General features: G+C 57.5%; 1 protein-coding gene across 4 annotated transcripts; it reads left to right on the plus strand.

Moving 5' to 3' along the window:
- The first annotated feature begins 1,355 nt into the window (after positions 1 to 1,355).
- Positions 1,356 to 84,992, plus strand: TSNARE1 (t-SNARE domain containing 1). Of its 4 annotated transcripts, none has more exons than XM_022555206.3 (13): positions 1,356 to 1,908; positions 32,754 to 32,879; positions 38,929 to 39,078; positions 40,179 to 40,676; positions 44,755 to 44,832; positions 45,565 to 45,634; positions 50,759 to 50,849; positions 53,668 to 53,742; positions 54,182 to 54,241; positions 64,206 to 64,364; positions 75,991 to 76,063; positions 77,423 to 77,881; positions 83,851 to 84,992. In XM_022555206.3, the coding sequence occupies exons 1-13, from the start codon at positions 1,587 to 1,589 to the stop codon at positions 84,417 to 84,419; spliced, it is 2,730 nt and encodes a 909-aa protein (XP_022410914.2). In that variant the 5' UTR covers positions 1,356 to 1,586; the 3' UTR covers positions 84,420 to 84,992. The 4 variants fall into 4 exon arrangements, with proteins under 4 accessions (XP_022410914.2, XP_022410915.2, XP_022410912.1 ...); XM_022555204.3 differs by lacking the exon at positions 1,356 to 1,908 and adding an exon at positions 3,116 to 3,423; XM_022555208.3 differs by lacking the exons at positions 1,356 to 1,908; positions 38,929 to 39,078 and adding an exon at positions 3,135 to 3,423.
- Positions 84,993 to 139,436: the final 54,444 nt, after the last annotated feature.

Raw genomic sequence — 139,436 nt, forward strand, 5'->3', positions numbered from 1 at the left:
CCCAACTCACCTCCCAGAAACGCTACCCCTCAAGACTCCCCTGTGCCAGGCCTCCTTGTCAAGGGGGACTTCCCTGACCCCCAGCCCCCTTTGGATCTCCCACGCCCCCGTTCTGCTCCTGCACAGCCTTCACCCAGGTTCCCAGTGCACATCTGTGCGTTTTGTGGCCTGCCTGCTAAACGGCAAGCACTGTGACAAGGGCTGTGTCTTGGTGGAGACTACTAGATGGGTCCCATCTTCCCCTTCTTACTTGGTACAAGAGCCCAGATGGCCGCTGGGAACATAGTCCTCGGGAAGAGGACATTTCCTAGCCTCCTTTGCAACTAAAAGTACCCAAGGGACCCAGTTTTGGACAAGCGGGGTGGTGGTGGTGGGGGTGGGGACGTGTAAGCGGATATGGGGTGTACAGTATCTAGGAAGTGTCCTTAAAAGGATGGGATTGGGGGGTGTGTGCATTCCCACTATCCAGTTCTCCTTCCTGCTGTTGGAAAGCAGACGTGATGGCTGGCACTTACACAGCCATTTTGTGCCATGAGGCAGAGGCCCCATTCGAGAGTCGAAGGAACAAGATTAAAGGAGTCCAGGGTACTGATGATTGTGAGGCCCACCCTCCCAGCCCTATGGCCTATTTGGACTTGAATGTATACCACTGAAAGTAAACGTTGATCATATTTAAGCCACTGTTATTGGGATTTTCTGGCATTAGCAACCAAATCTAATTGTGTGGCATCCCCAAGGCCTAGCATGTTGCCTGACATCGGAAGGTTGTTGAATGAATAAATGATGGCAAACAGGATAAGATTTGGCAAGAGGAGGGGGGGACGCTGTGCCAGGTAGCAAGCCTGGGTGCTGGGTGACGGACAGACAGACTGGCTCCTTGGGGTGTGGAGGTGCCTCCTCCCATGGGGGTGGGGAATAAGCAGGTTCTGCTACTTCCCAGGAGGGGCGGCAAACTCCTCCTTCACAGAGGTTGCGATTAGCAAAGACGACACTCAAGTGCTCCTGTTGTGGAGTTTTTTTTTTTTTTTTTTTGCCACTCCTGCTTGGTGATAAATACCTTGGGAGGCTGCTAGGAGTCTCATGTGGAGTCAGTTTTCTAAGTGCCTGAGACTGGTCTCAAACACTTGGGGGTGAGGTGCTTGTGTTGGTCAAGCCCCTGCTAGGTGCTGGGCCTGCACCAGCCCTTTCCCAGCACGTGTCCCCCAGTGACACTGCCCCATACAGGTGACAGGTGACAGGGTAGCGGTGCGCCACCCTGCCCCTCCCATGCCTGCTCTCCAGCTGGCTCCCACATCACCGCTTTGAACACGCCCAGAGAAGGTGTCACTGCTCAACATCACACAGCAACACAGGGATAGGTTTGGTGTTAAAAGAGAGTAGGCTCTGTGGGGACACAGAGTGAACACTAGGCCCCCGTGAGTGCAGCTTGTGAGCTCACTGACTTGTCATCACTCCCCGAGGCCACACCACATGCAGGGTGCCCTGCTGAGTGCCGAGATGCAAATTCAACCACATGGGCCTGCCCTCAAGAGGCCTGTTGCACGGTGGGCAGGTCACAAGCCTAAAAGGGTGGTTGTCATGCCCGGATGTGGTTGTACGGGCTAGGAGTGGTGCCAGCAGCAGTGTGGAGGAAGCAGGGGCTTGTTTCCTCTCTGATGAGAGGGTACAGCTGGGGCGGAGGCTCCACCACGCAGCTGCTCCCTGTCCGCAGCTTGGGACCCACCCCTTTGCTCCCCAAATGGCTGCTCTCCTTGGGAGACCGTGCCCGCATTCCAGGCTGGAACAAGAGAAGGCAGAGGGCTAGCTGGCTACATCGGTCCCTTCTGGGTCTGAAGACTCACCGAGTCCTCTGCTGTCTTCCTCCGGGCCAGCACTACCTTGCTGCCTTGAACAAAATGAGTTCTGTTGGTAAGGGACAAAGGGGGACTGGGCCGCAGGGATGACCTGCTCACGGGATTTGATGGAGGAGGGTCTGTGGTGAGTGAGGGAGGGCTGCCACGTGCTGGGTCGGGGTGTGGGGGGGGCAGAGTGGAAGTGTAAACACCTTCTTCCCCTGGACGGTGCTGGGTGGGCTGATTTCCCAGAGAAGCTGACCTGGGAGCCGGTCTCCAGGGGACAGACAGGAAGGGTGGGGGAGGGGAACATGCTGCAGACCCCAGGTTGACAGTGTTTGACCCAGGGATCTGGTGCTACCACGCAGAAGCCCAGGTGGCTACCCCTGTTTCAGCGAGCGTTTCTGGGGTCGGCTTTGGTGGGCGCTACATGGAGGCTTCTTCTGAAGACCCCGCGGGCACAGCGAGGATGCAGTGCAGCGGACAGATGCCCCGTGGGGGCTGCGGCAGCTTCTTCCCTCCGCTCTTCCTCTGGGGGTCTCTTGGTCATCCCCTTGACCCTCACCCGTCCGGGTCCTGATGGAGGGGACCGTCTCTCCTGCTTCTCCGAGGGGCGGTAGGCGCCCTCGCCCCAGACTAGGGAGGAGGCAGCAGGTACTGAGCACCCGCCCCGGGCGGCCCTGCTTGCGCTAGACCACCCCGTCCGCAGCCCCGGGGGCACCCGCTCGGTCCGCTGGGTAGGCGGGAAGCACACTCTGCAGGTGGTCGCCCTGGAGGAGGTGTACTTCGCTTTCCCCTCCTTTCCTCCACACCCACGCCCGCTGAGGGTGGGGCGTGGCCGGAGCACCCTCAGACCCCGCTCTTTGGAGACCCGTCCCCTGAGGGCCCTCCGCGGAAAGGCTTTGGGGTGTGGTGACGATCCCGTCTACTTCCCCGCAGGCACGGACCAAGGCGTGGGGTCCGCAGGGCACGGCCCCTCCCGGCAGTGCTCAGTGGCCGCCCTAGACCCGGGCGCTGGCCCTTGTGCCCTCCGGACCCGAGTCCGGGGCCCGCACGGCCACTGCGCCGCCGCGGCTCGGCCTCTCAGACCCGTGAGATCCGGTCGGGCCTCTGCGGCGAGGACCGCGCACTCCGCGTGTCACCCCCGTTCCACAGATGGGGGTACTGAGGATCGGGGATGCGAGTGAGCCGGCCACCTACAGGCCCGGTAAGGCGGCGGGAACGGCTCGGCCCAGCCGGCGCGCCCTCGGTGGCCCTCGAGGACCGCGGCCCTGGGTAGCCGCGGGGGGCTCCCGCCGGGCGCAGGCTTTCTGGCCCCTCCGGCCGCCGTCCCAGGCCGTTTCCGCCGCCCGCGCGGGGCGCTCTGGGACTTGTAGTCCCAGGGCTCACGCCGTCCTCAGCCCGTCCGCGGCTCGGCGGCCATTGGCTGGCGCGAGGCGTCGGGGCCGACGGGGCGGAAGGGGGGCGGCCTTGAGGCCCTCGCCGGCGCGAGAGAGGCCGTCACGTGATGTTTGGGTGCCGGCTCCGCCCCCCCGTACCGCCCCTCCCTCCGAGAAAGCACGGAACGCGCCCGCGAGCCACCGAGGCCCAGGTGAGGCAGCGGCGTGCGGTGGTGCCGGGCCGGCGGGGGCGGGCCGGCGGGGGGAGGCTGGCTTGGCTGGGAGGGGGCGAGGCCGGAGGCGGGGGCGGCGGAGGCCGGGGCTGGGAGGGGCGCGCGGGGCCCGGGGTGGTCGGGGGCGGGGTGGGGCGGAGCCCGCGCGGCGGGAGGGCCTCCGGGAGGGGCGGGACCGCCATGGGAGGGGCGGGGCCTAGGGGCAGGGTCGTGGGAGGGGCAGGGTCTCGGGGGCGGAGCGCTTGCACCGAGGCCCGGGTGCACACCTGTTGGGCGCCAGGGACGCTGCTCGTCACCAACGAGCGGGAGGCAGCCCTTGAGGGAGAGCCGGACACGATGTGCCCCCCCTCCGCTCCTTTCTGCCTTTCCTCTACGTTTGGCTTAAAACGTGCCTCTGGGGCACGGAGGGTAGGGGCCCTCCCGCCCGTCCAGCTTCCAGGTGCCTCTGATCTGTGCTGCCCCCACGGAAGCCCTCCAGGGGCTTCCTGTTGGGAGACTCACGTTTCACTCCTCCTTTGCCCTCTGGGTTCTTCGTGCGCCGTCCAGTGTGGCGGACACTAGCCAGCGCGGCGCAGGCATGGAACACTGCGGTCATGGCAGAAAATTCTTTGGGTCGAGCTGCTGGACTAGACGGGCCTGCTGCCATTGCAGCCACACCTGGCCTCTTCCTCACCCACCCTCTTCCTGCCCTTGTCTTAGTTCCTGGTGGGATGGCAGCTCACCATCTTTACGGCAGGTCACAGCCCACTTTGCTGACCGCCCTCTCCTACCAGTACCCTGGTTCAGGTCCTTTTTCTTTTCCTTCTCAGCACTTCATGTTTTGTCACTGTCGCTTGTTTGCTTGTTTTCCGCTTTATCTTGGGTCCCCAGGAGGCAGGGATTGGGACTGTTCCTCACTATAGCCCCAGGGTGGACAGAGTGTCAGGGTGAGGTCCAGGTGAAGTTTGTCAGTATTGGAGTGCTTCAGCCTATTAAAATGGTACTTCTGAGTGATCAGCCTCATATGTTGTAGGTCCTCGGTAGAAACCCGGTGCAGCGTGCCCAGGACAGTGCAGGAGCCCAGTTGTGACTGCAGTAGCTGTGGGAGAGTGGCAGTCTGAGAAGGCTTCCTGGAGGAGGTGGAGCTTCCTGGGCCACCTGCACATTTCTCTCCTCCTTTGATTGCTGTGACTGTATCCAGGCTACCTTCTCCGGGCGCTCCTCTGCAGGGCCCTGAGGTGGGCACCTAGACACGGGCACTGCCATCTAGGGGTTTGGGGGCTCATGGGCAGATAGGAGTCCTTAAGTTCCCTCCTGCAAGGTGAAGGTCGGGACCCTGTTCCTGCCTACTGCTCCAGCCACATCTTCTACCACTTGCTTTGTGTGCCCTGCCAGTGCACAAGCCCTTGTTTCCTGCACAGCCCATGTCTTTTCTCATGTCTGTGCCTTCCACTTGGAATGCCTTGTACTCCGGTTCTCTTTGGACGCTTTCCTGTCCCCTTCCTCCCCTGGGTCGGTTCACCCACGTTTATGACCACGGCTCACAGCACACAGCACCCTTCTGTGTTACTGAGAGTTTCGTTGCTCTCTGACTAGTGTTTGGACTAGTGTTTGGGAGAAACAAACTGTTGGCCAAGGCTTAGATTTTTTTTAATGCCCACAGGCATATCTGTGGCTGTTGGGTTTGTTTTGATTGTGTTATTTGCTACAAATGCAATTTAACCTGGGTGGCTCAGTCCAGCCATCATTCTTTCTGTTCTTTGAATTGTGATCTGTGCCATGTCTGTAATGACGGACTTGCTGGGCTGTGAAGGTAGGCCGCCTCTCGGATTCCTCTGTTTTCTGCCAGAACGTTCAGCACCGCCTGGCTGCTAAGTGTTTGCTGGATCCCTGAATGGAGGAGTGGGTGACATGAGACTAAAGTGAAGGGGGAATGAACAGCGGCAGACCCGAGGGAGGCAGGTGAGGCCTGGATTTGGTGCTGGTCCCAGGAGGGCCAGCCTGTGCCGTGCTGAGAGTCACTTGAAGAGCAGTCGAGACAGGGCTGTGGGGAGCAGGGACCAGGGGGTCTGAGGTCTGGGGTCTGGGCCGGACCACACGAGGGGCCTGTGGCTAGAGGTGTGCGCCCCCTCCCAGCCCGCAGAGTCCAGGCTCTTGGCCCCTGGGCTCAGTATCGTGTGGCTGGGTCCACGATGGTGGTAGCAGTGCCGTGGACCTTTCCCTGGCGTGATTGCTGGCTGGGGAGAGCGGGGTCTTCCTGGGAACCGGCACTGCAGGCTGCACACAGTCCCAGCAGCCCTGCACTCCCGCCTCCAGGAGAGGGCAGCCCACCCTGAGGTGGACGCAGGAGAGCAGGCCAGGCAGTCGTGCTGACCCTGTGAGCCCCCATCTCGGAGCTCCCAGTCGATAAAGTTTTATTGTTTTCTTTATGTGGGTTGATGGAAGACTATCATTTTCTGCCTCTTGATGTCCCCCGAGGGAAGGATGGGGACCCAGCCCTGACTGCGTCAGCATCCTGGTACGAACAGTGAGGTCCTGCGGACACAGCGTGGCTGAGTCTCAGCTGTGGGCTCCTGAGCCACGTTCCTCATTAGCACGTCCCCGCCTTTCTGATCCCGCAGCCACCGGGAGGTGGTGGCATCCGCGCCATCGCAGAGACACAGGCGCTGAAGCTCTGGGAGGGGCTGTGGAGTCAGGGGGTGCCCGGGAGGCTGGTGCAGCTGCTCCTCTTCTGAGCAGCCCTCCGGCTCCAGAGACTGCTCTCTGGACTGTGTTTGAGGTGGGTTAGCGGGAACCCGGGAGAACTGACCATACTCACCTTCTTTGTATCATCATCATGATAGTCAGCACCGTTTATGGACCTAGCACCTGCTATGCTAGGTTCCTCATATTCCTAAGATCAGGACACTTCCCGGGCTGAGTAACTTACCCGGAGTCACAGGCGCGTAAGTGAGCGGCCAGGATTTGCCTCCAGCACTCTGGCTCCAGAGCCCGCGCACCGCTCTGCTGCCCGGCCCGCCCAGCCTTCCTGCTCTGCTGCTTCCTGGGAGGACCAGATTGGAAGATGCCACCACCCCAGAGGATGCTTTTTGAGTTGGAGAACGTCTTTGGTAGTGGTGATGACTATACTAGTAAAGACTTAATCCTGACTTTTCCTCCGTATTGAACTGATGTTCTAAAGGAGTGTCTGGCACGGGTCGAGGGCATCAGGGAGTACAGCTCTGGAAGTGTGGTATCTCTCGTTGCGGCGGGCGGGGTGGTGGTCGTGGCTGGGCTGGAACTTGGAATTCTTGTTCCCATTGCGGCCGGGTGAAAGGGGGTTACAGTGAACCCACCGTTGGCCATGGCTCCTCTCTGGGACCTGTGGAAAGGAGTCAGGTCCTTAGGGCTTTGGGACCAGGTGCCATGCTCAGGCACCTGTCTGTCCACGTCTGTCCTACTGTTGCCCGAGCCAGACCCTGGATGTGGTCGCGGGGTCACAGGCTGCGCCTGCACCAACTAGGAAGCTGGATGTTAGGGGTGCGGGGTGGTGGGGAAGGAGGGCGGTGGGATGTTGTCTGGGGAAAATGGGGGGCAGGCACCCCGGGGGATGGCAGGGGCATCAGAGCTCTGTTCAGGGAGTCGGCGCCAGACAGAGCCGGCCAGGGGCAGCCCCCTCGCCTTCCGCCCCAGACACCTCTGGCTGGCTGCCCTCCACCGGGAGCCATGATCTGTTCCTGCCAAGTATTCGGAAAGGGACACAGTTTTATACCGGCAGCCCGGAATCAACCTCTCCCACGTGAACTCGGCACAACAGCCCCCTTCCCGGGCCTGGCTGCCCTCTCAGCACAGGCTTTCGGTGGCGGTGCCAGCGAGGAGCTGGATCCCTGCCTCGGGTCTGCCCTCCTTCCCCACTACGGCCTCACCCACAGCCAGGGTGCTAATGAGCCTGGGCAGGTGGGAGGCGGGCCTGGGCTTGGGAGGTGAGTCGGTTCTGTGTCTTCCGGGTCCAGGGTCAGGAAAGCCTTCAGTCGCGGGGCGGACGTTCTGGCTGGGCCGCAGCCTCCAGCCTGGACCCCGTAATCCCCTCTCAGTGTCCTGGCTCTTCTGGCCCGGGGGCCTCTCTGGCCTGTTTCCCCGGCTGACATGTCTCAGGGTGCCCATCTGCAGCATCAGGCCGCCTCCGCACTTGGCCTTTGCAGCTCTCACAGTGTGACCTGAATGTCTCCCCAGCCTCTGGTCAACCTGCTGGGCCGATTTCTCGGCTGCCCAAGCCTGCCCTCTGGGGTCAGCTTGGCTGCCCCTCTGGCTGGAATGGCTGGGCGCCAGCGCCCCCGGGGACGTCTTCCGACCGGTCAAGGCTCAGGTCTGCGCTGTCGTGTGGAAGCCTGGCCCGTCCTCGGGGGCCTGGCACAGGGCAGGGGAGGGGCTGCAGACTGATGGAAAGCCTTGCGTGGCTGCTTCCTCGTTTCCTTGTGGTCATTTGTTTGGCGTCGGGCTCCCCATATACTCTCCAGGGCCAGGACCCTGTCTGTCTCTGTGGCCCCAGCACAGGAAGAGCACACAGTAGGTGCTCGATAAATGCTCATGTAAGCACAAACTAGCTATTGGAAAGGGGTATTTCTCAGCTATTTCAGCTGGTTTCTGGGCATCTGCTGTGCCAGGGGCCACCTGCATCTAAGGTGGGCCAGCCGTGAGCAGGTGCTTCACATGTGTGTCGTGGCTCCTCGGAGCAGAAGGGAGACGGCAGCTTGCAGAGGGTGGGTTATAGCTTGCAGGGGGCGGAGCTGTGTGGGGATGAGTCTTCCAGGGCCCTGCAGGTGGGTGGCACGTGGAACATGCTGTAGGGACCCTGAGGAGCGGGGCCGCAGCTCCGAGTGGAGGATGTGGTAGTTTTAGTGCCACTGGTCAGAGCAGGGAAGCGGGGCAGTCATTTCCTCTTAGACCTCACGAGGTGATGCCTGTTTTCCCAAGGCCACGAAGTGCAGAGCAGGCTGGGCCTAGGACCCGGCGTGTCCAGCCCTAGAACCTGGGCTTTCCCACTCTGCCCCACAGCGTTACCGACCCGGGTTGTGGAGAGCTGCTGGACCAGTGGCTTGAGGGGGTCCCCGGAACTGGAGGGGCTCTAGTCACCCCAGCTGGCAGCATCCTCTTCCTGTAGCCGGAGCAGCTCTGATCTCATCCATTTCACCTGGGCCTTCTGAGGATGATTGTGTTTGAAGGAAGGGCCCTGTCGCTGGGGAAAGCTCTAAAGCTGGTTCAGCCCTCATTCTACACCTGGGGAGGCAGGGGCCAGAGCCGCCTGCTGCTGTGGGGTGCAGCCTTGCCCTGCCTCTTCCGTCTGACAGCGTGTGCCGCTGCCCACCTGCAGGAGGGGCTGGAGGCCCGTGGAGGGGGGCCCCACAGGCAGCAGGCGGGGTTCTGTCTTATGGGCCAGGAGGGCCAGCTGGGCAGGAGTGAAGTCAGGCAGCAGGTGCAGGCACGGATGTGATTGGATGGACAGAAGTCTTAATGGTGTAGGGTAGGTCTTGCTGCGGTAACAAGTATCCCCCAGGTGCCAGCAGCTTAAAACCACAGAGTCAGCTTTGTGCCTTGGGAAGGACACCCTTCCTCGCTGGGCTTCCCCTTTTCCTTGAAGGATTGCCCTGTGCTCAGAGGGAGGTCGAGCCCTGTGGGGTCACCTCTGTTGTGGCCCCCATGTCCCAGGAGGCAGGCACTCAGGAAGCAGATCAGGCTGGATATGTCCTCTGCTCTGGCCACTTGGTGACCTCGGGCATGGAGATTGACAGCCCAGTGTCTTTTGTTTTTTTAATTATTAAACTTTATATTTTGAGACATTGTGTGTTCACATGTACAACTGTAAGAACTGATTCTGAGCCTTCCTGTGTACCTTTACCCAGTTTCCCTAAAGGCAGCATCTCACAGAGCTGTAGCACCATGTCACACCCAGGATACCAACAATGGATGCAGTCAAAATTCAGGCTGTTGCTGTCACGTGGTTGTACTTTTGTAGCCACACCCACCTCCCTGCTACCTTCACCCTCCTGAACTGGGAAGTCCCAGTCTGTCCTCCTTTTTTCTTATGTCATTTCAAGAATGTTATACAAATAGAATCGTACAGTATGTAGCCCTTGGGGACTGGCTCTTTTCATATGGTGTAATTCCCTGGAGATTTCTCAGGGTTGTCACATGTACCTGTAGTTTGTTTGTTTTGATCACCAGGTCCTGTTCCATTGTGTGAATGGACCACGGTTTAACAGTTCCAGTGCTCTTGCACTTTTTGAATAGTGTATATGGTTCAAAAGTAGAAACATATGAGGAAGCATACAGTAGAAAGTTAAAAGTCTCCCCATCCCAGCCGGCCCGGTCCTTGTCTCCACATGTGACCCTGCTCTTGGTCTCTTATCTATCCTTCCAGATACGTAAGGATGCGATTATCTACCAAATACAAATCTACACTTTGATATTTTTCCTTTTTCTGTCACAAGTCATGTTATAAATTTCTTTCCACCTTGGTTTTAATTTTTTCCCCCACTAACCAAAACGTCCTGGAGGTCTTCCTATATTAGTACAGAGAGCTTCTCTTTTTCTCGTTGACGACTGCAGAATATTTCGAGTATGGGTATGTCAGAATCGATTTAATGTAGTCTTTTGTTGATAGAAATTTAGATTATTTTCAGTCTTTGCCTATTACAGAATGAATGACCTCTTCGTATGTCATTTGATGCATGTATGTAGGATGTATGCTCTGAGTGCAGGTGCTGGGTCAGAAGACTCAGACTTTCCTCATGAGGACACACCCTGCCAGCCCCCCTCCAAAGGGGAGGCACTGGTCCACATACCCATGGAAAGCTGTCGGCGCCCGTCCCCCAGCTGCTTGCATGCTGAGTATGATCAGGCTTCAGAGCGGGGACACATCTGCATTTCCTTTATGATGAATGAGTTTGGTATCTTTTTATGTATCAAAGAGCCATTTGTGTTTTAGTTGTGAGCTTTCTGTTCCTTGACATTGTCCATGTTTTAAAAACTGCGTTGTTGATTTTTCCCTGTAGATTATGGAGATGAGTTCTTTGAATGTCAGACGAATTCAGGGCATTTGCTGCTGCCTTTTGTTGTCCTTACTGTTTTGCCATGTAGCAGCTTTCGTGTAGTCAGATCCGTCAACTTTCACATGTGGTGTTTGGATTTTGAGTCGTAGTTAACGAATGCTTCTTTTCTTCAAGTTTAAAAAGAAGTCCTGTGTTTTCTTCGTGTTTTCGTTGATTTCCTGTGTTTTCTTCTCATTTACGTTGATTTCCTTTTAAAGTTTTCATTCATTTGTCTTTCATCCTGGTGTATGGTGTGAGGTACGAGCCTGACCTTAATTTTTTCCCAGATGGTCTACTAGTAGTCCTGTCCGAGTTATTAAAGAATCCGTTTCTTCCCCCACCGGTTTTAGGTTCTAGCTTAGTCATGCCCTAAACTGCCATTTGTATTTAAATTTTAAAGTGATGTATTTATCCTGGTAACAGCCCTTCACGTGAGACCTACCCCCTTCGCAGATTAAGTGCACAGTACAAGTACCGCGTGCTGTTGACCAGGTGCGGTGTTGCCCACACACGCTCTGGAGCCACATCATACTGCTTCCCCATGCTAATTAGCAGCTCTGCATGTCCCCTGCCCCAGCACCTGGCATCCACCCTTCCACTCGGTAGTTCTCTGAACTGGACTATTTTATAGATCCCTCGTATAGGCGGAGTCACGCAGTGTCTGTACTTCAGTGACTGGCTTATTTCACCTTGCATAATGTCCTCAAGGTCCATCCGTGTTGTCACACACTGCAGAGTTGCCTTTTTAAAGGCTGAATGGTACCCATTATATGGATACGCTACATCTCCTCTACCCATTCATCTGCAGACAGATGCTTCGGTTGTTTCCATATCTTGGCTGTTGTGAATAACACTGCAGTGAACATGGGGCGCAGAGTATCTTGGAGATCCTGATTTTAATTCTTTGGAATAAATGCTCAGAAGTGGTATTGCTGGATCATATGGTAGTTCTGTTTTTAATTTTTGAGGAAGTCTCCTACTGTTTTCCGTAGCGGCTGTGCCATTTCGTGTCCCCACTGTCAGTGTACAGGGTTCCAGTTTCTCCACATCCTTGCCAGCGCTTATTCTCTCTCTCTCTCTTTTCTTTTTTTTTTTGATAATAGCCATTCTGACAGGTGTGAGGTGACATCTTATTGTGGTTTCGATTTGCATCTCTCTGATGATTACTTACGTTGAACATCTTTTCATGTGCCTCTTGGCCATTGGTCGGTCTTTTTTGGAAACATGTCTATTCAAGTCCTTAGCCCGTTTTATAATTGGGTAATATATTAGTTTTCTTAAACTATTGAATTGTAGGAGTTCCTTATATGATTTGGAGATTAACCCCTTATAAGATGCACACAGTCGTATACTTAGCATGGTTCATCTTAACGATTTTACAGTTTTTTTGACGTTTCATGGTGCGAAAGTGATACACATTCAGTAGAAACCATGATTCGAATTTTGAATTTTGATCTTTGTGGTGTGGATACTCTTGTGATGTGGGCTGGATGCTCTTGTGATGCTGGGCAGTGGCAACCACAGCTCCCCATCAGCCCCGAGGTCACGAGGGTGAACAGCCGGTGCCCAGACAGCTATTCTGTCTTCAATTTCAGTACAGTGTTCAATCAATTACATGAGATAGTCCACACTTTAGTATAAAATAGGCTTTGTGCTAGATGGTTTTGCACACTTGTAGGCTAATGTGAGTGTTCTGAGCACGTTTCAGGAAGGCCAGGCTGAGCTGTGACCTTCGGTAAGTTCAGTGTTTTAAATGCATTTTCGACTTTCCTTCAGTTTACCATGGGTTTATCAGGGTGCAGCCCCACTGTGAGGCGAGGAAGGTCTTCCGCTCCGCAGGTGCCTTTTCACTCGATGATTACTTCCTTTGCTTTGCAGCAGCTTTCTAGTTTGATGTAGTCCCACTTAGCTGTTTTTTGTTTCTGTTACTTTGTGCTTTTGGCATCATATCCATGAAATCACTGCCAAAACCAGTGCTGTGAACCTTTCCCCCTGTGCTTTCTTCTAGGAGTTTTACAGTTTGGGTCTTCTGTTTTAAGTCCTTAATTGATTTTGAGTTGACTTGTGTGCGTGGTGTAAGATAGGGTCCAAGTTCATTCTCTTGCAGGTTCAGCTTCAGTTTCCTGGCATCATTTGTTGCGGAGACTGTCCTCTCCCCGCTCTGTGTTCTTGGCACCCTTGGCAGATCCAGTGACTGTGTGTCGATTTATTTCTGGGCTCTCTATTCTGTGCCATTGGTCTGTGTGCTCGTCTTATGCCAGTAGCATACTGTTTCAGTGACTGTCACTTTGTAGTATATGTTGAAATCAGGATGGGTGATGCGTCCAACTTTGTTGTTCTTTCTCAAGATTGATTACGTTTGTTTGCCTGTAAGCTGTTCCATTGTCCATGTGTACAGTTGTAACCTCTATTTTAATTTTTTTTTTTTTTTTTTTTTTTTGTGGTGCGCGGGCCTCTCACTGTTGTGGCCTCTCCCGTTGCGGAGCACAGGCTCCGGACGTGCAGGCTCAGTGGCCATGGCTCACGGGCCCAGCCGCTCCGCGGCATGTGGGATCTTCCCGGACCGGGGCACGAACCTGTGTTTTCTACATCGGCAGGCAGACTCTCAACCACTGCGCCACCAGGGAAGCCCATCTATTTTAATTTTTAAGGCCTTATACTGTGTTTCGGTATATCAAAGAACTCATTGCTCTTTTGTCATAATTTTGTTGCCTATTCTAGATTATCTTTACATATGAACTTTGAATTAGCTTGTCTATTCTTTACTCAGTCCCCCCCACCAAACACACACATACACACACTAGCATCCCTAAAACCTGATTGGTTTTGGGTTGGAATTATGTTACATGTACAAACTAACTTAGGGAGAGCGACATCTTTATGACATTGAATCTTCCTTCTTAAGAGTGTGCTGTAGGGCTTCCCTGGTGGCTCAGTGGTTAAGAATCTGCCTGCCAATGAAGGGGACACGGGTTCGAGCCTTGGTCGGGGAAGATCCCACATGCCGTGGAGCAGCTAAGCCCGTGTGCCACAATTACTGAGCCCACGTGCCACAACTACTGAAGCCTGTGTGCCTAGAGCCCGTGCTCTGCGACAAGAGAAGCCACCGCAGTGAGAAGCCTGCACACCGCAGTGAAGAGTAGCCCCCGCTCACCGCAACTAGAGAAAGCCTGCTCACAGCAACGAAGACCCAATGCAGCCAAAAATAAATACATAAATAAGTAAAAAAAATTATTTAAAAAAAAAAAAAAGAATGTGCTGTACTTTCCCAATTGCTTAGGTCTCTTTTTCTGTAATGTTTACAAGTTTATTTGCAGGAATTTTATCCTTTTAAATGTGATGGTTAGGAGTCTTTTCTTCTGTATTATCCTGTGTTTGTATACACATGTATGAATACTCTTGATTTCTTCATATGAGTTTGCCCCATGCTACCTTGCTGAATTCTGTGTTTTTAATTGGGTTGGCCAAAATGTTCATTCGGGATTTTCTGTAAGATGTTACGAAAGCCCGAACAAACGTTTTGCCCAACCCAATAGTTAATTACCCTGCGTTCTCCAGGTATCCGATCGTAGCAGCGGCAAATGGTGATATTTAACCTTCCCCTTTCCAGTTTTTATGTCCCAGGTTCCTTCTGTTACGTAACTGCATGGACTCATCCTTCAGTGTCTCCGAGGAGCTGGTGGAGGCCACCTCTCTTGAGCGCCCCTGGTGTTTCCCCGTGGGGCAGATGTGGATTTGGAATGAGATACATGCCTTCCACGTGTCAAGGAAGAGCCTGTCCTGCCCATTTAACGGAGGGTCTCATTTATAGAAATCAAGAATTATTGTCGAATTTTGTCAGTTTCTTTAAAAAAAATCATCTGTGGGATGATCATATGACTTTTCTCCTTAGATACAGTAATCTGATGGATCACACTAATGGGAGTTGCTAACAGCGAGACATCCTTGAGTTCCGAGAATGCCCTTCGCTTGGTCTGATGTGGGATTCCTTTAAGGTGCTGCTGGCTACTTTGTGCTGTTTAATTTAGCATCTGTATTGCTCTTCATAAGTAGGCTTGGTCTGTCATTTCGTTCTTGGTGTGCACTTTCTTCTAGGTTTTGATAGCAGGGTCGCATCTGCTTCATAAAAATAAACGTTTTCTTTCTGATGCATTTCTAGAGTAGTTTAATAGCGTTGAAATACCTGCTCTTTAAAGTGTTGGTAGACTTTGTGAAACTATTGAGACCCGGTGCTCTTCTGTTAGTTTTGTTTCTGTTTTGAGGAAGAAAATCCTGTAAATTTTTTCTTTCTCTTTTGGGGGTCAGTTTTAGAAATTATATTTTCCTAGAAAATTATCAGTTTCGTCCAGGTTGTCAGATTTATTCATGTAGACTTGAGTATAATTATCTTTCACTCTTCTCTTAATTTTCTTGGTTTCTATGATTATTTCCATCTTATTCCTGTTTTTTCTTGGTTGGATTGGCTAGTTGTTTCCATTTTATGATTTTTCTTTTTCTTCAAAGAGTCACCTTTTGGGTATTTTAAAAAATTCATTGTCCTTTTTTCTCCTGCTTCTTAATGCATCCCTTTTTGCTTATAGTTAAGAATTCCATTTGCTTTCTCTCAGTTTATCTTATCATCCTTTTCCCTAGGTGTTTAGATGCTTGATTAACGTGTTTCTGTTCTTTTCAAAAAAGTGTTTAATGTTTAAAGGCTGTTCCTTCAGTTCTGATAGTATGTGTTTTCCTTATCAGTGCTGTCTGGAAGTGCTATAATTTTGGTTTGTAGTCTCTTTTTTGGTCCAAGAGCTGTTGAGGAGCAAGTCTTAAAAGCATCTTTTGATTTCTTGGTTTTGTTGTTATTCTGGTTTTAATTGCATTTTTTTTTCTTTTGCGGTACGCGGGCCTCTCACTGTTGTGGCCTCTCCCGTCGCGGAGCACAGGCTCCGGACGCGCAGGCCCAGCGGCCACGGCTCTCGGGCCCAGCCGCTCCGCGGCATGTGGGATCTTCCTGGACCGGGGCATGAACTCGTGTCCCCTGCATCGGCAGGCGGACTCTCAACCACTGCGCCACCAGGGAAGCCCTTAATTGCATGTTGATCAGAGAATGTTGACTATTCTCTTTCGAACTTTTTGGGTTTTATGTGGTTTTTCTTGTGGTTCTAACACGGAGTCAGTTTTCACCATTGTTCCACAGGCACTTGAAAAGGAGATCTGTTCTCTCTTTTGGGTGAGCAGCAGTTGACGTGTGTGTCAGTCAGTTTCACCACCTGATCGTGTCGTGGGTCACATAGGTCATAGTTTTTGTCTGCCTGCTGTGTCGTGGACTGAGAGAAGGGAACTGCGGTTCTGCCGTAGGTCTGTTTCTGCCCCTTCCTCCTGTGTCTCCTGTGACTGCTGGCGGCTGTGGTACAGCTATCATTTTTATTCGGAATTGCGTCCTTTGTTTCGTCTCCACGCGGCCTGACTTCGGGATCATGGTGCGCTGCCCTCCCTCTTGGTTTGCCTGGCGCACCTTCTCCATCCTGCCCATCACCTCCGGCGTTCCTTCGTGGGTGTCTGTCTCTTCCATAAGCATGAGGTTGGATTTGCTTTGTGATCCAATCTGAGCATCTTTTTTTCTTTGACTAGAGAAGTTAAACTCAGCGCCGTTAGCTGACGGCCAGCCGGCTGTCTCTGGGCCCATTGTTCTCAGCACTGCGGACAGCTCCTAGGGCGGGGCCTCCATCCCCGCAGCCCATCCTGCCAACCAGCACCTCCTCCCTGCAGGGGCCTCCATCCCCGCAGCCCATCCCGCCAACCAGCTCCTCCTCCCTGCAGGGGCCTCCATCCCCGCAGCCCATCCCGCCAACCAGCTCCTCCTCCCTGCAGGGGCCTCCATCCCCGCAGCCCATCCCGCCAACCAGCTCCTCCTCCCTGCAGGGGCCTCCATCCCCGCAGCCCATCCTGCCAACCAGCTCCTCCTCCCTGCAGGGGCCTCCATCCCCGCAGCCCATCCTGCCAACCAGCTCCTCCTCCCTGCAGGCCTTGGGGCAGGGCTGGAGGCCCAGGGCTGCCCTCGGGTCTGAGCCACTGGCCTGCCCTGGCATCAATACCAGCGGGTTGGTGGGCAGTCAGGGGAGGGGCTGCAGGGTGTTACTGTGGGTTTGGGGGTGAGGGCAAGCTCTCCTTTCCCCAGGGGCCCCTCCAGCTGGGTCTGCACTTTCAGGTCCGGGGCAAAGAGCGTGGGCTTTGGGGGTCCAGCCCACGCCTCCTGCCTGTCACTCTGGGCAGTGACACTTGTGGCTTACCTCTGCCACCTGTAGAAAGGGGGACCCCGCATCTTCCTGCCGCCACCCCGTCTCCTGCAGGAGGGGTCTTGCCCTCCTCATTAAAGCGGCAGACAACAAGCTGTCCAGCAGCCCCTGCCTCCTTGGCATCACTTCATGCTGTCCTCTGCGAGGGAGGAGGTGGCGATGACCTGGGGGGTGGTGGGGCCGGTGGCTCATAGGAGGACAGGGCTGCTGCTGAGGGTTGGCCTGGCGATGCTGCCACTGGGGGGGGCGGTACCGAGGGGTGGGGACGGCAGTGGAGGTTTTCCAGTGGCCAGGGTGGTGTGGTGACACTGTCCGGTCACGCTGCTCCTGGCGGGGTGGTGTGATGTGATGGTGAGACTGGGATGCAGCTGCACCCCGGACACTCAGGTGGTGACGTTGGCTCAGAAGAAGGCCCAGATCTCAGCACACTAGGCCCCCTGTCTCCCCGCTCCCTCTGCACGGGGCTTCCCCACGGGGCCCCCGGTGTTCGGCACCGGCTGCCCTCCGTAGCGGTAGTCAGTATGCGCCTGTCTCTGCCTGGGTGAGGGTGAGGGTGGGCGAGGCAGGGAGAAGGAGCTCTGGGTGTGGGGGTCATGAAGCCTGTGCCCTGAGGATTGAGGTTTCAGGTTTGTGCCTACCCCCTTTCCCCGCGACCGCTGGGCTCGGCAGTGCCCTCAGCCAGCCTGTTCTTAGGACATGGCAGGCGTGTGGCAGCCCCTCCGCCCTGTGGCTCCCCACGAAGGGCCGGGGGAGAGTCCTGGGGCTTCTGCTGTCTCGTCGGATGACCGTGGCCATCCTTGCCTCGCTGGCCCCTGTTGGGAGAGCTGGACTGTGAGCCCGGTGTGGCCTGAGCTGCAGCCTGCTGCTGCTGCCGCTCTGGCGGGGCCGTGGCCATGTGGGGTGGGGACCGCATTGGCTTTGCCCAGAGACAGACCTGGGCCTGGTTCCCACCTTGGCCTCGGATCAGCTGGGCTTCCTGGGCAAGTTCCTCACCTCCCTGAGCCTCAGTTTCCTGTCCATGGAGTGTGACAGCGAAGGTTCCTTCCCCACAGTTGAGCGGTGACCACGGGCTGTGAGTCCAGGGCCCTCTGGGTAGCCTGTCCCTGGAGAGCCGGGCTGCCTGCTGAAGTGGGCTGGCTTCCCGCCTGCGTGGGCCGCGCCCGGGAGGACGGGGCCTCCAGCTCTGGCTTCAGGCCGTGATCCTTCTCCACCCCACGGCCCGGGAGTCTTGGGGTCTGAAGGGGAGCGTGGGTCCTGGCCGTGTGCAGCTGTGCTGCGGGCCCCGCCCTCGTGACTCAGGTGCAGTCTTCTTGCTCCTTGGCTGCCACCATCCTGGGAGGGGGCCTGGCTGCCGGGCAGGCAGCAGGGCGGTGGGCAGAGCTAGGCCCTGAAGCCGGGCCTCCCGTGGCCTTTACGGGGAGGGGCGTGGGGGTGGGGTAGGGGTGGTGTGGCAGGTGGGATGGGAGAAGGGCATGAGTGGCTGGCATCCCAACCGCCCTTTGGTGCTGTCAGCAATCCTGCTTCTCCGTGGCCATTCTGGGCATCATTCTCGGGGTGCCTGGGGCGCCTGGCTGACGCTCTGTTTGACGAGGAGTCCAAGTTGCTATAGCAACACTCCACCGCATGCCACTGCAGCCCCTGGCCCCTCCTCTGCCTTTGCGCACACAGGCACCCGTGCGAGGGGCCCTTGGGGTCTGGCCCAGGTGTGTGCGTGCGGAGAGGCGGCCCGAGCCAGGCTCTGTGCCTCAGGGTCCCCTTTTGGGGTGGTGGCGCATGGCTAGCACATGGATGGAGCGCCGAACATGCCTGGTGCTTTTGAAGCGCTTACGTGTCTTAACTCATTGACTCCCCAGCCACTGGAGAAGTAGGTCTGTGGCAGCTGTCTCCTTGTTGCCGGTGCAGGGAGGCAGGAGGCTGCATTCTCATCCATGGTCTCTTAGCTGGGAGGTGAGGGGCCAGGGTATCCCAGGGTGCGGGCTGGTGTGTGGCCAGGGTCAGGGGTCACCATGTGCCCTGGCCCGACCCAACTGCGACCGAGTCAGGGGTCAGGCTGGGTCCCTCCTGGGCTAGGCTCTGGCCGGGGATGAAGTCTCCTCAGTGCACTGGTTGGGTCTTCAGCCTTCACCAAGCTGCGTAAGTTAACTGAATGATCCTAAACCAAATGGGGTGTGTCCACCTGCCGAGGCTGGCCGGGCAGGACGTGGATGCGTCGGTCACTCCCGGCCGTGTGCTCTGCAGGTGTGGGCTGTCTCAGGTGGTTTCCCCAGGCAGCTCCCAGGGCACCAGGTGGCCCGTGTGGGTTGTTGGCGTGCCGTGGGTCCATCAGCCAGCAAACTACCTGAGGACCTGCTGTGCACTGGTCCACCCCGGGGACCATGGCCAAAATGCAGCCCTGGCCTGGTGGAGTGCCACCGCTGGCCTGTGCGTCCAGCCCATCAGCGCTAGCATGTTTGCTTGCTGGGTTAAGTGACCACATGTATTTTTCCTGATTGTAAAAGTGACGTGTATGCCTGGCCAAGAGCTTCGGGGGCCCCTGGCTCACACCCCGAGCACGCCCTGGGTCCCGAGTGCAGTGTATCTGCCCGCAGCCTCCGGTGACCCGCCACCAGCCACCGCGCTCTGAGCAGCTTTGTAATCGCCATGGGATGTGATTCACACACCGTACAGCTCACCCGTTACAGAGTACAGTTTAGTGATTTTTAACCCATTTGCGATGTTGTGCAACCATTACCAAGGTCTAATTCCAGAACTTTTCCACACCTGCACAGGAACCCCGTACCCATGGCGGTAACTCCCCATTCCCACTTCTGATTCCCCCTGGCAGCCCGGGCCACGTCCTGTCTCTGTGGATTTGTGTGTTCTGACGTCTCACGTGGACGGGGTCTGGCACCGCGTGTTCCTCTGTGGTGGCTGCCTCCCCACCTCACCGTGTTTTCAAGGCCCTGGTGATGCGTTTCCTTCCAGTCTTTGGTCCGTGCACGTGTGCCGTGGGTCTGGGATGTGCTCCCTGGAGGTTCCTCGTGCCTCTTCCCACTGTCGCATGAACGCAATCACCGGGGGCGGGGGCAATGGGGGGCCTCTGTTCTGGCTTCTCGTGCTCGACACGAGGATTCTGCGAGCCCTGCGTGTGTAGCTCACATCAGCAGTCTGAGCGGATGGAGGGTCCCGGCGTGTCCCCTTTCCTGTTGGTGTGCGTCTGGGCTACTTTCAGGGTGGGTGATGATGACCAGGTGCCCAGGAGTGGGGTGACCCTGGCGGAGGTAGATGTGTCTTTATAAGAATCTGCTGAGCAGTTCTCCTGAGTGGCGGTTCCTCCGTCCCCGTGGCCAGGACATGCACTCCTCATGGTAACTGTGTGTCTTGTGTTTGTAGCATCATTTTTCACCTTGGCGTCATGTGTGAGCATTTTCCGCCCATGACTGAATATATACTTTTAGCACTATTTAAGGTCGCTTCATCACACCCTGTTTAGACGCCTAACGGAATGCATTTAATTGTTTATTGCTGCTATTTTGGTTGTTCTAGCTTTCTGGTTTTTATTTTGTAATGTTTCTGGCTTCTGAGTGCTTCCTGTCTGGCTCCTGGAGCAGAGCTCTTGGGGTGCAGGGTGTGCTGCCTTCTGCAGATCGGTTTGCAGGGGCCGGTGCTGCCGTGCCTCTGCACCCCCCAGGGCCACCAGCCCCGATCCCTCCGCAGTGGACCCCGGCTGCTTGGGGGTGCGCTCTCGGGTGGGGGACCACTCCTGCTGTGCTGTGATGTTGGGTTTCGTCTTCTCACTGAGCCCGGCGCCTCCCTGGGGTCAGGGGACTGGGTGTGTGGCTCTGCCAGGCGCTGGGCCCCCGCACGTTCCTTCCTGCGTGGGTTTGTCTAGCTGAAGAGTCGGATGCAGGGGGGCGAGCCGTGGGGACTTTCTTCGCAGGGTTCCCCCCCCCCCCCCCGAGGGCAGGGCACCGAGGTGGGGCTGGGTCCCTCCCTCCGCTGCCTGGCCTCTCCCTGCCCCACTGGTTCTGTCTGAATCTCAGTGTCTCTCCTCCATTTCAAATGGTTTTCATTTGCGAGAACCCTCCAGGGGCCTGAAATTCATGGATTTCCCACTTCTAAAGTGATGTGCTTGGAAGCCAAAGTCCCCAGTGAATGAACTTTAGGTTTAATTTCCCTGAATTTTGTAACTAACATCCCGAGAAGACCCGCTCCTTCGCACATTCAGAGGAGGCCAAGGGGGCTCTTTCTTTTTGCTTTTTCATCACGTGGGGTTGTGTTCCTCCCTCCTTTCCCATCTATGTCGAGGCCTCCCTCTGTCTCACATTCTTGCGTCTCTGTCCTTGCCAGGAGGGGTCTCGGTCCCTGCTGGGCTCCGACAGCCACGGGCTCAGGCCAGGTTCTTGGGCTCTGGAGCCCCGGCCCAGCAGGTAGCTGGTGGGTCCCTGGCGTGGTTCTCTGCCAGGCCTGTCCTCGGCTCTGCCTAGCCTCCCCTTGCCCAGCCTGTGGTCAGGAGCCTGGGTCCGGGCACATCCTGGCATGGTCGGGGGGTCATCTCCTCTGAGCCGGGGTCAGTGCTCCTCTGCGGTGTGGTGGTCTTGGGGTCCCCCACTCTCGGGGCTCCCCACCTCTCACAACCCCGGCTCCCGCAGTGGCCTGGGGCAGGTCCTGGGGGTTGTGGCCGACGGATGGTGCAGGCAGGAGGCCTGAGGCCGCCCTGGGCCTCCTTCCTGGGGATGGCCGGGCTGACATGTCTTCAGTGCCTGTGTCCTGGTTTCTCAGGCAAGCTGGGGGTGAGGCGTTGGGGCAGAATCAGGCTGTCACAGCCTCCCTCGTGGGTGGGATGTTTGTCCCCTCTCCCGTGTGTGTGAACTCCGCTGGGACAGGCATTGGCTCGCAGGGCCTTTAAGACCGCCCAGCTGTCCTTTGAAGGTGCCTGCGCCTGGCCTGAGCCAGCTCCCGTGGCCCTGGGTCTGCGCCCTGCGGCTCCTTCAAAGACCAGATGGTTTTCTTCCCCAGGGAGTTGTGCTCAGCTCCCAGCCTGGTCCGCGTGTCCCCTGCCCAGTCCTGGGGGCCTGCCCTACCCCCACCTTTTTTCTGGGGGGAGACACACGCAGAGGCGTCCCAGAGAGCTTGGGGTCTCAGCAGACTGGCGAGGCAGGGGAGTGCTGGGGCATTGCTGCAGTTGGGATGGGGAGGTGGCCTGGAGGAGCAGAGGAAGGATCCAGAAGCAGGTGCAGGGCTTGGCTAGGACCCGGAAGAGGCCACATGGCCTTGGTGAGCATGTGTTCCTTTGACCCCCGGGTGCTGGGGCAGGAAACAGCAAGGACGGACGGGAGCATTGGTTCTGGGGCCTTTTGCACACACAGCTCCCTTACCCCTGCACCTCTTGGGGGGCCGGTGCTGTGGTCGGGTGCAGTCGTGGAGGAGGAGACCGGGTGAGGGGAGCTTCCACGAGGCAGTGGTCACGTGTGCCAGTCTCTTCGTTCACAGCATCTGATTTTGAGTCCTACTTAGGAAACTTGCCCTGCGTACAGGTTGAAGAGGAGCTCTTCTTTTCTCAGATACTTTGTTTTATCCTTTACTTGGATAGCCGTGATCCCTTTAGCATATGTTCTTTTATCGTGTTAGGCATGAACCACTTTTTTTCCCACGTGGATAGCCAGATGTCCCAGCACCATTTATTAAAAAGTTCTCCTTTGATTTGAGGTGCTGCATTTATTTTATCCTAAACATCCATACATATGCGGCTCTAATTTTAGACTTACTTTCTTATTCCATTGGTTTGTTTGTGTTTTCCTGCCTGGTCTTAATTATAGAGACTTTCTAGCATTTGTTGTGATAGCTTTGTTGAGATATAACTCACGTACCCTACAGTTCACGCTTCTGACACGTACGGTCCAGTGGTTTTCAGTATCTACGCAGAGTTGTACATCCATCACCGCCATCAAAGCCCAGGACGTCTCATCACCCTAGATGAAGCCCCACACCCATTAGCAGTCACTCCCCTGCCCCCCCCACCCCACCCAAGCCTCTAGCAGCCACCTGCCTGTGTCCTGTTTCCGTGGACCTGCCTGTCCTGGGCATTTCACAGACGTGGGATCGTGCGCGTGTGACCTCTGTGTCCGGCTCCTCAGTGCAGCGTTTCCAGGATTCATCTGTGTCGCAGCAGCGTCAGCACTTCTTTCTCTGGGATTTTTAAGTCTGGCGGAAGCAGTGCTTTTTACCTGCTTGTTTGTGTAGCGTTTTCTTACATGAACTCCCTCGGCCTGTCTGGCTCTATAAAGATGCTGGTTGGTATTTTTATTGGGGTGGAAGAAGGGATGTTTTTGTGAATAGGGTCATCCTGTTCAAGGACAAGGATGGCTTTCCATGCGATCCTCTTGGCCTTCCATCTTCTGGAGTGTTTTAAAGCTTCCGCTCAGAGGTATTTCCCATTTCACGTTAGCTTCATTCCTTGATGTGTTACTCTGGTGACGGGTTTTCCTTACGATTCTGTCCTCTAACTGGGTGTGTGTATGTGAAGACGGTTGCTTTCTGTATGTGAGTTTTATGTTCTGCTGCTTTGCCCAAGTCTTTACTTCTTGGAATTTGAACCTTGTCTCAGGGTTTCCCAGTCACCGTCATGCCGTTGGCATTGGTCCCACTTCTGTTTCTCACGTCCCGTTGGTCTCGCCTGTTGACCTGTGTTGCCGACGCCTCCGGAGCAGTGCTGGGTGGTTCTGCGCACGCAGGGAACCTCTGCCCTCTCCTGCATCTCTGGGAATTGCTTCCAGTGCTTTCCCTTTAAACAGATGCTTGTTTTAGGATTAAAGGGTGTTTACCATTTTAAGAAAGATTTTTGATTGTTTTCATCAGGAGTTTTGTTGATGCGTCTGTTTTTGGCACCTGTGGAGAAACTCATAAGCCTTTCCCTTCGGTCTGTTAACGTGGTGTCACGTTAATGTGCCCCACATTCCTAGAAAAATAAACAAATCAGGTTTGAATTTTGTTTCTTAGTATCTTATTTAGTGTTTTGGCATCAATATTCATAGCCAGTACTGGTTTGTAACTTTCCCATTTTTTGGACTGCGTTCATCAGGTTTCCGTATCAATGTTGTACATGTTTCATAAAAGAATCAGGAAGTTCTCCTGCATTGTCAACACACTGGAATAATTTATGGAGCTCGGGAAATATGTGGCTTTGGAAATGTGGTGGAATCATCCCCCCTCCCCCCAACCCCCCACAAAACCATCTGGTCCTGGTATTTTCTGTTGGGTAGTTTTTATGATAGCTTTCTATTTCTTTTATCCAAATTTGTCTGTTAGAGCTCTCTGTCTCCAGTGGGTAGCTTTTTTTTTTTTTGGTGAACTTCGTTTTCCTAAGATATTGTCCATCTTGTCCATGTTTTACGATTTATTCGTATAGAGATTTGAAAGTAGAGCCTTAATGATTCCTTAACATTTTTGTTTCAGTGATTTGCCTTCTTTTTCATTTCTTATATTGTGTATTTGTGGCTTCTTCCCTCTTTTCCTGACTAAGTTAGCTATTAGTTGTCTTTTTTGTTAGTGCTTTTTAGAAAACAGGATTTTGATTTATAAATTAGGTCTATTGTTTTTCTGTTTTATACCTCATTAATATTATTAACTTTTATATATATTGTTATATATATATGTTATATATAAATATATGTTATATATAAATATATAAACATATATATAAAAATATATATATATATATTTTTTTGCTCTTTTCCAACCTTTTGAGCTAAGAATGAAGTCCATTTGTTTCCTTTTTTTTTTTTCATGAACTGTTAAGGGTTATGACTTTTCGTCTGATCACTGCTTTAAATGTGTTTTGTTGGTTTTCACATGTAGTGTTTTCACTTTTTTTTTAAAGAAATTTCTTCATTTTAGTGGGTATTTTTTCCTTTTTCTCCAAGACTTGTCTAATTATTTTTGAAGTGGGAGTAACTTCTTGGTTTTAGAAGCTATGTCGGACATGTGTGCGAGTTACTGCCAGTGAAGTGTGTTACAGCTGATTCTGTAGCTGTGCAGTCTTGGTGCCCAGCCCACGAACACGGCGTGGCCCCTCATTTGTTTTATGTTTCCTTTACTTTCTTTTAATAATTTTTTTTATTTTAGTTTTCAGTACACAGATCTTGCATCTTTCTTAAATTTATTAAAAAAAAACTCTAGTAGAATTTTCATTTTATTTTGAACTTAAAACCCTTGGACATAGTAATTCTAGTTTTAAAGAAAAGTTACCAGATTAACAGAAAGCCTACCTTTCCACCAGATTCCCCATGTGTTACCGTTTCCCCGTATTTGCTTCATCTCCTTCCCTCTTCATGTTCGTGTGAACGTCGTGTGTTCTTCTGAACCGCTCGGCGAGCTGCAGATGTGATGCTCCTCGATCCCCAAATACATGATCACTTACGTAACTGCAGGGCGGTTATCAAAATCAGGACATTAACCAGCCAGTACTCTAGCCTAAGGGTCTTACTGGTGTTCACGGGACAGACCTTGTGAGGGATCCCAGTAACTCGTCTTAGCAAAATGAAATCCAGGATTGTGTGTTGGTTTTGGGGAGTGACGTCCCTTTAGCCTCCTTGAACCTGGACGGTTAGTTTCTCTGTCTTTGTTTCCCGAAACTGACATTGGTGAAGATTGCAGGTCAGTTGTTTTGCAGGCTTTCGCTCAGCTGGGTGTGTCTGATGTCTCCACAATTGTTTGTTCTTGGCAGGAGGACCTGGAAGGCGCTGCCGTGCCCTCCTCAGCGCGTGTGGCAGCAGGAGGCACATGACGTCTGATATGTCCCCGATGGTGTGATGTAGGTCCTTGGGTTAAGGTGACTAGTCTGCCAGGTTTCTCCTCTACAAGGTTATTCTTTTTCCATTTTTAATTAGTAAGTTTCTTGGGGAAGATACTTTGAGACTATGTGAATATCCTGTTACTCATGGGACTTTCACCCACCAGCTCTAAGGTCCACTGGACATTCTTGCCTGAATCAATTATGGTCACAATGTTGCTAATTCCATCATTCCTTCCCCAGTTGTCAGTATATGCTCTAAGAAAGAGCTTTTTCCTTTTTTTCACTTGTTTATAACCATGTGGACTCATGGATTTCTGTTTTACTTCTTTATTATAAGGCTATAATAAATAAAAGTTATCTTTTATTACCGTTGTCTATTTTTAAAAAATTAATTACTTTTTGGCTGCATCAGGTCTTCGTTGCTGCGTGCGGGCTTTTCTCTAGTTGCAGCGAGGAGGGGCTATTCTTTGTTGCAGTGCGTGGGCTTCTCATTGCGGTGGCTTCTCTTGTTGCGGAGCATGGGCTCTAGGCCCATGGGCTTCAGTAGCTGTGGCACATAGGCTCAGTAGTTGTGGCTTGCAGGCTCTAGAGCACAGGCTCAGTAGTTGTGGCACACGGGCTTAGTTGCTCCATGGCATGTGGGATCTTCCCAGACTAGGGCTCGAACCCATATCTGCTGCATTGGCAGGCGGATCCTTTTTTTTTTTTTTTTAATTTATTTATTTATTGGATGCATTGGGTTTTCATTGCTGTGTGTGGGCTTTCTTTTAGCTGTGGCGAGCAGGGGCTACTCTTTGTTGTGGTGCGCAGGCTCCTCATTGTGGTAGCTTCTCTTCTTGTGAGCACTGGCTCTAGGCACGCGGGCTTCAGTAGCTGTGGCTTGTGGGCTCTAGAGCGCAGGCTCAGTAATTGTGGCGCACGGGCTTAGTTGCTCCACGGCATGTGAGATCTTCCCGGACCAGGGCTCGAACCCGTGTCCCCTGCATTGGCAGGCGGATTCTTAATGACTGCGCCACCAGGGAAGTTCCGCTATTGTCTATTTTCATGCTCAGGTTGTCCCAGATTTGGCCAGTGGAAGCCTTTCAGGCTGGTTCCTGTGTCCTTTGGGGACAGCCCCACCTTGCTTCGAGCACTTCCGTACTCTTTTGTGTAACAGAATATTCTAGGCTTATCTTTTACTTTCTCTGCCCAGTCCTGGAATCAACCATTTCTCCAAGCAGTCTTAATTCCTTTTTGCGAAGAATGGTACTTTGTAACCAAAATCTGCGTGCTGGGCGTGTCCGTTGCTCTGGGGCGTTACCCCGTCTTAGGGGACAAGGCTGGGAAGAAGATGAACATCACACTCACAGCTGTGTGAACGACTGGTCCTTGTGCGGCTCTGTGTACCCACGCACATCTCTCTCTGCACCATCTGTGTGCAGTGCAGATTGCATTCACACGCCACCTGCCAGCTCCAGTGGGCAGGGTGGGTGCTGGCAGAGTACCAGGCAGGTGCGGGAGTTGCTCTTTTCTTCCTCCCCAGCTGTGGGACCACAGTGGGACCGCAGTACCCGGGGCAGAGAGTACTGGGGAGGGCGGGTGGGACGACTGCAGCCACGGGGCGGAGTGTTGGGGGGCTTGTCCTAGACCCCGTCTGTCTCTGTGACTTGGGTGAGTCGGTTTCCCTCCCTGAGTTCAGTTTCTCTTCTTAAAAATTGGGGTTTGACCCACAGCCAGCATCATTCTCAATGGTGAAAAACTGAAACCATTTCCGCTAAGATCAGGAACAAGACAAGGTTGCCCACTCTCAATGCTATCATTCAACATAGTTTTGGAAGTTATAGCCACAGCAGTCAGAGAAGAAAAAGAAAGAAAAGGAATACAAATCAGAAAAGAAGTAAAACTGTCATTGTTTGAGATGACACAATATTATACGTAGAGAATCCTAAAGATGCTACCAGAAAACTACTAGAGCTAATCAATGAATTTGGTAAAGTAGCAGGATATGAAATTAATGCACAGAAATCTCTTGCATTCCTATACACTAATGATGAAAAATCTGAAAGAGAAATTAAGGAAACACTCCAATTTACCATTGCAACAAAAAGAATAAAATACCTAGGAATAAACTTTGCTAAGGAGACAAAAGACCTGTATGCAGAAAACTATAAGACACTGATGAAAGAAATAAAAGATGATACAAACAGATGGAGAGATACACCATGTTCTTAGATTGGAAGAATCAACATTGTGACAATGACTGTACCACTCAAAGCAATCTACAGATTCAGTGCAATCCCTATGAAACTACCAGTGGCATTTTCCAAAGAACTAGAACAAAAAAGTTCACAATTTGTATGGAAACACAAAAGACCCCGAATAGCCAAAGCAATCTTGAGAAAGAAAGATGGAGCTGGAGGAATCAGGCTCCCGGACTTCAGAGTATACTACAAAGCTACAAAAGTAATCAAGATAGTATGGTACTGGCATAAAAACAGAAATAGAGTTCAATGGAACAGGATAGAAAGCCCAGATATAAACCCACACACATATGGTCACCTTATCTTTGATAAAGGAGGCAAGAATATACAGTGGAGAAAAGACAGCCTCTTCAATAAGTGGTGCTGGGAAAACTAGACAGCTACATGTAAAAGAATGAAATTAGAACACTCCCTAACACCACACACAAAAATAAACTCAAAATGGATTAAAGACCTAAATGTAAGACCAGACACTATAAAACTCTTAGAGGACAACATAGGCAGACACTCTATGACATAAATCACAGCAAGATCCTTTTTGACCCACCTCCCAGAGAAATGGAAATAAAAACAAAAATAAACAAATGGGACCTAATGAAACTTCAAAGCTTTTGCACAACAAAGGAAACCATTAACAGGACGAAAAGACAACCTTCAGAATGGGAGAAAATATTTGCAAACGAAGCAACTGACAAAGGATTAATCTCCAAAATATACGAGCAGCTCATGCAGCTCAATATCAAAAAAACAAACAACCCAATCCAAAAATGGGCAGAAGACCTAAATAGACATTTCTCCAAAGAAGATACACAGACTGCCAACAAACACATGAAAGGATGCTCAACATCACTAACCATTAGAGAAACGCAAGTCAAAACTACAGTGAGGTGTCACCTCACACCAGTCAGAATGGCCATCATCAAAAAATCTACAAACAGTAAATGCTGAAGAGGGTGTGGAGAAAAGGGAGGAATGTAAATTGATGCAGCCACTATGGAGAACAGTATGGAGGTTCCTAAAAAACTAAAAATAGGATTACCATATGACCCAGCAATCCCACTACTGGGCATATACCCTGAGAAAACTGTAATTCAAAAAGAGTCATGTACCAAAATGTTCATTGCAGCACCGTTTACAACAGCCAGGACATGGAAGCAACCTAAGTGTCCATGGACAGATGAATGGATGAAGAAGATGTGGCACATATATACAATGGGATATTACTCAGCCATAAAAAGAAATGAAAATGAGTTATTTGTAGTGAGGTGGATGGACCTAAAGACTGTCATACAGAGTGAAGTAAGTCAGAAAGAGAAAAACAAATACCATATGCTAACACATATATATGGAATCTAAAAAAAAAAATGGTTCTGAAGAACCTAGGGGCAGGACAGGAATAAAGACGGAGACATAGAGAATGGACTTGAGGACACGGGGAGGTGGTAGGGTAAGCCGGGACGAAGTGAGAGAGTGGCATGGACATATACACACTACCAAATGTAAAATAGATCACTAGTGGGAAGCAGCCGCATAGCACAGGGAGATCAGCTCGGTGCTTTGTGAACGCCTAGAGGGGTGGGATAGGGAGGGTGGGGGGGAAATGCAAGAGGGAGGAGATATGGGGATGCATGTATACGTGTAGCCGATTCACTTTGTTATACAGCAGAAACTAACACACCATTGTAAAGCAATTATACTCCAATAAAGATGTTAAAAAAAATATTGGGGGTTTGAGCTAGATCAGGGGATACCTGGCACAGGGACCTCCACCCCCTCCCCTGGGCCCACGGTAGATGCCTGTCATCCTCCAAGGCCCCCATGACCCCAGACAGGTCCCAGATGTCTTCTCTGCAGGACACTCCAGATGCGGGGCCTGGTGCCGGGCAGCCTGGTCTTGGGTGATGTCCTTGCCTTCCTCCCGGGGTCTCTGAGCTGCTTTGGCTTCCCCAATGCCCCCCATCGGAAGCCCCTTCGGTGGGCCCATGGGGCGTGGTCAGTGGGGGGAAGTGTGGGTCTAGCTTGAGGGCTGCCTTGTGCGGGCCGACTCACCGTGTCCTCCTGGCCCTCAGTGGGCAGCAGCCTGGGCTGCTCCACCTCCGCCTGGAGTGGCGTGGGCGGGACTGGGCATCAGTGTTGCCTCCTACCTCGCCCTCGCCCTTGCCGGGGCAGCTCTGCGGTCTCTAAGCAATGCAGGTCAGGACCCGGAGCCATGCTGCTGGGCCCAGGGTGGAGCAGAGCGCAGAGCAGAATCGGGGCAGGTCTGCCCCAGCAGCTCCCCTGCAGGTGGGTGTGGGGCGGGCCCGGGAGTGGACCCTCCAGCGGGGAGGACGCCTGCTGCTGCTGTCAGGCCCATCACCACGGCCGGGAGGGAGGCTCCAGCAGGAGCGAGGTACAGGGCGAGGCGCAGCCATCGGGCAGAGGTCAGCTCGTACCTCCAGGGGGGCTGCGGGGTCCCCGTGCCCTCCTCTTGCTCTGGGTTGTGGGCGCATCTTGCGGTTCCTGGTGGGCTCAGGCCTTCGGGAGGCTGAGGGCAGGAGGAAGGAGGGACAGCCGTGCTGCTTTCGCTTCTCCGGCCCCCAGGCCTAGCCCTCACTCAGCGCCGCTGCTGTCCAGTGCCGCATGTGGCCCCATGTCACCACGGGGCACAGGCTCACAGGTGAGCTCCTGAAGGTCACTGATTGACGCCTCACCCTGATCTGCTAAGGGCGGGCGTGCTGCCCCCTATTACAGATGAGAAAGCAGGACCAGGGGGGTGAAGTGACTTGTGCAGGCCCCAGCTTGGGAGGACCGGCTCTCCATCCTTGGGGGGGGGGTCGTCCCTTCAGCTTAGTGAGGGGGGCAGGGCCCATTCTGTGGCACCCCTGTCTAGACAGTACCGTTCCTTGTCTGCTGCTGGGAAGGTCGACCCTGGTCTTGGGGGGCCCCGGCCTCTGAGAGACCCAGGCCAGCAGGAGAGAGCTGCAGGCAGAGGTCACGCCCTGCGTGGGAGCCCATCCGGGGCAGAGACGGCCCTACCACAGCCTCAGCTCTGGCCCTGGAGCTCGGCTTGTTGGCCCCCAGCCTGAGCCGTGTCCGGGTGCCCGCTCTAGCCCCGTGTCCCCTGGCATCCTGCTGGTGGGCCGCTCCTCCCCCGGGCCTGGGGGCTTTGTCCTGCAGGCAGGGCTGCATTGCTGGGGGCGTCCCCTGGCACCCGCACTTCCTCTGGTGCCTGGGGGACAGGATCTGGGCAGTCTGAGGACAGACGGCTCCCTTCAGGCTGCTGGGGTCAGGGGGCTGACGTCCAGGGCACAGCCTGGCGCCAACATGAGCCAGGGGCACGAGGCTGGAGGAGGCTGGCAGCCCTGGTGGGCGGTCATGGAAGCCGCTTGGTAGGAGGCCTCCCGGGGAGCGGGCATTGCTCCCTTGGCCTCTGCCCAGCAGTTTGGAGGCAGCCTGGGGCTGCCCTGGGACACCACAGCCCAGCAGCATCCGCCCGGCCCTCTGGCCTGGCCCTGCTGCAGCTTCCGCCCGCCCTCTGGGTTGCCAGGGGCTCCCTCCCTCTTCTTTGTTTGGGTCCTTGCTGCCTGCTGCCTGCCCTTGCTGGGGGACACCTTGGTGCAGAAGTCGGGGCGTGAACTGGCTGCGGGTGGATGGGCGGGAGCGGCGGGGAGGAAGCTGAGGGTGCAGCCTGGCACGTGGGGAGCCTGGGGGTGGGGGTGGGTGGCTGCGAGCCACCGGGGACGGGCCCGCTGGGCTCCGGGTCCCCAGGGCCTTGAGGCCCAGAGTCCTGCCCGGTGGCGTTTCGTGTTCCCAGACCAGTGTCCTCGGGCTGGGCTGAGTCTTTGTGGCCCAGCGGTGGGATGGCCTCCATCTCCCAGTTCCTGAGCAAAGGCAGAGGCCGTGTGAGACTGCAGGTTAGATGAGATGGCAGGCTGGGGACTTGCCCTTCTCAGACCAGGACTGCCACGACCCCTCACCTGCCTGGACATCGGTGGCAGTCCCTTGGATTGTTTTTGCCTCTCAAGCAATAGGTACTGTTGGCTGGGCCCCGCAGTCCCTTCCAGTTGCCCGTCTGTGGCTGGGTGCACGGTGGGCCTTTGGGTTGGAGGGTCCCTAGTGCCGCCCCGCAGCCTCCGCCAGTCCCCCAGGTGGCCGTGGGACCGCCTTACACTTGCTGTCCCTCCCGTCTTCCCAGGGCTGCCCTGCCCCTCCCTTCAAACCGTGGCTCTGCGGCTTGGCCACCTGCTCTCTGCTCCCGGCTCAGATCCCGCTTGAGCTGCTGCTCTGGGGACCCGCCGGTCTGTGGCTCTGCTGTGCCCCCAGGGTCTCTGAAAGCTGCTGTTGGATCCCTTGTCGCCCACTCGATGCTCAGGTCCCCAGGGCCAGGCCCCCTTGACCACGTTGGACACATTGCCTGGTGCACAGTAGGTGCACGGGTGCACCTGTGGAACTGGGCCGAGTCCTCTTGGGTCCCTGTGCCTGCCTGGGGTCTGCATGGCCGCACAGGACAATGATGGGGTGGCCTTCCAGAGATCTGAGGAGATGCTGGGCCCCCACCTGGATCTTGTCTGCTCAAGGCAGACACCCCTGCAGCCGCAGCTCTTGTTTCCACAGTGATCTTTCTGGAGGATGATCTTACTGGAATTTTGCAAATTAAGCTTTAATATTTTTATGTTATCCATCCATGAAGTTTATGGAGTAAAGGAGCGCTACATGGTTAATTCAGAGAAAAGTCACCCCTAGCCGCCCTCCTTCCTGTCCCGAGTCAGCTGCTTTGGATTCTTCTAGTAGATCTTTGATGCTTTCCTCTGAATAACACACTCGTGTCGCTACTGCTTGATTTTTTTTTCAACATTTACACATTATTTGTTGACTTGCAAGGTGAGGGTGCAGCAGAGTCAGACTCCTAGGCAGGGTGGGCGGGGCCAGAGTGCATCCTGAATCCCAGCGCTAAACCCTCTTTCCTCCCTCCCTGCCCGGGTTTGGTTTCTTCCAGCTCTGCAGGAAGGCGGCGGCCCTGCCTTCTGTGAGAAGATGTCCTACGGATCCATCGCTGGCAGCGGCGGCCTGGGGAGCCACGGCCCTTTTGGGGGGCCCTCCACACAAGGCTATCAGCCCCTAGGTAAGGACAGCAGTGGGCAGCGTGGGCGGGTCTCCACTGTGCTGTGTTGGTGGCTGTAGATGGGTTCTGTCCTGGCCGGCGCTGCCTGTGACCCGGGACCAGGGGTGACCCTGGCCCTGGGCTGGGATGGCGCCGTTGGTATTGGGCTGAGTCGGCACCGGGAGAGAGCAGAGTAGGAGAGGCTGCTCTGCTGTGGGGTGGACTTGGGTGTCTGCGGTCATCCTGCGGTGGCCTGTGGGTGCTTGGCGGATGGCTGAGTGGGTGACTGTGGAGCAGGTGTTAGTGTGCAGTGCGCAGTGCGGGAAGCGAGGCCCGCGGGGTGATGGACACTGTCCTGAGCTACACCGGGCGGGATCCGCTTCTAGGTTTCCGGGTGCCGAGCCCTCACCCCGCAGGCTGACCGCACGGTCTGCTCACTCGCTGGCTCCCTTCCCTGGGCCAAGGGGGTTTTCGGCAGGACGTGTGGCTTACGTAACTGATTTCGTGTCCTTGGGGGTGCCAGGCAGATGTGCGACTCAGTGTGAGTGTGCATGGGGACTTTAAATGTGACGGTTTAAGGCTTGGCGACGTGGACTCCCAGGTGCCTCCCCTGGAACCCAGTTCCTTCCCGTCACCCCTGGGCTGTGGGTTGCGGCTTCCTGGCTCTTGCTTGCTACATGTCATAGTCTCACACAGACCTTGCGAGTCTGCGTGTTTTGGGACTCTGTACGGTTGAATTATTCTGCAGTTTGCTGGTTTTGCTGTTTTGCCCCTGAGTCACTGCCGTTCACGTGGCTGCCCTTCCATCTCCCTTCTCTGTGGCGCTGGGTCATGTGCGTGGCCATGGCAGGCGTTCCTGGTCCATGGGCGAGGGGCTGTTAGGGCACTTGTTTTGGGCCCTGTTGCGTGGTGGTGCTGAGGACCCTTGGACGCTGGCGCTGTCGGGACGGCCCAAGCGAGGGGGTGGCCAGGGGTGGCCAGCTCGGTGGCTGGTGGTTGTGCTGACCTGCCCCTGCTTCCCATCCCTTCAGCACCAGGCGGTGGCGGCCTTAACTGTTTGCCCGTCTGTGGGCGTGGAATGGTGTCTTCTGGTTGTAATTCACATTTCTCTGGTAACTCATGGGATTGATCAGGTTTTCGTGTGATCACTGGGCATTTGGGGCTCGCTGGGTAACTCTTTCGTGTATTTTTCCTTTGAGTTTGTCTTGTTCCTGTCGATGTACAAGGTTTCTGGAGGTGAAACCTTTGTCCACTGGGCTGGCTTTTCATGATGGCGCTGCTGAGGAAAGCAGGTTCTCAATCACGACGTAGCTGAGTTTGCCGATCATCCCTGTCATGGTGTGCATTTTCTGTGTAATAAGTTCTATGATACGGTGATAATGATTTTGCCTTTACTTCCTCTAAAGCTTATATAATTTGTTTTTCCTATTTAAGTCTTGCAATCACCTGGAATTGATTTTTGTTTATGGTGAGAGGTGGGGAGGGGAGGGTGGAGTGCAATACCACTTTTCTCCGTAGAACAGATGGTCCCTGGGCCCTTGACTGAAAATCCCATCCCTTTTCACAGACCTGCAGTGCCAGCTCTGTGATGAGTAGTTTCCTTACAGGTTCTCCTGGTCAGGTTTTCTATTCCTGTGCAAAGCTCTACCCTAATTTTCATACATTGTTGTAACTTTGATATTTTTTAGGGCAAGTTGCTCTACTTGTTTTTCCTTAGAAATGTCTTGGGCATTTTGGCCTTTTGTTGCTGAGTAGATTATAGAATCCCTGTGTCAAACTTGGACTGGGATTGCTTTGCATCCGCTGTGTTAACGTGTGAGAATCGGAATCTCTGTCATCACCAGCCTTCCAACCCATGAACGTGTAGGTCTTTCTGTTTATTGGGTCTTTAACGTCTTTCAATAAAGGTTTATAATTTTCTCCATAAAGATCTTACATATCTTCCATTAAACTCAACAAAATGACAACATGTTTTTTGCTGCTTTTATAATTGGTACCATTATAAATGGTATAAATTACGCGTTCCAAGTCATGGTTGCTGGTGCACGCACACACGACTGGTTGTTTTAAGAAAGAAAGTCCAGAGGTTTTATTTAATTTTTACATCCTATTTTTTAACTTTCTAAATGTGAGATACTTCAAACAGAACAGTAGACGCAGTGATACCATGAACCCAGCACCCGTCCACTGGGTTTCGGGGTGAGGGGCATCCCCCGTGGCTGGTCCAGCCTCAGCTCTGCCCTCATGACCCCTCTGCCCAGGGCATTGAGAAGGAAGCCCCAGACGTCAGCACATCTCCTGTGTGAGTATTTCAGGGTGTGTCTCTTTTCCGTGACCAAGTGTCGTACAGTTGCAGCCGTGGCTTCCTGCCCACCGGTGGGTTCCGGAGCACCACAGAGACATGCGTTTCCACGGGGTTCTTACGAGATCCACGCGTTGTAGTCGATGATGCGCCTTTTAAGTCTTTCCAAATCTCTAGATTCTCCTCTATCTTAGTTTTTCTTTTTTCCTCCTGAACTTTATTTCTTGAGGAAGCCAGGTTCTCCCTGTGGAGTGTAATTGACTTTTGCCCACTGACTTTGTCCTGCCATTTTGCTAAAGTCTTTTTATTAATTGTAATAATTTGTAGAATCTTGGGTTTTCTGTATAGACAGTGTCATTTATGAATAACAACAGTATTTTCCTCTTCTATTTCAATGCTTTTATCTTTTACTTACTTTTCCTGCCTTCTGGAGCCGGCCCGATGCTCTAGTTCAGGGTTGAGTAGAAATGGTGCTTATGTTCTGTGTGAGTTTTGGGACGAAGAGGACTCTGTGTTCCTCACAGGCATCTGGGATTTTGCTGTAAAACTGCCACGCGGGCCTGGAGTTTTCTTTGTGGACTGCTTTGGACTGCGCATTACTCTCTCCATCTGTGAAGGCTGTCCAGGCTCTCTGTTTCTTCTTGGGTCAGTTTGTTGTGTTTTTCTGGACGTGTGTCTGCTTCGTCTAAATGTTCAAATTGATTGAAATGACATCGTGTGTGGTAGCGTGTCACTGTCCAGTGGGACCTGGGCAGCATTATTGTTTGGTCAAGGGCATGGCTCTGAGGGTAGCTGCTCTGGTTCCGACCCCCTGCTCTGCTGTGTTCCAGCTGTGCCCCGATCACCTGAAAATGGACCAGGTTAGGCTTCCCTCCTGTCGTGGTGGAGACTGAGCAAGTTAACCCGGTGAAGCTCTGTTCCTGTTGTTTTGGTAACGTCTGTGGTACCTGGATCACATTCTCTTTTTTATTCCTAATGTTGTTTATTTGTACCTTCCCGTTTTCTTCTTTCGTAAACAATATTGCCAGACCCTTGGCAGTGTTATGAGCGTCTCCAAAGAGCTGACTTGACTTTCTTGATCTCTGTCATATGCTAGTTTTAATATTTGATGGATATCTGCCCATGTTTTTACTATTTTCCTCCTCCTTTCTTTGAGTTGACGCTGTTTTATTTTTCTGACTCCTAAGCTGGATGTTTACCTCATTCAAATTTAGTTTTTATTCTTTTCTAATAAAAGTATTTAAGATTATAAATGTCCAAATAATCACTGTTTTAGTCGAATCTCACACATTTAAAAATATATAGTATTTTTTTTGTTAGTGTTTAGTTGTAAATATTTTATGTCCATTATGATTTCTTCTTTGACCCAGGATTTATTTAGAATTATAGTTCGTCATTTCCAAACATATGTATTTCTTTCTAATTGTCTTTTAAAAATGATTTCTAAGTTAATTGCACTTCTGTCAGAGAAGGGTCTGCATCTTCCTGATTTGTTGACAGCTGTTGAGACCAGGGCTGCTTCTGGGATGCTGGTGTGATTCTGGGGGTGGCCAGGAGGGCTCCCAGGGAGGCAGGGCTGGGCCTCCCAGCCAGAATGGTGGGGCCCTGCGGAGACCCCAGGTGTGGGAGCAGCTGCCGTCACCAGTACCTGCTGTGTGCCAAGCACCGTGTGTTACGGCTTACTCGGGGACCCTAAAGTTAACTATGAAGAGCTCAGAGTGGGCTCTCATCGTAAAATCCCATCGCAAATGCAGCAAAAAGCCAAGTGGGACATGACTAACACATAAAGAATTCACATAAATAGAAGGAACTCCCCCCGCTGCCAAATCTTCATGCGTATGGGCCAGATCTGTGACGAGATCGGGATGGCTCGCAGCACGGAAGAAGGCACTCAGCCTCACCGGTACCTGGAGAGCTGGAAGTGAACTTGGCCATTCTCCCGTGGCCAGGCTGCGGGGGGGCGGGCTCTCCCGGAGGGGAGGGCACACGGCTCCCTGCCTCCAGACCCCGCTGCCTTCCCTCTCGGCCCAGCCACGCCTCTTCTCTGTTAGGGAATAATCAGAGATACAGGCAGAGGTGTTTGCCACGTGGGGGTAGGAGACAGAGTTCAGAAATGCCATCACCCCTCAGCCTGGGGAGACTGTGAAGAGAGCCGCGGTCAGGGGCGGGATGTGAGGCCGCCGTGTGGATCAGTCGTTGGAGAGTGCCGACGACCCATCCACGGCCCGGTGGGATGACGGACGGACATGGGGAATGAAACAGGCAAAGCCCCGTCCACGGTCTTCTAGTTGCGTGAGACCTCAGCCCCGAGTGTGGACACTGTTTACCTAGGGATGTGCGGTTGCAAATGATCTTTATTGTTTTCTTTTTAATTGTCTGCATTTACATGTAAATTGTCCCAGTCCCCCCCCCCCCAAAGTTCAAAGTTCACGTGATTCTGGAGGGCAGATCAGACTGGCCCCTCCATGGGTGTCTGGGAACCTTGTGGAGCAACCAGGGGGAGGTGGGCAGGGTCTGGACTCCTGGTGACCGGATGCCAGCGAGGCTTGGGCATCGAGTGGCACCTGGCCTGCAAGCTGGGCCTGCGGTCTCCCTGCTCCCCACGAAGCAGAAGGGTGACCCCATCGCCCGGGACCTGGGCGGCTGCATCTCCACCCTACACAGTGCTGTCTGGGCAGCCGTCACTGGGGCCGGGGTTCCCGGGCCTGGGGAGTGTCTGCCTGCAGGGGAGGCTGCCTGAGGAGGAGGCCCTGCCTGGAGGCTCCCCAGGAAGCCCCTGGGGAAGAGGGGAGGTTAGGCCCTGACCTCGTGCGAGATGGGCCCTGTCCTGGACCCTCAGACCCGCAGATACACCCAACGTGGAGGCCTTTTCTGCGAAGGAGCTGCCGCTGTAGGAGCTCAGCGCTGAGACGGGCCGGGACTGCCAGTCCCCAGGACTTTGCCAGACTGTCGACGTGCTCAGATGTCTCCCCTGGAGCAGGCTTCTGGAAAGTGCCCTCCTCGTAGAGCCAGGCGGAGCAGGGGCCCACGCAGCCTCATGGGCTCTGGTGTGTAGCCTCTGCCCGGCACCACCGCCTCCGTGGGCCCCAAGGTGCCGCGGACAGAAGGCAGCTTGCTCAGAGAGGTGTCTGAGTGTCTTCACAACGTGCATCTTAGGGCTCAGGAATTTTGGCAGACCTGTCCAGGAAGTGTTTCTGAATGAATGAAAATTATCGAAGAGGAAACCCTACAGTTGCTCCTCAGCTCGGCAGCCGAGTGTCAGGGGAACTCGTTTTTATTTTCACTTCCAGTACACCAGGAACAGTGTTTTCATGAAATACAGCAGTGCTGGTGTTGCGGCGATTTCAAATTGCCACAGATGTTCCCAAGGCCTTATTCTCCGTTTTTGCTGCGTTGTTTGTTGCACACAGATAACACCTGTCAAAGGCCTGGCCTGGTCTGTGGGCCACATCTGAGGCTCTGCTCTAAGGAGTTTCGTACTGGTTTGGAATTACCTTTCAGAAGAACCTGGGTGTGGAGAAAGATTTGGAAAATTTAAAGTTCTGAACTGATTGCTCTCTTTCAGCAAACGGGGCGTTCTGGAGGGTGTGGCAGTCAGGGAGGGCTTCCTGGAGGAGGTGGGTCTGAGTGAGTGGAGCTGTCAACATGGATGCTTGGAGGGCCTGGCACACCTGCTGTGCTGCGTGAGAGCCTTGTTCTACCAGCGGCACCCTGAGCCACTCTGCAGGCAGGCGGGGCATAACCGAGACTGTCCCTTGCTGTCTGTAGAGTGCGCTAAATGTTGGACTGAGTACGGAATCCGTCATTTCCCCTGCCCGTCGCCAGAGAGCAGCCTGCAGGACCCCTGTGTGGGCAAGGACGGGGAAGGTGATCTGGGGCCGGCCGGTACACCCAGAGGCCCAAGGGCCAGGAAGCGAGGTACTTCCGCTGGGATGCTGGGTCTGGGGGTCCCAGGGAAGGCCACCCAGAGATGATGAGCACTGAGGAGGCAGGGTCAGTGGGCGGGGCATGGACTTCCAGGGGCTCAGGCTGTGGGTGCTTCCCTGGTGGCACAGTGGATAAGACTTCTTGCTCACAATGCAGGGGACCTGGGTTCGATCCCTGGTCAGGGAACTAGATCCCACATACATGCGGCAACTAAGGGTTCGCATGCTGCAACTAAGGAGCTGGCAAGCTGCAACTAAGGAGCCCACGTGCTGCAACTAGGACCTGGTGCAACCAAATAAATAAATAAATATTAAAAACAGACAAACACTAAAAGCGGGGGTCTGGCCCGTCTCCACCCTCACCCCCACCAGCACGTCCCTTCCCAGGGCCAGCTGATGGCGTGGTGGAGCTGGACCAGTGGCAGGAGGGATGTTGCCAGGCTGTCAGGGCCCTGTGGGCTTCAGGGACGAGGCTGACCCTACAGGACAGAGTGAGGGGCTGGACCGGCTCCCGTGACCCCTTGGTCTCTTGGCCCCAGAGCCTGCATCCTCCTGGCAGAGGGGGCTGGCAGGCGAGTGTCGGGTCCTCGGTGTGTGCTTTAGGAGGACGCTGCGTGGGAGGGGAAGCCGAGGGCAGGGCTCATGCAGCTGGGCAGGAAGGCAGGGGTCAGTGGCGCCCCAAGGGGTGGGTTCTTGGCCAGGGTGTCTGGCGTGTCAGTGGTGAGTGCTGTCCCCAGGCTGGCCCTGGCCCCAGAGGGCCTTCTCCCTGCGGACAGGAGACAGCTGTCCCAACCTTCTCACTCCTTTGCCCCTGACATCAGCTTCTGGAGGCAGGTAGGGCCGGGTGGCCCTTTTTGGAGGTAGATGGGCACCATGGCCCGGAAGTGAGGTCCATTGCCGCATGGCGCCCAGCCAGGCAGCTGCAGGGCCAGGACTTGGACCCAGGCCTCTGGACAACCCAGCAGGGAGGGGGCCGGTGGGTGGGAGCTGGCAGCAATGTTCTGGATCTGAAGAGACTCCCCGGGAGCCTCCACCGTATCTGCCACTCCACTGGCCGGGGCCTTAAACACCCGCCTTTTGGTGCCTTTCCAGGGCCAGGGGTCGCCACGGACGGCAGCAGGACACCGGAGCGCACCTCGCCGCCTGCCGGCCCGAGGAAGGACTTAGCTGCAAGGGCCCATGGCCGGGTGGCGGGGCCCAGGGCCTCCCGGGCCAAGAAGAGGAAGCCCAACTTCTGTCCGCAGGAGACGGAGGTGCTGGTGGCCAAGGTCAGCAAGCACCACCAGCTGCTGTTTGGCACCGGGCTGCTGAGGGCCGAGCCCACCCGGAGGTACCGCGTGTGGAGCCGCATCCTGCAGGCCGTGAATGCACTGGGCTACTGCCGCCGCGACATCGTGGACCTCAAGCACAAGTGGCGGGACCTGCGTGCCGTCGTGCGGCGCAAGCTGGGCGACCTGCGTGGAGTGGCCCCTGGCCCCAGCCCTGCCAAGGCCCAGGCCCTGGCCCTCACGCCTGTGGAGCAGGTCGTGGCCAAGACCTTCTCCTGCCAGGCTCTGCCCTCTGAGGGCCTCAGCCCCGAGCTGCCCAGAGGTGAGTTCATCGCCCAGCTCAGCCGGCAGGAAGCTCGTGGCCCCTGAAGGCCGCTGTCCCTCCCCTCAGTCCTCCCTCCACGATCTCTGGATCCTTCCTGTCCTTCATCCTCTGCTCCTTCACTCACGTGCTCGCCTAGCCGGCCGTCGTGCACGTGACAGCGTCTAAACCCCAGGCATTCAGGGGCTTGGCTTCCTCCTCGGTGGTGCTCGTCCCCTCCCTCACCCGTCGCAGAGCAGAGCCAGGCACAGACAAGGTGCAGCTCTCTTCTCAAGGGCACCTAGTTCCAGCCTTTGGGCTGTGACCTACAATGAGAAAGGCCTCTTCTCCTGGCAGTGTCACACGTGAAGCTGAAACACAGGGTCTCCAGGGCAGCGCTTAACCTGCTCCGTCCCACATGCGCTTGCTTTTCTCTCTCTGTTTCTGGTTCAGCGTCCAGACGAGGCCTTGGCTCGGGCTGGGCTGGCCCTGCAGCTTCAGGATGGGCAGGTGGGGACCTGAGGCCCTGTTACCCCGGTTACCTCGGGCCTCCCAGGCAGAGCCCTTCCCGGGCTTTCCAGGGGAGCATCGCTCTGCGGGGCCTGACTTCTCCACAAAGGCTGCAGTCGGGCACAGCGGGTCAGGGAGGGCGAGGTCAGCGCAGGCCTGCTGTCCGGCAGCCCAGAGAGTGCTGGGCCGGTAATAATAGGTGCTGTCTGGGCGGCACGCGGGCCGCAGAACTGCTGTGTGAGGCCATCGTGGCGGCAGCTGTGGAGCCGGAGGAGGGTGAGGGCGCCCAGTACCTGCGCTGGGTCCCCGCTGCACGAGTGTCACATCTCCGTGCTGCCCTGGGGCTGGGCTGGCCTAGAGCCGGGGCTGCAGTGGGTGGCCCCTGCTCCCCTCCAGATGCCGGCCCAGCTCTGCTCTCCCTCCCAGCCTGTGTGAGGTCTGCGGGCTGCTCTCCTTCGGCTCCGGCTTCCTCCCCTGTCCTGATATGTTCGAGGACTGGCCGTGGGTGTTGGGTGTGTCATAGCTTGTCCTTCTGTTGCTCGGGAGGGGCTGCTGTACGGTTTGTGTCCTGTCCACGTGGTGGGCGGGCTCCTCGTTGCCGGCTTTTGGCACAGTAAAAGGGCGTGCGAACATCTGTGTGGAAACACGTCCTCGCTTTCTTGGCGGGTTTGGATAAATACCTGAGAGTCGAATTGCTAGTCCAGCGTGAGTGTAAGTTTAACTTTGTAAGAAACTGCCGAGCCATCGTCCACAGCGGTTGTACGTTTTCAGGCCCCAGGGCAGCTGTGAGAAGCCCTCTGCTTGGCGTCCCTGCTGGCAGTCATGCTGGCTTTAGCCACACAGAGCTGACGGGAGAGGGGCCTCGCTGCGATTCAGCCCGGTCTCTGCACCAGGGGCTTGTCCTGTGCTGTCTGTCCGTTCATCCTTCTTTGGTGCAGTGTCTGCTCACACCCACGTCCATCTCTTCCTGGGCTGCTGGCCTGTCGCGTGCATCTGCTCAATCTTGATTCTGGAGACAAGGCAATGGACCTGCCAGACACCTGTATTGAACCTATGGTCCACGTTGAGTTCATTTTTGAGTGTGGTGGATTTGGGGTCGAGGTTCTGTAGATATCCAGTTATCGCACTGTTGGTTGAACATGGAATGACCTGGGCACCTCTGTTTTCATGTTTCTTTCAATCTGTGTCTCTGCTTATACAGCCCACACTGTCTGATTACGGAAACTATGAGGCCAGTATTGAAATGAGTGGGGAATCATTTCTTCCTGTTTTCCGAAAGGCTTTCGGTAGAATTGGTATTATTCTTCCCTTAAATATGTGGCCACCATCTGAGACGGCATTTTTTTCTCTGTGGGAGGATTGTCACCCACAGTCTCTTTAACAGTCTGTGCCACCCTTGCTGCGGTCCTTCTTGAGTGAGCTGCATTGTTTTGTGTCTTTCAAGGGACTTGCCTGTTTTGTCCAAGTTGTCAGAGTTGCTGGCACGAGTTGTTCCTAAAGTTCCCCTCGTGTCATCTGAATGCCTGTAGGACCTGTAGTGAGAGCTCCTCCTTCCTTCCTGATGTTGCTAAATTGTTTCTTTTCTGTTTTGTTCTCAACTAGTCTGGCTGCAAGTCTATCAATTTTGTTGATAGTTTCAAAGAGCCAGATTTTTACTTCATCAATTTTCTCTGTTTACCCACTTCGATTTAACTGATTTCTGCTGACCTTTATTATTTCCTTTCTACTTTGGGGTTGATTTGTTTCTGTTAGATCATTGACTTGGGACTTTTATCCTTTTCTAATGTAAGTATTTATCGCTATAAATTATCCTCAGCACATTGCTTTACTTACACACATTTGTATTATGTTTTCATTCAGTTTAAAATATTTTCTAATTTCCTTTGTGATTTTTTTTCTTTACTAATGGTTATTTGGAAATGTGTTGTTTTTCAAATAAGTGTCTATTTCCAGATCTCTTTCTGTTATTGGTTCCTAGTTCTGTTGTGGTCAGAGAATATACTGTGCGTAATTTCAACTATTATCAACAGTCGAGACTTGCTTTATGGCCTGAGGTATCGGCATCCTCCGCGAGTTCCTTGTGTGTCTGACAAGGATGTGCGTTCCGCTGCTGCTGGGTGGCGCGTCCTGCGATGTTCATTCCGGTCAAGCTGCTGGAGAGCACTGACAGACAGCTGATCTTCTGTCTGCTCGTACTGGGAACTCCTGAGAGTGGGGTGTTGGCGAGTCTCAGTTTTGCCAGTTTCTACTTCATGTATTTTCACACAGTGATACGAGGTGCATATTTAGGGTCATTTGTCTTTATCGCTCGTCCCCGATACCATTGTAACCACGTCCTTTTGGTCTCTGGTTGGACCCATCGTCCTGAATGCTACTCTGTCTGATGTCAGTTGTGGCCACTCCAGCTGTCTCATGATTACTGTTACATTGGTGCATTTTCCAATCCTTTACTTTATAAGCTGTGTCTGATTTTACACGTGAGCTGGGTTTCTCGTGTCCGGCGTGCCGTCGAGTTTGCTTTTGTCCCATCTGACTTCTCTGCTGTGGATTGAGTGGTGGCAGCCGTTCACCCTGAGCTTCTGGCGACGACAGAGATGTTCTGAATCCACACTCCAGGGTGGTCTTTACTGGTCATGTGTGGGCTGTGATGCATGACCCTGCTTTAGATGGGTTCTCTCTCGTGTCAAAACGTGTGTGTTTGGGGTAAATCTGCCACGTCGATAGTTGCCTCCTTTGTTTCCCTGTGATCCCTCGTCCTTCTTCTCTCTGCCTTCTTTCTTTGGAGTGACCGAGTGTAGTGTAGTGTCCTGTGTTAGCTCCGCTGTTGGCTTACGGGTGTTCCTGGTTTTGAGCGGTTTTGCTTGGAGTGTGTAACCAGCGTCTTTAGCGTCCGTGGCCTTCCCTCAAGGAACAGCCTCGCCTCCTTCTGGTGTGTGAGCTCCTTACAGGACTCCCGTCTGCGCCCCTGCACCCCGCACATACGTCATGTCTAACGCCGTTGGTACTCGTTTGGCTCCGATGATCTGACTCTGAACTAGATCAAGAGCGAGACAGGACGTCTTCGTTTGCCCGCACGCTCGCCCACTGCGGTCTTCAGCTCCTCCGGCCGATCCAAGCGTCCTTTGCCCTCCTGAGCTGCTTTTAACACTTCCTGTCCTGCATCTCTGGCTGAAAGAGCTTCTCGCAGCTTTTTTCTGTCTGAGAATCAGTCTTTATTTTGCCTCTAGTTTTGAAATATATCTCCACTGGGTACAGAGTTCTGGTTGACTGATTTTTTTTTCCTTTCTTTTCAGTGCTTAAAGATGTCATTGCGGGGTTTTCTGGCTTCCGCAGTTTCTGAGGCTGCCGTTGCCCTGGGGCGTGCCCCGCGGTGGGGGCTTGGCCCGAGGAGCTGCCCCCTTTGCCCTTCTCTTCGCCCCCCACTGAGCATTGTGGCTCCTGTTCTGTCTCTGAGGCTTTGCTGGACCCCGAGGGGACACAGCTGGGAGGGGGTGGCTCTGCCCAAGCATGGTGGCCCTGGGATCCACCCAGGGATCCACCTTCAGGCTGCACAGTGAAGATGTGACCTCCCCTTCCTGTCTCCTCGCAGCCACCGAGATGGACCTGAGTGACCTCCAGGAACTGTTCCAGGAGACGTCGGCCAGCGTCTTCCGAATCAACTCCAATGGTGAGTTAGTGCCCTGGCCTCACCCTGCCCTGATCCGGGCCGCGGAGTGCACTGCGGGAGGTTCGGGGTGGTGGCCTCCTGCACTAGGGTGCCCTGTGGCCCAGGCCCTGCCGACGCAGGACAGCGGGGTGGGGGCAGGGCATGAGCCCAGTGCTTTGGGCTCAGGCTGGGCTGTGTCCTCGGCAGGTGCCCTCTTGGGCCCGTTCCTCCCTCCCCCGTCGCACACCTGGGACCTGGATGGGCCCCCTGGGGAGGAGCGTGTCAGAGCCTCCCTCAGACTGGCAGGGCCGCCCCCTCACAGGTCACCGAGGCTAGGGGTCAGGGCGAGAGCCACAGCCCACGAGGACAGGGCTTGTCCTCCACTCCCTCAGGACACAGGGGCATGGACACAGGGTGGCCCGGGCCCCCTGTACCCTCGTGGGTGGGAGCTCGCGTTTGCCCTGAACTCTGAGCTCTCCCAGGTCAGAGAGCGCTGACCAGGGGGGGAGAGAAGCCCCTCCCTCCCCAGAGCCAGGGCGAGGCCCACTGGGGCAGCTCCCCAGGGCCCCTGAGCCCTACTCGGGCCTGGGCCTCTGTCTCTGGACAGCTGGGGAGAGGGCTGACCTGGGGCCCTGCTGTGGGGTCTCGGCACCCACGTCCCTGCACAGAGGCAGGCTGGGGGCGCATCCTGGAGGGCGGGGGCTGCGTGGTGGAGCCCCGCTGCCCCTGACTCCTGCCCCCTTCTCTCGGCAGTGGCCTTCTTGGAGCAGAGCCTCCGGTCCCTGGGGACGCCAAGTGGCACGCAGGAGCTGCGGGACAGCCTGTGAGTATGCGTGTGGTGCGTGTGGGTGTACACGGATATGCCCTGCACCCACTCGCATGCCGACCCATCCACACACCAGCCCGACAGCTGGCTGGGCTCATGTGGGGCCACCCCCAACACAGATGTGTGACATCCATGTAGACACACCTGTGTACAGGTGTGCACTCAGGTGGTGGGACATGCGTCTCTTGCACACTTTTTGCTTCACTGACTGTCCCCACACGTGTCTGCCACACACCAGAGCTCCGGCTGCACCTCTGAGGTCTGGGCCAGTCACCGGTGGGTTTAGCGTTCTCTGCCCTGATGATTCTTGATGCTTTGGAATTAGCTGTTGTGGCAGCGGGGTAGGGCTTCCTGCTGGCGGGGCTCAGCCCTGCCCCCGGCTCCTTGCATCCCACAAGTACCCTGGGAAGGAAGGGGGTAGGTAAGGCTGTTCCCCTTCATGGAGGAAGACTCTGAGGCCCCGGGAGGGGCTGGATGTGTGGCTCAAGCTGCACCTTCTCAGTGGACAGGCCAGAACCCAGCCACCCACTCGTCCGTCCGTCCACCCACCCCTCCTTCCTTCTCTCCGTCCACCCAAGCAGTCTGGGACCACCCCTGCCAAGTCTCAGGGTGCAGAGCAAGGCAACAGAGGGCCCTCGGCAGATTTTGTGTGCAATTCTGCTTTAAGTTATTCTTTACGTTTCTTTTTAAAAGTAGCATGTATTGTTTCCTGATGGTGAAAGCGGTGCGTGCTCGTGGGCACTCGGGTGGCCTCCTGCCAGCCTCTTCTCAGGCCCACAGGCGTTTCGTGGAGTCGCGTTTCAGTCACTGATGTCCTGGATCCTACTCGTCACACTTAGGGCTGGGGCTGTGCGTGCCCCCGTCGCACACTGAAGACGTGCCTTTCAGAGGCACAGACGGCGCTGTCGGCTCTGTGTGGTTGTTCAGCTGAGATGCGGGACCGCTCTCGGGCTGGTCCGTCTTCAGCATCAGGAACGTGCAGTCTGTCTCTGTGCTGCCTGTTTCCGGGTTGGGCTCCCGGAGTGTGGTCCCCAGGGTCAGACAGGTGGCCTTCTCAGAGCCCTGACCCTTGAGCGCGTTTCCTGGGCTGCCTGGTCTGGGGGCTGGAGGATGCCATCACCGATGTGGGTCTGGAGAGGGGAGCGGGCCCTTCCCCGGGCCCCAGCTGCTCCCCACCCGCCCCTGCAGCCTCAGCTTCCAGGTCCACAGCTCGCTGAGTGCCTTCCTGCCCCCCTCCGCCCCTCAGGAACCCCAGCCCTCTGCCCCTCCTCCAGGTGGGGCTGACCAGGCTCCCTAGCCTGTGTGTCCTGGCCTTCCAGAGCCTTCCATGGCCACATATGTGGGGGGAATTTGTGCACCTCCTGGACCGTTAACATTTTTCTTTTTTTCTTTGCGGTACACGGGCCTCTCACTGCTGTGGCCTCTCCTGTTGCAGAGCACAGGCTCCTGACGCACAGGCTCAGCGGCCATGGCTCACGGGCCCAGCCGCTCCACGGCATGTGGGATCTTCCCGGACCGGGGCACGAACCTGTGTCACCCGCATCGGCAGGCGGACTCTCAACCACTGCGCCACCAGGGAAGCCCAGCAGGCAGATTCTTAAACACTGCACCACCAGGGAAGTCCCCTAAGTTTTTTTTTGTTTTTTTGCGGTACGCGGGCCTCTCACTGCTGTGGCCTCTCCCGCTGCGGAGCACAGGCTCCAGACGCGCAGGCTCAGTGGCCATGGCTCACGGGCCCAGCCACTCCGCGGCATGTGGGATCTTCTCGGACCGGGGCACGAACCCGTGTCCCCTGCATTGGCAGGCGGACTCTCAACCACTGCGCCACCAGGGAAGCCCGCCGTTAGCATTTTTAAATGACTTGAGACAGCACGGAGTTGTCAAGTCTGTATTTTCTCCACATTGACAGTCGCCAGCTTTTGTATTTTGCCAAGTAAGGACACTAAAAAAAAAAAGTACGCTACCATCCACTATTGCCATCATATTAAAAAATAAAGATATTTCAGTACTCCTGAAGTAGGCAGGACCTGATCTCAGGAGAAAGAACAGTCTTTCAAATTGAATAAATATAGCTTCACGAGAACCTCACAAGGTTGAACCTGTTTTTCTCATCTTGCGTGAGACAGGCGTGGGCTTTGTCATTTCTGTCAGCCACCGTGAGTGGCTCTGTCCCGCCCCCCAGCATGGGCTCCCAGACTGGCCGAGCTGGCCGGGGAGTGAAGGTGAGGCTCATCGGTGTCAGCCCAGGGCACTGCTGGCACCCCCCGGCAAGAGTAGCTGAATGAATGGATGGTCCTTCCAGGAGCCCCGGGCAGGAAGTCTGCCCTGCGGCCTCACCTCCCTGCTGGACGTCCTCCAGCTCTGCTCATCTTTTCTGAAGTTGTCTTGGCTACTTCCGATTGGTTGTATTTCAACATCAATTTTAGAGTCAGCTTGTCCTTTTCTGATTTTTGAAGCTTGCTCTAATTTTATATGGGGTCACAGTGACTCTGCAGACCCATTTAAAGAGAACTGGCGTCATAGGGATCCTGAGTCTTCCTGGCCATGAACGTGGTCGGCTTTCGTCTCATTTACAGGTGTTTTTTTTCCAGCAGTTCCCTGTAGGCTTTAGTGCACTGGTCTTGCATGTATTTTGTTAAATTTATGGTAATGACTTCATATGTATATATTTTAAAATTAATTAATTAATTAATTAATTTTTGGCCGTGTTGGGTCTTCGTTGCTGCGCGCAGGCTTTCTCTAGTTGCTCCGAGCGGGGGCTACCCTTCATTGTGGTGTGCAGGCTTCTCACTGCAGTGGCTTCTTTTGTTGTGGAGCCCGGGCTCTAGGTGCGTGGGCTTCAGTAGTTGTGGCACGCGGGCTCAGTAGTTATGTCTCGCGGGCTCCAGAGCACAGGCTCAGTAGTTGTAGCCAATGGGCTTAGTTGCTCTGTGGCATGTGGGATCTTTCTGGACCAGGGATCGAACCCGTGTCTCCTGCATTGACAGGTGAATTCTTAACCACTGCACCACCAGGGAAGTCCCTATATTTTTATACTATTGTAAGAGGTACTGTTGCTTAAATTTCATTTCCCATTTTTGGTTCCGCTACATGGAAATACAGCTGATTCTGTTTATTGCCTGTGCCCTGTGCCCTCGTTAGATTCCATATTCCCTAGGATTTTTCTACATAAATGAACCTGTCGTCTGTGACAGAGACTCTTCCACTTCTTTGTTTTAAATCTCTGTGCTGCTTACCTCTTTCGTCCTGTTACAGTGTTGTAACCGTGTCCTTTTACAGTTAGAATGTCATAAACCTATGAAGTTCCACGTGGAGGTAGGCAGTCCTGGAAGTGTGCGCCTGTGCCGGTGCCCGTTCAGGGGGAGCCGCCCGCCTGTCCTGGCAGTGACAGGATGCTGCTTTGACTTTACAGTCTCTCTTCATCAAGTTGATCACCTTCCCTTCTCTTTTCTAGTTTTCTTAGAGCTCTTGTCGTGAATTCTTGTTGAATTTTGTGGATGTTTTTTCTGCATGGTTTATTGAGATGATTTTCTCCCTTTTAAATTTGTTCTGTTAGTATGAGGATTACATTAATTGATTTTGGATGTCAGACCAACCTTGCGTTCCTTGGACGATGTTATCCTTTTTGTATGTGGTTGGATTCAATTTTCTAATATTTCGTGCAGGATTTTTGCTGCTCTGTTATGTGACTTTTGCTGCTCTTTGCTTTTAGATTCTTTGTTTAGGTTTTGGTATCAGGGTAATGCTGGCCGCGTAAAATGTAAGTGTCCCTTCTTGTCTGTTTTCTGGAGGACTCTATAGTATTGATATTACTTCTTTAAATATTTGATGGTGAAGTCGTCTGTATCTGTAGGAATGTTTTCGAGAACAAATTTAATTCCTTCAGTAGGTGTAGAGCTGTTTAGGTTTTCTGTTTCTTCCTGAGTCAGCTTTGATAATTCTTGTCTTTCAAGGAATTTTTCTTTTTCATCTTAGCTGTCAAATTTATTGACATTTGGGATTCATAATATTTCCTTATCTGGGTGGGAGGTGTGACAAGGAGGGAGGGCTCTGTGGCGCCAGCGACCACGTGACCAAATCCCGAGGGGAAACACGGCGTTTGTCCCTGCTGTTTCCTGTGGCCTCCGGGCAACCTGGGAGGAAAGGGTCCCTGCACCGCGTCCTCGGCCCACGCCCCCTTAGGCTGGTGCAGAGTCTCCTTCCTATGCCACCCCCATCCCCCTTTCCACATGCCGCAGCTCCGTGTGACCCAGGGGCCAGCGTTGGGGCCTGGGGCCTGCCCGTGCCTCCTGGGGCGTCCACCTCGGCAGACGGCACCCGGCTCCGTGGTGCCCACGCCCACTGCTGCCACGTGGGGGTCCCACAGGGGCAAAGAGGGGCATCTGCGCTGCAGCTTGAAGGTCGGGAGGGTCTCTGGTGTCTGCGCCCCGCAGCCAGGCCAGGGCCCTTCCCTCACTTGGGCCTGTGAGCCCGCAGGAGGCCTGAGGACAGGGTCTACCCTGTGTCACTCCATCCACAGGGGCAGTGGTCAGCCCCAGGCGGCGAGGGGCTGGTCTTTTCAGCACCTTCAAGTTCACACTCAGATTCATAAACTGAGGGGCTGGGAGAGGCCCCGGGCCCGGCCTCCCCATGTTCCTGGGTCTGGAGGCGGGAGTCTCACCATGGCCCCCAGAGGCCTGGGCTTTCCTCAGCAGTGGTCCCAGGGCCACCTGTGCGGCCACCGTGCTTCCTGGGCCCTGACCAGTGCTGACCCACAGCGGCCTTTCCACAGGGAGGGCTCATGGCTGGGGCCCCAGGGGTGCAGCTACCGAGCCCGTGGCTTGGGTATGGGGTCCGTGGGGGCTGGGAGGTGAGGGGCCTGGTGACGCTGACCTGAGTTCACCGCGTCATGTCATTTCCCCCCTCCCCCCGCCTCGCCTGCCCCCCTCCCTTGTCCATCCCTCCCTGGGCCTATCTTTACGTCCTTCCCGTCTGTTCCCTTTTTCCTCTGCACGACTCCTCCTTTCCTGTGCACTTTCGCGTCCCTCCGCGAGCCCCCCACCTGCCGTGCTGCCCTTCTGTGTCATCCACCCTTTCTGCTGCCCGCCCCCCGGTCTTCTCTCCCCTCCACACCTACTCCAGGCACACGGTGCAGCAGCAGACCAACCACGCGATCGCAGCCAGCGCCAGTGCCCTGAAGCAGATGGCTGAGCTCCTGCGGGGCTGCTCCCGGGTATGTTCCCTGGGGGCCGGAGGGGGCCAGGGCCCGGGGCGCGGGGTGGGGAGACAGATGCTGACCACGCGGCTGCTCGGGGCAGAGATCGCGCGTTCCTCTGTTCACTGGGCCGCGGGCCGGGCAGCGGTGCAGGTGCCGTGGGCTCCCGGCCTCCTGGGCAAGAGTGCCCTGTCCCCCTGCCCTGCTCTACGTGCCCCTCACCCACCTGCCACCTCTACGTGTGCCCTTCCTGCCACTGCACTCACCGTCGGCCTCCTCACCGTGGTCACGGCCACCGCATCCCAGACCACGGCCCCATCACAGCCCCCATGTCCCCACCGCCCCTCCCCACTGGCCTCTCACGTGCCCTCCAGCCCTGGCCGGCTGTCTGTTATCCACACCCTACCTGCTCCCCCAGAGGTTGGGGGAGCCCAGAGCATGCAGTGTTGTTAAGCCCTCGCGGGTTACAGAGCAGGGGCCTGTTTTCTTCAGTGAAGCTTGTTTGTTGCCCATTCGTTTACATGTGGCCCAGGGCTGCCAGCAGCTACAGCAGCAGAGACCCACCTCCAAATCCTAAAAGCTGAAGTGTGGCCCCTCGCAGAGAGGCCCTGCCTCTGGTGAGGAAGACTCAGGCCCCGTGGTGAGCCCCGCGGGCGCGGTCCAGCAGTGGGCAGGCGTGGACCACTGATGCTGCTCAGCCTGGGCGAGCACAGAGCTCCCGCGGGGTGAGAGGAGCACGTGTGTGTTCTGTTCGTCCGAGGTGCCCGGAGGTCCCTTTGGAGACAGAAAGCAGACGTGGTAGCCTGGGCTGGGGACTGGTCTCAGGAGGACACAGAGGACTTTGGGGGCGATGCAAATGTTCTAAAACCAGGTGCTGGTGATGGTTGTACAACTGAAGCTTACACTTAAGGTGAACTGTACACTTAAGATAGATGGATTTTTACCTAATAAAGTAGACCCAGCTCGAAAACTTGAGTTACACTTTGATAAAAAAAAAAAAAAAAACACTTAAAAAAACGTCCTAGGATCAGGGGTCAGGTGTCCCTGCATGGCGTGGGCAGGGTGCACCCGAGGTCTCAGGTGGAGGAAGCACTCAGAGCTTTGCTGGGAGTGGCGAGCACTGCTCTGCATGCGATATAACAATCACAGCCTGGCCGTCGGGACCAGAGGCAGGCGCCTGGTCCTGGCCTTCGCCCAGGGTTCATGCAGCACAGGGCAGTGTCTGCAGCGGTTCTGAGGCCTTGGTGTTCATGGGCCTGTTCACGTGTGGCCTTGTGACGCACGTCCCCGGCTCTGTGTATGTCACGAGGGCTGGAAAGCAGAGTTGACCCCCTTGGGAGTTCAGAGGGCTCACTTTTAGCCTAATATATCCTTCCTTCTTTCCATCCACCCACCCACCAGTCCCCCTGTCTGTCCATCTGTCCCTCCATCCATTTACCTGCCCGTCCACTGACTTACCCAGCCATCTACCCACCCATCCATCCATCTGAGAACCAACAAACATTTATTGCACACCTGCTCTGCCAGATGCCGGGAGAACACAAATGAGGTCCTGCGGGAGGACGTCTTGTCCAGGTGGGCAGCGTGGGTCACTGCTCTCGCAGGGAAGAAAGGCTGAGCCCATCACCTGGAGCTGGTGGTGGATCATGTGGGCTGCAGAGCTGGAGATGTTTTGCTCAAAAGCACTAAATAGCCCCTTGGGCTCTTAGGTCTGTCCTGGGGCATACATATGGTGCCAATTATAAGAGCCTTACCTGGACACTGAAACAGACTCCACAGAGCTGCAGCCACACGGAACTGTGAGGCCCAGACACTGCCAAGTGCCCTGGAAGGGCAGGTGTTGGAGAGCTGGTCTCCCGAAACGCGCCTGGCCTGCTGGTGCCCCGCGGCTCCTTCTCACCCATGGGCTTGCATGGGGTGCGTGGTGGCAGTGAGGGCTGGGTTCTGGGACTTGAGACGCAGGGTCTGGGGAGTGTCCAGGGCCCTCCTGGGAGCTGACAGGAGGTGCTGGGGGCAGGAGGGGACCAGGAGCCTGTGTCCGCGTCCTGGTCCAAGGACACTGGGACTGGCGTGGCTCCATTGGTGCTAGTGCTGTGTGGTGAGAGAGGAGGGGCTGTGGCTCCTGATGGCCTGGCGGTGTCAGGGTCCAGGGCTTGCTTGCCCGTTCCCTCGTTTGTCAGTATGCCTTGAGTGCTGGCTCTGTGCCGGGTTTCATCCTTGACGCTGGGGTGCAGAGACGAACAAGAGATGAGGTCCCATTCCAGCAGGAGGACAGGGGCCGTGTGTGAGTGCTGAGGTGCTGGGGGCAGGATGGATGGTTTGCCGACTGCAGTTCTGATGCTGGGGATGAGATGCAGCCTCACTACCAGTGTGACCTTGAACAGGCCACTTAGAACTTGTGCCCAGGATCTCCTGAGCTGTTAGGTGGGGGTCGTAACACCTCTCACCCGAGTAGTTTGTTTTGGGGACAGGACAGGCATATCACGTTAGAGCGGCTGGCCCCGAGGTCAGTGTTGACGATGCCTGTGGTTTGGGTGGAGATGGTGTTCACGGTGATGCTGGCTGAGCCCGTGGAGCCCTTGCTGGTGTTTGAGGTGATGGAGGTGACGGCACCGGCTGATGAAGATGGGGATGAACCCAGTTCTAATGGCAGAGGGGGTGGTGACGGCCGTGAGGCTGGAGATGGATGGACGGGGACGCTGTGGCGCAGGTGCTGCCGGGAGGGACGGGAGGGGCACAGGAGCATAGTGAACTGAAGTGCCCAGGGATGGAGGGGCTGCGGGGGCAAGATGAGGCCTCGGCAGCCTGTTGAAGCCCCCCCTCCCCCTCTTTGCAGCAGGAGCGTCTTCAGCTGGACCGTCTGAAAACTCAGCTTTCAGACGCCATCCAGAGCTATGGAGTGGTGCAAAAGGTGAGGCCCCTGCAGGTCCCCTGAGCACCCACTCTGGGTCGGCCTGGTACAGTCCCATCCCCCAAAGCAGAGGAAGGGCCACCTTGCAGACGTTGGATAATCGCCAGGATCTGGCTGGTGGGACCACAGCATGTGTGCAAGTGAGGGATGTTAACCTCTGGAGTGCTGCCCAAGAGGGTCCTCATGACAGCCCCCTGGGAGGTGGGAGAACAGGTATCACCCATCCTTCCACACCCGCCTGAGTGTGTGGGAGGAAGCCATCTAGCAGATCAGCCCCCAAGCCCAGCCAAGCTCCCAGTTTTCCAGAGTCCTGGGGCAGCTGAAGGTGTGCTTTGCTATTGGTCATCGTCCAGTACTTTGTGTTTATCTGACTGTTTCTTCTCTTTCCCCCACCTTTTCTGTTCTTCCCGTCTCCCTTTTCTTGTACTTTATCCAACAGAAAATTGCAGAAAAGTCCAGAGCACTGCTTCCCACAGCACAGAGGGTTGGCAAGCAGCAGGTGGGTGCTGAGTATTTACCCTGGTCAGTGGGTGTTAGAGGACAGCATAGAATCCAGTGCCACTGGGGCTTCGGGAAGGGCAGGGAGGACCAAGGTCCTACCGTATAGCACAGAGAACTATAGTCAATATCGTATGATAAACCATAATGGAAAAGAATATAAAAAATAATGTATACATGTGTAACTGAATCACTTTGCTGTACAGCAGAAGTTAACACAATATTGTAAATCAACTAGACTTCAATAAAAATGTAGGTAAAATAAATAAAATAAAATAAAATTATGAATTAAATATCCTTAAAACAGAAAAAGAAATTGACGTTTTACCCTCAGGTCTCTGGCATGGGCTTGATACAGGGAAGTGCTTGCTGACAGTTCTACCTACTGTACAGGACCAACTTGTATTAGACCAACCCTCCTGTGAGTAGGAATGATAGAAAATCCAGTAAAGAGTGTAATTGGAGTCCTAGATGAACAGGGGAGAGAGAGAATGGACAGAAACAATATTTGAAGAGGTAATGGTTGAGAATTTTCCAAAACTGTCCAAATACTTCAAGCCACAGATTGAAGAAGCTCTATGATGAATAGGATAAAGTTATCCTGTTTCTTAAAGCTATGCTTAGTCACATCATAATAAAAAACTTGGAAACCAAAGACAAAAATAAAATCTTAAAAGCAGATTAAAGCCAGAAAAAAAATCTTAGATGCCCAAGAAAAAGTCACATTATTTTTTAAAAAGCAATGAGACTTACACTTGACTTTTTAAAAGAAACAGTGGAAACCAGAGGACAGTTGAAAGAAAATAACTACCAACCTGGAGTTCTACAATTGGTGAAAATATTTTTCAGAAGGAAAGGTGAAATGAAAACATATTTAGAGAAACAAAAACTGAGAGAATTCATCAACAGAACTCTCTAAAAGTAGAAGAAGGAAGATAGTCCCAGACGGAAGCATAGTAATGGAGGAAGGAATTATGGGCACTGAAAACAATAAAATGTGGATACACCTAAATTCATGTTGACTGTTGAGTAATAATAATAATGACTTGTGAGGCTTAAGATATGGGGCAAATGAAAATACTTGTACAACAACAGCACAGAGGACATAAAGGAGGTAAATGGTGTTAAGGTATTGTAATGTCCTTGCGTCATCAGAGAAGAGACAAAAATACCAACGTAAGGTAGGCTGTAATAATCCAAGGATGCATATTGCATTGTGGGTAATACTAAAAGGACAATACAAGAATAGACAGTGTAACATAAATAGAGAGGTACCTATGAAATAATAAAACAAATGCTTAATTTAAAAGCAAAAAAAAAAAAGAAATCAACACAAAACAGGAAAAAATAGGAAATAAATTGTAAGATGGTTGATTTATACCACTTATGCTAAGCTAAAATGGACTAACCCTTCCAATTAAAAGGCACAGATGGTCAGACTTGGTTAAAAGAAAAAAGCTGTGTGGTGCTCAGAGGAGTCAAACCTTAAATATAAATCCAGAAAAATGTTGAAAGTAAAAATATGGAAAAAAATATACTGTGCAACCAAAAGCTAAAGAAAGCTGTTATAGCCATATTAATATCAGAATAAGTAGACTTCACATGAAGAATTCTTAGTGGGCATACAGAAGCATATTTTGTAAGGATAAAAAGTTAATTCAAATGGAAGACATAATTTTAAATTTATGTGTACCTAACAATATACCCTCAAAAATAGAAATATAAAGCAAAACTGATAGTAGTAAAAGGAAAGCTAGTAAATCCACGATCACAGTCGGAAATTGTGACACACCACTCTAGATGACTAATAAAATAAATTGAAAAAATTAAGGAAGGATGTAAAATATTCAGGCAATGCTACTGGTCAATACACAGACCTAACTGGTATTTGTGACACTAAGAGAATATACACAGAATGCATATGCTGGATGGTAGAGCAAGCCTCAGCAGATTCTACATGACTGACATAACACTGAATATGTTCTCTAGCCAGAGTGCAATTAAACTGGAATCTGGTAACAAAATTCTCAACACCAGGGGTTGAGAATTTAAATAGTATAATTTGAAATAACCCATGGATCAAAGAAGAAACCCTAGTAGAAATTAGAAATAACCTTGAACTGAACAAAAATGAAAATGCAACAAATCAAAGCTTATGGGTTGCAACTAAAGCAGTGCTTAGAGGGAAGTTTATAACTTTGAATACATATATTAGAAAAGAAGCACGTGTGAAAATTAGTGATCTACTTCTCAATCTCAAATGGCTAGAAAAACAACAAAAAATTAAATCCAAAGAAAATATATAGGAAAAAGCAGAAACCAGTGAAAAATAAAATAGATGTACAACGGACAAATTCAACAAAGCCAAAGATTGGTTCTTTAGAATGATTAATAAAATTGTTAAATCCTACAAGGTTAATCAAGATACAGAGAGAAAATACAAATTACTAGTATCAGTAATGAAAATGGCTATATCATTATAGCTTCTAAAAGCTAAAAAAAAAGTAATAAGGTAACCGTTAGCAACTTCATACCCATAAATTTGACAACTTACATGAAGTACAAGTTTTTAAAGAAAAATGTAACCTCCCAGGATGTGTAAAAAATCTGGAAAGTCCAGTATTTATTAAAGAAATGAAATCCATAATTAACAAGCATCCTAGCAATAAAACTTCAGACTAGATGGCTTTACTGATGAATTCTCCCAGATATTTGAGGAATAAATAATACCAGTTTACACAAACTCTTATATAGAATATAGAAAGAGGGTATACATCCCACCTTGCTTTATGAGGCTAGTAAATGGAAAATAACATGCTGTCCCATGGGCATAGAAGCAAAAATCCTAACCAAAATGTTAATAAGCTAAGTCTAGCAATATATATAAAGGTAATACATCGTTATAAAGTAGGATTTATTCTAGGGATGCAGGGTTGGTTTACATTCAGAAATAATCAGAGTAATTTACCATGTTAATTCAGTAAGACAGAAAATCTATTTGATCATCTCAATAGACACGGAAGAGCATTTGGTAAAATTCAGTACCCACTTAGGGGGACTCAGAACTTTCCGCAAACTAGGAGGAGATAGGAATGCCTTTAATCTGATAAAGGGTATCTTCAGAAGCCACAGTCAGCAGCACACTCACTGGTGAGATATTAAAATCTTCTCTCCTGAGAGTGAGGAGGAGACGCGGTGTCCAGTGTTATTGCTTCTCTTCTCCATTGCACTGAGGGCATACCCAGTGCAATAAGAGATGAAAAAGAAATAAAAGGTTTAAAATGGGGAAGGTTTAAAACCCCTTCACAGACAACATGATTGTGTAACTAGAAAATGTGAATGAATCTGATGAAACTTAAGGGTTCGTAAGTGAATGTAGCAGGATTTCTGTTACGTCAGTATGCAAGAAAACATGGTGTGTGCCAGCAAAAGACAATTTGGAAATGATGCTTAAAAAGTGATAGCATTTATAATAGCATCAAAACTAGGAAGAAATCTATGACCAGTTGTTGAAGCTTCTATATAGAAAACCATAAAACATTACTGAGAGAAATTACAGAAGATTAAATAATGGAGGGGTACACCATATTTGTAGATTGGAAAATTTGATGTATAAAGATGTCAGATTCTCACCAAGTGGTTCTGTAGGTTCAATACAATCCAAATAAAAATCCTAGCGGGTTTTGAATATGCGTTTGTATATGATGTGTGTGTAAATTGTCAAACTGATCATAAAATCTATATGGAAATATAAAGACCCCCGAATAATGAAGACAATTTTGAAGAACAGAACTGAGGGTTTACATTCCCAGGTATCAGAACACCATATAAAGCCATAGAAATTGGAACAGTGTGGTATTTGTTGAAGGCTAAGCAAACAGACCAGTGGGGTCAGAGTCGCATATAGATGCAGACTCACACATATGTGATTACCTGGCTTGTGGGAGGTGCACTGCCACGCAGTGGGAGGCACAGGATTTGCACAGGACTTGATGCTGATTGGCTGATGGTTGAGCTGGGAAAGGTCCTGTTGAGCACACGGCAAGTACAGGTCCGAACACCCTGCCCACTTCACCTTGGTGTCAGAGTGACTGAGGAGCGGTGTGCAGGGCAGGATGTCCACACGAGGCGACAAGCCAGCTCAGGCTGTGAGTACCCTCTCAGCCAGGAAGTGCTGCGGGCCCGGGGCCATCGCTGTGTGGCTGGGAGGGGGCTGGAGCACTGCTGGGACAAGGCTGCCACCCCCAGCAGATCCTTCACCCCGGTTCACCCAGGCTCAGAACACTTCCCTGGATCACAGATCTAAATGTGAATGGTAAGGCAGTGAAGCTTCTAGAGGCTACCATAGGAGGCTGTCTTCCTCCCACACAGATGAAAATGTACTTACTATAAAGAAAAAGTGATAAACTTGTCTTTGTTACGGTCTGTACAACCCTCAGAGAGCGAAGAGGTGACCTACAGAGTGAGAGAAGGCATTTGCACATCACGTATCTGAAAGGACTTCATAATATGTAAAGATCTCTTACAAATCAGTAGGAAAAAGACAGACAACTCAATTCAAAAACATAAAAGGGCAAACACCTTGGGCATGCACGTTCAAAAGGGACGTCGGAATGGCTGGTAAGCACATGGGTGTGCGCTCAGCATGTGTCATTAGAAGCAGGCAAAGTTAACCCACGATGCTCCATCTCTGCACACCTCACACCCACCAACACGACTAAAAACTAATGAAAATGCAGGAGCATGCCGAATGCCGGCAGGGCTGTGGGGCAGCCGGAGACCTTGTGCAGTAGACGGGAGTGTGAATGGTGCCCCCTCTCTGGTAGCTGAACACACCTGTGGAGTGATACGTCGTCCTGTCTGTGGCCTTGCAGCTCCACCTCAAATGTATACCCAGTGAAAAGTCACATAGAAGAACGCTGAGCACACGTGACATACAGCAGCAGACACCTGGGAGAGAGCCAGCCTGCGGTGGGATGGACAGAGCATTTGTGCTGAGTCCGTAAATGGGAGACTGTGGCAGCAGAAGGGTTGTGCTGTGGCCAGCAAGGCCCCGGTGACATCTCGGACACACGCTGAGCCCAAAGAGGATAGAGGTCAAAACCGGACCAAACCAACGGGCAGAGTTAGAAGCCCCTACCCTTGGTAGGGGACAGCATAATGAGTAGGAGGCTGGAATGTCCGTATCTTGACCCGGAAGTCTTCCTTTTGTTACAGTTCACAGACCGATCTACACTTGTGATTTGTGCATTCAACTACTGATGTCCTATTTCAGTAGAGTTTTTCTTAAAGAGGAAGACAGTGGTCAACAGTGCTTCTGAGAAGTTATGAAAGATTAGATTATTTCCAGGAATTTTGCAAGCTGTAGTTGATGAGATGATATACTGCAGGATTCAGCCCGGGGATGTGGCCGCATCCCCCGGACTTCGGGGCCGCCATCTGCGGACCGGTGGTCCTGGTCCTGGCAGGAGCAGGGGTGGCCGCTGCCTGCTGGCTCTCCTCTGAGCTGAGTGCCGGGTGTGGCTGTGAGCAGGGGTAGGTTGGCTTCTCTGGAGTCAGCCTTCTTGGCTGTTGTCGGCCGCAGCCTCAGCTGGGCCCTGGGTCAGTCTCCTACCCAGACCTAGGCAGTGGGCAGCCGCCAGGTGCTTCTGGGCCGGCCTCTGTCCCAAGGCAGGGCTGTGCCTGTCCAGCGCTGGGAACACTCCGAAGTCTGCATCGCCGTCGCCAGCTCGGTGTGGGTTCACCAGAGCCCCGTGCTCCCAGCAGCAGCAGTAAAGACCACCTCACCTCCACGTCTGCTGGGAAGTACCCTAGTTGTGGTCCCCGCCAGGCGCAGGGCGGGTTGGCCCTGCCCCTGGGCCCCAGCGCCTTTATTTAATGTGGGGCCAGGGAAGGATTGCGACAGTCACGCCTGTTCTGTGTCCTGGGCTTTACTGAGCCTCCAGACTTCCGTCAGCTCACACACACACAGCCTTTTGCTGTTTGGAGAAGTGGATGACCAGCCTCGGGCTACTACGCAGAAGCTGTGTTTCCCAAGTGTGTGACCAGCTCTCATTCTGTCATTCTGACGCTTGCCCTCCCGCCGAGGTCACGGGCTTCCCATGCAGAGCCCTGGGCCGGAATTGGCGAGACAGTGGCCCGTTTCCCAGAGCCCCTGAGAGCCCTGGGTCGCTGCTCACTGGCCCTGGGTGGGGGGCCACGCCGAGCCCCCGCCACGCGCCCTCCTGGCCTCCCTGAACCCCCATCGGGCTCCATCTCTTCTCACGGGAAACTGCTGGGCCCGCCCCCCAGCCGTCTCGTTGGATTGTGGGCTTCTAATGGACGTGTCGGAACGGAACCCAAGCCCTGGGCCTTGGAGCAAAGAGAAAGCCGCCTTTGTTGGCTGCCCTGCAAGCTGGAAAGCCATCACACGGCTATCCCTTGCGCTGCGGCCCCAGCGCCCACCCTGCCAGCACATCCTAATCCTGGCTTCAGAGCTCAAGACCCACATTGAGGCTTTGTGAGGAGAATAAAGGGTGCTTTCTGATCCTTACAGGAGGGGGGCTGCGGCGGGATCAGCCCTCTCTCCCTCCCTGCTCCCTTGTCCTGAGCCGCTTGGGGAAGGCGGCCGGTACCTGTGGAGGCCAGGCGCCGCACCCACACCTGCAGGGAGGCCGGCACCCTTTGCTTCGGCTTTCTGGAGCTTCCACGGAAACCCAGACTCCAGGAGGCTTCACGCTACACCCGTAGTGTCACTTCTTCACTGTAGTGTCTGACACTTTCAGCTGGTCCGTGGTGCTCACTGCAGGCTGCGCCCCCGTGCTCCTGCCCACCCCCTGCTGGTCACGTTGTGCTTTACAGCAGAGCTGCAGTGGGCGTGCCCCTGGGTGCGCGGGCCAGGGCTCTTCCCACGGGGGCTATTAGGTTTGCCAGGGAGGCCTTTAGAAGCCCCTGTCCAGGCGGTGCCCCAGGCCAATGGAATTAGGTGGGTCGGGGGCAGGCGTCAGTGCAGCTCAGGGCTGGGTGTCCTGTTCTGGAGCAGCCGCTGCTGGGAGGGGTGCACTGTTGGGGTCCCCCGCAGGCACGCGTGTCCTGTGCCCTGTAACTCACTTGCCCTGGGACGGCCGGCCCTGCATGGTACCTGACCTGGGCTTTCCATTGGCATCTCGTTTTCACGTGTGCTCGCTGGTCAGTGCCTCTCCTGCATCCCAGTCACTTCTTTATGTGACTCTGGGACGTGGGCGGTATCAGCCCCATCTTAGGGAAGCGAAGGCTGAGGTTGGAGAAGTTAAGGAAGTTGGCAGGATCACACAGCTAGTAAGCGGCAGAGCTGAGCTTTCTCGGTCCCCTCCCCCCCTTGGACTGAGGGCGTGGGATCAGCGAGGGGGACCAGATGCCGCGGCTCCTGCTGGGAGTGAGGGGTGTGCCGGGCAGCACGGGGAAGGGACGGGACGGGGGGTGCAGACAGCACAGCTGCTGTGTGGTGAACACAGGCCACAGGCCTTGGGCGCAGGTCACTCTTCCCGTTCTGTGGAGGAGAACGCTGAGGCCCTGAGAGTGTGCCGCTGGCCCGACGGTGCCAGTGCTGGACCGGAACCTGACTTGGCTTTGCAGCCTAGGCGGGGCCTGGGAAGCGCAGAAGGGGGGCGGTGGAGGCGCGCGGCCTGGCGCGGGGCCAGCCCGCACCCCGCTCCTGCCCGCCTGGCACTGCTCACTTCCTCCCGCCCACACCGGGAAGGGGAGGTGGTGACTGCCGCCTTGGATGAGGAGCGCCCGTCAGCAGAATTTGTAGATCTTTTATTTTGTGTTCACATATCCACATATTTATTTATTTAAAGGCCTCTGCTGACTCCGGGGACGAGGTGCTGCGTGTATCGGTGTGGTCTGTAGGGAGAGTGCCAGCTTTGGGAGGAGGACGCGGTGTGTGCGGATGCATCACCCTGTAACCGAGGGGAGCGTGCCCACCCTGCGGGGCTGCGAGCAATGGAAAGGGTGGCATCCGGTGTGTCCCCTTTCCTAGGCGCAGTCACACGTGGCTTTCCAGCGCCTTGCGCCCGCCTGTACTGACGTTTGCCCAAATGCCCCAAGGTTCTTGTTTGTGCCATTTGCTGCTTTTGGTGCCCAGATGAGTAGGTGTGGGCAGTGTCCATCCGCTCCACTGCACCGCAGGCCAGGCCTGCGGTGGCCATCATGGGCCCCAAAGTGCAGGAAAGAATGTGGACACTAGACTGTGTTCTCTTCCTGCTGACCCGCGGGGCCTCCTGTAGGCGGTGTGGCAGGGCCCGCAGGGAGCAGGATCTGCTGGGAGGACAGGCACAGAGACTGTCCTGTGGAGCCGAGTGGACCCCTGGACTACCCGCCCCCCCCCCACACACCCAGAGTCACTTCTCTGGCGTCAGTGTGGCCAGGACTCTGCCATGTGACCCTGAGCTGCACAGGGCATGGGAAGGTGGTCTTCATTGCAGGCAGACATCAGGGGCCTATAACAAAGGGGAAACAGAAAATAGGCAAGTGGCAGCCTCTGCAGCCTCCTTCCAAGGTGACCGACGCCAAGTGTCCTGCGGATGTGACAGAGGGCCGTTCCGTGGGTGATGGCAGTCCTGTGTTTCAGCCCCGTGCCCGCTGCCCAGACACCTGTAGGAGGGGCTCAAGAAGAGCGGCAGCCGTCCCCCCGTCTGTCTGTGCGCCCAGCACTGACCTCTGCCTCCAGGGCAGTGTGTCCCCGGGCCGGGAGGAGGGCGTGTGGTCAGCACTGTGCCGGCACCGTCCTCTCTCCTGGTCTGTGGTTCTCGCCCTGGAGCTCCCCGTGCCAGGTGGGAGCTCAGAGCCCTGCTCCACTTCCCGGCTCTTCTGGGTTCCTTGGCCGCTCGGCCTCTGCGGCCTCATCTGTAAAGTGGGCTCCTGGCTGCTCCCTGCAAGGATGTCGGGAGCGTCAGAGACAGCGGCTCCAAGGAGCTTCGACACACGTGGGAGGTGAGGGGCACTGGTGGGCAGGCTGCCCTCCCGGGGCTCTGCCCGTCCTCTGTGCCTTCTCCTCTTGCTCTGGTCATCACGACAGGCCTGGGGGAGTGGGGCTGGGGGGAGTGTGTGTGCCGTTATCTGTCTTCCTGGGGGGGTGCCGTGGGGTGCAGGTCAGTAGTCTTTGTTGCTGAACATTTGCAGGTAAATTGTAAGCATTGTTCGTGTGAAGCCATGGCTCTGGGAGGAGGGGTATCCCTGGCTCCTGCTGTCTCATCTCTGCGGGGATTGGGTAGGCGCGGCCCCCCACTGGCACCCCACTCCCCACTCGGGACTGGCACCTCAGGGGTGGATGTCAGCTCACTTGTACCCAGGTTGTTCCATCAGGGGACAGATAGAATTCATTAAAGGGAGAAGCTGCTAGTTTATTGAATTTGAAAATTTGGTGAATTAAATCAGTAAAGGATAAGACAACTTGAAAACCCCCCTCAGGCTTTCCTTCCCCGTGATCTGGTCCCAGCTGGGGCGGGTCTGTGCCCTACTGGGTGACGTCCATGCTTCGGTTTCCATGGCCCCTGCCCGGCAGCTGCACTTAGTCTGTAACCAGCTCTGGGACGGGCTTCCTGCGGGGGCCACAGCCCCCCGACGAATAGCTGGGGTTTGTGTGCATGTAGGGACATTTTCTGGGGGCTCGTGAAGAGGCTTGTGACCCCTCAAGAGCTGGGAACGTGGCGGCTGTGCTCTGCAGGGTCTTCTGTGTGGCCCTGGCTCTGGGGGGCTGTGGGGTCCTGCCGAGTGCTCCCCGCAGCCAGGCCTGGGACGGCCACAGGGCCCGGTGTCTGCCCACCATCTACGACAGCCCCAGCACCCGGGACCCTGTGGGGACGTCCCTCGAGTGACAGGGTGGAGCCCGTCCCCCCGCCTCTTCAGGGCTGCAGGCTGGGGGCTGGCTCCTGGGTGCCTGCCGAGAGCTCGGCCTGGTGGCAGCGGGCTGTGCGTGCGGGTAACCTTGGTCTGTGTCTCGGCAGAGTCCCCAGGCCCCATTTGCCGAGCTGTCCGAGGACGAGAAGATTTTTAACGGGGGCGACGGCGTGTGGCAGGCCCAGGGGCAGGCGCTGCTTCCGGAGATCACCGAGGAGGACCTGGAGGCCATCCGGCTGCGTGAGGAGGCCATCCTGCAGATCGAGGTGCGGGCTGGCGTGCGCACGCGTGCATGCGTGTGTGTGTGCCCATGGGTGTCCCCGGCTGCCGTGGCGGCTCTCGGCGCTCCAGCAGTGGAGGCTGGGCTGGCCCTTTGGTGGTGCCACTGCTCTGTGACCAGCAGACTGAGGCCCGCCCCTTGCCCGAGCCCAGAGGGGCTGGACCTGGGCTCCCAGGGCATTGCCCGAGCTTGGCCACTTGGGCCGCCCGGTGGAGAGAGGGAGTCCAGGGAACCCAACAGAGTCTCACCCTGTGTCTCATCGCCCTGCCCCCCGCGTTTTCCTAGTGGACTCAGCCCTCTGGCCTGGAGCCCAGGGCCTGTGCCCGGGTGGCACGTGCCAGTCTCCGTGGCTGCTTCCTTCACTGCACGCTTAGGTTTCCAGGAAGCCATTTCGCTCTGATGAGGCCATTCAGCTCCCAGAGCAGTTAGTTCCAGTGGATAGTTTTTGAGTGGTTGAGTGACCTGCCGAGAGAACTGAACCTGTAATTTGGGGCGGCTGCCAGCAGGTGGCGGTGGTGTTGTCAGTGTCCGACCATGGGGTGTGGGGGGCTGCTAGTTCTTTGTTCTTCTCAAGTTTGCGTGTGTGTAATACCTGCTGCCAGATGTTTTGCTGGCCATGGATGACCTGTGACAACTGCCAGAGGTGTGCAGTTCCCTGAGATGGACCTGTGGGAGCAGGTGCCTGAGTGGGTGTGCCAGTATGTGGGTGGATGTGCAGGTGCAGGGGCAGGTGTGCCAGTGAGTGTGCGAGGGGGCCTCCTGATGTGGGAAGTGCATGTAGAATGTAGCCGTTGGGCCGCCTGGTTCTCTTGGTGGTGGGGCCTGAGCCTCTGAGTGTGTGTCCCCTCCTCCCTCTGGGCCTCGGTTTTGCCTGCTGGCGGAGGAGTTGGGGGGCCTGCCTGCCCCGAAGCTCTCAGGAGCTGGGTTTCTGGAACAAAATTTCCCTAAAAGCGGATTCTTTTAGAAAAACAGAGACTTGGGCAAGTTGGTAAACTGAGTCGCTGGCCCAGGCCCTGTCACCGTGTCTGCAATGAGCAGGTCCTACACTCTTGAAGGAGGTGGACGCCACCCTGAGAGGCGGGGTTCGACCCCCCTCCTTCTGCCCACCCCTGCACTTTGGCCTGGTGGAGGAATGCTTGTTTCTTCAGCCCCCGTCAGAGGACCTGCCTCAGTGGACCACCTCCCCCCAACCAGACCTCACTGCCCAGAGAGGAAGGCGGCCACACGGGGGCCGTGTCTCGGAAGGCAGGCCTCTTCCTCTTGCCGAGATGGTCCAGAAAGGACCAGACACACAGAGATGTTTTTATCCCGCCGTTGGCACAGTGAGACTTGCTTTCCCAGAGAAGCTGAGAACAAATTAGGAGCCATCGCCCCGACAACTCCGGGTGCTGGCAGGCCTGAGCGGGGAGGGACCCGCTTCTTCCTGCAGCTCGAGAGCTGAAGCCCTCTTAGGGAGAGCCCCCGACAGCCCCTCGGGCACACCCGGGGGTCTGGACCGCCCGTGTGAGGTGGGATGAAGCGGCTGCTCAGGACGGACGGACCTGGCCTTGGCCCGGCACATAGGGAGCAGAGGTGCAGGCTCCCCAGCAGGGCCCAGGGCCCGAGGATGTGAGTGGGGTGAGGGCTGCCCCCCAGGAAATGCTGGGAGCTCCTGAGCAGGTGGACCCTCCGCTCTGAGGGCAAAGCCCCAAGAGGTCGTGGGGTTTGCTCAGGGGGTCAGCCAGTGCTTTGGACAGCCTCTCGTGGCCGCCAGGTTGAGGTAGGGGCCAGATGCGCAGCTCTGTGCCCACGCAGAGGCCCCCGGCCGGGGTTCAGGGGAGCAGAGGGCCCAGGTACCGCCAGCCCCTCCTCGTGTGAGTGGCGAGTGCAGGCAGGGGGTGGGCTTTACTGGGGGTGAGGGGGCCCCATGTGGAGGCCACCGCTGTCATTTAGCCAAGACGGAGGGGCACGGGCTGGTGGGAGAGGAGTGGGGCTCTGGGCCGACTAGGACCTCGGTTGATGCAGGGCCAGCCTGAATTCAGTGTCTTGTCTGTGGCCCTCAGAGCCAGGCTGGAGCTTCCTGGGGGGCCGTGGGCGGGGCCTGAGGCTTGTTCCCTCATCTGCAGTGGGTGGTGTGGGTACGAGGCAGGTGCTGGCCAGAGGGTGATGGCGTGGGACGGGGAGTCAGCATCGCTGGTCTTGGGCACCACACCTCCCTGCATCCCTTCCTCCCTCCCTGCATCCCTCCCTCCCTCCTTCCCTCCCCCCCCCCCCCACTTCGGGGTCTTTGGAAGTGGGAAAGACAAACGAAAATGTCATTAGTGTTTAAAAAGCCCTCCCCCAGGTTTGCATCTGTCCTGGTGACAGCACATCTCTAACAGGACTTGTTGGGAAGGTGCCGAGACGGCCAGAACCCCGCTGCTTAGGTTTCTTGGGGCTTGTTTGTCCAGATCTGCATGGCCTGTCAGGGGCTGGGCTGTGGTGAGTGGGCCAGTGCTCTGGGAAGGGGACTGTGGGAACAGCTTCAGGAAGACACACGTGGCATTTCTCACCTTGGCAGGCTGCAGACTGGTTCCGTGTGGAAACTCCTTACCGCACCCCCCCTGCTGCCCCCCACGTTCCACGGGGGCTTTTGGGCTTGCATGGGTTTATGCGTTCACAGTGTTGCTGGAGTGAGACTTGTGGTCCCAGGGAGCCCCTTTGAGGCCCTGTTCTGCCTTGAAGGACTTACCTATTAGGTGGGGGGTAGGGGGTGTGGACAGATGGGGAAACTGAGGCCCAAAAGGTGGAATTAAAGTCACGACAACAGGTTAATCACATCCGATTCCTTCATAATCTCCTCTTTCTGCTTTCTGGTCCATGGTGGGCATTTCCGGGGTGGCTGCTGGGCACCGAGCAGCCTGGCGCTGAGGGTGTAGAGCTGATGGACCCACTCAGCGCCTCTGCCCCTGCTCGCCTCCCCCTCCCCGAGTCACCTTATGGGACAAAATGAAGTGCCAGCCTGGGGTGCCTTTTCCTGGCTTTAGACCCAAGTCTCCACTAACTGGCTGGGTGACCTTGGGCCTGCCTCTCGCCTCGGTCATTTCATCTGTGAAATGGGTGGGTCAGGGAGGAGCCTCCCTCTCAGGGCCCTGCCATTTCAGATGGCCCATGGAGGGCTGTCAGGGGCTGACCGGCACCTTGGCTTGCTGGCCAGGGATCAGGTGGTGAGTGGGCAGGAGACTGAGGGCTGCCAGGGCCTCTCGCAGTGGTTCTGGGCCCTTCCCTGGCTCAGTGGCCCCTGGACCTGCTCAGTTAGGTTTCGAGTGAGGGCATCCTGCCCTGGGGGCGCTGTAAAGACCTCCACCCAACCTCCTCGGGCAGCCCGTCCTCTGGCAGCACGGAATGTCCTTTAAGACCCTTTGGGGGCTCCCCATCTGTGGGCACGATGAGATGGCCCCCACTGCTCTCTTCCCTGTTACCCCACAGACACCCCCCTCCCCACCCCTGGGCTCCTGCGATGCCCAGAAGGCGCCTCACCTGCTGCTCCTGTGGCTCCTGCCGCCCGGAAGCCCCTGCCCAGATCCGGGTATTGCTGGCTGCCGCCCCTCCCCTGCTCTGCCCTCTGCCTGGAGCTTTAGAGGCGGCCCTGGCGATGGAGAGCTGTGTGCCTGGTGTTCCAGTAGCTGGCTCCCTGCCCCAAGGACGGCTGTGCTTGGCCTGCGGGCTCCCAGAGTGCAGGAGACCCCTCTGGATAGCCCCTTCCAGCCAGAGGAGCAGGGGGGCACCTCGTGGCTCCAGAGGGCAGAGTGGCTGATCACGAAGGGGAGCCGCGCCAGCCCAGGGCACACGTGTCCCTGGCACGTGATCCCGTGGAGCCAGGATGTCGGTACCCGCTTCCCGACAGGCACGCCACACGGCTGGGACCCAGGTGGTCTGAGCCCTGGCCGCACCCAGGCGAGGCGCATCAGGAGGGCCGTGCCAGGCCGAGGGGAGCTGCGAGCATACAGGAGCCTGGTCTGCGGGGCGGGTCCCTCCGACGGCAGGGCACCCGCGGCACCGTCCACCCCCTGCCAGCCCTTGGCTCCCCTCTCGGGCTCCTTCCCCCCGCCCTGTTTTGGAGGCGGCTGGTCTCTGGATTCCCAGCTGAGGGCACCTCCCTGACACTGGTCCCAGGTGGGTCAGGCCTCAGGAGCCCCAAACCTCCCAGGACCCCGAGGGTCGGGGAGGGGTGCTGCTGGGGCAGAGGTGGCGGGTCGCAGCCTCCTGGCCAGTGGCCCTGTCTGGAGCAGAGAGGAGAGGGAACGTCCATCTCGTTATGGAGTGTGAGCTGTACGTGGGTTCAGGCAGCGGCGTGAGGCTGGGAGTGGGCAGGCAGCGGCGGGATCGGTGGGCGTCAGGAGGTGTCTGGGCTCCCGGTGAAGTAGTGTCCAGGAGCTGCTGCCCCTCCCCAATGCCGGCCAGCGGCAGCTCTGTCCCCAGGCCTGTCCTCTGCCCCTCGACGGCCTGTCTGTCCACCCGCAGCTATGCCAGAGCCCTGCGTCCTCCAGGGCCTCGGCCCTCCCTCCTCTGGAGTCTGGCCTGCAGGGCTGGGTGCCCACTGCCCATTCTCAGTGGCCGTGTGCCCTCCATCCTGTGCCTTCTGTAACTGAGCATGTGGGGTCCCGAGAGAAGGGCTGGGGTCCCTTCAGACACACAGCAAGGCTGTGGCCAGCCTGGGGAGAGCCGGCTCTCCCAGCTGGCCCCCCCTCACATCCCTTCCAGCCTCAGGTCCCCTCTCTGAGCCTGTTTCTTAGTCCTGTGGCGCGATCAGAAATGGGGGACTCTCAGAAAATGGGCTGCGGGGTGCTTGGCAGACTGGAATGTGGGGCATCCCTGGGTGCCACTGTGGTGACCCCTGGGGCTGCAGGCTGAGCTGGGGGCTGGGAGACAGGGCGAGGCCTCTCCCGAGGGGCAGGAGGGGTGCCTGCAGGTCCCCACCACACTCCCTCAAGTGCCCAGCCCTCCGCCGGGGCCCCTTTCCCGGGAGACCGTCCTCCCAGAGGGCGGAGGCAAGGCCTCCAGAGCTTCCTCTTCTGGAGACAAGGCCGCCCTCAGAGCCCCGGTCTCCCTCTGGCCAGTGGCTTGCCTGCTGTCCCTACAGCTGCGGCTGGTGGTCTTCGTGGACCCTCAGGGCCCTCCCTGCTGCCCAAGTGCTAACGGGTGACCCCTGCTTTGTCCCTGCACAGCTGCCCCTCGCCTCTGCCAGGGGTGCCTCCACACCCCCGTGCTCCTGCTGCCCCCTGGCCAGCTCTGGGCCCACGTTCTCCCAGGTTCTCGGCGGGGCGGCCCTCTCCAGCCCGGGGGCAGTTTGGTCCCACCTCCCAGACCTGGGCTCCTCGTTGCCCCCGAAGTGGGCTGCCCTGTCCCTCCTCCCTGAGTGCGGCCGAGGTCACAGTGCCAGGACCGGGCCAGTGCGTCCCTCCGGCCCCACCCCCGTCCCGAGCCTGGACCCTTGTTCCTCCAGACACTCCAGCAACTTGTTTCCTTTTATTTTCAGGTTTTGACTCAGATGTTCCCCGTCTAAAATTTCAGTTGTCTTCTGCGTTGTCTAACATACCACTTAATTACTTACCTCGTTATTATTTCTCTTCTTCCAGGAGAACGTAAGCCCCATGGAGGCAGGGATTTTCGTCTGTTTTAGTCCTGGCACCCCAGAGGGTGCACGACACTGGGCACTCAGTGACTCTCTCTGGAACCATCAAGGGGATGGGGGATGGAGGGGTGGGTAGATAGATGGATGGTAAGGGGATGGGTGGGGGATGGGTGGGTAGATGGACAGGGTTGAGTGGATGGCAGGTGAATGGGTGAAAAGTTTTACGTGTTGGGACTCCGCAGAAGATTTGTGTTTTAATAAAAGGGCTCTGCTGCCTTTATTTACATGCAGCTTCTCATCAGCCCACACAAAAGCCCTGTGAACGTGAGCAGCGTGGTGCTCCAGTTTGACCAGAGATGAGGTGGAGCCTTGGCGGAGTCGTCGCTTGGCCGGGCCACACAGCTTGTGTGTGGCAGAGCTGGGACTGGAGCCCAGCTGCCTGACTCGAGAGCGGGGCTGTCCCGACTGTGATGCTCTGACACCTTCCCCAGATGAGGAGGTTGCAGCAGGGCACTGAGATCGCCCCACGAGGGGATGGTGGAGCCCAGGAGCCAGCCCATGAGGCCCAGCTCCGCCTGCCCATGGCCTGTCACTTAACTCTGGTTGAGGTGGGCTCCTCCTGTCTGGAGGGCAGGGCGGTGCCTGGTCTCCCCAGGGGGTTGGGAGGAGGTCGAATGAGACGGGCACGTGCCCCCAGCCATCGCCAGCATGGAACGGGCTTGCCAGGCACGGGTCTGGCCGAGTCACCTGTTGCCTCCCAGCCAGCTCTGCCCGCGGCCTGTACTGCCATGTCTTCACCGGCTCCTTGTGCCAAGCCCAGCTCACCTGACCTCACCTGCGAGGCCTGGCGCTACCTGTTCCCCTCCTGAGCTGCTGTGTCACCTGACCCAGGTGCAGAGCTCTGTGCTCACCAGCTGCTCTGTTGCCATGGCTACCTGGCAGGCCGAGGAGGGAGCAGGCTGGGGTAAAGAGGGGCCAGGAAGGGCCTCCAGGCTGAGCAGAGCGTGTGGGGCCTCAGCCACCCTGCCGGTAGCTGGCATTGTGCGGCCAGAGCGTGGGGGGTTGTTGATCTGGCCAATATCTAGCTATAAATATGGGAATAAATCGATAAAGTTTGGCTATTCCATGAACTGGGACCGCGTCTCTGTAGGTGGATGGTTGCCAAGATCCTAATTACGAGAAGAGATTGCATGATAGAGAAAAATGCAGCGGCATTTTCTTTGCTTTTGCTCTTAAAGGTGGAGGACACACACACACACACACACACACGAGGTTTTATTATGTCCTGTGCAAGGTTGTTATTCCTCAGCGCCAGTAAAAAGAGAGAAGATTCCGTGAGAGCTTTTAATGAGTTCTAGTTTTAGAAGCCATCAGGAAAATAATTGCCTGATTTAAACATTTACTAAGTTAAGGTGTTTTACAGTCTCTCCCGCTCTCTGGTGCCCACGCCTGGGCACATGGCTCCCAGTGCCTGCCGCCCTCGTGCACCGTGGCTGGGGCTGCTTGCCATCCCCGGGGGCTCCATCCTAGGGCAGCCCTGGGGGGCTTCTGGGCTCCCAGCATGGCCCCTGTGACCAGCCAGGCCTTGAGGTCACACCCCGGGGACTGAGTCCTGGACTTCTGCCTGGAGCTCGGCTCCTACCCCAGCTCCTGGTGGGGCCCAGATCTCTGGCACAGCCCCCTCATTTGCCCTTGGCATCCTCCATCGGGAGCCCAGGCCTGCTCAGGTGCCCAGCACGGTGACCGGAGGGACAGCCATCCGTGCCGGTCGCCTGTGCCCAGATACTGCCGCTCTGTGTGCTGCCCCCTCCCCTGGGCCCCTCCCTCTCCTGGCCCGTCATCAGGTCTGCCCCCAGCCAGCACGTCCCAGCACCCGTGAGTGATCCTGGAGGAGGTGGAGGTGCTAGCCCACAAACTCCTCCACCGGCCAAAGGCCTGGGGCTGGGGGTGGGGACCGCAGACCCTGGGCAGCCAGGGTCACACCTGCTCTGCATTACTAGGGAAGTGCGCCTGGGGCTCCCTGCCCCAGACCTTGCAGGGGGGCTGGAGGCTGTGCGCCCACAGGCTCATCTGGCTGGGAGCTGGGATCCTGGGGTCCCCATGCTCTGAGTAGCCCCTCGGAGCCAGTCTGGTCTGTTCTCTGAGGTCACATAGGAGGCTTCTGCCTGGGAGTCCAGGAGGGGTCTGTGGCCCCAGGCTCGCCTGCCACCCTTTCCCCGTGGTCCGTCCGGCTCTGCGTGGGGGGTGGGGGTGGGCGCACCCTGCTGATCCCCTCACGGTGGCCCGAGGTTGGGGGTCAGCCTGGTGCTGGGGCAGTGTCCCCTGGTCCCATCCTCGCTCCCTTGGCCACCAAGCTGGTGGAGACCCGCTGGAGCAGGGGGGCCCTGGACACCCTCGCTCCCCTTATCCCCCCGACGCGGCTTCCTTCTTTTTTGAGTGGGTAGGATCTTTATTCAGAAGGATTGTTCCAGGGAGTGGGGGGCTCTTGAGCGAGGAGGACGCTGTGCTGTATGACGTGCAAACACCTGGGAGTCGGGACAGGCTTCTCGTCTGCAAGGGAGTGCGCCGAGCTGGAGGGGCTGGGCTGGGGCATCTGCGGGGGGCGCAGGCCGTGGCGAGGAGCTGGGCTCACGCTTGGCCAGCATGCCTCCTGTCCCAGCGGGTCGCGGGATGAGTGGTTCGGCTCATCTTGTGTGAGGCAGAGAGGGAATTAGGGGTCCGGGCCCAGCCTCGTCCTGGGCGAGTCAAGTCTGAGTCACGTGGGGAAGGGTCTCTGCAGAAAGCCGTTCCTGAAACACGGAGTGTTGCCAGGAGCCCAGCCTGAGCGTCTCTTCCAAGCGAGTGATTTATTCATCGCCGAACAACTCGGAGGGTCATGGGTCTGAGGGCAAAGCAGGGCCCCAGGACAGTCTGCAGAGGACGTGGGGCTGGAGGCGCTCCTCAATGCCAGCCGAGCGGTGGCGACGGTCAGCGGCCGGAGTCTCAGGCATCTTAAAAAGAGGGAGGCTGGGAATGAAGGAGGGTGTCCATGTCAAAGGTTACATCGACTCCCCAGATCCCAGTGAGTGGAGACCTCCCAGGAGGCAGCTGTGATGATGAGTTTCTGGAGGATGAGATGCGGGTGCCCTTGGAGCGCAGTCCGGGCGGGTGGCCCACGTGAGGCTCCGCCTCCTCGGTACTGCCGGCCTGTGTGCCCGGTGCTCTGGGTGCATCTCAGCTCACGCCAGCAGACCGGGTCATTGCCGCTCCGGGCCGCCGTCCTCGGCCACAGCCCCGACGGTGTTCGGAGGGCTCCTCGCTACAGAAAGGTCACGTGGGGAGGAGACAAGGCCCTGGTGGAGACGGCAGTTTGTAGAGCTGGTCGGCAGCCCCTGCGCCTGTGTGTTTGCAGCGTTTGGAGACTTGCGTTAGCTGCTGCATCTCCGTGGAGGCCTCTCCCGAAGCCCAGAACGTGAGCCGGACCGGGGACCCCGTGTTCCCCCCGGGCTGTCCAGGGTTCTCGGGGTCAGCGCTGCTGCAGACAAGGAACACCCGCTGCAGCAGCCGTGTGTCCCGCAGAGCCCAGGCCACGGCGACGCACGGCTGCTCGTGCTCCAGGGGCGGTGGGCTCGCTCCCAGGCCCCCAGGAGGCACCGGGCTCGTGGCCCCTGCTCAGCCACCCCCTCCCTGTCCTCTCCCTTGCCGAGGCTCCGTCCCTGTGCCCACGGGAAGGGATCCAGCGTGTGCACGTTAAGTCTGCCGGTGCCAGTGGCACCAGACGTCCCTGGGAGCACCCGCCGCCCCTGGGTGCTGATCAGGTGTCCCGACTGCGGGGGCTGCCCCGCTCCCAGCGGTGACCCAGGGAAGGGGGGCCGGGCGAGCGTGAACGCGGGTGCCGGTATTCCCCAGCTGCGTATCCCGGGGCAAGTCCCTTAACCTCTGGTGATGATCTCCCCGTCTGTGAAGTGGGGGTACCAGCGGTGCCCTCACACAGCATGGGAGGCTGTGTGCCCTAGAAAAGCTCCTCTGAGCCCCCGAGTCCAAGTGCACCCACGGTCAGGCTCAGGGCCCCCAGGCCAGCCTTGTGCGAGAGACTTCTGTCCGCGGCCCACCGGGCAAGCTCAGGGGCCGAGGTCAAGGTTGGTGGTCTGGTGGCCTTGGGACAGGAACCTGGAAGTGTGAAGAGGTGTGTCTGTCTGCCTGAGGCCTGGCTGAGCCCGCGGCTGTCACGTGTGACCTTGAGGTCTGGACCTTAGGGTGGCGCCTAAGCTTGGCCTCCCCACCAGTGGCCTCAGCCAGGGAGGGCCGTGGGGATGCGGATCCCGGAAATGGGCCCGGGCCAAGGCCACTCGAGGCCCCACGCTCACCACCACCTTCCCGGCCGTGGGCCCCGTCCCAGCAGAGCCGCCGCCTCCGCCGTGTGTGAGCCCCGTGGTGGAGCTGCAGTTGGTAGTACGTGCCGGTGTAAGATCAGGCTAATTGCTTCACCTCTCAGAGCACTCCTAAAAGGGGATGAGCCTCCTTGTAATATTTTGCAGTGGGGTGGCTTCATCTCTCAGAGCACTCCTAAAAGGGGATGAGCCTCCTTGTAATATTTTGCAGTGGGGTGGCTTCATCTCTCAGAGCACTCCTAAAAGGGGATGAGCCTCCTTGTAATATTTTGCAGTGGGGTGGCTTCATCTCTCAGAGCACTCCTAAAAGGGGATGAGCCTCCTTGTAATATTTTGCAGTGGGGTGGCTTCATCTCTCAGAGCACTCCTAAAAGGGGATGAGCCTCCTTGTAATATTTTGCAGTGGGGTGGCTTCATCTCTCAGAGCACTCCTAAAAGGGGATGAGCCTCCTTGTAATATTTTGCAGTGGGGTGAAATGACCCTCGTGGAAGTCAGTCCAGGCTCCGCATGAGCTGCAGGGTGGTAGGGGCAGGGGCGGGCTGTGAACCCTCCCCCCCCCCCCCCCCGCCGTCTCACGGGCGTGGAAGAACCTTCCCTCTGGCTCTACGCTGGCCACTCGCTGGGCACTGAGGGAGGAGGAGGTTTGGATTTGCCCAGTGGTAGGTGGGGGAACCTGGCTCCAAGGTGAATGGCTTTGCACAGGATCACCTGGCTGGCCGGTGGAGGAGCCGTCTCCTGCAGGGAGAGGGCTTCAAGTCAGCGGGCATCAGTGCCAATCCCAGCCCTCCCCCTTTCTGTGAGGCCCCGGAGGTCACACACCTTTCCGAGCCCCACAGCCTCCATTGTCAGGTGGGTGCTGTGACTTCCCTTCACAGGCGCTGCCGGGTGTGCAGGTGGCCACGTGTGATGTGCCCCTGGCACAGCCCCAGGCGAGTGGTCTGTGAGTGGTGCGGCCACATCCCTCACCAGCACCACTGGTACTTTTGCTGGGCAAAGTGGAGTTAGGATAGAGGTGGGCGGCATGGAGGACGCAAGAGGCCAGCATGACCTGCAGGGTGGGAGGTACCCCAGTTTCCTGGCCTCAGTTCTGCTTCTTACCCCATTCACTAGCTTCACGAAGCTGCTCATTCTTTAGACGGCAGTGGGGCTACCGTCCATCCACCCACCCACCACCGTCCATCCATTGTCCATCCATCCGCCTACCCACCACCCACCCACGTGTGCTGGCCCATGCTAGGTGCCGAGTGTACAGAGAAGGAAAAGTGGACCCTTTGTCAAGGAGCCCCCCTGGGAGGGAATGAGGAGTGAGGTGTCTGCAGGACTGACAGGCCTGTGGGAGGTGCAGACTGTGCCCTCTGCTCTCAGCCTCTTTGCCCCTTTAGTCAGGCCTGCAGGACAGTGCTGGGGCCACAGCCGTGCACTAGACTAGACTACAAACTTCCAGGCTCCTCTCTACACAGCATGGGAGCGCACAGCCCTGGGGTCCTCAGCATGGGGTTTGGCCTCGGGGTCAGGAGACAGTATTTCAGATCCCAGCAATGTCTCTGACTTGCGGGGTGACCCCGGGCTTGTTTCTGGTCCTTGGCTCTCATTTAGCACTCTTGGTGGCCGTGCCCTTGACCTAATGGCTGCCATCTTGTTTCCACAGAGTGACCTATTGGATGTGAACCAGATCATCAAAGATTTGGCCTCCATGGTGTCAGAGCAAGGAGAGGCCATCGGTGGGTACCCATGCCATCCACCCAGCCACCTGCCCGTTCCCCCAGGCGTGGGCAGACAGCAAGGCCTGGGCAGGTTTGGAGGTGTGGGCATCTGCCGCATTCCTTCCCCACCTCCTCAGGTCGCCCCCAGCCCCTCGGGAAGGCCGGGCCTGAGGAGTTTCACTCAGGAGGGTGGCCCACCCGTTCTGCTCATGGAAGAGCCCTGGCCTGCCTGCCCCCGCCACCCCCACTCCGGGCCTTCCTCCCCAGCCAGGGACTCCCCAGGGGGAGGACAAACTGTCCTGAGCGGGGGATGGGCTGCAGCGGGCCCCCCCGCGGAGACTGCTGGGGGTGTGTGGCCGGGAGCCACTTCCCAGGAAACGTGCGTGGTGGGTTACAGGGCTGTGAGCGGGGAGCTGACGTCCCTGCTGTTTCCCAGTCTCCCCCACGTGAGGGCGTCCGCCCCACCCAGCCCGGCCTGCCACCTGCTGTGGCCTTAAGACTTTCCTGCTGCTGCCCTGAGTGCCCGGGTGCCCTGGGCAGCGGGGAGGTCGGGGAGGGGGTACTCACAGCCCCTGGCCTGGAAGAGCAAGGCGGCTCGGGGCGCCCAGAGCCACTCGGCCAGCAGTCAGCACCCAGCCACAGCCCAGGGCTGCCCCCCACCCTCCACCCCCATTCCCCTGCCGAGTCATTGCCTCACTGGGGTCCCCTGGCTCTGAGTAACCTCCCGCCTCTCAGGCCTGGGCGCCGGGGAGGTGCTGAGGCCCATGCATGCCCTGCTCCCCAGCGGGCGGCCCGGCTGCCCTCCTCAGGGTGTGCTGCACCCCCAGGAACAGAGAGGGTCGGGCTGCGCTGCCTCAGGCCTCTCGCTCAGCTGCAGAGTCTGGGCTCCTGCAGGACCCTGCTCTGGCCTGGGCCGCTCTGGGCGGGGCCGCCCGTCACCCCAGGGCCCCCTCTGTCTCCACGTCCTCCCTCACCCTCACTCTGGTTGGCCGTCTCGTGCTGGGTGTGCAGGAGGCTTTTACGCTCCAGATGGACACCCAGGTGTCACCTGGATGGTCACTGAGCCCCATCACTGATCGGTAGGGGCTGTGTCCCAGGCGGGGAGGTGGCGAGGACTCACCTGCTGTGAGCCTGGTTGGGGCCCGACGGAGGGGATGGGCACCTGGGCGCGGACGGGCCCCCGCTGCGTGCTGCGTGCTGTTATGGGTGTCCCCGCGACGATGGTTGTCAGTCTGGGGCCACCGTCCCCTCTACGGGGGGCAGTGGAGACCCGGGGCTACGAGCCAGGGTCGGGGGCTCTGCTCTCCACGGCCCGTCCCATCTGCCGCCAGGCGCCCGTTGGCCTCCGCCCGCCCTGAGCCTCCGGTGCCTTTCCAGGGTCCAGCAGCGGCAAGGCCGCGTGCCGGCGCAGCTCCAGCCCCGAGCCGGCCGTGGTGGCCCCGCTGCCCGGGCCGGGCTGTGCGCCCCTGCGGCCGGGCTCCCACTCACGCACCAAGACGCGGAAGCCCAACTTCAGCCCGCAGGAGACCGAGGTGCTGGTGCAGAGGGTGACGCGCCACTACCCGCTGCTGTTCGGGGCTCTGCGGGGCCCACCCGCCCGGAAGCACCGCGTGTGGAGCCGCATCCTGCAGGCGGTGAACGCGCTGGGCTACTGCCGCCGGGACCTGGGCGACGTCAAGCACAAGTGGCGGGACCTGCGAGGGGTGGTGCGCAGGAAGCTGGCCGAGCGCCCCCGGGCCCCCGGCCCTGTCCTCACGCCCGTCGAGCGCATGGTGGCTGAGACCTTCGCGGCCCCCGGCCCCGCTGGCGAGGGCCAGCCCGCCGAGGCCCTGCCGAGTAAGTGGACCCTCAACAGCCTGCACGGAGCTTCGAGCAAGAACCGCGGGGAGAACTGAGGCCCCTGTGCGTCTAGATGGGGAGACCGAGGCTCCAGGCCAGTCCTGGGCGTGAAGGAGCTGAGGCTCAGAGCCAGGTCCATCTGGGGTCACCCCACATGACAGGGCCTCTGCGGGGCCTCCGAGACCTCGGAGAGCTGAGGTCCCCGTGAATCTCTCGGGTGCTCGTGGGAGGCCGGCACCGTTTCCTCCATCACTGGCCCGGCTCAGCTCACCTCCCTGCCCCTGCTGTGCCCTGTCTTGGGCGTGGGGCAGGCAGGGTGGGTGAGCTCACCTCCGACGCCCTCTTGGGCTCTCAGAGTGGGGTCCCTTCTCCCTGGGTCACTCAGCCCCCAGAACAGGCCAGGGCAGTGTCTGGGTCTTGCAGCCTCCCAGGGCCTGGCGACCCCTCGGAGCCCAGGGCCCACCGCCGGGGCCAGCTTTGCAGAAGTTTCTGAGCCTGGTGCGGAGGGCGGGCCGGGCCCTCCGGGGCGCCTCAGCGTCTCCTCCCCGCACCCGTTTTCCTCCTCCTCCTCGAGGCGCCTCTCAGTGTCCGTCAGGGGCGCCCTTCGCCGGGCTGCCTTCTGTCTGCACGTAATGGCTCCACCCACAGCTCCAGGCTGAGCTCCACCGGACCCTTGCCTCACCCCTTCCTGGGGAGCTGCTGGAAGGACTTTGGAGACGATGGCAGAAGCAGGACCAGCTCCCTCCTGAGGGCTGCAGAGTGGGCGGCAGGATTCAGCCTCGTGGGGACGAGCAGGGGCCACAGACGCCCCCAGCAGAGGCCCCAGCAGACCTTCTAGTGGGGGTCTGCACCGAGCAGGGCTGAGCGGATCAGAGATGCACGCAGACCCAGGACATGGCCGTGCCCTGGGCTGGACCATGGGGAGGGGCCTAGTTCGGGAGGCCACCTGCTCCCCTACAGGCAGAGCCAGACCTGGTTTTGGGGTGCTGCAGGGTGGGCACACTCTAAGGGCCGAGGGGGGCTGGCAGCAGGTGGCACGGGTGTGGCCCTGGGTGTTGAGACCCGTCCCGCGAGTTCCCAGCCCCGGATCGAGGCAGGAGCTTGGTGGCTGTGTTTCTCCTGGTGGCCCCCGGGTGTGAAGCTCGGCATGCTCCGGGGTCACGAGGCCCAGCCTGGCGCAGATGCCCCTGCCTGCTCTGGTGGGCCGGCGGCCCCTCTCCCGGGCCCCGTGGCTCCCGGGCTCTCCTCCGTCGGGACGGTACGCTGACAGCGAGCTCCTCTTGGGATCGGCTGGCACAGTGCTGATTCAGAGAGGTTTGTTGAATGAGTGAGAGAGAGGGGCAGGGGCAGGACACCCCCTCCCGCTCCGGTGGGCTCAGACCAAGCAGGGGAGTGGCTGCCACGCCTGGTTTGGGGGTGGCTTGAGGCCCAGCCGCACCGGCTCCTGCCTCTGGGTCAGTTCTGGCCTGGGGCTTGGGCAGGGTCCAGCTGCAAGGCTGAGGACGGCTGGTTGGCAGAGTGCAGGCCCCCCCCGCACCCGGCGTGCCTGTAGCTCTGTCCATGTTTGGGGGAGTGGTGCTGAGGGGCTTCTCTTTGGTCCCGGGGGGCCTGACCCAGAGTCTGGGTGCCCCGGAGACCCCCAGAACAGAGGCCTCCAGGGCAGCCCCCGCCGAGCACCCCCCGCAGGGACTGGGGGTGAGCCCAGGGGCCTGTGGCTCTGCCTGTGCCCCCATACTCTCCTGATGGGGCTCCCCATGGAGGGGCCAGACTCAGACTTCAGGGAGGGAACCACAGGCAGGGAAGACGCCCCCTGCTCAACCCGGGGCCCAGGGGACTTGGTGCCTGGGCGGCACCTGCGTTTATGGGAACGGTCCCTGCCTGGGCCTGGGTGGTGCCCAGGAGCGCAGCTCTCCAGGGAGATGTGTGCGTTTAGCCGTTTCTGCCTCTGGAGTACTCACCAAAATGCATGAATTTGGAGGCTTGTCCTGTTTTCCTGCAAGAATTTACCTGATGCACCTTTGCGCCTGGTCCCTGCTGAGGGCCGTGCCCATGGCCGCAGTCACTCCCTGATCGTCTGGGCGGTCCTTCCCTTTGGGAGGAGAGAAAACAGCATAGAGAATCGCCCTGGTCCTCAGCTGGGTGCAAACCCGGTTCCTGCTGGGGTCAAGCCCCGCGGTCCTAACTCACCCCTGCCCTGCGTGCCCTCCAGCTGGGCTGTGCAGCCACAGCGGGGCATGGATGGATTTGCCACCTGTTTTATGTGATGCCGCCTTTTTACCAAGGGCGTCGCTGAGGGGAGCCTCCCGGTGTGCGAGGGCGGCCCCTGGGCCTCGTCAGGGCGGCTCAGGTGTGCTGTGGGGCTGGCACCTCTGGGGGGTTGCGCGGACGCACCCAGCAGGCCCCTGCCTGAAGTCCTGGTCCCCACTCAGCCCCTCACTGTTGTCAGGACCGGCCGGTCAGTGCACTTGCTGATGTCCAGGGCCGAGTGCGGAGGACGGTGTTCCCAGGCCCAGTCTCGCTGTCTTCACGGCGACTCTGTGAGCGTGCAGAGTCATTGCAGAGCCGGGCCTCACCCTTTCCTGAGCAGGCTGCCGCGGCTCCAAGGGACAGGCACTCCCAGGCTCTCTGTCCGGACAGCTCAGGCCGGCCAGTGGCCACGCCAGGGGGCTGACCGGTGCCCCATCACTGCAGCCTCCGTTCTCTGGAGGCTGGACTCGCCGCTTGTGCCTCGGAGTGCTCACCGGGGGGCAGATGCCGTCCACGCCCCGTCCCACGGCCCTGGGTGGCCTCGGGGTCCCCACCCTGTAATCGCTTCTGTTGTCTTCATTTGCAGATAGCACTGAAGCCGGCCTGAGGCTGCGTCCTCGCACTCACAGGCGCCAGTGAGCTCCTGGCTGGAGCCAGCCGGCACCAAGTAAGTCAGTGTGAGGGGACAGCCCGCCGCCCCTCCGGCCCCTGCCCGCGCCTGGGCGGGGCAGGCCCGCAGGGTCTTCTCTGTGCCCAGGCGGGCTGCTATGGGGGAGGGGAGAGGAAGGGGGTTGCGGGCCGCGTGCCCAGGGTGGGAGGTCCCGCCTCCCCCTAGTCTGCACCACCCCCTCCCCCAACCGCGCCGCCGAGAGCACGGCCGGGGCTTCTGCCCACCGCTCAGCAGTGAAGTGCGAGGGCAGGGGTGAGGGGCGGCCAGGAGCAGCGCTCACCAGCTGGGTCTCGCTGCAGTGGGTGCCGACGTGGCTGTGTCTCCCTGTTCCCAGGGTGTGCGGCACCCCAGCTGCCCCTGCAGGAAGCTCTGCGGCTTCTCCCTTATTCTCAGAAGGGCAGGATGGGTCTGTCGGTGTCTGCTGCCTTCCTGGAGGGCGCGGGCCGTGGAGAGGGCCGCCTGGCCTTCCGGCCGCTGGGCCGGGTGTGTCCGTGTCTGCCCCTGGCCTGGCCCCCGGCTGGAGCTGGTGGGGCCCTCTCTGCTTGGGACGAGTTGGCCGGCTCAGAGGGAGTGAGGACAAATATCTGACCCTGATTTGCTTGAGATGGGCTTAGGGCAGCCTTGGGGACCAATGCCGGGCTGCCGTGCTGACCTGCAGCCACCGCGTGAGCCCCTGACTGGGCCAGGCAGGCTCGGACCTGGGTCCAGCAGGGAGGGGGGGCCCGCAGCCGCCCTCCGCTTGCTCGCCATCACTCGCTGGCCCTCCGCTCCGTGCTGCGCCCCGACTCGCAGGGGTGGAGCCCACAGAGCGCATCTCTCCTGGAGCATGCGTCCTAGGCGAGGGCGGGGTGGACAGTCCAGTCCAGTGACGCGAGGGCCCTGGGCCAGCCGAGGCAGGGAGGGCTTCCTGGGGGAGCTCCGAGCAGGAGTTGTCCTGGCAGAGGGGACAGAGGCCAAGGGAGGGGCTGCCCGGGCGAGCTCGGGACACCCCAGGCCGGGGTGCGGACAGCTGCGTGGGGGCCGTGCCGGCGGGAGCAGGGAGGGGGCTGGGGAGAGATGATGGACGACGTCCTGTTCCCTGGGGGCTTTGGGAAGTCAGGGCTGTGCTGGGCAAGGGACTCCGGTTGCCTTAGCGGGGAGGAGAGGGCACAGGGTGACGGTCTGGACCAGGCAGGGCTGTGGGCAGGGCGAAGCGTGGGAAAGAGCGGCCCCTCCTAGCAGCTGCGCTCCCTTCCCAGGCTTCCCGTCCCTCAGGGAGCCCAGTGGGCAGAGCACACGCGGGACGGGAGGCCGCTGGACTCCACGAGAGTGCGTCGTGGGGTGGAGGCTGGCCCCACTGCCGGCCTCCCTTTTCTCTGTCAGTGGCCACTAGACGCCTAAGTCAGGGCGACAAGCGTAGGCCACACATGACAGCTGGAGAACACCGCGCCAAGCGGGGGCGACGGCATGTATCTGCAGGACGGGGCGGAGGCAGGGCTGGAGGTCGTGTCTGCTGGTGCCAACTTGGGGCTCTCTGCCCCAGCCACGAGCCCCAACCTTTCAGCATGCCGAGGGCAGCCAGACCTGCACCCGGACCTCTCCACCTGGCTGGGTCCTTCCAGGGCCTCCCAGAATAGAAGGCGCGGACTGCAATTGACAAGCGAGGCGGACTTGTCGGAAGCCCACGGCCCGGCCTCTCCAACGGGAACTCTCCGAGCGGGCCAGTGCCTGCCGCGGGCCTTCAGCCCCAGGAAGCCTCCTCGCGGGAGGGAAGCAGCACGCCGGCAGGGTGGCTCCGCCCGTGAGCCTCCGGGCTCAGAAGGGTCAGCAAGTGCCTGGACCGCAGATGCCTGGAGCCCAGAAGGAGGAAGTGACAGTGAGGAGGAGGAGGAAAAGGAAGAGCAGGAGGCGGACGGGCGGCCACTGTGCCCGCGGACACACCAGGCTCAGAACCCCCCCTGGCGCCGGGGAGCGCGTGCGCCCAGGCCTCTGCGGTGGTGCTGTCATCGCCCCTTTGCCATCGCAAAGCAGGACCCCCTGTGCCATAGGTGAGGTGAGAGGGGCTCAGATCCAGGAGGGACAGCCCAGAGTCGCCCCCCCCCGCAGTAATTCCTCGTGCTCTTGCCCACTGCCACGCAGCGTGTCGGCAGGTGTCAGCAAGGCAGGACACCACAACCTGGGGCTCAGGCCCAGGGCTTTTCCTTGGTTGACTCACCCTCCACACCCAGCCAACTGGAAGGTTAGCCTTCAGCTGGGCCTCTCATTTGCAGACTAGGGATTTGAGACCCAGAGGAGAGAAGGGTTTTCCCAAGGTCACACGGCTGTCAAGAGGAAGAGCTGATTTTGGAGCCCAGTTTGTAGGATTCCAGGTCTTGGCTTTTCCTGCGACCCTGGGGTAGCTCTGCTTTTATATACAGCTGTTCATCTTTATGGGATGTCCGCTTGGTGGATGGATGGACGGACAGACGGATGGGTAGAGGGATGGAGGGACTGAAGGATTGGAAGGGTGTATACACAAGTTGGTGGATGGATAGAGGCGTGGGTGGATGGATGATGGATGGATGGATGGATGATGGATGGGTGCTTTGAGGATGGATGGCTGAGAGATGAACAAATGGATGGATGGATGGATGTAAGGAAGAAAGATGAAAGGAAGGAAGGAGGTGGACAGATGGAGGGACGGGTGGATGCTTGATGAGCAAACAGATGGGCAGATAGATGAGGGGACGGATGAGTGGGTGGATATGTGTAGGTAGACAGATGGGCAGACAGGAGGGTGGGTAGATAATGGCCAGCTTGGGTGGGTGGGTGGATGGACAGACAGATGGCAGCATGGTGGTGGCACCTTGGCTTTGGAGCTGCCAGGTTGAAGTTTTACCTTGATGTTACTGGAGGACGTCTTTCGCCCTCTGAGTCTTGGTGTCCTAGTGAGGGCGCTGCTGCCCACTGCAGAGGGGCCCCGCGAGACCTAAATAGCTGTGTGGGCAGAGGGCCTCGTGCAGGTGGTGCTCCCTGGCATTGCCCCGGTCCTGGCTGGCGAAGGCTCACGTTTCCTGTCTCCCTCTGCCAGCCGACGAGGACGAGGCCCCCGGCTGCCTGTGGCTACCCCTGCGGACGCTGGATGGGCCGAGCCTGCCTGAAGCCGACCCCCTGGACCCCCGAGGAGCCTTCCCTGCGTCCCCCTCCTCACCCTCCCCGCCCGCCTCCCCGGCCTCGGCACCCCCCGCGGCCACATTCCCCGGGGCCTCCCGGCCCTCGCCGCCCTCCTCGGCGGCACCCCAGCCCCCCGGGAAGCCCTCAGGGGCTGAGGCCTCGGACTTGGAACGGCGGCTGCTGGACTCGCAACGGCAGCAGGGCGCCCTGCTCAGCTCCTGGTCCCAGCAGCAGAGTGCCCTGATGGCCCAGCAGAACCTGCTGCTCCAGCGGCTGGCCGACGGCGTCGAGGCCCTCAACCGGACCCTGGAGAGGCTGGTGGAGGCCCTCCCGACCCGGGGCGCCTCGCCCGCAGTCCCAGATGGCTCCCCTGGGGGCGGAACAGCCTGCAGGCCAGCTGGAGGCTCCCAGGGCAGCCCCCAGGGCAGCCACACAGGCCAGGAGGTCTTCTCAGGGATGATCCTGAAGGTGGAGGAGGAGATCTAGGGTCTGGACCCCGTGGGCCGCGTGCAGAGCAGGGACTCCGGTCCTGCCCCTCTGAGGGGCAGAGATGGGGCCTCGATGGAGCCAGAGAGGATGCAGGACTTGGCCTGTGGTTGCCCCTTCCGTCCTGCCATTGTCCGTGGGCCTGTGACGCGAACGGAGGGCTGGGCTGAGGTCTACTCAGGGGTGACGCCGGTAGGCGGACTGAGCCCCCTCCGCTCCCATCCCGTGCTCCGACCGTCGGGGCGAGTGCTGTGGAGTGCAGAACAGGGCGCCTCTCGGCGGGCAGTGGGTGAGCGGAGCTGCAGGAAGAAGCACGCGGAGCGCAGCGCCCCCAAACCACTGCCTTGGGTGTGGGTCCTGGAGTGTGGCTCTGCTGGGCACCCAGAAAGCCCCCGGCGTATGCCCTGGAGTGACTCCTGGAAGCCCGCCTGCTCTGCGGGCGTATGGACTGAGGGGGGCTGGGCCCCTGCATCCTCTTGATTCTGCCCCGAGGGAACCACACCCCGCGGGCCTGCGGTTATTTCTCTCTATTTTATGCCTGCGGTGTGGGGTATATATATGTATGTGCACATATGTTCGTTGGTACTGGACGGGGTGGGATGCCATTTTATACCTGTCGACTTTTCTTGGAAAAAGATATTTTTCCTCATATGAGCATAAAATAACAACAAAAAAAGGCAGTGATGGTAACGAGGGTGATGCTGACAGGAAATGAGATGGAGCCCGTCTGTCTGCGCCTGGGCTCTGCTTCTGCCCTTGGCTGGCAGGCGGCCCTGATCCCCCCGCTGGTGTCAGATCCGCCTCACCTGTGACTCCTGGCCCTGTGGGGTCCCTTGGGGCTGACCCCAGCTCCTGGCCCCGCCAGGCAGGGCACAGGGGCTCAGCGCACAATTCGGGTGGCTGTTTGGGTCCTCGTGGCCCTGGGGCTGTGCCACCTCCAGCTTCCCCTTGGCCTCCTTCTCCAGACTCGTGATGAAAGCCTTTTCCGGAAGCAAGAGGCTGAGGTCCTGGCGTAAACTGGACAGCGTGCTGGTCCCAGGGCTCCCAGGCAGCCTGGCACTGAGGGGAGCAGAGACCAGGGTGGAACATACACGGTGGGAGGGACTTTTCCTGGTTTCTCTGTTTACTGTGGGGCCAGCAGCATGTCAGCAGCTCTTGTCCACAAAAGAGAGCCCGAACTCCAGCCCTCTGCAGTGTGGCCAGCGCCCTTCCAGCCTCCTCTTCCCCTGCGGTCTGGAGGACACCATGTGTTCTCCATGGCGGCCTTTCCTTCAGCCCTACAAAGCCAGAGTGCATTTCAGTGCCATGTCTGGCATCTTCCTAGAGCTTCATTCCAGGTGAAAGGCACGGACCCTGCTTGTCCACTAAGATGCCCACTGCAGTGGACACACATCTCTCTATAGGCAATGAACACTGCTCTCCAAGGTTACCCACTAACCCTGGTCAACACCTACTCGGATCCCAACCTAGCCCTGACCCTGGTCACACTCGGAGCCCTGATCCTGGTCACATGCTGAGCCCTGACCCTGGTCCCGTGCTGAACTCCGACCCTGGTCCCATGCTGAACTCTGACCCTGGCCCCATGCTGAACTCTGACCCTGGCCCCATGCTGAACTCTGACCCTGGTTCCGTGCTGAACTCCGACCCTGGTCCCGTGCTGAACTCCGACCCTGGCCCCATGCTGAACTCTGACCCTGGCCCCATGCTGAACTCTGACCCTGGCCCCGTGCTGAACTCTGACCCTGGCCGGTCCCATAATCCCTACTGGACGCCTGCTCTGGGCCCTGCACTGGGTGCTGAGGACCCAGCAGCCCAGGCTGAGTAGAGGTCTGACTGCCTCCAAGGGCCAGTGTGCTCTCTGCCCGCTGAGGAAAAGGCAGGGCACGACTGGGATGGGGTGCCTGCCTGTCGGGCCATCGGTCTGCGGGTGCACGAGGGAGCCTGGGTGGCAGGCAGGGGGACAGGGGCTCTGCCTGGCCTCGAGCGCAGGCGTGTTCCTGCGGGAAGGGGAACCAAGGATCTGGGGTCGGGGTGGCCTGAAGATCAGTTAAGGAGGAGGCTGGGTCTTGGCTTAGACAGGAGCTGGTCAGAAGCAGAGCTTTGAGGGAGGAGCATGTGAGGTGAGGCAGGGGGGAGACATCTGACCCTCCCGAGGGGGTTCCAGCACCTTCTGTGCCTTCTGCCCAGACTCTGGGCCGGGTGACCAGGCAGATGGCGGGCCTGGACAGGGAGATGGGGGAGAGGAGGGCCACCGGGAGGGTGGTGAGAGCGGGCAGCGTTGCTGTCCTGTGCGGGGCCCGGGGGCCAGGGGGGGCTCTGAGGACCCCATGTGGGAGCCCGGGGACAGGGCGGCAGAGAGAGGAGGAGACCCCGTGGAGGCTGGGTGACAGGTGCCCGGGGGTTTTAAGGAGAGGGGGAAGGGCAGCAGCGTCCCGTGCACAGAGCAGCCCATAGGTGTGAAGACCGAAGGGTTCTCATGCGGGGCGTCTAGAAGGCGTCAGCCACCACGGCAGGCCATGTTTCTGTGGCCTGCTCTGGTTGACTGCAAGACCTCTGTGTTCCAGTGAGACAGGCTGGAGGGTGGCCAGGACAGCTTTCCTCAGATCCTGAAGAGACCCCAGGTCACCATGGCAAATCTGAAGCCGGGTGGCCTTGGGGGCGCAGGGGTGATGGCCGGAGTCATGGAGAGAGCTGGGGGCCTCTTGGAGCCCGGTTTCAGGATTTCCAGTTCATGCCCGGTCCCTTCGTCGCGCTGCTTTACCAAGTGCGTGAGCCCATCCATGTGACCCCAAGTGAGTAGGGCCAGGTCCCCGGCCTGGGGGAGCTGCAGGCAAGGAGTTGGGCAGATCCCTCGTGGTACACTGCGGGTTCAGCAGCCCATGCGGCTCCCCTGCTAGGAGACAACTTCACGTGGAAAAAACCAGGACTGTAAATGCTTTGCTGGCTTGCGGGGGAAGCAAAGTAACCAGACTTGTCCCTGCACCGCCAGCCCCTCGCCACCCCAGGCAAAAGCGCTGGACGGGAGGCAGCCGAGATCCTGGCAGACGGTCCTTTCGGGGAGAGCCCCGTAGGCCTTTGGGGGACCCTCAGAAGAAGAGTCACGTGAGCCCACAGGCAGAGGTCACTTAGTCTGCAGTGGGCAGCCACGGGGTGCAGAGGAGGAGGGAGGGCCAGCAGTTGCAGAAATAACAAGACCACAGCTTTAGGCCTGATGCAGGCTAAATTATGTCCCCCTAAAGTTCAGATGTTGAATTCCTCACCCCAGGACCTGAGCAGGTGACTGTGTTTGGAGTTGGGACCTTCAGAAGTGATTGAGGTAAGGTGAGGTCTCTGGGGTGACCTCAGATTTAACGTGACTCGTGTCCTTATGAGAAGAGGAGATCAGGACACATGGGCACAGAGGGACGGCCGCGTGAGGACACGGGAGGGGAGGGCTGTCCACACGCCAGGGAGATCGGCCTCAGGAGGAGGAGGAGACCCGCAGACCCCGTGGTATCTGACTTTTGGCCTCCAGGACGGGGTCGGGGTGAATTTCTGTTGTTTGAACCACCGAGTCTGTGTTACTTGTTAGGGCAGCCACTGCTGACTCATGCAGACCCCCAAGGAGTTAATCAGATACCTAACATAAGATCGTTTCTAAGAAATATTTTAAAAATTAGATGAAATCACGAAGATGAGTAATAATAAGAGATGATCAAAAGGGACCCAATGAGTCTGGAAAAGATCAGTGATAACTTTTAGAACAAAGGACTTGGCGGGGGACCGGGCAACACATTTGGTCCTGGATGATGTGAGAGGAGCAACCTGGGAGGTTTAGCTGGGGAAGTGACAGTGTGCCAGGGAGAGCTAAGGAAACGGAAAGGGCGACGGGTGAAGGGGTGCGGAGGGTATACCAGCAATTCAGCACAGGTCGGGGCGGGGTCCCAGGAGAAGAGAATTGAATGAGGAAAGGCAGTGCGTGAGGAGGCCCCACCCCGACCGCCCACCATCCCACAGACACGGGAGGCACCTGACACCTGGCAGCTCCATGCCTCCTGGAAACCGCGGCCCCAGAGCGGGAAGGAGGCTCGCGAGGAGGGGCACAGTGACAGAGCCCCTCTCCCAGCTCAATCACAGCAGCAACCGTGGAGGCTGGGGACGGTGGAGTGATACCCACCAAGGCCGAGAGAAGGGACTGTCAGCCTGGAATCACGCCGCCCACAAAACCATCTCTGGAGAGCAAAGACAAGTGAAAACTTGAGAGTGTACCGCCAACAGACTTTCACTAAAGGAGCTTCTGAAGGATGGACTCGAGGATGGAGAATAATCTTCAAAGGAAGGTCTGTGACAAGGAAAGTGAACCAAGGAGCTGGTAAATGTGGGGCAGATCCAACAAAGGACTGTGTGAGATAACGACATCATTTCATATTAAACAGTGTTTTTTGACTGTAATGTCTTATTTGTGCAGTTAAGTTTTGAGCAAGGGCAGAACAACAATGGGACAATGATAGTGATTGAATTAGTCTGAGCCCATTTTCAGAGAAATTAAATATTCATTAATTTTGGTGTCTGTTAATAACAATACATGGTAAAAACTCAAGGATTCCTTCATTGAAATTAAAGACTTACGCTCTTCAAACGACCCTGTTAAGAGGATAAAAAGACAAACTACTTACTGGGAGATAATGTTTGTAGATCGCATATCTGGCAGAGGACTTGTATCCTGAATATATAAAGAAATCTCTAATTCCAACAATAAGAAAAAATATACTTGAATTAGAAAATGGGCAAAAGATTTGAGCAGACCCTTCACCAAAGAAGATATATGGATAGAAAATAAGCATCTGAAAAGATGTTCAACATCACTAGCCATTAGAGAAATGCAAATTAAAACCATAATGAGAAACCACCGCACGCCTGCTAGAATGGCTAAAATAAGAGATCCAGAGAAAGTGGACCATTCATACACTGCTGGCGGGAATGCAGAATGATACAGCTACTCTGGAAAACACTGTGGTAGTTTCTTAAAAAGTTAAACATTCACTTACGATACTTTCCAACAATTGCACTCCTGCACATTTATCCTAGAGAAATAGAAAGTCATGTTTACACAAACACCTGTACACAGGCATTCACAGCATCTTTATCCGTAACAGCCCCAAACTGGAAATAACCCAGATGCCTTCTGTGGGTAAATGGCTAAACTGTGGTGCATCCATGCCAAGAAATACTGCTCAGCAATAAAGAGGATGAACAAGGCGGAGGGTTCTGAGGGCATTTTGCTGAGTGGAGGAGCCTGTCTTGTAGAGCCCAGGCTGGGTGATTCCATGGGTCTGACATGCTCTAAGGGACGAGATTGTGGAGATAGAAACGGGACCGGGAGGTGGGCTGGGTGGGTGCAACTCTAGGACAGCACGAGGGCGCCCCGAGGTATTGGAGCAGCTCTGTATCCGGTCACCACAGCGGTACAGGGATCTGCATGTGTGATAGCGTCTCACAGACCTACACGTACAAGACACCAGTGGAAAATACAATAAACTTGAAGGCAGCAGTAACCTCTGGAAGAGTATTGTAGGAGCCTATAACTTCCACACCAGGAAGAAAGGAGTAAGAATGCAAGTAAGCGGACAAAAAGTCTTTACTGAATAAAAAAGGAAAAAAAAGAGAGAAACGAAAATAATACAGAAGAAAAAAACTTGGACAAATAGAAAACCTGAGGCAAGCTTTTGAAATCGTGTCCAGTAAACAAATTAATGTGGACGGATTAGAAGAGCCTATTAAATGTCAAGGACCATCAGATTGTAGGAAAAAAATCTCTCTTTGCCATTTACAAGTGATCCAGTAAAACATAAGGACCAGAAGGTGAGAATGAAGCTGTAAAGAAAGACACATCGGTCAGAGAGTCAGGGAGGGTGTGAGTGGTAAGGTCAGCTTTGGACAAAATGGACGTGAAGACAAATATGTACATGAATACCACCAGGATTAATCATACAAGTAAATATATTAAACAGGATAGCACAGATCACTGCACGATCGGCTCAGCTCCTCAGGAAGGTGAAAAATCTTACATTTCTATACACCTAATAAAAGAGCTCTAAATAGATAAACAAAGCCAGAACTTTCCACCTGCAAAGGGACTCCATCACGAGAGAAGAAGGTGTCAACATGGGCACAGAGACTAGGAATTAGTGAATATAGTGCAGGTTTCAGTAATAGTCAGCACCTGACTTACTGGACCCTCAACCAGCAGATAACGGTCTTCTCCAGGACGCCTGGGACGGCTACAGATTTTGACCATGACTTAGGTCATAGAGCAAGTGTCAACAAACTTCAAAGAATCAGTAGTGGGTAAAGCACTACAATTATTAGAAAATGCACAAAAATAAAGAAAAATTCCTTGTATGTTGGGAAATACTTAAAACAGTCCTAACTGACTGGGAGGTCGATGAAGAAGCCATGAATAGATATGTAAAAGAGACATAATTGAATAATGATGAAAATACTACATATCAAAGTCTGTGAGGTACTTCAAAGGAAATTAATAGCCTTAAATACTTATACAACAAAAGAAGAAAGGCTGAAAATTAATGAATTAAGATATTAAAAAGACAATAAATAAGGGTAAAAGGACTACAGAATGAACCCTGAGAAATTAGAAGGAAGAAGATTATAGAGACTAAGCAGAACTTATGAAGTTGTAACAGTATCTGCAGGAAGCCAAGAGATGGTTCTTTGGAAAGATGGTGAAAATAGACAAACCACTAGTAAGATTGATCCAGCATTGAAAGAGCAGAAATTCCAAAGTAATAAGAGGATTCTATGAACGGTCTTATGCCAACAAGTCTGGAAACTTAGGGAAAAAATGGACAGATTCCTAGAAAAGTACAGTTTGCCAACATTGACTCAAGAATAAATAGATCAGTGGTTCTGTAGCCATTAAAGAAATAGAATGGGTCGGCAAGACTTTCTCCCCATGGAAACACTAAGCCCGATTGGTCTTCTACGTGCGTTCTACCCAGCTGTCAGGGCAGAGATCCAGCCTTACACAAACCTCCCCGGAGAACGGAAAAAGGGGAAATTCCTAAATACATAACTCGAGGTCAAATCAAAGGTGACATACGTATGGGAAAGGATCATCGTGGGCCTGTCTCATGGACACAGACCTGGTCATCCTATCACAACGCAAGCGGACCGTGCTGCGTCCCGTGGCCTACCTTTTGGAGCTGGTAGTTTAGCAGGAAGCCCGGACAAACCACCAGCTTTGGGGGAAGTAATGCCCCCCCACCCTCCATTGGAGCTGCCTCAAGGACGAGGATGAGGGATGATGCTGAACTTTGAACGCCCACCCTGAGGCCCTGCGTGGGGAGCTGTGCAACTGTCCTCAGGCCGCAGCAGCAGAAAAAAGCAGTGAATGCCCCGCAGGTGCCAGGGACAAGGTCGGCCTCCTTTCTTCCCACTCTCCTGCATCCTTTCCACATCCTAACTGCTGCCCAGTGTAGGTCTTTACTCACACATGTGCTTAACAGAGAGGCTTCGCCTGCTGCCTCTCGCCCTCCCATCCCCACACGTGCCAACGCCCCCTGTAAGTCCTTGTCTTCCTGGGCAGGGAACCTCCACAAGGCCGGGCTCTGGCTGCCCCCGGCCCCCGGGACGGTGCTCAGCGTGCAGTCTGTGCTCTGTCAATGCACTGCACGGTCTGTGTACCGCCCGCACCTATGCAGAGGCACCCGGAAGGCAGGGCCGGGGAGATTAGGAGGTGCAGGAGGAGGCAAGGTCTCCAGCGGGCCAGGCCCGGGGTCAGATGCTGTCTTGGGGAGCTTGGGCTTCTGAGCTAATCCAAGTCCAGCCAAGGGCAGGACTCGCGAAGAGCCCAGCTGGTGGCCTGGCCCGGGCCCCGAGCCTCCAGGGAGGGTGAGGAGGGACTCTCCGGCCAGAGCCCTTCATCCTGTTCCCAGTGACAGGATGTTGTAATCTGAGAGCCTGAGAGGCCTCGTCCAGGCTGTTTTGGGCCTGGGACCTGCTGCCCTGGCCAGGCTGAGGGCCACGCTGGGCAGCTTGTGGGGGAGGGGAGGTGCCTTTTAATTTGGAGCCGAGCAGGGTAGATAAGCAGCAATTGGATTTGCCGAGGCCTGAGTCCCTGGGTGCAGGGAACACCGGAGAATCTTATTTTCATGATCAGATTGTTATAAATTCTCCCCACCATCTGCTGGGAAATGTAAATGTGAATTGGGTTCCAGGCGCCGGGAGGGACAGCTGGTGGGGCTGCGGGGGGCGGGGAGGGGGACCCCATGTGCACCCGGGCCTCGGGCTGGGCCCCAAGCCGTGCCCCTTCCCGCACCCCGTGGCTCTGTGCGCTCCGCAGCCCTGCTCTGAGTGATCGCCTGCAGAAAAGTAATCCCAGGCGAAGATTTAAGTCAATCTGCTGGTGACTGGGCTCACCATGCCTGGGTAGACGGGCAGAGGTCACGGGCATAGGACAGAGGGACTGGGGGGGCCCTGCACCCCGCTGTGTGCTCCACCTGCCCCAGTGTCCTTGGCGACTCACAGCAGGTTCAGGTCAGGTGGGCGCTGCCTTGGCCCAGTTTCAGTGTGACTCTGCGGGTGTCGCCACTCCTCTAAGTGGCGGACGTGGGCCGACCTGCCTGCTCTCTGGCTGGCCTGGGGACCGGACCTGGTGGGGCCTGCAGAGCCTGCAGGCAGCAGGGAGGTGGTGCGGGTCCTGGGGCCGTGCTCCGGCTGCCCTGGGCCCAGGGTGAGCGACTACAGCCTGCGGACCACTCGCAGCAAGGCTGGGCAGGAAAGCCCCTCCCAGCAGAGGCCCTTTCACCCTTTCTTGATCCGTAAAGAATTCTCTGCTCAGGGGAGATGGGCCTGCCCTTGGGAGTGAGTGCAGGGTCGCCCCGTGTTCTTCCTGCTATGCTGATCACACGAGTGGCGCTCCCTGTGGGTGCGGGGGTCCAGCCTGACACACATTCCTGTTCTGGAGACAAGGGTCAGGGGTGTCCTTGAGGCCCAGGAGGAACTGCCAGAGAGATGGCTAATGAAATGCCAGGCCCGTGGGCCAGAGGAGGACAGAGGATAAGTCAACACGGCCCAGGTGAACGTGGAAAGGCCTCCAAAGGAGGGGGGGGCTGGCTCTGAGGGGCAGTCTTAAAGCTGGAAGTCCCTGCCCCCCGAGGGGTGCCTCTGAGCCCCTGAGGTGAGAAGAGGCTCACCCCCTGCACAGATGAGACCTGTGAGGCCAGATGGTGAAGACTTGCCCTAGACTCAGGGACACGCGGCCACCAGCGCTCACAGCAGGCGGGGGACACAGGCATGGGCAGGCCTGGTGGCGGGAAGTGCACGTGTGTGCGCGTGTGCATGCATGTGTGCATCCGCACACGTGTGTACATGATGTGTGTGCGTGCACGTGCTGAGGTGTATTGCAGTGCTGTGCACGAGGTTTATGTATGTGCACACATGTGTCATATGTGCCTGTGCGCAGGCATGTGTTTCCTTGCTCGCCACCCAGGCAGTGTCCGGAGCGTGAAGGTGGGAGTGGTCCGCTTCCTAGATGGGGCACCAGGTGGGCAGAAGGGCTTCTCCGGGAGGCCGCTGGTCTGTGGGAGGCCCGTGAGGGAGCCGGGCACGGGGCAGAGGAAGAGCCGCACGCCCCAGGCCAGGCCGCCAGGCCCTGAGCTGCTCACCCCTCGGCGGGAGGGGCGCCTGGCCGCACCTCACGTCACCTGGCCACTGATCAGATGGACCCCTCTCCTGGGCGGGTCCGCAGAGAGCCCAGGCCTTGTCCACAGTACCCCTGAACACCCACCTGGGGGGCGAGCTTCCGAGCGGCCCTCCTAGCACGGCTTCCTCCTGGTCTGCTAGTCCCAGACTGAGCTTCAGAGCACCGTGGGAGCAGAGGAGCTGCTTGGCCTTCCCGAACCTGGACACAGGGCAGGCAGATGGGGGGGCGGGCCGGGGGTCCCGTGGGAAGATGGTGGCCTGGAGGAGGGGAGAGCCTCCTGAGGCAGCGCCTGGCATCCGGCCCAGTCCTGGTGGTAAGACTGACCGGGCCGGCTGTCCAGGGTACCGGGTCCAATTCTCACAGGGAACTGCTGCGTATGCCGGGTGGCCCACTTCAGAATCTCCCTTGCAGGACCTATGCCCCCGCCTGCCCCCACCCCTGCCCTGCTCCGCAGGCTTCAGCTGGGGGGGCCGTGGGAGCTCCCGGCTACTCCAGAGGACGGAGGTTCTCAGGCTCAGGTCACCCCTGAGTGGGGGCTGGACTGGGAGTGGGGAATTGACCGCTCCAGAGGGGTGACGAGGGGACACCACCCCACCGCGGGGTGACTGGGGGATGGCTGTGTGCGTGGGAAGGTCCCTTTCAAGGCAGAAACAATGCAGTTTTGAAGTGGTAGGAATCTGGGCTCATTTTCAGCAGCTGTATGCAAATTGCATGCAAATGAACCTCTTTTCCTTCCAGTACCAGTGAGTGGCCCAGAGAAACAGTGACCTGGAGGACGGTCCCTGGAGTCACACAGACTGGGTTCTAATCCCAGCTCTGCAGTGACTGCCTGTGGGTGACTCTGAGTGTGTTGCCGAACCACTCTGCTCCTCATTTCCCTTTTCTGTAACATGCAGACAGCACTGCCTCAGCGGCTTGCATGGGAAGCACTTAGCACAGTGACTTGTTCTGATGATGGTGTGGTGGTGATGGTGATGATGGTGGTGGTGGTGGTGATGGTGGTGATGGTGGTGATGGTGGTGGTGATGGTGGTGATGGTGGTGGTGGTGATGGTGATGGTGGTGGTGATGGTGGTGGTGGTGGTGGTGGTGGTGGTGATGGTGGTGATGGTGGTGGTGGTGGTGATGGTGGTGATGGTGGTGGTGGTGATGGTGGTGATGGTGGTGATGGTGATGGTGGTGGTGGTGGTGATGGTGGTGATGGTGGTGGTGATGGTGGTGATGATGGTGGTGATGGTGGTGGTGGTGGTGGTGATGGTGGTGATGGTGGTGGTGATGATGGTGGTGATGATGGTGATGGTGGTGATGGTGGTGATGGTGGTGATGGTGGTGGTGATGGTGGTGGTGGTGGTGGTGGTGGTGATGGTGGTGATGGTGGTGATGGTGGTGATGGTGGTGATGGTGATGGTGGTGGTGGTGATGGTGGTGGTGGTGGTGGTGGTGGTGGTGGTGATGGTGGTGATGGTGGTGGTGGTGGTGATGGTGGTGATGGTGGTGGTGGTGGTGATGGTGGTGATGGTGGTGGTGGTGATGGTGGTGGTGGTGGTGATGGTGGTGATGGTGGTGGTGATGGTGGTGATGATGGTGGTGATGGTGGTGGTGGTGGTGGTGATGGTGGTGATGGTGGTGGTGATGATGGTGGTGATGATGGTGATGGTGGTGATGGTGGTGATGGTGATGGTGGTGGTGGTGGTGATGGTGGTGATGGTGGTGGTGATGGTGGTGATGGTGGTGGTGATGGTGGTGATGGTGGTGGTGATGATGGTGGTGATGATGGTGATGGTGGTGATGGTGGTGGTGGTGGTGATGGTGGTGATGGTGGTGGTGGTGATGGTGGTGGTGGTGATGGTGGTGATGGTGGTGGTGATGGTGGTGGTGATTGTGGTGGTGGTGGTGGTGGTGGTGGTGATGGTGGTGGTGGTGATGGTGGTGATGGTGATGGTGATGGTGGTGGTGGTGGTGATGGTGGTGATGGTGGTGATGGTGGTGATGGTGATGGTGGTGGTGGTGGTGATGGTGGTGATGGTGGTGGTGATGGTGGTGATGGTGGTGGTGATGGTGGTGGTGGTGGTGGTGATGGTGGTGATGGTGGTGGTGATGATGGTGGTGATGATGGTGATGGTGGTGATGGTGGTGATGGTGGTGGTGATGGTGGTGATGGTGGTGGTGGTGGTGGTGATGGTGATGGTGGTGATGGTGATGGTGGTGGTGGTGGTGATGGTGGTGATGGTGGTGGTGATGGTGGTGATGATGGTGGTGATGGTGGTGGTGGTGGTGGTGATGGTGGTGGTGATGGTGGTGGTTGTGCTGGCGATGGTGGTGGTAATGGTGGTGGTGATGGTGATGGTGATGGTGGTGGTGGTGATGGTGGTGATGGTGGTGGTGGTGGTGATGGTGGTGATGGTGGTGGTGGTGGTGGTGATGGTGATGGTGATGGTGGTGATGGTGATGGTGATGGTGATGGTGATGGTGGTGGTGGTGATGGTGATGGTGATGGTGGTGATGATGGTGGTGGTGGTGGTGATGGTGATGGTGGTGATGATGGTGGTAATGGTGGTGGTGATGGTGATGGTGTGGTGGTGGTGATGGTGGTGGTGGTGGTGGTGGTGGTGGTGGTGGTGATGGTGGTGGTGGTTGTGCTGGTGATGATGGTGGTAATGGTGGTGGTGATTGTGATGGTGATGGTGGTGGTGATGGTGATGGTGGTGGTGGTGGTGATGGTGGTAATCGTGGTGATGATGGTGGTAATGGTGGTGGTGATGGTGGTGGTGGTGGTGGCAGTGGTGGTGATTATGGTGATAAGAGCGCGTCCTCCACAGCAGGCATGGTACGAGGCCCTGGGAGAATGGAGAAGAAAAGTGATCTCTGTCTTTGCGATGCTCATATCTTCTTCAGAGCCCTCCCCAAGGTGGGGCTCATGTTCTAACTCGTGTCCTTGCCCTCCAGTCCCCGGAGGCCTCTGTACCTAAGAGCTCCGCTCTCCACACTCCCTCCACTGTCACCTCTCCTGTCGGTGCTGACAGCGTGCCTGCCTTAGGGCAGCTGTGACTTGACCTATGGGCCTTCCTTAGAGCCCCTGCTGTCAGGAGGGCGATGCAGGCAGGTGGGGGCAGGGAGCACAGGGAGGACGACACGTGGTCCTCGCTCTTGGGGGACCACTGTTCTCCTGTGGCCTCGCGGCACCCTCTTACCCCCCCCCCCACCGCAGCACACACTCTGTGCTCCATTCAGACTGCACCCCTGCAGGGCCCCACACCTTCCTCTGTGCAGCAGAGCCCGCAGCCCACTGTCTTCATTGTGCCTTGGGGCCCTCCAGCCTCCCCCGACCCCCCTCCAGCCTCCAGCTCCCCAGGTGGACACATCTGCCCCTCTCGTCATTCTGGCTGTTGGCACAGGGCCGAGCGTAGGGTGAGTGTTCAGGACCAGCCGGAGGGCCTGCTGTGCCTGCTGGGAGCTTCCCACCAGGCGTGCGGTTGGTGGGGGGCATGGGGGGCAGGGCTACAGCACCCGAGGAGCCCCAGAGCGTGGCCGGTCCCTGTCCTGCTCTCATGACAAACAGCCCACTGTTGCCCATTTTGTGGACGTGGAACTGAAACTCAAGAAAAACCAGCACTTGCCCCAAATCATGCAGCTGGTGAGGGGAGGAGCCAGCGTTCAAATCCAGTCTCTGATGCCCAGGCTTTCCCGCGCACCTCGGGATTTTGGACAGAGCCAGGAAGTCGGGAGCGGCAGGTGTTGCACTGGAAGTGGGAGGAGCCGGAAGGGGAGGACGGCCAGAGGGAGACAGGGTGCAGCGGTCCACGGGACAGCTCCCACCCCGCCACTGTGCACAGACGGGGCTGCTGTGCTCTCTGCAAGCTCGGGGAGTATTTGCTGTGTCTGTCGCCTCGAGCTGGTGGAGGTGGGGTCTGGAGAGGGGCGGTGTGTGGACGCTGGTGGGGGGGGAGGCTGGGGTGAGGGGGTGGCCCCTGTGCCAGGACTCGGAATACATGGGGCGCTGGGGAAGCCAGCTGCAGCCCTGAGGCTTGGAACCCAGCGGAATCCAGTTGGCTGGGCCCTGCCTTCTGCAAACAGATATAGATTTGGTTTTATTGAGAACCTCAGCGCTGCCAGGCCCACAGTCCCGGGCCCACGGCTCTCATGCGCTTGCCGCCAAGAAAGAAGGGGAAAGGGAGACAGAACTGTGTAGCCCTTTTGCAATGAGAAGCCAGGAGTGTTTGCGTGAGATCGATTTCTGTTTCTGGAAGAGGCTCAGCTCTTAGCCCAGCCCCGCCACCCTGGTCCAGCCTTGGGTCTAAGGGGTGGGTGGGCAGCTGCAGTGGGGTGGCCTGAGGCCCCCATGTCCCCCACCCACTGTCCTGTCGCCAGCCTTGTTCGTGTCACTGCTGCCATTCCTGCAATGTTGCATGAGCGAGGTCACACCCAGCAGTGGCTGGGCAGGCGCCCTGGTTGTCCGGCTTCCAAACCTGTCCTGCCACTGAGTCCATTCCCCCTGAGTCAGCACCGCCTGCCCCATCCAGTCTCCCTAAAATGCCACCTGCCCTGGGAGGGGCTGCGTCTGGCCTGGGATCCTCGTCTGTGTGAGGGATCAGATGTGTCCTCCAGGGCGGGAGGCACAGGGCAGGACGGAGGGGGCTTGTGCCCCACCTCTGTGAGTCCAACCTCACTCAGCCGAGCCGTACACCTGTCCTACGCAGGGGGCAGGGCAGGGGGCAGCATGCCCATTGTACAGATGAAACAACTGAGGTGTGGGGAGGTTAGGGGGCCCCCAGTTCAAGGAGGAGCCAGGATGGGGACTTGGTGCTGAGGCCACCCCTGGGGGCCCTGCATGTGGGAGTGATGGTGGCAGTGATCACAGTACCTAACAAGGGTGCCTGCAGGGCTGTCTGGTCCTGACGAGCTCCCGGCCTGGGAAGGAGCAGAGCTTAGAAATGCCCCAGCCTGAGTACTGGCTGCGTTAGTTAGCTTGCTGTGCGACTTTGACGAAACTGCGTATTATCTCTGAGCCATCCCTTTCATGTCTGGAAATATCCTTTGCCCGGGCTTGGGGGATTAAGTGAAGCCGTGCAGGTAACTAACTGTCTGTTAGGAGCCCAGCCTGTGCGCTGAGCACTGTCACCGCCAGCACCACCTCAAAGTTCAGGGTTGGGCAGGGTTCCAGCCCCAATCTGTATGCAAGGAGAAGAGGCCCAGAGAGGCTCAGAGACTTGGCCTGGGTCACACAGCTGGTCGGGGGCACAGCCCGGAAGAAAACCCCGGTGCCCGGGTCCTGGCCATCCTCCTGCACCTGCTGCCGAAGCGTTATTAATTGGCCCTCCCAGGAAGACAAGTAGAGTGTCTGTTTACCTCTTGACAGCAGAGAGGGGGAAACAACAAAATTAAACCAAACAAACCGCCCAGACACCAAACAAGCTCTCTCTCAAAGTGCGTGCTCTGCAGATAGAAGAATGTGGAGGGGCGGAACACGGCTGCTGGGAGACTGAAGGATGCAACCCCTCCAGCGAATCGCGGGCCTGTCTCCAGGGCGGGAGCGCTCCGGGCCGATTGATGCTTTCAGAAGGCAGGGCTGAGAGGCAGCCCGCCCGGGGTGGGCAGGTGTGTGCCGCACCCTAACTGCAAGGGCTGCGGCTGCCTGGAGCGCGGTCCCGGAGGCGTGGGCTGTGGCGAGGAGGGCAGAACCGGTGCTCCCCACTTTCTGCTGCCCCAGCCTCCTTGTCCCTCAGAAACGGGGGCCCAGCTCTCCTTCTTTATTGTGGTTTTTTGGGGGTTGGCTTCTCCTTTTCAGCCCCAACTGGTGGGAACCGCAAGCTCTGAGCAGCCCCAAGTGGGCGCCATTGGATGTGTCCCCGTGACCGGGTCACAATCTGGAGAACAGGGGTCCGACTGAGGTGGGCGTGGGAAGTCTGGACCCGATTCCAAACAACGTGGGCTTGACCCCATCACTTGCCTTCTGTGTGTTCATGGGCCTTGGTGTTCCCAGCCTGTAAATGGACCACGGAAGGAGCGTCAGCACCACGGACAGGGGCAGGGGCGGCTGGACACTGGGTCATCTTTCAGGATGTGCCCTCCTTCGCCTGGCTCAGACCCCAGGCCTAGGGGGGCAGTGATTCACCCTTGTTGCTCTGCAGGGGTCCCGGGAGGGGAAGGATATCACTAAGCATCGTCCCTCCCCTTTGCGAGGCTTTACCTGTTTCCCAGGTGAGCCTCCCTGCAGCCCCAGGGTAGGAGTTGAGTGCACATTGCAGAAGGGGGGCGGGGGTTAGGCTAACCTCCCTGCATCGGTGGCCCATCCAGCCATGTCCCTGCCTCCCTCACACATCGGTGACTCCGTGGTCCCCACTACCCGCCCCCCCACCCCCCGGTACCTCACTGCTGCTTCAGGAACATCTGTTGATGGCTCATTAATGATGTTACCAACAGGGCAAATGAAAAGGCTCAGAAGGGAAAACAGAAGCAAGGGGACAGCTTCGATCCCGGGATTGTTAAGCTGTCCCTAATGCTGTCCCCGCAAGCAAGGCTTCTGCCACGCTGACGCTCTCGGCGTTGATGGCTGTGTCCCTTTCCGCTGGTCCAGCATCCACTGCTGTCTGCCGGGAAAGGGATCGGGGGCTACACCTTGGTGCCCCCACACTCGGAACATTAGCACCTTGAGGAGTTTCAACTTGCTCTGCTCTGGGGGAGGGAGGCCTCGTTACAGCACCATTTTTAGCCTGGTGAGGAGCTCTGCATGTCCCCCAGATTTGCACTTTCCCTCAAAATGCTCTTGCTACTGGCAGAAGAATAGATGTGAGAATAAGAGAGTAGCACGTGGCTGTGAGTGTGAGGGGTTCCAAGTGGTGTTTGTTAACTCAGGGCCTGCCGGCGTTAAGTACTAGCACATACATCCCACCGAGCTGCCGGCCTTGGCACTGGGTCCCCTGTGTTAATGGTCACCAGAGCCTTGCTGTCGGCTTTGGAGGAGGGAGCGAGAGGCCAGAGAGGCCTCAAGGGCCACCGAGGATCACACGCAGGCTAGTGGCAGGATTTCGCATCCCTCTGTTAAACGGAGCTCATCCTGTTCCTCCTTGTATCAGTCAGCTCAGGCTGTTTGGCTGCAGTAACAAATGAGCCCAAGGCTGGGTTTGGTTCTAGCTCGTGTTACATGCTCATAGTGGGTTGGAGGTGCCTTTGCTCCTGTGCTTTGACTCTGGGACCCAGACTGATGGACAGCCCCCCTCAGATATTGCCAGGCTCACAGCAGAGACCAGAGCAATGGAAGAATCTCACAGTAGCTTTGGGTGTGTGCTTGGGAGCAGCAAGTGACCTGCTGCACTCACCAGGCACTTCACAGGCCAGAGCCGGGGCCAATGGGACTGCTGTGCATGGTCCTGCGGGGAAGAGGGAGGGGGGAGAGGTGCTGAGAGACAGGCCGTGCACTTTGGAATGAAGGTAGAGACTGCCCCCTGCTCAGAATCACACCCCTACCTCCAGCAAGCCCTCTCCACCCCGTCTGCCTTTGTCCCCTCCTCTCGTGGCCTCTGCCCAGGCCCTGCCCTCCTTGGGGGTCTGGGGAATTGCCACCCACTCCTCCATTCCCTGGACTCAGGGAGGGACCCCAGTCCCCCCACCACACACACTGACCTCAGTGACCCGCTGGGTTTGGACCTTCTCTCCTCTCACCCCCTGGGCCTGCTCTCCACCCCTGAGGGAGGAGGTGGCCTGCCCTAAGGCCCCCGGTCCATGGGGTTTGGAGCTCATCCAGGGGGCCTCCTCCAGGCTGTCCTCGTACTTCTGTGCCTGGGGAGCTTCCGTCCCTGTTGCACCCCTGCATCCTCACCCTCCGAGGCCCTCTCCTGACCCCTGTCAGGTCTCAGCCTCCGCCTCTGGTCTGGGTGGGGTCCCGGGCCTCTGGGGGTGCCCGTCTCCCGCCTCTGCCCCTGGCCACCCAGGCTCGGGCTTTGTGGGTGCCTTAGGCCAGGACTAGCGCCCCTGCTTGTCAAGGAGGAGAGCTGCATGGGTGGGGTGCTCTCAGGCACACGTGGGCTTTGCGGCCACGTTGGGCAGCAGCCTTTGTGACCTCCTGGCTCGTTCTGTGCCCAGGCACCCAGGGCATGCTGGCATGCAGCGGGACCTGCCACACATCGGCAGAAACGCCTGGCAAGAGGAGTGTGAACCACATGCTTTGGGTTCAAGATCACCAGCCTTGTCGTGTGCAGGTGTCAGCTCACTTGCGATCTTCGGTGAGCCGGGGTCGCCCTGTCCCCATGTGGAAGATAGACCCAGGGCTCAGCATGGCTATGGGGCCTTCCCAGTTACGCTTGACTGAAACCCCGCCTGCCTGACCCTAGGTTGGGGGTCTGGTCAGGCTGCCTCCCTCGACTGAAGCCAGGACTTTGGGACACGGCTGGGGAGGGGGAGGGGAGGGGCAGGGAGAGCGTGTGCCCCGAGTCCGCTCCTGGCAGGGAAGGGTTTCTCTGGGTTGAGACCTAGGAGTGGGGCACGTGGACGGTTCAACCTGACCTGATGAGACTAAGTTGTCTTCCAAAGGGGGTGTCGATCGTCACACTCCCCACGGTGATTTGTGGGCTCTGCCCATCCGGTATGTGATATCGTCATATTCCCTGATCTTGGCCGGTCTGGTGGGAGTAAAATAAGGATGTAACTGCGGTCCTTATTTGCATTTCCCTGATCACTAATGCGGTTGGAATTTTTCATACGTTTACATTTATGTTTCCTTTGCTGTGAAAGGTCTGTTCATGCCTTTTGCCCATTTAAAAACTTGGATTGTTTGTTTTACCTCCTTGGCGATTTGTGGAAGGTAAACACACATGCGCGGGTGTTCTAACCTGGACGCCACTGCTCTGGGCGTCTGGTCCTGCTGCCAGCGTCACTGCCTGCAGGTGCTTCCCCTCCTGCCCCCAAAGTGGGGTCTCCTGACGGCTCCGGGGGTCCCTGCACCCTTGTAGGCGCCTCCATCCCAAGTCCGGGAGATGTTCTCATTTGTTTTCTTCTATGGACTCCCGGCTTTGCCTCTTACATTCCTACTCGGGTGTTCAGTCCCCCTCACCGTGTCTGAAGACCCTCCTCGTCCACCGCCCTGCTCCCTGTCCCACGGCAGCTTCCATGCATGGTCCCTTCTCTTCCTGCCAAGCCCTCTCCCCACACATTTCTTCCCTGTGTTCATCACTCCGCCTTTGTGCTAAATGATGCTGTCTGGCAGGTGGACCCCACCCTTATTATTTCTAGCAGCAGCTTGGGTCTCCCTGGCCCTTTGCTCTCCCGTATATATTTTAGAATCACCTCATCAGGTTCCATAAACAACCCTGTTAACATTTTTTATTGGAATTGCATGGAATCTATGGCTCAAGTGGGTAAGAATTGATATCCTTGTGATATTGGGACTTCCTATCTGTGAACACAATATATCTCTCTATTATATTTATGTCTTTTAAAGTGTTTTAAAATACATTTTAAAAGATTGTCTCCATATATATCTCATACCTTTTTAAAGATGTAGTCCTAAACATATATTTGTTTGTTTCTATAAATAGTACATGTACCAGCATGTTGCTGGTATATAGAAATATGTGTGATTTTTGTGAATTGAGTCTATGTTCAGCCAGATGTTAAGGTCTCATTATTTCTCATACTTTGCCTAAGAATTCTGTTAGGTTTTCTTTGAAGATAATCCTGTTATTACTGATAATAACAGCTTTATTTCTTCCATCCCTATACCTATGCCTGTAATTTCTCTTTCCTGATCACTGTGTGGGCAGGGAGCCCTGGTGAGTCCTGACTGAGAAGGAGGGACCATGGGCATCCTTGTTTGGCTCCTAATTTTAAAAGAAATGCTTCCAACCTTACCCCGTTAAGAATGTTAATTTTAGATTTATTGTACTCTGTCAGGTGAAGGAAATTTGCTAGGAGCTTGATAAGACCTTTTTTTTTTAAAAAAAGTATTGGATAGGTGTTCAGTTACATTGTATATGTATATATATCTGTTAAGATGATTATTTGTTTTTTTCTTTTTATCTGTTAATGTGGTGCATGGCATGTGTAGCTTTTCTCACACTCGTGCCAGAGTAAATAGTAATAGTAAATAACGATGATGATTCACTTTCACTGAAGGTACAATTTTATTTAGGATTTTTGCTTCTATTGGCCTCTACATTTCCTTACTTTTCCTGATCTTGTCTAATTTCGATAACAAGTTTATATCAGCCTCATAGAATGAGTTAGGGATGTATTCTCTCACATCCTCTGTTCTATATTATAAGTTCTCATAGCACACACAGATCATTCAGGTCCTTTTTTTTTTTTTTAATGCGGTACGAGGGCCTCTCACTGTTGTGGCCTCTCCCGTTGCGGAGCACAGGCTCTGGACGCGCAGGCTCAGCGGCCATGGCTCATGGGCCCAGCCGCTCTGCGGCATGTGGGATCTTCCCGGACCGGGTCACGAACCCGTGTCCCCTGCATCGGCAGGCGGACTCCCAACCACTGCGCCACCAGGGAAGCCCCAGGTTCTTTTTTATTCTAGATTCTGTTTTGGTAAGTCACCTGTTTTTAGGAATCTATCCACTTGTCTAGGTTTTCGGATGTGGTGGCTCTGGGTGCTAATAATCTTGTTTATTACTGCACAGTGTCCCATTCATCTGAGGTCTGTACCTTTTCCATTCCTACTTTATCTGTCCAGTTCCTTTTTGCCTTGATCAATCTTTCCAGAGGTTTGTCATTTTAATTAGTGTCTTTGGCTTTGTTGTTCTATTTTGTGCTAGTTTCGATTTTCGATTGCTTTCTACTTTTTGTCATCTCCTCGCTTTCTGTCTCTGAGTTGTGCGGTAGTTCTTCCTCCTCCTAATGTCTAAAGCTGGATGCTCAGCCCATGAAATTTCAGCCTTTCTCTTTTTCTAACATCAGTATTTCGAGTCTATAAATCTCCCTTAAAGGGCCACGTTTACTACGCCCCTGCGACATGTGATATATCATATGTCCATTATCATTTAATTTAAAATATTATGTCTATTATGATTTTTTCTTTGACCCGTGAGTTATTTAGAAATGAATGGTAAAATTTCTAAATGCATGGGGATTTAAAATGTACTCTTTTTTGTTACCTTCTAACAGTCGCATTTTGTTTAGAGGATTTCTTTTATGTGAGATTTGTTAAGACTTGCTTTATGGCTTAGAACTTTCCAATTCTGTAAATATTCCATACTTGAGAATGTGCTTGAGAAGAATGTGCATTCTTTAAATACACAGACATGGAAAGTTCTATCAGTGTCCACTAAACCAAGCTTGTTAACTTGGTAATGCAAATTTTCTCTGTCTTTAGCTTTTGTGGTCTGCCTGACCTATCATAAATTGAGAGAAATCTGTTGAAATCTTGTACCACATTTGCTCGATTTGGAAATTTCTCCCTGTAGCTCTATAAATGTTTGCTTTATATGTTCTATGGCTCTTTTTTTCTAGGTTGCATAAGAGTGTAGAATGGGTGTATAATCTCGGTAAATTGAAACGCTTAGTATTATGAAGTGACCTTTTCTATCCCACATGGTGCTTTTTATCTTATTTATTTATTTTTGGCTGCGTTGGGTCTTTGTTGCTGCACACGGGCTTTCTCTAGTTGCGGCGAGCGGGGGCTACTCTTCGTTGTGCTGTGTGGGCTTCTCCTTGTGGTGGCTTCTCTTGCTGGGGAGCACGGGCTCTAGGCGCACAGGCTTCAGTAGTTGTGGCTCACGGGCTCTAGAGCGCAGGCTCAGTAGTTGTGGTGCATGGGCTGAGTTGCTCTGTGGCATGTGGGATCTTCCCGGGCCAGGGATCGAACCCGCGTCTCCTGCATTGGCAGGCGGATTCTTAACCACTGTGCCACCAGGGAAGTCCTGGTGCTTTGTATCTTAAAACCCATTTTGTCTGCTATCAATGGGTCTATTCCAGCTTTCTTTTGATTAATGCTTTCACTATATGTTTTCCTATTCTTTCATTTTCGATATTTCTGTGCCTTTATGCTTTTGAAACTTCTCCAGCATTGAGCTGGATTTGAAAATCCATTGTGACGCTCTCGTTCTTTCCCTGGCTGAGCTTTAGCCATCGTTGATAGATTAGCTCTTGTTTATCTCATCTTACTTTTTGATTTATACTTATCTTTATTTTTGAAAGCTGCTTTATTTTTTAGTACTAGAGTTTTAAACTTTTTGTTTTGAAAAAGAGTTCAAATTTACGTAAAAGTTGCAGAGCTCGGACCCAGAGTTCCTGTATTCCTTTAGCCGTACTCCCCAGTCATTGGCACTTCTTTGTCCTGAGAATCACTTAACAGCCACGATGCCCGTCACTCCTTAATACCTCAGCGTGTAATTACCGAGGGCCAGGACGCTCTCCTGCGTAACCAGCAAACCAGCAAATCCACGCTCATCAAATACTCTCCTGAATCACGGATCCCATTCAGGTGTCACCGATTACTCCAGTAACGCTCTTTGACGCCCAGGATGCTCATCTAAACGGGTTTAGTCGTGTCTCTTTAATCCATTGTTTTTAAAAGTTAGTTCAATTTTTCATACGCTTTATTTCAACCTTTCATTTGTTTCCCTTGAAATTTTGCCACAGAGTCTAAAGGCAGACATCATCACCCTCTCTCCCTTCCTGACGGACACGTGGGCCTCTAAGCACTTGAGCTCAGGTCACTGCCTTCAGCTCACGTGCTGTTCTCACCCCCATCCTTAGTTCTCCGTTTTTTAAGGACCTCACGCCTGGGATGGTGTGATTTTTGCAGCCCGTGCTGATTACGACTCAGCGGTGTCATGTCCTCGGTCACCAGTCATTCCTTTATCTCAGATCTTCTGGGCTCTTCCTCCTTTCTGGATGTCACCCTTTGGGACAGGTCTCTTGGTGATCACATGGACGGGTTCTGTTTGTCTTTAATGCCGTTTTGCCCATGTTGTCTTTCACATGAGGTGTTGCTCGGTCCAGATCTCTAGTATGAGTGAGATTTCCCTCCAGTGCCGCCCGGCTTCCATTGTTGCTGCCAGGGAGTCTGCTGATCGTCCGCCTGCCTTAGTTTTTCAGGATCTGTCTTTTTCCCCAGCCAGTGGAAAACCTTGTTTCTGTATTTACAGTTCTGCGGTTTTCCCAAGGTATGTCCAGATATGGATTTGTTTTTCTTCTGCTCTATGTGCTTTTGAATCAGTGGATGCCTGTGTGTATAAGTCCTAGAAAAGTGCAGCTGTCACCCTTTTACATAGTGCCTGTCCTCTTGCTTCCCACATTCCCTGCCATTCTGGAACACTAACTGGACATACATGAGAAACCCCACCTTCTGTCCCTGTTGCTTTTACCATCTCTTTTGTGTTTTCCAGTCCCCGTCTGTCTTGTGGGGTAATGGCTGATTCACTCGGATATGACTCTAAGTTTACAGCTGGGTCACATCTCCTGCTTAACTTGTCAGCTAAGTCTTTCACTTCAAAAATTGTGTCTTTCAGGGGCTTCCCTGGTGGTGCAGTGGTTGAGAGTCCGCCTGCCGATGCAGGGGATGCAGGTTTGTGCCCCAGCCCAGGAAGATCCCACATGCCGCGGAGCGGCTGGGTCCGTGAGCCATGGCCACTGAGCCTGCACGTCCGGAGCCTGTGCTCCACAACGGGAGAGGCCACAACAGTGAGAGGCCCACGTACAGCAAAAAAAAAGAAAAAAAATCGTGTTTTTCATTTCTAGAAGTTCATATCTTTTTCAGATCTTCTGTTCATTCTTAATAGTCCCTTGTTGCCTCTTGATGACCATATCTTCCATTCTTTAGATGTTTTATCCTTGTGTCTCCCTCAGTGTTTACAGTCTCTGCTTGTGTCTAATCTATTTCTTGACCTGCCTGCCTTCTTCCTTGTTTGATGATGTTTGATTACAAATCTGTGGCTTCACTGAGTTGGAACTGGGGGACTTCTCATCCAGAGAGCATTTATTTCTGCTCTTCCAGCCGCCAGGGCTGCTACGGTGTTGTAACCACATCTGTGGATCCTGGCCTCCCTTTCTGCAGGAGGTTGGCAGCGTGGCCCCTGGGTGGTCCCCCCTGCCGACTGCTGATGTCTCAGCCCTGCTTCCTGATTCTCCTGCCCAACTCTCTGGGGTTGCTTTCTGAAGGAGAGAGTTCCTGGGAGACCACCCCCTCAGATGGGACTCAAAGAGTGCCCCTTCCAGGGTCCTGCAGTGGGATGGGTCCCAGGAATGCCAGGTCAGCCCAGCACCGCGAGCTTCCTCGCTGAGCTTGGGTCTGGAGGATGTGACCTGCACTGGACACTGATTCCTTCAGGGCCCACCCAGGGCAAGATGGCAAGTGCCCAGGCCAGGAATCGGGGGCTGAAAACAGCTGTGGAAGCTGCAGGGCCTCCTCCTGGGAGGTGGGGAGAAGGGGTGACACTCTGTTTAGGGGAATCAGATGCATCCCTGTCCCTCCCATGGGGACACCTCCCCACAGACTTCGGCGTTCCCAAGGTGGGTCCTTTTTGCCTGAACCCAAAGGAAAGACTCCCAAAGAGTGTGCTTCTAACTGTCAAGAGCAGGCTGGGGGTGGGGTCTTGCGGTCAGCACTGCCTGATATGGTGGGCCCAGGAGAGGGGGGTGAGCCCTCTGTTTCCCTGCTCTTCTCCTTGTCTGGGGCAGGGGTAGATTGTGGTCCCTTGTCTGTGATGTTGATGACGATGTTGAGGAGGAGAAGGCCAGGGAGGAGGCGTCTCACTGAGACAAATGCTTCTCATTTCCTGGCTGCTCAGCCCTAAGCTCTGGGCTCAGCACTGAGATCTCTTAACCCTCCCAGCAGCCTGGGCAGTGGCCGTGATCAGCCCCATTTGGGAAGAGGAGACAGGCTCAGTGTTCGAGGACTGGCCAAGGTCACTGAGCTAGGAAGTGGTATGGTTGGGTTCACATTCAGGGGCTCTCCACCAGCAGACCTGTGCCCACACAGGAGAGTAGAACCCTGGGGGCCTCCCTGGAGGAGGTGTTAGGGGCTGCAGCTTCATAGCCTGCCCTGCGCATCTCTCCCTCGGCTCACATCTTTGGGTTCGCAGGGACAGGGAGTCCCAAGGGCAGGGTCAGGCTGTGGGGTTGCTGAGAATTCACACTTGGCACAGGGACTGGACAGGGACCAGCCATGCAGGGCATGCTTCTGGGGACAGGGGAAGGGGGTGTGGCAGCCTCTGGGCACTGCTGGCAGGGGAGGGTTCTGTTGCAGGCTGGGGTGGAGTGGGGAAAGGGGGTCCTGGGAGGAACTGGCAGACGTGCGGGGGCAGCACACAGGCAGAGCAGGAGCGGGAGACCCTCTCTCCGTCCTCTGCCTCTCAGTACCTGCTTGGGCGTCCCCCTGCTGGACGGTGGCGAGCTGCTGGCTGGGGTCCACGGGTCCTCACCCAGTGTGGGCGCTCGGCTGGTGGTGGCGGAAGGAGCGGGGAGAGAGGGGACGGAATTGCCTGGCGTGGTGGTGATGGGGGGTGACCTGGGGGCCCGGGAAAGCTGTGCATAGAGGGCCCCGGGGTCTGGGGAGCCTGTGCATGTCCCGTGCAGCCGGGAAGGGGTTGGGGTACCAGAGGCCAGAGTCCTGGTGCCTGAAAGAGACAAAGAGGCTCCTTCTCCTGGAGAAATCACTGGCGGAGGTGGGGCGTAATCACGTCATTAGGTAAAATAGATGGGCTTCCTTGGACGGGGCAGGCACGCCACCACCCTCAGTGAGAACCTCGGAGGCCCAGGCACGTGGGGCAGGACGGGAGGGATGGGGAGAAGCAAACAGAGGTTTGTCTCTAACAGGCCCACCCTCCAGCCCCGCTCTGGCACTCAGTCTAAGTAGGATGTGTTGAAAAGCTGCCAGGTGCAGGCGTGGAGGCTGCAGCCCAGCACGGACGAGCACGAGTGCAGCCTCATCACGCGTGCTGCCCGAGAGAAGCGTCTGACCCCCCAGGGTGCAGAGCGTCTTGCCCCTGCCCGGCGTACACCGCGGGGGTCCCTGGGCTTTCACCCCGGGAGCAGCCATACCCAGGGTGATCCCCTAGAGTCTGGGGGCTGTTCATTAACAAGCATGAAAGCGTGCATGTCCACAGCATGAAGTCACCAGGGACCATTGCGTCACCTCCTTTGATTCCACGAGACCCGTTCATTATCGCGTTTTGTAGATGAGAAAACTGAAGCTCAGAGGGGCCAGGTCGCCCACCTAGCGCAGGGTGGCAGAGACCGGAGACCTGCCCGTTCTCAGGGAACCGCCCTCGTGCCGGGCCCTTTTAGATGGAGCAACTTGTGTAAGGCCTGTGAATTCCTTGTGTGGTATTGGTCACCAACGCAGCCCACAAAAATACAAGCCCCTACCATGTGCCAGCCGCTGTTCCCAGGGCTCAGGGAAAGATAGTGACAAAGACCCTGCCCTGATGGAGCTGACGCTGCCGTGACGGGAAGCAGACACGACCAGGAGTGAAGGAGGCATCCAGCTCGGCTCCTGGGAGAACAAGCAGACAGATGAGTCGGGGAGGGCTGGCCAGTGCGTAGAGCAGAAGGTGCCCTCTTAGATAGGATGGTCAGCAAGGGATAGCTGACAGGGTGACAAATGGGCAGAGACCTGCGGGAGGTGGGCTGGGTTGCGTGATATCTGGGGACGAGCACCCAGGCGGAGGGATAGTGCGTGTGGAAGCCCCTACCTCGCTCAGCCCATGCCAGCGCTGCCCCCTCGGTCCAGGGACACTAAGTGTCCCCTGCCTCAGGGCCTTGGCACGTATTGCCCTCCTGCCTGGACTGTGCTCGGAGACTGGAGAGAGGTAATCTGGTGGGATTGCTCATGCTTGATGTGTCCAGAAGGTCATCTGGCACAGACAAGGTGCCCAGGGGAGGCTCAGTGTGGAAACGAGGGAATGGGGGTCAGGGCTGAGGGCCGGGGGCTGTGACCTCTTTGGAGCGTGAGTTTCAGCCCGGATGCTGCCGCCCCACAGGTTCCTCCTCCTGCCTCTCTTGTGGGCCTCCCGGTGGGTGGGGTGGGGGGACGTCTGGAGGAGCAGGAACCTTGTTACAGAAGCTCATTGCAGCCAAAACACAAAACCAAAAATCAAACAGGAAGTTCCCCATAACCCCACCTCCAAGGGAAACACTGCTGACAACATAACAGTTATGATGCTTCCAGTGATCAGATCATCACGCACACGCGTGTGCACATGTATTACACAGATGGGAGTTGCCGGTGGGGAGGCTGCCCTCGCCCTTCACTCCTCGGGCCTCCCCGGGCCCAGGAGGCTCTGCTGTTGGCTGTGCCCCGACTGACCGACCCAGCGCCTGATTGGCCGGCGGCCTCAGGAGCATCTCCGGTTCACACTTGCTGCGGGGACTGTGTGGCCGTGAGTGCCCGTCACTTCCTGTGTAGCCCCCGGTGGCACTGCTGGGCCGGGGAGCCTATGTGGAGCCTTCTAGCTGTTACTGAGTGCCCTTGAACCTGGAGGAGGTCCCACCAGTGGATCCCACCCCACCAATGTGGCAGGAAGAGCCTGGCCCAGACCGCTGGCTCGGTTCAGCCGCCTTTGCATCTCAGCCGAGCGGACCGGCAGCGTGGCCTCCACCGGCAGGAGGACACAGGCTGGGCTTGACTCACCAGCAAGACCTTCTGTTTGAGCTGCTGAGCACTAGGGAGCCTGCTCTGGGTCTGGCATGTGGCAGATACTGTGCCCCTGGGCACCCCCGAGGTCGGTCACCTGGCCCATTTTACAGCCGGTGCCTGGGGTCCGGCTCCCGGCCCTCCTCTGTCCCCACCGGCAACACTGCCCAGGGTGGGGTGCCAGGCCTGGCCCAGCCACGCCCTGCAACCGGAAGTCATGGTCGGGGAGGGGAGGGCAGACCAGCTCGCCTGTCCCGATCAAGGAGCGGGGCGGGCATGGGGTGGGGCTCCGGGCCCGGGGGTACTGGACCCAGCCTTCTGGTCAGGACTTGAGCCAGCTGAAGAGTTGACAAGGACAGTTCAGGCCCTGGAGGGACAGGCCTGCGGCCCGTGCAGGACCTGGCTTGGCCTAGGGGGCCTCAGCTTCCCGATGGAGCAGCAGACGAGCCCAGAGCTCTCAGCCACCCTCGGGCTCCAGCCTCGGGGTGCGTGCCCCGAGGCCCTGTCTTAGGACACAGAATCCCTAAATCAAGTCATAATTCTGAAATTTTCCCCCAGCTGAATGTGCCCATTTCAATAATTACAGCATTTGTAATCCACTTAGAAAACATGGTATTTTTGATGCTAACACTTAAGAAACAATCCGTTCCACACCCATCCATCCAAATGGCTCCGATTTTGAATAATTCTTTTGAAATGGAGTCTAAATATATACAAATAGATGTTTCTGAAATGTCATGTATTCTGAATACATTTGTTTGAGAAGCGGCTTCTGGGGAATGGGGTGAAAGCCCAATGGCTTCTGAGGAGGGGACGAGGGTGCCCAAGGGTCAGAGGGAAGGGGCTGGTGGGGAGAGGGGTCGAGACAGGACAACAGAGACCACGTGGCCCCAGGAGTCCCCCTCGCTGGGAGCCCCTGGGTGAGTCATCGCCGCCCTTCTCTGGCTTCCTGCTCCCCAGGGCCTCAGGGACCAGCCCCCAGGGTCCCTGCAGGTGGTGGCAGCCGGGGCGGGGGAGGGAGTAGGGTGGGTGTTGGTCCCACTGAGTCCCAAGCTGGCGCCTGATGCTCAAATGCCCTCACCCCTCCCTCTGTCCTCCCCAGCAGAGCCCCTATCTGCTGGAGACAGGGGATCCCAGGGCCTGAGCCCATCTGGCCCGCTCGTCACGGCACAGCGAGTCCAGAAGTTCCCAGAGGGCTGGCCTGATGGCTCAGCACAAGTTGGGCCTCCGGCCTCCAGCTCTGGGCCCCGGAAGGGGCTCGCGCTTCCGTGAGCACCTACTGTATGTGGGCCCTGCTGGCCTGGGACACCTGTGACGGGGCTGCCCTCGAACCGGAGGCTGAAGGGACAGAGAAATGAGCCGTGCCGGGTCCAGGAGGGGCATCCACCTTCAGAGAACCCATGGGGAGGGGTGTCATTGTCCCCCGTTGTCACATGAGGAAACGGGCTCAGAGAGGGGAGGTGACTGCCCGAAGCAGCTCAGAGGGGCTGGTGTGACAGAGGAGTCAGGTGCAGGCCAGTCTCTGGGCGGGGGGGGCTGCGTAGAAGAGGGGGCGGGGAGGGGGGCTGCCAGGACAGGCTGAGGTCCTGCCACGGGTGTGGGTGAGTTGCTTCCCCTCTGGTGTGTCTGGGGGACGCGTGGGCCCGTGCAGCGTGCACTGTGCAGCCATGGTCGTCACTAGGTCACTTCTTGCCCTGCCTGCCGTGGCCACGACTTTGCTATGGCTGAGGAGTCAAAGAGCAGTTGGCGGGGGCAGTCCAGGCCGGGCAACCAGTGGGGCCAGAGGGGGCAGGGAGGGGGCGGAGCGCCGGGCCTGCACGTCCCACCCCAGAGCTGCTCCGGGGCCTCTGCACCCCGCTCCCACCAGGCCCATCCCCAGCGCAGGGCTGCGGGCTGGGGCCTCTCCTTCGGCCTCTCCACTGGCGCCATCTTGGGGTGCAGGTGCAGCAGGCGGGTGTAGGGGGTGGGCCTGGAGGGCCCTCTCACACCCTCCACCCGGGCCCCTCCCCTGGGGCCTGTCCTGGGGGACTCTGCTGCCACTGCTTGCTTTGCTCTCCCGGGACTGTGTTGCTTGTCGGAAGTTCCCTTCTGTGACCTACACTGACTCTGTCTTTGAGTTTCTGTGTTTGTTTTGTTTTCTGTCCTTTGCAATGGGTACCCTGCAACTATCTGGGGTCCCTGATGTCTGCGGGGCTCAGGGTCGGCGCTGCTGACTCTACCCCGAGCCCTGCTCTGACCCCCAGCTTCTGCTCCCCTCACTGGGCCTGGAGTCCCAGAGCCCAGGGTCTCAGAGAATTCCTCCAGAGAACAGGGTGCCAGCCCTTTAAGCCGGCGTCCTCCTGCCCTCCGCTGCCTCAGACGCCCTGCTTGTCCGGTGTTCTGGGAGCCAGCGTCCTGCTTCTCACTGTGGCCGGGCCCCTGCAGGCCCCGGGGGTCACCTCCTTGCCCTGCTCAGACAGGATCACCTCCAACAACCTCCAGCCCCTGTGCCTCGCACTTGCTGTCTTTGCTGGGGTGCACACCCTGGGCCCTCATTCTAGGGGACGGGGGAACAGGCAGATGGCAGCACGTGGGTGAGCGCATTGGACAGACCAGCCGGCGTCCACCCTTCCTCACTGCGGGCACGAGCCTGTGGAGGCCTGAGGGCCGTGTGTGCAGAGCCCCTCCCCGGACCCCATGGCTGGGATGGCTGCTTTGCTCCTCTTGGGCAACTTTCTTCCACTGAGTCCTGCTGAGCTCGGGGCAGCAATCCTCCTGAGGGTCATGGTCACCTTCAACAGGTGCAGAGGGAAGGAGGCAAGTTTGGTGCAGAGGGAAGCAGGGCCAGGGACCCCAGAGACAGCTCCCGTTGCAGCCAGGGAGCACCTGGGAGGCCATCCTGGAGGCAGTGATGTTGGAGTTGGGTTTTAAAGAGTGAGGAGGAGTTCTCTGAGTGAAGAGCTGCAGAGGCAGAGGGAGGGACATGTGGGAAGGCCCTGCAGGGCTGGGATGTGCCGAGCAAGCCCCCTTCCCAAACCGTCACATAGCCACCCCTTCTCACAGCGGGAGTGGGCCAGGCCAGGCCAGGCCAGGCCAGGGGGAGGCTGCAGCCTCACTGAAGTGGCGGGAAGCCAGCCGGCATCCCGTGCTGGGGCTGGGAAGGTGCAGCTCTTCCCAGCCAGGGAATTAATTCAACAATTACTGCACCAGGACTGCTTCTGACCCCATGCAGCTGACACTAATTGGGCCCCAACCAAGAGCGTAATTCAGGTTAATTGGCTCCCCACCGCCAGCCCCCATCAGCCTCCTTCAGTGTGGGGCTGCCGTTTAAGAGTGATTTATCAGCTGATGGCTGACAGCCGGGACACCCGGAGTGCGGGGAGGGAGGCGGGAGGCAGGCGGGAGACCCCCTCCTGGGTGGGGAGGCAGGGCTGAGGTCCCCCTACTGGCTTCACCCGCCCTGTCCCCCTGGGGTCCTCTCCTGTCCTTTCCCTCTGTGTGGTCTCTGAGCAGCTTTGTCCCCACACCCCTACTGAGGGGCTGTGGGCGAGCTGCACTTCCCAAGCCTCAGTGTTTGCACCTCTGAAATGGGTGTGCTCGGGCCCCTCGCAGGGCTGTCCTGAGGGTGGTGGTCAGTGTGTAGGACCCAGCACCTCTCCATGGGGACTGAGGCGGGCAGCCACCAGGGCGGGGCTGCTTTGTGTCTTGGGAGCCTCTGCGTGGAGCCTGTTCCCTGGGGCCCTCGTGATGGTCCTGTGGGGACAGGACCTGGACAGAGGGCTGGGAGACTCTGGGCCACCCACCAGCATTGCTCCCAGACAGTGACCTGTGGTCCTTGCTGCCCGGACACCTCCGGAGGCATCCGCAGCCCTGACCGCATCCTTGGTGAGGCCACCTCCTCCACTGTAGGACATGATGGCCTTGACGGACCCTCAGCCTTACTGGTCTATGGGCCCTTGCGTCCTGCACGCAGTTCCTGGGAGGTCAGAAGCAGGGTCCGAGGGCACCCAGGGCAGCGAGGGCAGTGGATGAGCAGGGCTGAGGTGAGTAGCAGCTGTGCTGTTGTGGGGGCGCCCAGGGCTGGCCTGGACGAGGCCCGAGACTCCTCTGGACCCACGAGCTCTTTGTCAGAAGGCCCCTGGCACCCAGGGGCATCGCTGCTCCCCAGGGTCAGCGGAGGAGATGGACCAGGGCCTGGTCTGTTAGTCAGCTCAGGCTGCTGTAACCGACACCACAGACTGGGTGGCTGAAATGGTGGACATTATTGTCTCACGGTTCTGGAGGCCAGAAGTCCAGGATCAAGGTGTCGGCACGGCTGGCTGCCTTTTTTTTTTTGACTTCTTTTTTTAATTTTATTTTCTATTGGAGTATAGTTGATGAGCAATGTTGTGTTAGTTTCAGGTGTACAGCAGTGGTGCAGTTATACATCTACACGTCTCTCTTCTTTTTCAAATTCTTTTCCCATTTAGGTTATTACAGAATATTGAGCAGAGTTCCCTGTGCTATACAGTACGTCCTTGTTGCTTATCTATTTTAAATATAGCAGTGCATACATGTCAATCCTAAACTCCCAATCTATCCCTCCCCTCCACCCTTCCCCCTTGTAACTAGAAGTTCCTTCTCTACATCTGTGAGTCTGTTTCTGTTTTGCAAATAATTTTGTATCTTTTTAAAATTTTTTACTATTTTAAAAAAAATTATTTATTTATTTTTGGCTGCATTGGGTCTTCGTTGCTGCACGCAGGCTTTCCCTAGTTGCGGTGAGCGGGGGCTACTCTTCGTTGTGGTGTGCGGGCTTCTCATTGCGGTGGCTTCTCTTGTTGCGGAGCATGGGCTCTAGGCATGGGGGCTTTTGTAGTTGTGGCACGCGGGCTCAGTAGTTGTGGCTCGTGAGTTCTAGAGCGCAGGCTCAGTAGTTGTGGTGGTGCACGGGCTTAGTTGCTCTGAGGCACGTGGGATCTTCCCGGACCAGGGCTCGAACCCATGTCTCCTGCATTGGCAGGCAGATTCTTAACCAGTGAGCCACCAGGGAAACCCCATTTTTTTAAGATTCCGTATATAAGTGATATCATATGATGTTGTCTTTCTCTGCCTGACTTACTTCACTTAGCATGATAATTTCCAGATAATTTCCATGTTGCTGCAAATGGCATTATTTCATTCTTCTTAGTGGCTGAGTAATATCCCATTGTGTATATATAAGACATCTTCTTTATCCATTCATCTGTCAATGGGCATTTAGGTTGCTTCCATGTCTTGGCTTTTGTAAACAGAGGGAAACATAGGCAGGACACTCTTTGACATAAATCGAAGCAATATCTTTTCCCATCCGTCTCCTAGAGTAATAGAAATAAAAACAAAGATAAACAAATGGGACCTAATGAAACTCAAAAGCTCTTGCACAGCAAAGGAAACCATAAACAAAATGAAAAGGCAACCCTCAGAATGGGAGAAAATATTTGCAAATGACGTAACCGACAAGGGATTAAACGCCAAAATTTACAAACAGCTCATGCAGCTCAATATTAAAAAAACAACCCAATCCAAAAATGGGCAGAAGACCTAAATAGACATTTCTCCAAAGAAGACATACAGATGGCCAAGACGCACATGAAAAATGCTCAACATCACTAATCATTAGAGAAATGCCAATCAAAACTACAGTGAGGTAGCACCTCCCACCGGTCAGAGTGACCATCATCAAAAAATCTACGAACAATAAATGCTGGAGAGGGTGTGGAGAAACGGGAACACTCGTGCACTGTTGGTGGGAATGTAAATGGATACAGCCACTATGGAGAACAGCATGGAGGTTCCTTAAAAAAACTAAAAATAGGGCTACCATATGATCTTGCAGTCCCACTCCTGGGCATATATCTGGAGTAAAACGTGGCTCGAGATGATACGCACACCCCTATGTTCATTGCAGCACTGTTTAGAGTAGCCAAGACACGGCTGGCTGCTTCTGAGGCTGTGAGGGAGACTCTGCCCCTCCTGAGCTCGTAGACAGCCATCTGCATGTTCACACAGTGTTCTCCCTGTGAAGCTGTGTGCAAATTTCCCCTTCTTACAAGGATGCCGGTCAGATGACCTCTCTTTAACTTGATGGCCTCTGTAAAGGCCCCATCTCCAAATAAGGTCCCATTCTGAGGCCCTGGGTTTAAGACTTCAGCATGTCTTTTTGGGGAACAGAGTTCAGCCTGTAACAATGGACATCCCAGGTCTGTGGCCTGGTGTCCTCCACAGCGGGGGGCCAGGGTGGAGCCCAGTGTGGGGTCATGAGAGCTTGATGTGGACGATGGCGCCCCCCCACCAGCTTGGAGAGTAGGGGTTTATGGGGTCCGAGACCCTGACCACCCATCCAGCAGCCCCTGCCCAGGTCCCTGGGCCCCTCCTGCCTTTATAAATGGCCCAAGCACCATGCAAATGAGCCGTGCCCACTCTAGCGTCCTGAGGGCCTTTCCAGACCCTCTCCCTTATCAAGCGCAGCGATATGAACAGGACAACTCATCCTGCCCCCTTAGGAAGTCTCCTCTACGCTTTCCTGGAGGGTCATGGATGGGGTCAATACCCTTTCATCGGGAGCTGGAAAGGTCAACCCATCAGTCGAGGTGGTGTCCAGGGCAGCTGCCTGCTCCCCAGAGCTCGGGGAGGGGCTCCTGTCTCAGTGGTTGCGCCTGGGGGGGCGAGATGCGGCCTCCAGCTGAGGGACCTGGGCTGCTGCCTACCCCCCACCCTGCTGCTGGCACTCAGTTGGGATGAGGCCCACAGCTCTGGGCAGCCCAGCTCCGCAGGAGCTGGATCCTCGGCACGGGAGCTCCCTCCCGGTGGGCGAGGCTGCAGGTGCGGGGGCTGAGCGGAGGCTGGGGGCTCTGCCCTGTGCCAGGAGGGGACCAGGGGCTGCGGAGCAGAGCGCAGCATCAAAGCCTGCCTCTGCCTCTGCCATATGTCTCCGCCCAAGCATCTGGTGGCCCCTGGGCCCCGCCTGTCATCGCCCACCCGCCTCTTCCCCTTGAAGTCGGTGGAGAGGCCCCACGTGGTTTGCTGGGGGGAAGAGAAGGGATGGGAAGGGGCTGGGCTTGGTGGAGGCTGGGTGTGGGCTCAGAGGGCCCTGGGACGTCACGCGCCTCCCGCTTCCCCTCAGGTGACCTCTCCTGCTTCTCTTGGGGTCATGCTCCCCCCAGCCGGGTCTCCTGGCTGCTGCTGTGGCTCCAAGCTTCCCTGCCTCCCTTTGCCTCCTCTGCTCATCCTAGCGGGGGTGGGGTGGGGCGTGGAGGGTGGACGAGGGGGGACCAGGGAGGGACAGGCCTGGTGCAGATCATGCCCGAGCAGGCGCTCGGCCGCTGTCCAGTGTGAGACCAACTTGAGGGTCCCCGGAAGGTTGATCTGGACCGGGCTGGGCAGGCACAGGCCCACCCCCTCCTCCCTCCCACCCCGGCAGCTGCGGAGCGCTCGGCCAGTGCCGGCCATGCCACTGGGCTCTGCCTACGCGGCACCGATGGGAGAGCCAGGACGGTGACCCTGGTGAGACCACCCAGAGGCTGAGAGGACAGTGATGTACCCCAGGTCACATGGTCAGGCTGTGACATGAGGACGGGGTTTGAAGCCTGCCCTGCCTGACCCCAGCGGCTGTGTTCCTCACGGGCATCCAGATTCCCGCACGTGTCCTCGTCAGTCTTCGTTGGGGGCCTGGGTGTGCTAGGGGGGCTGAATACCCTCAGGGCACACCTTGCTGGACTGCATCGGCCCTTCTGTGAGGGGTGTGGAGTGTTACGCACAGGCTTTGCAGCCAGGCGCAGGGTTCGAATCCTGATTGCAGTTCACGAGCTGGAGGCTCTCTGAGCCATCCCCTCATCTGCAGACGTGCGTCGACAGGACCCGCCTGCCAGTGCTGGGCGAGGGTCTGAGTGCACGCAACCCGAGTAGGACATGGGGCTCATCACAAGGTTTCGGGAAGGGGTGGCTGTCCTGCTGCACGGGGACCGTGGGCATGGGTGCTGTCCAGGGTCCTGCAGGGCCCCTGGCTCGGAGCACCTTTCCCTCTAAGCCCTCTCCCTGCCAGGAGGGCTGTGGGTTTCCGCCTCCTGCCCACCCCAAGCTGTGCGCTCCTTGAGGGCTGTGTCTGATTCACTCTGGTCCCTCCCAGCCCCTCCCAGCTGGCATGCCTGGGCAGCAGTGTGACTTGTGACAGTAGCTGGGAAGAGGGGCAGAGAGGCCTGAAGCTCAGATCTGCCCCACACCATCTGTGAAGACTGGAGCAGGTCGCTTAACCTCTCTGAGACCAGCATCCTGGCCCAGAACACAGTGACAATACTTGTTCCCAGGCCTAGGAGGCAGGGCCGTTCTGATGATGGCTGGTCTTCAAGCTGGTGTGTGGGTCCCTCCCAAAATGGAAAGACACCAAGGTAGCTGAGATGGGGGCCAGCCATCCATCCAATGCCCGGCAGATCTGAGACACCGCCCTAGACCCAATCCTCACCCCAAAACTCATTGTTTTGGGAGGACACTGGCCTCCCAACCAGAGTTCAGTTCCACCTACTCCAGGAACTACCGCCCACTACCCTGTCCCTGCTGGTCTCTTCCCTTCCCCACAGCTGAGTAGATGCTCCACTGTCAACCCTCACTCTAGAGCCTAGAGCCCCCTTGAGAAAGTGGGTGGACAGAAGGGCGAATGGATGGATGGAGGGATGGATGGGTGTATGGACTGGCGAGTAGGTGGGTGAATGAGTGAGTGGAATAATGAACGGATGAAAGAATGACCAGCGTCAACTTCCACCTAATGACTCAGATGAGCTGCCTGGGGATTCGTTCTTGACCTATTTCACTTCTCTCCAATATCCCATCACAGCCAGCTTCTGAGAATTCCCCTCCCGGTCTTGCCTCTGTCCCCTCTGGTCTCCCGTTTCTGCACTAGGTCCCTGTCCTTCCAGGGGTCAGCCTTCCTGTTTCTCCTCTGCTTTCCTACCCAGCCTCCTATTTTCTTCCTAAGTGGCCTCTTCACTAACTCTCTAGAACATGTCACTCCCCTGCTTACAGCTCCTCACTGTGCTATCTCAGGGGTGCTGTCCAAACCTCTCTGTGATCTGAGGGCCTGTCCTGCCCATCTCCCTTCCCCTTCCCCATCCCACGGACACTTGGTGACCTACCAGATTATTTTAAGCTCTCGCTTTTCTCCAGGCTCTCCCTTGGTCCCTTACTTCCTACCTCCCGGCCGGTCTGGGGAGTCACACCCCCTCCGCCCAGGACCTAGATGAGGCCTCACTTTCTTCGTGAAGCCTCTCAACCCTCCCTAATGAGTTTCCCAGCCCAGATCTGTGTGTCTTCCCATCCATGAGGCCTTCTGGTGGGCCCAGAAGTTGTTAACTTTATAATAACCATAACGGTATACAGGATAAGAAGAGTATCTGGTGAGGACTTCATGTCTGGTATTTGCCAGACCCCAGGCTATGTACTTTGCATGCATCACCTTCATTAAGGTTTCAAGTGTCCCTGTGGAGTCCATGCATCACCCTATGCTTTCAGAAGAATCCAAGGTCCCGAGAAGGGATGTGGCTAAGATCCTGGCTCGAGGACAGCAAACCAGGAGCTGACCCCCGGCCCGGCTGCCTCTGGAGCTGCGGGAATCCCACTGGCTCTCCTGCCTCCTTCCCTGTGGTCCTGGCTCCAGGGCCAGTCCAGAGCAGATCTTGAATGAATATGAGCCAGCTCAGGGCAGAGCCCCTTGCAAGTCACAGGCCCACCGTCCCCTAGGGTGGGAGGCGCTGGGTGGGGACAAGGCACGACAGCAACCTCTCTCTCTCTCCCAGCTGCAGAGACCCAAGATCAGGTGCTATGTCCTGCTGGCTGGAGTCACCGTCCTGGTCATCGTCCTCATCGTCGCCACCTCCACCCGAAAGTGATGCCCCTGTGGTAAGTGCCCCTCCTGCCCCCACACCGTCCATCTGTCCTCCTCTTACCCATCCTCCCATCCTTGATAAGTCCATTTATCCATCCATCCACCCATCTACCCGTTTTTGATCCATCCGTCCGTCCATCCGTCCATCCATCCACCCGTGCATTTATCCATCCATTCATCCTCCTCTGTGTCAGGCACAGGCTGGGCCCTGGTGACCACTGTTGAGCAAGGCAGAGGGGAGCCCTGTGCTCCTGGGACTCACAGCCTTGCGGCAGAGGCGCTCCTGCAGCTCCCCTCTGTGCAGGCACTGACCTCCAGAAGGTCACGGCTGGCAAGGCCCCTGGGGCAGTCGTGAGCAGAGCGTGTCGGGTCGTGCAGTGGGCCTGTGCCGGGAGCCCGGGGAGGTGGCAGGGAGCGGCCCCTCGTGGGGAGAGTTGTCAGGGAGCTTCACGGGCTCCTGGGGAAGACGGGGTGCTGAGACCTGGACGGGATGGGGTGGGGGTCCTCCAGGGCATGGGCTCCGGGCAGGACCTGGAGCAGCTGGTCTGGGACAGAACACGTGTGGTGCCTTGGTGGACCGCCAGAGCCCCGCAGTGTGTTGAGTGGGTGTCTGTGTTACCTGCTGCGTGTAACCAATTAGCTTAAAATTCAGGGCCTAAATCAGCAACAGACGTGTACTGTCACAGTTTATGTGGGTCAGGAGTTGGGCGGTGGCTCAGCTGGGCGGTTCCGCTCAGGGTCTCTCTGGAAGTGCAGACGGATGTTGGCCGGGCTGCATCATCTGAGGGCCCAGCGGGGGCTGGAGGATCTTGTTCTAAGCGTTCCCCAGAGTGAGGGCTTCTGGAGAGCCAGGCAGACGCCACCCTCGTTCTGCTGCTCAAACAGGGTCAGCGCCACTTGCTGCGATGGGCCCCTAAGTGAGTCCAGGGGGCTGACCGTGGGCATCTGGGAGGCTGGCTTCCATGCCCAGGCCACCTGCTTGTGCACTGGCCCTTTAGAAGGACACTTCCGGCTTCAGGGAGGGGGCAGAGGAGGGTCAGGTGCCTTGGTGCGCTGGCCTTCATCTTGCCCAGTGTGCCTCCTCTGGGGATCCAGGTGTGCAGCGCCTGGGCCCAGCTCTGGGGCGTCCAGTTGTGCAGCGCCTGGGCCCAGCTCTGGGACATGGCAGGGGCCAGGCCAGGGTCTTGGGGAGGAGCAGGCAAGCCACTGAGCTCCGTGGCTACCCTCGGGTGTACCCTGTCCCCGTCCCCCGTGATCCCCACCGTAGCCTGTGACAGCATCTGGGGTGGGGGGCAGAAGGCGAGGCGCTGCAGCAGCCCCACGGAAGTCACTGCAGTCGGGAGCCCTCGCAGAGGACATGCCACACAGCCAAGTGAACTCCCTGAGCCCTGGGACTCCTGGATTTCAGACTTCTCCTAGAAGGGCCCCTGTCATGAAAGGAGCCGCCCTGGTGAGGCTGAGATGCAAAGTCGGGGTGGGGAGCCCTGGCTGCCATGCTGTCCAGAGTCTCGTCCTCGCTGGGCTGCTTCTGATTAGATGACACTGTCCCCATGGTGGGGCTGGGGCGCCGCCAGGAGGCCAAGGAGCCAACTTCTGGTCTGCGCTGAGCTTCAGAAGGTGGAGCCTGGGGAAGGGAGATTCCCATTTACTGTCAGCCTACTGTGAGCGGGCATTGCCCATCCATGACTTTGATGGGTCCTCCCCACCTCCTGAGATGGGCAGGATCCCTGCGGCCTGGATTCAGAAGGTCTTGGATCTCCCCAAAGACGTGCGGCGCGTGACCCAGACGTTACGTGGCCCCTACGTGGCCCTGGTCAGCTCGTCCACCCTCTGCCGCAGGACTTCTGGACACGAACATTAAGCAGGACACACGGAGGTTCTGCTGCTAAAGTCTTGGCCCTGCAAGGAGAACTCCTGGTGCTTGGAGCTTCTTGGGTGGTGGGAGTGGGCAGGATCGCGGGTAGGACGTGGGTGTTCCTGCTGTGATGCCTCGTGTCTGGGTGAGGTTCTGTGGCTGTCCTGTGCAGGACTGACTGTTGTCTTACCCCGAGCCCAGGCGGCCTCCAGCCAGGGCCCAGGAGCAGTGACATGTCCCCCGGCTCCTCCGGCCAGGTCTCCAAGGCAGGTGCGCTTTAGCCCAATGAGTGAGCTAAGCGGGTACAGAGGCTGGAGGGGCTCTGGGTGTGGGGGCCTGGGAGGAACCCTGTCCCTGAGGGTGCCACCGGGGCCTCCCTCCTTGATTGAGTCCTCCAAACAGGTGGGTTCCCATCTGCCCAAGCACGGCTGTGTGCAGACACGCGGGTGCGTCTCTGCCGTGCCCCCCGGCCGCCCATCCCCACGTCCCAGCCTGCGCTGACCAGGCCGTGCAAGGAGCCCAAAACCAGCCATCGTGGGAGCAACAGTGACCATGGCAATGGCAACGACCACTGTACTGGGTTGATCTGTGTCCCCGCAGACGAACCCCCAGGACCCCAGAATGTGCGTGTGTTTGGAAACAGTCTTTGCAGATGTCATTAGTTAAGATGAGGTCAGACTGGAATAGGCTGGGCGCCGAATCCAATGACAGGTGTCCTTGTCGGAAGGGGAGTGACAGAGACATGGGAGGAGGCCACATGGAGACGGAGGCACAGACTCTAGAGATGAGGCCACAGCCAGGGCACACGAGGAGCCACCAGAGCTGGGAGAGGCAGGAAGGACCCTCCCCCGGAGCCTCAGAGGGACCATGGCCCTGCTGGCACCTTGATTTTGGATTCTGGCCTCCAGAGCTGGGGCGGTCATTTGTGACGGCAGCCCCAGGGCACTGGTAGAGCTCCGTGTGTGTGATGCCTGAGGGGGCACGCGTGTTACTCGGGTTGCCCTGGTCATGGCGGAATGGGCATCGTCAGCACCGTCCTGCAGGGGAGACTGAGGCCCACGGTCATAGGCAGGGCATGTGGCATCCCAGCCTGGGCTCCCCCATGTGTGAGGGGCTGTGATGACTGGGTCTCCTTGTTCTCCTGTGCCCTGGGGTGGGGACAACTCCCAGCGCTGTTGGCCCAGCGTGGGGAGGGGCTGGCCGGTCTGCCTGGGCTTCCTGATTCCTCCAGCTGCCTCTCCTCTCCTTCAGATCCACAGCCCCCCTCGCCCTCCTTTTCTCCGAGGTTAGGGATCCGTAGTGGCCACCCAGCCCTACATTTTCTGCTCTGGCCCACTCTCCCCTGCGCACTCAGATCTGACTGCACCCCAGGGCAGGGCAGCCCTGTACCCTGAACCCGTCTCGGCGCGAGAGGGACCCCAAGGAGGCGTTCTTGGGCCAGGGCTGCACGGCCAGCTCATGTAGACCCATGGGGACAGCTATCCCCCTCCATGAATCCCCTGGCTGGAGCGGCTGGGCTGCAAGCCATGGCCCCATCCCCGGGGAGATGGAAGACGAGGCTGAGGCCCAGGCCGCACGGCCAGCCAGTAGCCACTTATGTGGCCCATGGACACAGAGGGCAGGAGGGGTCCCCGGCTCCTAGCAGCTCAGAGCCCGGCAGGACAAGCCAGGAGTTCCTGCTCCTACAGCCAGGCCCCAGGCTGTCTGGGTGGGGGTCTGTGGGTGTGGGTGTCTCTGGGCGCCGTGGGACCAGGGGAGCCCTGAGCCCACATAGGGACACCTCATCTCTGGAGTGTCCGCCGAGCTGGAAGAGATCCCGTCCGGACACCCCCAGGGCTCTCTGTGACCGCTGACCACCCACTGGGCCAGGCGGCAGGGGATCCTGTGGGACCTGGAGGCCCACCCGCTCTGGGCCTGGTTTCCACAGCGCAATGGGGCTGCGGCGTCTGCCTCTCTCCCCGCTGCCGAGTTGCTCTGAGGACAAAGGCGGAAAATGGCTAAATATAAGCAGTGCTTTGAGGAAGGAAAAGGCTCTATTCACACGCAGGGGGTTATTTCTGCAGAGAAAAGCGGCCCCTGGTGGGGGGGGGCTCAGGCTCCCTGCGCCTACAGCCTCGCACGCGCCTGTTTCTGCAGCTCCCAGGGGAGATGCAGCCCCACCTCACGTCCCCACCCGCACTATCCAGGCCACACCCCAGCACCCCTGCCCGGCTCTCAGGGCCGTGACCCCGCCCGGGCTCAGCTCTTCCCAGCTGCCGAGGTTTGCAAGTCCACTTCTGCCTGGTGCTCACAGGGGCCTGAGGGGCGGGTCAGTACAGGGAGCTCAGCAGAGTGAGGAAGGATGGCATCCAGCAGCCTTGCTTACCCGGAGTCCCTGCACTCAGTGGACAGCCAGCATGAAGGCTCACCTGGGACCAGGGTCAGGGCTCAGCGTGGGACCAGGGTCAGGGCTCAGCGTGGGACCAGGGTCGGGGCTCAGCGTGTGACCAGGATCAGGGCTCAGCCTGTGACCAAGGTGTAGACCGAGTCTGTGGTCAGGGTTGGGCTTCCTCAGCCCTGGTGAGCATCTGGGGGAACACAGCGGAAGCCGGTGTGCCCATCCTGATTGAGCCCAGCTCCTGGCCTCCACTCCTGACCGCTCTATGGGACCCCCTTTCCATTTAGGAAAGGGCAGCTGTCTCCAGAAGCGCCACCAGGCCTGGTCGCTTTGTGCAGATCCTGTAGATGAAGGTTTGGGGTCAGGCTCGGCTTTCGGGGACTCGGTTCCTGACGTCAGAAAGAAGAAGTTATGGTGACTCTGAGTGCCCGGCACTGCCCAGGGTACTGCCGTGTCCCCGGCTGCCATTCCTCAGGGATGTGAGGGCAGCGGGGCCAGGCCGCAGAGGAGCTGGGTCACCTGTACACTGGTGCAGCTGGCCAGCAGCAGGATTGCCCAGGTCTCGGCCGCGGCTCCTACAGGGAAGGAGCTGGTGGAACCTGTAGAAGGAGGTGAGTCCTTGGGATCTGAGGGGCCTCCCCACTCCTCTGTCCTCCTGGACGCCCACGATCGCAGCATTGGCACCCTCGCGTGGAACTTCATTCGCCATGGACCTGTCTGTGTGTCTGTGTGGGACGTGAGCTCTCTGGGTCCCCGGGCCTGGTTCAGGACATGGCGAGGGGTTGGGGGACGGAGCAGGGGGCCCAGGGCAAGTGGGGCCTGTCCTCGGTGGCTCCCTGCTCGAGTCACAAGGCTAGGCCTCAGCAAATAGAACATTACAGTATCTGGGCAGCAATCAATGAAGCATTTTTCACGGGCACAAAAATTTAAGAGGCTCAATAGAGGCTCATAGCAAATCAAGTTTTTAATGTTTTCTGAAAGCCGTGAAATATCGACTCAGAGCCATTGATTTCCACTTGGGCAGCAAGTGGTGGGATCTTCACCTCCAGGCTTCTCTGTGCATGTGTGCATTTGCATGTATGTGTCTGCGTGTGTGTGCACATGTGTGAGGTCAGGAGGGAGGGACAGAACCCCCTCTTGAGCTGCCCGCTCCCCCTCCCCAGGGGCTGCAGTGTTAGGACCCGAGTGTGTCATCCGGGCGGGGCAGGAGAGGGCTGTGCTCCATACGTGTATTTTGCATTCATTGAGCGCTCAGTAGGAGTTTACACCAGAGGACCTCGCTTAATCCTCACCACGGCCCCATGAAGGAGGTGTTGGTGTGTCCCCATTTTCCAGATGAGAAAACTGACATGGAGAGAGATGAAGGGACTTACCCAGAAGGGGGCAATGTAGAGGAGTGAATCTTCTGGGGTTGGAAATGCCAGGGGAACGCTGCCAAGAAGGCTAAGTGGCCGCCCAAGGTCACAGGGAGGGACTGTGGTGCCAGGTTGCAGCTTGGGTCTGTGTGACCCTGAGGTCTGGTGGGGCGGCGTCTGCACACAGTCGACGTGGCCTGGGCAGTCGGTGGCGCCGTCATTGGGGTGTGCTCGTGAAGGCGGCTTAGATGGCTGCTCTGTGCTGAGCCTGTCAAAGGGGGCCTGGTCACCTGGGATCTGGTGACTTTGGGCAGCCCTGCCTGTCCTGCCCCAGCCTGTAAGCACGCCTGCCGGGGGTGCCGGGAGGCTCCCTAAAGGTCGTGTGGCTCCCTAGGGTCTTACACATGGAAATCTCCCTCTGGGGTCCAGTACCCGCCTCCCAGAGCCCCGGGTCAGCGGGCAGATGGGCAGAGCCAGGCGAGCCAGGCCGGAGGCAGAGGGAGGAGTGGAAGGGGACTGTGGCCTTCGTCACGGCCCCGACCTGAGCCTTGGCCGCCTCATCTCGGAAATGGGGTCATCAGCGCTGCCCTGGGAGTCCCTGCGGCATTGGTGATGAAGGCCTGCCGGGCGCCTGGCCCAGAGCGGCCCTGCCGTCTGCGACGGGGCTGTCTCCTCGCACCACCGCCATTGCTATCACAGTGGTATCACTGTTACCGCGAGCCTGCCCATGTTTATGGAGACAAGGCACAGCTGACTTTTTCTCTCTGAGGTACCCAGGGGCCCCTCGACAGCAGGCCCGTGCCTTGTCCTCCCTGTCACCTCGGGCAGGACACGCAGGCACCACTCCCAGCAGCCCAGAGGTCAGTAGGCCTCTGTCTGTAGGGCTAGGAGCACCCTAGCCCCTCCCGGTTGGCCCCAGGTGGAAGTCAGACCCAGCCCCGCTCTGAGCAGCTCGCAGCCGGGGCAGAGGCAGGCCCTTGAGGTGCTGAACTGCCAGGAGAAGAGTGGAGGCCGGGAGAGGGGCAGCTGTGCCGGGAGGGCTTCCTTGAGGAGGTGGCTCTGGAGCGAGGCGGGTAGGGGCTCCCCCGTCAGGCACGGAGGCCCTCCGGGCCGAGGGCAGGGCCCCGGTGAAGGCACAGTGTTGCCGTGGGTGGAGTGCTGAGGCAAGAGCCAGGACCGGCTGGACTGCGTGGCCACGTTCAGGAGGCTTCCTGGGGCCACTTGTCAGGAGCGGCGAGCGCTCCCAGCGAGCCCCCCTTCCCTTTGCATGTGGTTGCCCCAGCCCTGGGCACTGCCCCCATGGCTGGGCAGATGGCAACATGAGGGGCACCCCGACCCAGCCGGCCCATAGGGATCGGGCTGCACCAGGGAAAAGGTGGAAAAAAATAAAAGCGTGGGGCTTCCCTGGTGGCGCAGTGGTTGGGAGTCCGCCTGCCGATGCAGGGGACACGGGTTCGTGCCCCGGTCCGGGAAGATCCCACATGCTGCGGAGCGGCTGGGCCCATGAGCCATGACCGCTGAGCCTGCGCGTCCGGAGCCTGTGCTCCGCAGCGGGAGAGGCCACAACAGTGAGAGGCCCGTGTATCGCAAAAAAAAAAAAAAAAAAAGCATGAAAGTGCTGGCGGCCAGCACAGAAGGCAGCTTGCCCGTGTGAGAAGCTCGGAAGAGGCTGGTGGACGCGGTGCTGTTTGCCAGTGGCTGAGAGACGGGGCGGGTGTGGAGCCTTACAAGTCCCAGCCTGGGATGGCAGAGGGCACAGCTGCCCCAGGTCCCCAAGGGGCCACAGCGGTTGGGTCGGCCAGCTCCCTGCTGCAGACCTGTGGAGCCTGGAGCTGGTGGGGTGGCTCTGGAGTCCGATGACCCGGGTGGAGCCCTCTTCGCGGCACTGGGGAGGCCGTGCATGGAGCCCCTATTCCTCCCCGGTGGGCGTGGGACACTAAGACCTGTCGGGGTGTTTGGAATGCTTGGGTGAGGCCATGGGTGCCCTGTGCACACAGCTGGCGCCCAATAAACGTGCATTCCTCCCTCCCCTGCTCCCTCTCCTAGGAACTGTCCTCAGACTGGCCACTGACCTGCCCCTACCACAGACACCCCAGAAACAGGTGTTCGAGTTCCCCTTCTTACTCCTCAAACCCAGGCCCGGTAACATCGCTCAGACCCCAGCCTCCAGGCATCAGCCTCCCAGCCTCCTGCGGGCCCAGCTCCCGGAGGAGTGGCCATGGCCCTCTGTCCCTGGGGCAGCCCCCGGCCTTGCCGTCCACCTCTCCTTCACCCCCTCCACTCCCCAGCTGGCATTGGCCTCAGGTTTGGTGCTGTGGCTTCTGGCTCTGGGTCAGCACCTGTCTGGTGGGTCACTTTGCCCCTGCAGTGACCAGTGAAGACACACAGCAGCCCAGGGCTGTCCCGGGGCACGGGGCCCTCAGTGACAGCAGGACAGGAGTGGGGGCCGGCATGCGCACCTGACGGGTGTCACCTGAGGCTCACGGGGGCTCATCCAAGGCAGGGGGAAGCGTGAAGCCGGTCCCAGCCCCCATGCCCACCTCGGCCTCGGGGCTCAGGGTCTGCCCTCCCGGGTATCCAGTCCCGTGTCCACCGTGACCCCCACTCACCAGACAGCAGGAGGCACGGGCTCCCGCAGCCCCGGACCTTTGCTCTTCCCCGGGACACAGACAGCAGGAGATGAGGGAGGGAGGGAGGAAGGGGCTTAGCTGAGGGTGCAAGCCTCCCCGCCGTGGCAGGGCAGGAGGACACCCCGCCCGAAGCCGAGTGCAGGGGACAGACCTCGTCTGTGCGGTGGGATGGTCCTGGGTCTGAGTCCCCGCTGCCGCTACCTCCTGGGGGACGGGGACATGTCACCGACTCAATGGAGCTTTGGTATCAGACCCGTGAGGTGGGACAGCCCCTCCCCGACGCAGTGCTGTGAGGACGTGGGGGGCTCCTCCAGGGGCCCCGGTCAGAGCGCAGCAAGGCAGGTGAGCACCTGGCCACTTTCCTCCTCCTGCTTTTCCAGAAGCATGCAGAAGCCAGCAGGCAGGGTCCTGCCTTCAAGGACCCCCCCTCAGACGGGGCTCCAGGCCCCACTTGCAGGGCAGACACCCGGAAGGAGGAAAGAGGGCTTCACACAGAACCAGGACTTCAGGGAGGCCAGGGGGAGCCCCTGGGGCAAAGCTTACCAAGCGAGAGTTCTGAGCATCAGCTGTGCTTGGCAAGAACCCGCCCCCCGACTGTTTCCTACTCAAAGCAAGCGGTTTTGCTTCCGGGTGCTTCTCAGTAATTGCAATATAAATTGCATAATTAAGCTAAACCCACAGAAGAGAATTAAATATTAATTTCTAATAAGCTACTCAGAGAGTGTCACCAGGGAGAACCCGCAGACAGTGTCTGTGCTGGGCGCTCCCCTGCCTGGCCCTCGAGCCCTTGCTGCCCCCAGGGCCCCCCTCCCAGGGCAGGACTGACCCACACACAGCCTCGGTCCAGGAGGCAATTGTCAGTGTGCCAGCCCCGGGTCCTGCCCGGCCCATCAGTGGAGGATGACGCCCCAGGGTCTGGGCTTGTGTCCCCTAGCAACTGAGTTTGCCCATCACCAAGGGAGTGGGCGTGCCATTGGCAGTGTGGTGAGTGAATGAGAAAATGACGTGTCTGAGGGACATTGACAGTGACCTGAGGGATAGGTACCACTCCCCTCAGGACCCTGGTGAGCCAAGCCCAGTCTCTGTGTGGTGCCTGCACCCCAAGAAGGCCTCTCACTCTCACTGAGTGTGTTTGGAGCTGAGCAGTCATGGCGGGGGTGGTGGGGTGTGAGGCCCTATGGCCCCTGTGGTGGCGGCCACCACGAGGACAGGGGGACTGAGGAGGTGGGGCCGGGGCAGGAACGGGAGGTGCCGTGTGCCCACCGCACGGAGGGCCCGGGGGGCGGGCACAGAGAGGGGTTTCCCCAGACGGCCCATCTGTGGCTAGCACAGCCTGTGCTGGGCCCAGGCTCCACACCCTTGGCCAGGCGGAGAGGCCGTCCCTGTCCCTGGTCAGCCACTGGGGAGGACACCTCCGTTCTTCCCGGGCCCAGAGCCCAGCGAAGTCCCCACCATCATTGTGTCAATATTGATTGTCTGGGGCCAGCTCCCGTGCTGCCCTCCGTCCGACTTTCAGTGCCCCAGGCAGCGGCCCCACAGGTCACGGGCGGCCACGCCCTCCCAGGTCCTCCACCCCAGCCAGACTGCCCAGGCCCGTTCTTTGGGCACTTTCTTTGTGAGGGTTCACTGACCGTCCCCCTGCCCACTGCATCCGCCTGGGAGTGTGTGTGTCCAGCCAGCGTGTGGCACAGGGCTGCTCGGGGCATCCTTGCTGCCAGAGAGGAGAATAAACATCAACTCGAAAGGGCCCGTGCAAACACCTGCCTGTTTTAAAGGCATGGGAACCGCCAGAGGAGTTAGCGGCTCACAGGACACGCAGCTGAGAAAGGCGAGGGTTCGATCCCAGGGCCACCTGGCCGAGGCTGTGTCCTGGGAACACAGGGGCCGTGGGTGGACACAGGGCCCAGGGCGGGGAGGGTCTGCAGAGGAGGGGCGTGATGGGAAGAGGTGGCCCCGGGTGAGGGTCCTCTGAGGGTTGATGGACAACGTGGGGCAGAAACAGAAACAGGGCTGGGAGGCAGGCCACAGGGGAGGGGCCACCATGGGGGAGGTCCGTAGCAAAGGGAAGGGGGTGCAGGGGACCCTGACTAGTGGGGTGGCAGCAGGGCAGGATGGGCGGTGCAAAGCCTGGAAAGACGGCCATTCTCCAGCCCCAAGGCCCTGAGAGCCTGTCTCCAGACACAGTGGCCCCACTGCTGCCCTTCCTAGAGGCCCCTGGGACCCCCAGCCCAGGCAGGTGCTGGTGCCTGCGGCTCACCCTTTAGGCCTCGCCTTCCCCGCCCCCAGCGCCTTCCAAATCCTGCCAGCGGCTGCCGCCCGTCTGTTGGGTTCCAAAGGCCTCCTCGGTAGCATCGTTGTTTAAGTGGTTGTTTAAGTGCCGCATGGCTGAGGCTCAGCCCGCAGGGGGAGGAGCAGGGGGTGGGGCACTTGGGGGCGGGGAGCGTGCTGGCAGGGCGCTGGGCGGGGGGCTGCTTCTGGAGGAGCCCCCCACTTGCCCTCCTCTGAGACCCCCATCTTGCATGAGGTCATTCATGCAGCTGCAGGTGCCCCCGCAGAGGGCTGGGGTGGGGTCGGCACAGGCCCGGGGGCAGGCCTGGGGCTTCCGCGCCCAGACCTCCGGGAAGGGCTGTGAGTTGCGCAGAGCTCCCTGGAGCCACAAAGCCAGCTGGGGCGGAGAGGGGGTGCCAGCTGACTGTTGCCCCATCTCACCAAGGAGGAGACTGTGCTTAGAGGGCATGGCCTGCACCGGCTCTCAGGACAGGGTCCCCCCCGCCACCGCCCCGCTCAGGAGGAGGTGACAGGCGTGGAGGTAAGGATGGGGTACAAGAATGGCAGGTGAGGCCTTTAGAGGAGACACGCCAGGTACAGGCAGGGCCTCTCTGTGGTGGGGCTGAGGCAGGTGCAGCTTCTGCAAGGTGCCAGGTGGTCACTCTCGCGGGCCCGCGTCCGGTGGGGCGTGGGGAGCGATCACTGCTCCCCGCGGGACTGCCCGCCCCTCTCTGGGACTCAGCATCCCCTCGGGGGGAGGACGCGGGCAAGCTTCCCCAGCAGGTGAGGGAACCCAGACGAGCAGCTGGGGGCCGATTCTCCTTCGGGTCCTCAGGTTTGCTGCTGGGCCCTCGGCCTTGGCTGGGAGCAGGGGTGCTTGCGGGGAGGAAGGGGAGGGAGCACACCTCCACCTGCCGGGGACGCCCAGGTGGGGATCCTGCTTCCTCAGGGCCTCTGCCGATGAGCCAGGGGCCCACTGGCGTCTTCACCGCAGCCATCACAGAGTCCACTGGGCCCCGGATGTGGGGAGCACAGAACTGGCATCCAGGTTCCTGACCTCGGGCCTGGGGTGAGGCTGGTTGTAACTTTCAGCAGGATGCTCTGGGGCCTCGTTAAGAGCGTGTCATTTGAGGAGCCAGCTGGTATCCCCGGGAAAAGCTTTCCAGGCCGAGGGAGCAGCGTGCAAACGCCTTGAGGTGGGATGAGACTGGCCAGAGCCGCAGCGGAGCCCAGAGGGCTGGCGGGCGAGCCAGGGTCCCCGGGTCCCCGGGGGCTGGGCTCTGACCCGGACAGCGGTGCCCTAAGGAGCTCTGCTGTTGGAGGAGGCCGCGGGGAGCTGCGGAGGACGGGGCGGGAGAGAAACGGGGGAGGGAAGGGCATGCACCGAGGTGGGGGCGTGGCCGGGACAGGGGAGCCTGCCGGACTCACCCGTGGATTGGGGTGAGGGAAAGGGGGTCCAGGGTGAGCCCGAGGCTTAGGGGCGGCGGATCGCCCCCTAGGACCTCTACTTTCTCATCTGTGAAATGGAGACTGGTCATCAGGGCCCACCCTCCCCAGGGCAAGTCTCTGCTGCCTCCTGCCCAGCAGAGCAGGGAGGCGAGGCCCCTGCTCTGACAGCCCTGCCCGAGGGAGAGCTCTCGGCCCCCCAAGGAGGGTGGCCTGTTTGAGCCCGCATGGCCCCTCACCCACTGCGGGCACCCTGGCCTCCTCCCTGCCCATTGTCGCTGCACCTGAGCCTCGGCTTTCTCGCCGGAGCTCATGGAGCCTCTCGTTTTGCAGGTTGATGCTGTCACCTGGCCTGCGTGGATGGACCGCAGAGCTTTGCACCTTCCTGCCTCTTGCCATGTGCCACCCCCCTGCCTCTGTGCCGGCCCTGGCTGAGAGCCCTAGTAAACTGCTGTGGTAGCCAGCCGCGGTGGGCACTTGTCACCATCTGTCACCTGTCGGTGGGCGGCAGCTTTCCGGCTCTGGGATCCCAGAGATGGAGCCTGGGCCGCTCGGGGGGGGGGGTTTGTGAGTGTGAGAGGCGATATGGGCGTGAAATGTGAGGTGGGGGAGGCCCGGGGACCGGCCTGTGGCCCAGGCCCAGCTGGTGATGCCCCGCCCAGCACCCCCCCCCCGCCCCGCCTGAAGGATCCCCTGGGGAGGATCCCGCCACCCCGTGGGAGGCCAGCGCAGCCGTGGTCCTGCCACTTGCTCCCCAAGGACCAGCACACAGCTCCTCACCCTGAGACGCAGGCGGGGGTTGGACGCGGCTCTGGGGCCCCGCTGCTCCCGACGTGATATCATAGCTTCTCTGCTTCTGGGTGCCCGGCCGAGGGGTGGGTACGGAGAAGGGGCGCCTGGGTGGGGAGAGCCTGGCCCGGGCTGCTCTCAGGGTCTCCCTCTCCTGCGGGAGTGAGGGCGTGGGGGAGGCATCCCTAAACAGGAGGGGCCGGAGCCAGAGAGGCCACTGGGAGCAGCCTGGCCCCTGCGGGGGCGGGGGAGGACAGGAAGCAGCCCCGCCGCCCGCTGTGCGCTGTGCAGAGCGGGTGCCAGGGAGGCAGACCGACCCCCCTCATTACAGGACTGGGGTCAGCATTGCCCTTCCCAGGCCCCGTAGTGCTCAGGGCCTCGTGAGGGTGAGGGCCGCACACCAGACCCCCAGGGCAGGCGGAGTCCACGGCCTCAAAATTCCAGAAAGGTCTGCAGGAAGCTGCTTCCTGCTCAGTGGTCCCTCAGCCCTCCAGCGCTCCCGGTCCCTCCCCAGCCCCAGTCTTCTGCTGAGAAGCGCCTGAAGCATTCCGGATCCAGGCTGCTTTGTCCCAAAGACTGCTTCAGTTTCGATGATTCTGTGAAGCTCTGAGTTTCTCGACACTTTCTTGCCCAGGGCCTGAGAAATGCGACACCACTGAGGTGTGGTCAGTGGCAGCGGGACAAGTGGAGCCGGGCAGACCCCAGGCTGCGGCCACTTCCTCAGCTTTGCTGCGGTGGCCACTGGCTGCCCAGGCCTGGGGTGTCTGGAGGAGGTGTCGGCTGCAAATTGGATTTTACGCCTCCCGGCTGCAGGTGTGAGGCCCTCGGGCCCTCGGGAGGCTTGAGGGGCAGCTGGGGGACACAACGCCAGCTGCAGCACGTCTGGCCAGGCTGGGGGTGGGCTTCTGAGGGGAGGGGCTTGGCCAGGGGCAGGGCAAGACTGGATATGGGTTTGCAGGGGCAGGAGATCACCGGTTCAGTTGTCTCCCACCTGGCCAGGAAGCCTGAGTAGCAGAGGACATTGGCTCAGGGTCCCGCAAGTTGAGGTCTCTGGGCTGGAGTTGTGGCCCCATTTTACAGGTGAGGAAATTGAGCCCAGAGGACATGCTTGCCTGCAGGGTGGGGAGGGAGCTTGGCTGCTGGGAGAACAAGGCCGGGCTGTGCCACGGCTCCCTCCCAGCTGCCTGACCTTGGGGAGTCTGGGGGTTGGCCTCTCCTGTGCCTGCATGGGCCCCAGCACCCCGTGCTGCTCGGTCAGCGCTGCTCGCTGGCGCTGGTGAGAGCAGGTGTTTCAAGGTGAGGAGTTCAGGTGGGCAGGCCGAGGGCAGCACGGGACCAGGAGGAGGGCGCCCGGGGCAGTGCTGATGTCGGTGGCAGCTGCCACCGCCCGGCCGGATTCTGAGAATCCCCACCTGAGAGTGACGTGTCACAGTGACCTTGAGCTTCTGCTGTCTGGAGCAGCCGCGAGGTCGAAAGCTGCACCAGCAGAAAGAGGCCCGCCCAGCAGGCGCCCATCTGGTGCCAGCACAGGACGGGCTGGGGTTGATATGACCAGCAGTATCCATGGTGCACCTCCTGGAACCAGCAGGTCTGGGTGGAAGGACCCCCACTCTGTCCCTCCTTCTCCTGGGAAGGCACAGAGAGGGACCGGGCTTCCCTAAGTCACACAGCATGTTACAGCAGAGCCGAACTTGGAACCGGTCTCCATGTCTCCAGGCCAGACGTGAGTTATGGGAACCCAGAGGTTGGTCACACTGAACTTACCTTTTGGGGAGAGTGGGGTGATGGAAAGAACACGGCTTTGGCACCGAGTGGGTGGACAAGAGGTGTTTGTGCAACGGGGGGGGGGGGTCGCATCTCAAGGACCCACATCCTTTCTCTCCCATTTCTCATCCATCCACGTCTCGACCTCACCCCCCACCCCCCCAGCCATCTCGGCATGCAGCCTGGGTGCTGGAGTCGCACAGCCCAGGGTCGCTCACAGCTCCCTCCCTGTGAGCCTCGGTTTCCCATCTGTAAAATGGGGCTGATAAATCCTCCACCAGGAGGCTGACAGGAGCCAGGCCTGCAGAGGGCTGGGGCTCAGATTCCGTCCCGCGCTGGCTATACCTGCACCCTCCTTGCTGCAGGAGCCCCCGAGGACCCTGCCACGGGGACCCTCTGCCCAGGAGCTGGACTCGGCACTTCAGGGCACCTTGGACCATGAGCCACTGATCTGCAAGAGCCCCCAGCTGAGCCAGCCTCGGGTGGGGGGCCACGTACAAGGAGCCTTTCCGCTCAGGGTGTACATTGTAAAATATATACAATTTCAATAACGCCTCCACTTAACAGGATACAACTCAGGCAAACAACCAAACAAAACAGAAGACAAAACAAAACAAAACAAAAACACCTTCCCTCTCCCTAAGGGAAGGCACTCCAGGTTCCATCCGTGCACTGTCGCTCTTAAGATATTTTCTAGAGCTGTCGCCAAGCCATGACAATATCCTGCAGTTTACGGACTAAACAACAAACACGACCACCTCTAATGCGGCCCGTGTAACACTGGGATGGGGCTTGAGGAGTAGAAAACATGGAGGGAATTCATTAAAGAGACAGCAGAGGGAGGACACCCAGCAAGTCCCTGTGGCGGTTATTATGGCCGTGTAACAAAACGCCCCCCAGCAATGGCACCAAACCTGCAGTTATGACGGGGCCCTGCAGGGACAGCTGGTCTCTGGTCCTGGGCCGGAGTCACCCGCAGGCTCGCTCAGCCACAGGCCTGCTGGTCATGCTGGCTGTTGGCTGGCACCCGAGCTGGGGCTGCGGGCCTGACGCCCGCACACGGCCCCTCCCTGTGGCCCGGGCTTCTTCATGGCTTGGGCCACTGGTCCCGGGAAGCAGTCCCAGAGCAAAAGCTGGGCAGAAATGGCATCCCTTTCTGAGACCCCGCCTCAGAAGTCACATAGCATCACCTCCACTGTTCTCTTGCATCTGCAGGGAGCAATGGTGAGCCTGCCCAGCTTCAAGGGGCGGGAGAGAGGCTTCACGTCTTGGGAAGAGTGGCAAGGTGGCCGTTTCTGCAAAGTCCGACTTCCTCCAATTCCCCCTTCACTTCCATCTTCTTTCACTGTGCGGGATCCATCCTTCATTCTGCAGGGTCAGGGTGTGGAGATGCCTGCCTGAATGGGGCTGTGGTGTCCTCCACTGGACACCACAGCAACACAAGCTGCTCCCACCCGAGACAGGTGGCTGACTCAGCCCCACTGCGGCAGAGCCGGGGCTGTGACCGCCAGTGGAGACAGTCCTCCCGGCTGTTAAGAGGGAGGCACTAGTTTGGGTGGTCCCTGGGATGGAAACGGTGTGACTCGCTGGGGGAAGTAACTTTCAGAGGCACAACCTCCATAGGCTCTGACCATGGGAGAGGGGGCTCTGGCACACACCCCGTCCTGCAGGACGTCACCCCACCTCATGGGTGCTATTCCTGGAGGGGTCTTGCCGGGGCCTCTCCATTGTGCTCAAGGCTAGCTGCTTCAGGGTGATGGGGAGACCAGTAAATCCTCTAGGCATCAGGCATTGTTTTGCTTTGAAAATGGTTTATTGGCCAGAAGATAAGGAAGGCTCTGGAGTCTCATGCACAGAAGTTCTTGCAGAGAAGCGGCCACTTGTCCTCAGTAGCTCAGAAACATCCAGCAGTCTTTCTAATCCGTTCAAGCATCTCTCTAGCCACCCTGCACACATCCATCCATCTATCCATCATTCCATCCCCCATCTACCAATCCACCTACATATCCACCCATCCACCTACCTATCCACCCATCCCCCCACCCCCATTCATCCGCCCATCCATTCCCCATCTGTCCCTTCAACCACCCACCCACCCATTTACTCTCTCGACAGTCGCATGTTCTAAGCACCTGCTTCTCACCTGGCCTTGGCCCAGGAAGTAAGCCAGGACCCCTGCCCACCAGAAGCCCCTAGTGTGGAGGGAGATTCATACATGTAACAGAGAAGCCCCAGCATGCTGCAGGAGGCATGGGGGGGTGGAAGTACCCAGAAACAAAGATGACCCAGCGCAGGTGGCTATGCGGGCTGGCTGGGGGCTAGGATGGCTTCCAGAGGAGGTGGCGCCTGAACTGCAGGCAGGGCAGGAACCTGTCACCTCCCTCCAGCCCAGAGTCACCAGGCCACCAGGCATCAGAGACCCAGAGCCGACTTTGGCCTGAAGTTTTTGTTCTCCCTTTAACCAAATCCCCTCTCCCTTCCCCCATGAATTTCCAATTTAAATACCCAAATTGTTTACTTGCTGAAATCAATTGACAAGGGATAAGCTTGTATTTGCCATTCGATTGACTATGGTACACTGTATGACAATTACAGCTTGAACGGATTTCTCTTTAATTTATTTTCCTCTTAACGTTCTCTTCCGCTGGTAATTCTGAGACTAATTGTTCTCGCCGTCATTCTCATCAACGGCGGGATAATGAACGGCTGCAGTGCAGAGGCTGCGCTCCCGAGCTGCCGGCCCTCGGGGCTCTGGCTCTGTGTCCCTGTGTCCCTTTCAGACTGCTCATGGCCTGGGACTGGAAGTTTCCACAAAACGTGTCTCCCCAGAGAAGGTTCTGCTGTCACGGCTCTGATGGGAGCTCAGGATGGGGCCGGCCAGGAAGGCTGAGGCCCTGCCTGCCCGGCCCTGCTCTGGAATTGTCACCCGGAGGGAGGTGGCAGGAGCCCCTTCCGGCTCCGACGGCCATGCTCCTGAGCGAAACTCTCCTCCTCTCTGGGCCTCAGTTTCCCCAGCTGTGAGATGGGCCTTCCCTCCCCATCTCTGTGCCCGCGCTGCCCCATGTTGTCCTGCCTGGAGAGCCCTTCCCATCCTGACGCACAGTCACAGCCGCCCCGGGAGATGCTCCCTCCTCTTCTCGCCCTCCCACCCTCACCTCCAGGGGGCCTCTCAGCTCTGGGCTCTGTCCTGGGGGCCACTGCGAGCCAGGCATGGGCCAACTCGGGGTGCAGGTGGGCGTCACCCCGGCCCCGCTTTGCAGATGGGCCACGGAGGCTCGGAGGGACCAGACAAGGCTGCAGACTGGCCGCTGGGCAGCGCTGGACCCAGGGTTGGATCCTTTCCCATTGGGCCACTGCCTGCCTGAGGACACCTGCCGCTGCC

This window comes from Delphinapterus leucas, chromosome 17 (genome assembly GCF_059928025.1).
Source record: "Delphinapterus leucas isolate spDelLeu-1000000601 "Yukka" chromosome 17, BTC_Dleu_Yukka2, whole genome shotgun sequence".
NCBI classification, from domain to species: Eukaryota; Metazoa; Chordata; class Mammalia; order Artiodactyla; family Monodontidae; genus Delphinapterus; species Delphinapterus leucas.

Excerpts from the sequence above, each read along its gene's own strand:
- TSNARE1 (XM_022555206.3), top strand. The coding sequence starts at position 1,587 with ATGTGGTTGTACGGGCTAGGAGTGGTGCCAGCAGCAGTGTGGAGGAAG. Across the intron at positions 32,880-38,928 it reads ACAAGGCTATCAGCCCCTAG|AGTGCGCTAAATGTTGGACT; the intron begins GTAAGGACAGCA and ends TGCTGTCTGTAG. Across the intron at positions 39,079-40,178 it reads CCCAAGGGCCAGGAAGCGAG|GGCCAGGGGTCGCCACGGAC; the intron begins GTACTTCCGCTG and ends GTGCCTTTCCAG.